Source organism: Ornithodoros turicata, chromosome 7, assembly GCF_037126465.1.
Source record: "Ornithodoros turicata isolate Travis chromosome 7, ASM3712646v1, whole genome shotgun sequence".
Classification (NCBI taxonomy): domain Eukaryota; kingdom Metazoa; phylum Arthropoda; class Arachnida; order Ixodida; family Argasidae; genus Ornithodoros; species Ornithodoros turicata.
Window position 1 is genome coordinate 7,429,355 of NC_088207.1, and position 144,179 is coordinate 7,573,533.

A 144,179-nucleotide genomic window follows, 5' to 3' on the forward strand; every position below is an offset into this window, starting at 1 on the left:
TGATTATGTATTCAATTCACTACTGTGTCAAATACAAAGTGGATGTGGTCTTGAATACAACCAAGAAAGGAACAGTCTTCACTACTAACACCTAGTGAAAATTGTACTGAGTGTTGTACTGTTATATTTAACAGTGATCCAGTTTTACTTTACGAAAAGGTCCTTCAAGAGTCCACCTGAACTCCCTTCGGAAGAGTCAAGAGAAAATAAATGTACTGCATGTGGTGACACAGATTAACATAGACAGGGTTCAGATGGACATCATGGGACGTACCAATATCTTGAGAAAAGAGACCTACAAAGTTAAGTGCATAAAGCCAAGGGAGGTCTCCGAGTGAATAATGGGAAGACAACAATGTGATCGAGACAAGAAAGACAGACAGACAGCAATTAACAATGTTGATATTCTGACACAGTCAAGCCCATGAAGGTGTTTATCAGGGGAAAAAAAAAAAAAGGACTCAGCCCAATTGCCAACAAGGTGGCAACGAAACTGCTATAGCAGCGTCTACCGTCTGTCACTTGGACGGAATCGTGAAGTAGATTCAGCCAAATTGGAGCATCTCCTGTAGAATACCACCAGAAGAATTTTGGCACTGTCATCAAAATCATCATTGTAGAGGTCTGTCTGAGAAATCCACTTTAGCAAATTTGTTTTGTAACTTTCCCAGTGTGCTAAAAAACACTGGTCAAAAGCCAACCGTGACTTTACTCAACTGTTGGATGACATTCCACCAGGTTTTGGCAATGCAAGCATTGGAGACCCTAAAGTGAGATTGAAGAAGTGCAATTTCAATAATCAAAGCCGGGAAGATTGATGGAGATAATACCGCCAACTCATTGCAAATGCTGCACAAGCCTCATAAAACTACACATAATACAGTCTAAACTCGTTAATATGACCAAGTCCGTTCACACTGATTTTGGTCATAAAGCAACTTGTCATACTAATGGAAACCACACGCAAAATGACACACAACGCTTGTAGATCTACTACATATTTTAAAAGTCCAATTCCAAAAGTCCAAAGTCCAATTCAAAAGTGGTTTATTTACAGTTTTTTTTTCCTGATAGAAATTGGTCCTGTCCTTTTAGGTAGTACTGCTTTCTGTGTGAGGACTTTGACTCACAATGCATTCACCCGAAAACTGGGTTGTGCTTTGGACGACATCGTTCACATGTGCATCAGCCGAGCCCACTGTATTTTTTGAAACAGAAGGGTTGCAAGGTGAACAGTCGGTTGTCATAATAATGGGGGCAGGATACAAGCATTCTAACTGATCCGTCAGTCATAGTCAGATCAACGAGTTGTCATAATAATGAGGGGGAAGAAACAGTTGCCTAGAAAGATGGTCACAAAGTGGGGATGTCATAATAACGAGTGAAGATGCAACACTGCTGTGGAAACAAATTTTTTTAGCTTTCACAAGTGTCTGTTATGCCCAACTTCTTACACGGAACCTATTGCAATTTTGAACGTGGCTGTACATTACAAGCACACATATAAGACTTTGACAAAGTGGTACAGTTTATTAAGAGTCCATAGATTCTGTGCTTTTATCGTCCTGTACATACTTAGGAGCTGGTCTGGGGGCATCAGCATCAAATGTCCACTTGGGGAAGACTCGTTTGTATAGGTGCATGAGTACCGTATCTTCTGACTTGAGCTGTCCATTGAACACGCATTTCATATGTCCATGGGTGCCTGAAAAGAAGTTTTGAAACAAGCATGTAGTCAGAATCTTGTATACAACAAGATATAGGTTCACCAATTCTATGCTGGACTTGGTAATGGTATCGAGTGAAGTGAGCGACACTGAAATTACTGTTTTTGTTATATAGATTATCTGATCATGAAAAGTTATCTTGAAAGTATTTTGACAAACAATGCTAATATAATACAACACAATAAAATACGCAAGATAAAATACATTAGAACAGTTTAAAATTTTGAGGCTGCACATGATAACTGTGTACTCCTCCATATGAAAAATTTTCTTCATGACATATACAAAAACATATACAAACGTTAATGACATATAGCTTCAGTATAAAAAATGGTGTACAAAACGTACATCCGAAATAGAAAAAAGAAAAATTCTCAAGGGGGACTCGGCGAGTAACGTGGGAAATAATTCGTCTCAAGAGATGACTAAGGTGCCAACGTCGTGCTGCTAATAGAATCGCATTCGAGCAAACGTCAAACTTGAGCAAGTAAAACTTGACTAGACTGGCAGGATTTTAGATAATTTTATGATGTCCATCCCATGGAAATTTTGGAGACCTCTTAAGGAACCAAGTCAGTCAACTGACAAAACATCTTATTACAGGAAACTAATTGAGATTCCGTGGAAGTTTTAAATGCTTTCAAGGTATAGTACTTGCGACTATTATTCTCACCGTGCAATGCAACTTAAGTGCTTACCAAGTGGCTCTTTGATGTGCCCTCTTCTGCCATACTTTGTTTTCAGTTCCACAGGTCTGAACCAGAGGATATCATCTGTCATAGAAAACAAAGGCACGTTATCGCAAACCTGTACAAAAACATCCTATACAAATATGTCATCTTTTAGGCCTTGCTTCACGACCAGGCACAGCTCTAATATGCACAATACCGCATACAATGAAAATGTCAGAAAAAATGTCTTGCGAGAGGTCCTGTGGGAACTTTACATGGGGGGAGGGAGGGGGGGGGGAGAATTTTACCCCAGTTTTCCCTTTACCAAATACGAGCCCCAGGGGTTTGAATTCCAGAAACCCACCTCTGGTTATGCCACTCCTGTGCAAGGATACTGTTTGCATACAGTTACTTTTACTGGTCTTCCGAAGGTCTGTCTGTCTGTACAAGTACAGAACAAAACACTAGCGTACACCATAGCATAAGGTACATGTAATGACCAGCTGTTGGCGACTATACACTAAAACCCAGGGACAATGACACATCTAGCTGATACACTTCCAACCAACTTATGACAACATCAGCAACACCCAGCCTTATACACCTGATAATCCACAGAAGTAAACAGGAAAACAAAAATTAATCGTGGCAAAGAAATGAGATGCAGCACGGGGCACCCCAGTGTTGGGTAAATCACTGTGTAGTATAGTGACCTTAATCAAGTAGGTACAAGTTCTTTAATACAGAGGAGTACGCCTATTTGTGCTGTCAATTTCACATGATATATTTTCTATATGGACCAATGGACTATATTTTATAGTCCATTGGACCAATTTCTATACGGTTCAAACAGTTTCTGGCATATGGTAGGTGGTTTATTTTTGGGAGTGAATATAATGTATTTTGTCTTTTTAATATTCATTTGTGATCCATTTGCATCTAGCCATTTCAAAAGCTCCCTAAGGTAGTTATTATTATTCAAAGTAACATTTAGTCGAGACAGGGAAGTACCACAAAAAAACACATTAGAGTCATCTGCATACAACTGAATGTCTCCTGTATAAGCGACTGAGATTATATTAATCTTTTAAAGGGTATGAGCATACCAGTCCGTCCAAATGTCTCGGTTCGAATTTTTGCGCCCTCTCTTTATGGTGATGCTTTGCTGTTTCGAGATTGCTGTTTGGATGCTCGAGGCTTCTCCGGCGAACTGTGGCACCATCTGTGGGCCATTTTTACAAGTACACTGGTTATTTCGCTGAAAGATGAGCATTGCCCGCACAGACAGGCGACACGCAACACTGTGCACTTGCCAATGGAAAGACACCGAATTCGTGTGTGTTGAGTGCGACAAAGACTTCTGCATACAGCGGTGCCTACTAACTACACTCTCGCAAACTTTTGCAGACAAGTAGAAAAACATAAAACAAGTTCTGTTATAGCGCAAATGTGAGGCTTACGGAAAATTAGTAGGAATACTCCACATTTTTCCACAATACATCAGGTGTGTACGTCGTCAGTGAAGCCTTACCCATTTTGGCATACAGTTGTAACAGCGTACCTCAAAAGCTCCACGTGTCGCTTTGCATCTGTTCTACTATTCATGTTTGATGCTGTTACCGCAAAGTGCAAATTTCAGCACCCGCAACAGATTTTTGGTCAGCTGCTAGGATATCCGCAAAAATTCAAATATTCGATGTACAGTAAACCCTCGTTAACTCGAACTCGCTTATCTCGAAATATCGGTTATCTTGAATATTTTTTGCGTCCCGATCCATGTCCCAATGCTTCCTATATATTTGGGCCCTTTTAAGTCGAAGCTTTTTTTTGCCCGAGTACGGATATCTCGAAATCCCATCACCGGTAGGTCTGCGTACCTACCGCTGATAACGTGCATTCTTCGGTCCCCCAGGCTAGGTCAAGGTCAAAGCCTTTCAGTCCTAGTGACTCACGCCTCACGCGCCGCTAGCTGTGGCAGGCAGACAGCACTCCCCTTTCCACCCAACGTTACTCCTCCTCCTCCTCTGCATTCGTCCGAGAATCTCTTCGTTTTGTTCTTCGCGGCGCCATGATGGCTGAACAACGCGCATGAAAGTCCCTGACTTTGGAGCGGAAGGTGGCACTTATCAAAGGCCTGGTAGCAAGTCCATCAAGACAGTAGCATGAACTGTTTCATTCATGCGGGTTTCTGGTCTTCCACCACCGTACCGGAGCCAGCAGACCACTTCAGTGGCTGTGATGAATTGTGCAACGACGTGATGCGCCTCGCATGTTTTGGGGAGAGTGACTTACTTCAACATCGAGGACTATGCGCTTTACGACGGCGATGCCCAGTAGCGGTGAACTGAGTGATACAGAAATCGTCGAGAGTGGCCGCGGTAGTGACGTGCCGGGAGGAGCGTCTCATGCGTTGCATTGAAGTGCTTGAAGATGCTTTCTTGTTCACAGACGCAAATGCCAAGCAGATTGCTATTACGGAGTTATTCAGTCTCAGATGATGTTAAAAAATAAATGGCTTCGGAATTGTTTACGAGCCGTATTACTGTAGGAACGCTTTTTTTTACGTTTCATAACATAGCGCATTGTGGTAACATCGTGGCAACGTAATTTTCGCTGTTCGCTTAACTCGAAACCCCGCTTATCTCGAAATTTTTTCCGGTTTTTACGACTTCGAGTTATCGGGGGTTTACTGTATTTTCATTTTTATCAAAAATATTCGATTCATATTCGAAATTTCAAATACATGCACACTTCTACGTCAGTGTTTTGTAACCAGGGTTCCGCGAGCCTTGTCCTGAGGTTCTGGGAACAGGATCGTGTTCAAAATGTGTAAGTGTAACTTTATGTTCTACCGAGGCTCGCTCCCGGACAGCCTCGTTATCGGACCGTGCTCAACATTTGATCGTTGGAATTGGAATTGACGTAAAGATTGCAGGGCCAGGTTGCCGCGGCTGAAGATTATTGCAAAGAGTAGAGCCAGCAGCTGCCATCTCCATCAGTTTGCTCAACCCGCAACTCAACTCAACAATTTCTTCGTGCCACGATTTTGCTTTCCTCTTCTGTTTCGTAAGCATTAGAGTAAAACCCACGGACAACGATACCTCGTATAACGATATCCCTCGTAAAATGATGGTTTATGATTTTACCGTCAAAATATACATTAGGTATTTCTATGGTGAAATGACACGCGTACAGCGATGGAGACAGGTACTCGTGTAATGATGTTAGATGCTGTCCCATACGTGTAACCTCGCGGTGAAAAAAAGTAAGGCGATAAGATCATACATACATCTTAGATAGTAAAATCTCTATGATACGAATCTCACCGGGTAGCAGAAAAAATTGGTGTCATCCGAAATTCGTATCGAAAGAATTAAACGAAAATAAAAATTGAGGCAACAAAATAGACAGCGACTTTTCATTTTTCAATAGTGTCAGTGAAAGAGGTAGGTGGTAACGCTTTTGTGTCTCCGTATTTGGCCAATGCTGCTCAAATTTGCGAGATGATTCAAAATGCCTAGCACGTGCCTTCCACCCGTGAGTCATGCGACAGTGTTGTGTAAAGCGAGCTTCTCCTAAAGCATGCAGGTGTTAGGTGAAGTCAACTTGCGTAATGATGGCGTGTAATGTTGCCAGAAGTTGTCCAGATATGTTCCCTGGTTCATGCCAAGAGTTCTGGCCGCTGTATTCCCTAGCCAGTGCGATGTCACACAGCTTCACAGCTTTTTTAGCATCTGTCTTTTTTTTTTTTTTTACTACACGCAGAGTAGCGCGCGACTTTTCGGGGACGATGTACCCCATATAACGGTAGAATTCGTGATTACCGTTGATATCATTATATGTAGAGCCTGAAGTTTTCGGGAAATATTTTTTTTCTAAATTCGGGGGGTAAAAATCGGGTAAATAAACGTGTGCACTAAATTAACGCGAATTCAGGTGAAAAAGCTCCCCGTATGCTAAATTCGGGGATAAATCTGGCTTATTTACTCAAACTAATTGTAGTGGTTTGGTACAAATGGTGATGTAACTGCATTTGCTGCCAAAAAAAGCAAGTTAATGCATTCCTACAGACATCCCAGTGAGGACAATTTGCCGGGTGAAAATCGGGTTTCACCCCAAAGGGTGAACCTTGAATTCGGGGTGCTATTTCGGGGAAGAATCGGGTAAAACCCTCAAACTTCAGGCTCTAATTATAGGTGGTTTTCGCTGTACAAGCACTTGGAAAGTAGGAGCTACTTCGGATTTCAGAGTTACTCGATTATTTTCATTCACAGGGATTTGGAAAACTGCGGTAAGCTTGTTGATTGCAATCGATTCCCCATTACTGTAGGGAATGACATCAATTTGGCCCAAATATCGCGGGTGGGCGTGCCGAGAGAAGCGATTTTGTTGCATCTGTGGGAGTGTGGATAGTGGACATCGATGGATATGGATAGTGGAAATGCAGTGAGGCTTTGTATTCTTACTAGCAGCAGGTGGCTATTCGCAAACAGTCCCTTGTTCCCTGCAGAGCTCCGAGATCTACGGTGAACATGAACCGACTGGACGAGAATTTTGCACGACTGATGAGCCGGTTCTCATGGTTCACTCTGATGAAGATTCATTCATTGTGAATGAATCATTCGCTAACGACACGTCGGTACCCTGGCATGAAACTGAAAGTAGAACTGCTTGCTCGGTACTATGCAAATGATTGCTGGGACTTGAGCTCATGTAAAGCAAAGCACCGTAACTTACTACACCGGTTCGGATCAGTCGCGACTGTCAATAATTAGAGCCTGAAGTTTTAGGGTTTTACCCGATTCTTCCCCGAACTTGCACCCCGAATTGAAGGTTGCCTCTTTAGGGTGAAACCAGATTTTTACCCGGCAAATTGCTCTCACTGAGATGTCTGTAGGAATGCACTAACTTACCTGTTTGGCAGGAAAATACAGTCACATCACCGTTTGTACCAAACTGCTACAATTAGTTTGAATAACTGAGCCAGATTTCTCCCCAAATTTAGCGTACTGGAAGTTTTTTCACCCAAATTTGCATGAATTTAGTGCACGTGTTTATTTACCCGATTTCTACCCCCCAGATGTAGGAAAAAATATTTCCCGAAAAACTCAGGGAGGCATAGCTGGCGGCGCGCTTTATGAAGTGTAGATGTTTCCTCCAAATGTGAGCGCGAGCGACTACGCCGGTGTCAACGGTGCTGTGTGGTGCAATGGACCGATGCGGACATTGTGGTGGATATTGCCAGTGCTGACGTAACTGGTAGCAATGCCAATGTATTTTTGCGCTCGATTTAACGACATACATTAGTTTAGTTGCCTCTATTTAACGAAATCTCTGGGCACCGAACGCCTTCTGCACGTGTCCTTCTCCTTCACCATGAAGAAGAAGAGGAGGAGAAACCTTCCCCTGTCCATTGTCCAAGCGATGTCCTTGCGCGAGTTTTTGTTAGTCACTGTGGTTGTCACGTGCTGTAGGCACGCCGTAAAAGGAGTGGTAGACACGTGCGCTGCCTATGCTGGTAATTTTCTTGTCTCGGTAATATGTCTCGAACAACCAAACTATTTGTTCGTTATTCAAAAGATATTCAAATTCCATTGCATTCGACAGTGGTGCTTTTCAATCGAACTTCGATTTGATCACGAAAATCACCATATTTGCACTCCTCTGCCTATGAGTTATATCGAGCTTCCTCGCCTGTCACATTCAACTAGTATTCACAGACATCCATAGTGTTTGCTAATGACTTGACTGCAAGAGATCCCATCCTTACCTCTGTTGAAGAACATGTATCTGACAACAGCTGACTTGCGGTTGATCTTGAACGGGTGTCCGCTGAGAACAGCTCTCTTGACCACAACACGGTCTGGGTCTGCATTCAGCACAGTGCCCGATCCAATAAAATGGATTCCACCTGCACAGTACAAGGTGGGTCATACACAGAAGGAGTATTGGATTCATTCGACAACATTCTTACGTGTCTGCAAGATCCATTATGATGCACAGAAACCTGAGAAAGCTACATTGCGAGCAATCGCTGCCACTTGTGCACTTGCCAACCATTGATGAATAATGAGATGTACAGGGTGTTACGCCATAAAAGTCCACCCGTACCGGCATGCCATGCTGAGCAATAGCCATTTTTAGAAAGGCAAGCGCCACCTGTGGCACGCAAAGGCTCATGGGAACTTAGAGCGCCTTAGAGCATTACGAGACGGACAGAGACGGAGGTAGATGAAGAACAACAACATTCCCGGTGTGTGTAGCAGCAGCATTAGCCGGGGTAAACTATAACCGAAGCAGACTCGCTCAAAGTTCCCATGCTGCTTTTGCGCGGTGCATCTTTTTAAAATCGTCTATTACTCAGTGCGGATGGAAAATTCTGTTGTCTACATATAAAGCTTATTAGGATATTCTATCCTCCTAAAGTTCAAAGGGATTGAGCATCGTAGTGCAAAGTTATAATGCGAAACGTACGAATCTCATATTCGGAACAATCAAGATGGCAGAAAGATGAAAGTCACTGAAAAGGTTAGCCAGCTGTAGGGATCGAACCCACATCTTCTGGATTACCGGTCCAGGGCTCTACCAGAAGATGGCAGTGTTATGAAGGGCCATCTAAACCACAACCTACTAGATGATAACGACCATGTCATAGGCACCCCCTCCCAGCTCTGCATCTGGAAGCTAGCAGAGGTGCTACTCATCGTCCCGGTTATTGCTTCCTCAATTTCTGCAATACTTTGTACTTCAACCTACCTTAGTATTTTTGTACAAGCGGTAGATGTCCCACAGGAGATGCTTCTTTCTAAAATTGATTATCATAATCATTCTATTCATTCAGCGTTTTCGTCGGAGCTGTTGCCGTCGCCTGCTAAGGTAGTCGTACGTCCGCTTCTGTGTGTTCAAAATTCAAATTTCCATTGTCCGATGATGATGTAGATCTCGCAGGCCAATTAGTAGCACCCTTAGCGCATCGTGCAGATGGGCTCCTCATAGGGGTTACTGACTATGACATGGTCGTTAGATGTATCTAGTAGGTCGTCGTCTAAACGGTGCTCCTCAGACAGCATTGTGATGCACAACACTCAAACGCCTAGGATCGCAATGAGCTGTTCTGCAATAACAACTACTACAGTGTTGTGCGTCTGGTGTGTACCATCTCAACTGCTCTTTGCAGCACCGCTACTTTGAGTGACGACATTCATACATTTTGCATTACATGACTTTGCACTGCGATGCTCAATCCCTTTAAAATTTAGCACGATCGAATGTCCATTCCTTAACGACATCCTCATAACACCGCCTGACTACGTGTCATCTTGCATTGATCATCCATACAAAATAAGACGTCCTCAATGCAGAACATTAGCTTACTCTAACTCATTTCTGCCTCTCGCAATAAGCGAATGGAATGGTATACCCGAATCACTATTAAGCATACTGGACGGTGCTTCATTTCGTTCACAGTTGTCATCATATCTTCCCTGCTAACGTGTTTTTACTACGATGCTCACTTTTGCATTCATATTTTTTGCATTAATGGCTTGTTATGTACGGTGTCTAACTTTTTGTGGCTCTCATTTATTTTCAATTATTATTTTTCTTTTTTTTTTGTAACTTCACGTTTGCATCATGTTTGTAAACGTTGATATTGTGTCAATTTATCCACTCCCTTATGTAAAGCCTGCAAGGGCATTTAAGGTGAAATAAAAGAAATTAAATGAAATCAGAACATTATACGTAGACAACATAACATCCCATTTGCATTGAGCAATTGCTGAGCAAGGCATGCTGGCACGGGTAGATTTTTTTTGGGTAACACCCTGTATATCTGTAGATCTGTGTATGCAATACTCATCGCCTGCAAGACCCTCTCTCTCTCAACAGCTGGGTCATCCATGGCAAATGATCCAATGGTCCTGCTTGACCTCTTACAGTTCAGTTCCCAAAAATTATCACGGATACCCCGTGTTTTCAATAATCATTTCCCGCAGTCCTACTGAAATATATCGAACCACTCTCAATCTACGTGAGGTAAGAGTTTACGAGGAACACGAAAACAGTACTGCAAAAGAGGAAGCCCAGAGGTATACATGGCACAGAATGAGTGAAAAAATGAGGTCTGAACTATGTGCCAACGTGTGAAAAGTATTCTTAAAAGAATTGCAAATGTGTATGAAATAGTGGCACAACTAGCTTCCTGAAGTGACCAACATTAAAGTATCTCCAGAAGCTTATGACTAACTAGAGCCCCTAGCCTCTGCGAATCCTCAAAATTTTGTGGAATTGGGCATGTCTCGCTGAACCTACTGTCCTCAAAGTCGTCCATTTTTCACCAAATATATTCGATATACTGTAAAAGCGTGAATTTTTTTTTCCACATGAAACAATTTTTCGCGTTTTCCGCGAGCGCCGAAAATTCGCAACTTTAGGTATTCACAAAGTAGATACACTGACATCATTAAGAAAAATTAATCCGCGATTTCCATAAATTTAAATTCCCACGAATTGTTTCTCAACTATGGCTTCCACCAAAACGCGAAAATATGTTTCACACGAAATCAAGGACTTTTACAGTACATATTACAGAGGATTACAGAGGATTACAGAGGTTCTCAGGATTTCAATTGATATGCAACATTTTCTCAGCTGAAGCACAATGATTCACAACTACACTTACACGGATGAATGTGCTGTGACGAAAGGAAATGTTGCAAAAGCAACCCCCCCCCCGAGATAGATTGACGGAGTTAAATCTATTTTTGTTTGCTCACTGAAAAGTTAGGAAAGCTTGCAAGATGCGTCTGTGTGCTAACTTGGGAGAATGCTGCACTTTTTGCTGCTTCTTTTCTCTTACCCATGGAATCGGGACTTTGTAAATCCCACTTTTGCGGAAAAAAAAATTTCCATTGCAGAAAGCCTGAGGCATAACTACGAAGATCCATATTTTGTACTGTCTAACTATGGGTCATGGGTCGAAAAGGTAGATCAAAGCAAAAGTGGAGGTACTTCAACAGGGACTTTTATTATTCTACCAGGAGAAAGCTCCCCATTCAAAATATTGGCAGATCCCGACCTGAGGCTTTTGCCTTGATCGAGAACTCAAACGGAAGGACAATTTATGCAATTGACACCTACCACCGGCATCTTCCTTGAACAGCAGAACAGGAGCTGGAGGGAACACAACGGGAGCGAACAATGTGGCCACACACACAGCGTCGTTCCTCAGGAACCGTTCGTACTGAAATGAAGAAACACCTGTAATGCCTCAACTCATTGGTCATGTCAGGATGTTGAGGAAAGACAGAGAAGAACAGCCTTATGGCACTCTCCGTAGTTCTGGTTTTATCTGGTCTGGACACTGAACACTTGGACGTGTTCCTTCCATTTCACAGCGGCCCCTTAGTAATTTTTTCGTAAATCTGTTGAACTTTTGGACACAAACGAGCATTTTCCCACGAGCATGTCAATGCTGCAGATTCAATCTGTCGAAACAAAACATTTCAAGCGACCTCTGCACTGCTACGGCCAAACCAACGTTTCATATTTTTGTAACATCTTCTCTGCAATATGTTTTTGCATCCATGGAGCTTTTTTTTAAAATTCAATTTAAATATGTTAAACTGCAAGGAAGACACATACATGACAACTATCATTGCTTGTTGTTATCAGGCTTGAAAGGATATTCATGCTGCAAGAAATTAAGCTTCCTGTTTATGGCTAGGCCTGACCTTGCATTTGTAAACGTGCATTTGTACAGTTCTGAATGCATATACAGAGTGTGCACTTTAAGGTGGATGCAAGCCTTAAGACAGTGTTCTCTATTTGTACAAATACTTCCAGAAAACTTCATAATATCAAATACTCTGAAAGCTAATGTCAAATTTGTGAACTATCTGCTAGTACGCTTATTAGAAACAAGATTATAGCTTGTAAGCATGCAGAAAAGAAAACGGTCTTGCCAGCCTGTATCCTCTGAGAACACAAATTCCTATACTATTTGTTTGTACAATTAACAGATCGTTCCTACCCCAAAATGTACCACTTAGAAGAGAAGTGTTAGTAGGGAGAGTGTTGATACGGGGCAATAGTGCTGCTAGAATAACTGCAAAAAATAAATTGTCAACATTTGCGCGCTCATGTCAGGGACGCATTAATTATGAGAGTAAACACTGCATTATTGCAATGTATTTTTCATATATGATAGCCTTCCACAAGTTCAACGTTTTCATCTTAATTCAACAAAGTCCAAAGGTACTCATACACGTGAGCACACAGACACATTTGTGTAGACAAAAAGATGTCTTAATTTGAACGTTGAAGCAGACACATTGCATATCTGGGAGAACATCAGACATGCAGATACGCATGTTGCCCTGCCCTCCTCCAGCAGTAAGAAAAGCATGGCTTGGCATGGAAAGGAAGAAGCTCAAAAGGTGCCTCAAAAGCACCAATATAGTCATTTGCCACAGCATCCACATTTGAAGATGAGCAGTCAGGTTGAGGGTAAAAGCAAAGCACTTCCCCCAACATGGAGGTGTACTTCATGTGAGGACATTCTAACATATTGGTAAAGCCCCTATACTGGTAAAGGATAAGTCAACCTATCCCCTTATTAAATCCACAGGTTAAATTGATGTCCTTACATCATTTCTGAAGATTTCGAATACTCTGCACAAAATTAACCGTCTTGAGGGAAACAGCAGGTTCTGCGAGACCTGGACAATACGGCAAAATTTCGCAGAATCATGGAAAGTTAGGGGCTCCACATATTGATGCCCTCCATGGAGCTCTTTTGTGTATGACGATATGAGGCTTAATAGTGCAGTACTTCATCTTGCCACAACAGGACAAACACCAAGACTTCATAATAAGATATGATTGATGCAGAAACCATGAATAAGCATAAACTTATGCTCCAACACTAGGCATTTGTATTAGGTGAACGCTGAATCAGAACAAAATGTATTATTTTATCAAACAAATCTCAAAAGTAGGGGTGTGCGAATATTCGAAACATTCGATATTCGTACCGAATAACGGTACCGCGCTATCCGTATTCGAACCGAATAACATTTCATCGAATACTCGAATATATTCGAAGCTTGGCTTCAACTCGTGCCTCTGAGCGTTTGGTGAAGCCTACTTTACCATTCTGCACCTCAAATTTATCTTGCAAAGTGGCTTCACCTCATGCTTCTGAGTGTTAGGTGAAGCTTACTTTACAGTGTTGTGCGTGCGGACTTGACGATATCCTGCAAGTTGGCTTCGCCTCATGTCTACAAGCATCAGGCGAAGCCTAGTTTACACTTCTGCCAGTGCCGCGGGGTTGCAGGCATGGTTTAAAAGGGCGATTTGAGGGATCACTGAAAATTGCCACTTTTGAGACATATTTTAGCAAATGTTGGCAGGGATGTTTAAGTTAGTTTAATTATTTTGAGCTTTGGCTGGACCAGTTATGACGCCAAAGAAAGAGGGATTTAATCACACAGCCAGCTACGTTATGTCTGGAATTACAATTTTCAGGACACTTCTAGCACAAACATATTCATCCATGAAATATGTGTATGTAATTCGCAGTCAGTCTCACAAACTACAACTGAGCACCAGGTTTCAATGCAAGCTTTCGCTTCCTATTCAGCAATAAGCACATATTTTTGTGTGGTATTCGACATTATTCGATTCGTATTCGATTCGAACCCAAAAATCACTATTCGCACAACCCTACGTATAACCACTTCAGGATTTAGACAACTCCTGCAGCTGGAAACAGAAGCTGAGAAAAAAATAATCCAAATGCTTGTGGAACAACAAGAATAACAAATACATGTAGGAACATTTCGTTGTTTAGAACAGGTGTCTTCTGTGCTGTCTCTGCCCAGCTGATATGTTTCTAGAGGATCTGGCCCTATAACGTTTGTCACCAAGCATTACAAAATATAGAGTAGAGAGTAGAGAGCACTGAGCATTGTAGGCTTGCAGAGCAGCAGTTACGTTTAACCCATTTCATATTTTGGCTCACACACTGCTGTCCCTTTATCCTGGGCCCTCACCTTGTGCTTATCTCCATTAGTGTGTGCCGAGAAGATTGGGCATGCTGTAAACCTACGAAAGGCCACGTGAAACACCAATCGTTCCTTTGATTTGATTGGCTGGACATAATCTCCACTTCTCTTCACCGCCACATTGAGCACAGACATCATCTGCTCATGGGGAAGCATACCAAATGCTATGAGGGGACTCCCATTTTGCAGAGATTCATCTGAAAGACCCGAGACTCATTATCAGAATTCACCCACATTTTATTTCATTCTGTCGTTAACATTTTCGAATTGTCTTTCTTTATATGCTTGAACAGGTGTACAAGAACAGGAACATCACGAAGAAGCGCTCAAAAACATGTACGAGAAAGAGACAACACAGCGCTACACTAACAACTCACAGTTTATTAGGAACACATCCAGAGGGAAGAAGATCCGGATAAGGACAGTCATATCCTACACGTTCGACACATGTTTCTCGATAGGTGTGAGTCACGGGCGTGACTGTCCTCAACCAGTTTTCAATTCCTCTGGATGTGTTTGTAGTAACCTGTCAGTTGTTAGTGTAGCACCGTGTTGTCTGCTTCCCGTCCATGTCTTTGTGCTCTTCTTAATTATGCTAGGTGATGGTGATATGAGAAAGAAATAAAATGGGCTAGGCTAGGCTTGATGTAGAGTTAGCATGCTAACAGCTTCTGCAGAAAACTCAACTGCATATTGCGCCAAAGCTAGAAGGTTGGACCGGCACCGAGCCACATTTACTTACATAATTCACACATCCTCAACTTGGGCACAGAAATATGTTACCAGGTTTTTCTGTCTATATACGTCGTTAATGCTCCCTGATTATGGCAGCGTTGAAACAGAAAAAATACCTATTGGTTACGAGACTGCAAACAAATGGTTTGGAATAAAACGGTAGCAGAGTCTTAAGATCCAATTAGAGCACATACTTCATTTAACCCCTCTATAGTACCAGGTTTTAGAGTTAAAAAAAACAAACAAACCAGAAAGTGACTCTCGAGGGGACAACTACGTTTCATACAACTTTCATTCTCCAGGTGCTTCACAGATAAAGTAAGCTCTGATATGTTGGGAACATCAGACAAATACTTCTGGCAGTTACGATATACATATATGTCTGATATAACTACAGTCGTAGTCTAGACCTGCGTAGTATCATAGCTAGTCCTCCATGTATAACACCATCAATGAAAGTTTCACGATTCCTCTACACAAAGCTTGTGCCGAGCATAGTTTACTTATTATCTAGCACAACACAGCTAGCTGTATAGCCCCAGATAGTGGCTATATTGGTGGACAGCACAATGTAATAACATTACAGCTGATGATACAAATTTAACAGAGTTAATGAAATAATTTAATTATTTCAACTGTTCTTATGGCTGTGAAAGTGTGATGAGGATGACTAGTGCCGTCTGCTATGATTGTTGTTGGTCGGTGCCGCATGCGTCAGTCGATGGCTACCATTTGTATACTTGGAAAGAATCCTCTACGTCAAGGTTCCGTAGGCACGTGATTTCAAAACCATTTCAACATAATTTTGTCATTCTACATTGATTCTTATCTGTTCGGTGTAATCCTGAAAGAAGGTGTATGACTCACCACAGAAACATTTGCAGTACAACCACAGAGAACATGCACCATGAAATTCAGTCCCCACAAAATATTACCCAAATATGTCACAGTCCGAACTCATAAACTGTGAAGGCAGGAAAATTATCCACTTACACACTAATGCTCTTTTGGCTTTTTGGCTTTTGGAAGTTTGGCTAGAGATGCGATGTGTGATTAGGGTGTACGGTATGTTATGCTTCTGTGATTGGAGGATGGAGCGCTCTAGAGTTGACAAAATCCCAGCGGAGAACATATTCTATGGTAAAAATTGGTTAATTACGCGAGTAAATGCGGTACTTAAATGGGCTATCCAATCAGGCCAGATCGATTCCAAAACAACAGCGCCATTTTACTCTTCACCCATCACCGATGCCGAAAATATGCCGCGAATTAGTGGAGTAGTCTCTCTGCAATTTGATGTAATGCACAACAAGAGGGATTCCAACTTCGGAAAGCGGAGACAACGCTACACGGTCAAGCCCAGTCAGGAAGTGCCCTTTGGCAATCAGCGGCCAGGCATCTGCAAGTCGTGGATATCTGTGGTCGGTCTGGTGAATGTCATTTCTGGGTTGGTGCAGGACAGAGGTGGGGAGTAACGAGTTGTTGTAATGCATTACATTCTGGAGAAAAATAATGAGTAACGTAACGTCATTACATTTTTACCAAGTAACGTGTAGTGGCATTACGCATTATTCAGAACCAGAGTTCGAGGTAACTCGTTACAAGTAACTCGTTACTGTAACTAAGTTCCTTTTTTTGGTAAGTTGTAACTTAACTTGGTACTTTTGCGCCATGGTAACTTTAAGAGGAACTCGTTCCTTTTTCAGGTAACTTTGCCAGAGTTAATTTAAGTTCCAAGTTACTTTTAACTCGCTTTTCACTCACGACCACATATTTTCTTGCTTTCTCTCCGGTTCCCTCATGGCATCTTTCGCCATAAAGCGTGATATTCAATCAATGAGATTGAAATTATGATGAACCGTTGTGGCTTTCGGGCGCGACCTTGTTCTCTAGCTTCGAGCGTAGTTCAATTCTACCAAATTTGTGGCGCTGTCGAACACTATGACGCCATTTGTTTACAAACTGGGAGAGATATATTGTTGTACATAAACGAAAACGATCTAAGCGTGTTGCACCTGCGTAATGCTGTTTTGTGTCCGAAGTAACATGGAAGTAACTCGATCTTTTTTTTAAGTAACTCAGTAACTGCGAGTTATATTTCAGGCTGAAGAACTTTGTTATTAACTTAGTTACATTTTTCACACAGTAACTTAACTTGTAACGAGTTCTTTTTGATGGGTAACTTCTCAATCTATGTTCAGAACAACATTCCTTCACTGTATAAACTCTAAAGGACTGTGAAAATTGTGTCGTGTAGAAGCTGGGAAAATCCCTGGATTGTTCTATTTGCCTTTAGCAACGACAAGAAAGTCACACTCGCACCCACGGAGAACACAGAGGAAAGATTATTGACCTGTAGGTTAACACCTGTTGAAGCGTCACGTATAGTTATTCCACCACCTTTATTTTTCTTTCCCCTTGGCACTTTTGGATCAAATGGAGGGCAAATGTAACAGAAAATAGCCTCCAACAAGTGATAAAGTACCAAAGGTTTGGCTCTTTTCGACTTTGCACTGTGTAAACGCTAAAAGTCACCGACAAGAACACGAGACTTGAGCCTCCACAGTACCACATGGATCATGTGTCGGACAAGGACACGTGATCCGTGTGGTACTGTGGAGGCTCAAGTCATCTCAGACAATGCCCTCTTCAAAGAAGAGGAAGTGAAGAGGCAGCACCTCATCCCTTCCGACGAGATCGAATGTTGAAAGTCCGAGGCATGGGATCCCTAGGCAGCTATCCCACAATCAGGAAGATGTCTGTACAATATAGCACCCCCATTTCGTTTCGTCACCTGCTTCAGCCGAATGAGTGGTGCTGATTGTAAGGGTTTTTGGCGAAGTAATGCAAAAGTAATGGCATTACTTATCAGAAGTAATGGCATTAGTAGCGCATTACCTACCACACAAAAGTCAAGGCAAAAGGCACGGTCGAGTTGGAACTCGCTCTCATCGACAAAAATTGTCACGTTTACGGAAGACTTTTCACTTAGCATACTTGTGACGCGAACGCAAAGCAGATGACCTCGGAGATGATCGAGGAGGCCACGTTTTTCGTGTTTGTTGCTGAAGTGGTAAAGAATGCCATTCATCAAATTTGTACAACAACGGAGGAGACCAAATGCCATGTGCTACATCAAACAACCAAGAATCCACGCGGATTGGTTTGAAATCTTACCATAAACTCTCTTGGGGACATCAGTTACATGAATGGTGACATACCAGCCAGGCTGAAAAGACACAAGCCATGGTTTATTAGTAGGGATTACACAGTTGTTTTCTTCATCAAACTGTCACACTACTACAGTAAAACCTCAGTAAAATGTACCTGCATAAGCGTACATTGTGCCTTCAAGGCAGTGGCATAACACCACCTGCAGCACCCTGTCATATATTCTGTCCTTCATTCACTATCCTAAACTGCAGGACTTCAAGATCATCAGTAGAGGACTCTGAAGGATTGGAGCCTCATTCCTCTGAGGACTCGCTGCAGGGCATATTAATTCAATGACGTTGCATTTCACTGTGCTGCTACAACAGCATGTTCTTGCCTAATTTCACTACTCTTCACTTTAGTTCTTCCAGCTCAATGGTATTGGCAGCCATGCACAACTCTATGCTCAGAGCTTTAGCTTCAGGTGAAAATAGGTTTTTTGGGAACCAGAAACAGTTCTGAAAGCCTCAATTTCTTTCTAGGTCCACTTGAAAAAAAAAACCTTCTGGGTATTTATTGTTACTTCAGAGATGCCCTTTAAATTGTGGAAAATAAAAATACTCAATATCTATGAATTAAGAAAAAAGAAGTTTCTCCAAGCTTTTCTTTATGCTTGCCGATAAACTCAAAATAAGACACGTTTCACTTACCAGAGCTCCATCATTTTCTTCCGCGAGTATCCTTTTCTTGGCCCTAGTGAAATTCTCAAACTGAACAACTCTCGCGTAATCATAGGGCAAGTTCTCTTTGGGATCCCAGGGTGAAGTGTGGAAGCTTTTTAGTCCTCGATACCTAGAACAGGAGAACATACCTGTGTAGTCTCAAAGCAGCCAGTTTCAATCCAAATTTAGACATTAAACTGCTACAATTGGTGAAAACTTGAGAGCTTTGCACTATTCCTCGTGCAAAAGCAAATAATAAAAATGCATGTCTCAAAGCACAGTAAAGGAGCTTCTTGGTGTTTGCGCTCGCTAAAAAGCATGACTGGAATCGATGTTTCGTGATCTGTTTCTTAACATGCCAGGCAGTGAATGCTTTAGACAGTGTTCAGGTGGATGCATGATTGATAAGGTTATCTCATGTTGGTTGGAAGGAGGAGCTGGAAAATTGGCAGCAATAGCGAATAAAAGGCACATGAGTGGGGACTGCAGTAGCTCGAGAGAAGCTTGAGAGCTTTTCCTTGTCTCTGGTGAAGGAATGTGGGTTGTCTGCTGGTCGATGGAAACCTGGTTATGGTTAGGGCCTGACTTTTTAGGGTTAAACCCGTATCCGCCCGATATTTACCCCCCGAACGAAATCTGTAAAATTCGGGTTTAACCCGAATCTACCCGAAAACATCCGGGTCACGTGGCACACTCATAAGCGTGCATTAAAATAAAGTTTGATAACATTGCTAAACATTAGTTCCATGTTAAGACAAATTTTTATTAAACAAAAAAAAATCACCCGAATACACCCGAATTCCTGACGACAGAATACGCCATTACGGGATTTAACCCGAATACACCCGAATTTTCAAATGAAAAATATCACCCAATATTTACCCCCCGAATTTGGCCAAAAATAAAACCCGAAAAAGTCAGGCCCTAGTTATGGTCCACCTCCTCTACGTCATACACTTAGGGCTTGAGTCTCCTTGGCTGTCACCCACTGGGTCTTGGCCTAGCGGTGTTTATGGTATCTACATTTACACGTTCTCACTGGCCTCCTCTACACTGCAACAGGAAGCCTGTCACCTCCTGGGTAATGTCACCCTGCAGTGGACAAGTCCCCAACAGTCGCCAAACATGCTGGTTTTAAAGTACCATAATTTCCACCCTATAATGCGCACTTGCATATGGCACGCATATGCTTAGTCAGTTGGCGCTCATACACAGCAAACAACGAAGCAACCTGCCATGTCTTGCCATTTTCACTACAGCATGAGTTACAAGGCTAGGAAGAGTGTAGTTTTTACTTGCATCAGCAACAAGACTTCTGCAATCACAATTTGTTTTCAGTTTTTGTGGAAGTACCAGTTATGGCCACTAACTACTTCTACAGTAGTTTAAATATAACTGCTAACTATTTCGCGATTGAGTAGTTTAACTACTAGTAGTTCAACTACTTTTCAGGGGAGTAGTTAAAACTACTTCTTTAACTACCGCAATGTAGTTTAACTACATCTATAACTACTTATCGTTCTCCATCAACACCAATCTCTTGTAGTGTTCTTGGACACCTAAATATGAATCACAAGCAACGATAAATTTTGGCTCAAGCCATTGCTACGATCGTTAAATACAAAGCTTGCGGCGGGATTCATTCTGTGCCTACGCGATAAACTAAGTTGCAGAATTATTTCACAGCAAATGAGGCTTCACTAGACAAGCATTAAAAGTGAAGATTTAGTACACATGCACGACACAATTGCTCTGCACCTCCGTTCTCATCAAACAAGTAGCTCAAGGTAAAAGTCGGAAGCACAATCGTGCTGTAAAGCTTGCGACAAACTCGGAAGTAGTTGGCGCCATCGGTAACCTAACTACTGTAGTTAACTACTTAAAATAGTAGTTTAACTAGTAGTTGTCATTACATTTCTGCAAGTAGTTGATAACTACCTTTTAACTACAATCAGGTAGTTTAACTAGTAGTTTAACTAAATGTAGTTAACTACTGGCCATCACTGGGAAGTACAGTGTCTGGTGCTACATGTACCATCGCAGACGTTTTTGACTGCGCAATAAATTGTTGGATTTTGTCTTTGTGTTACGATTGTTTTCCGTGCATCTGACCATTTTTTTTAACACTTTAAGGTCTTAACACTCTGTCACCGTTTAATAAATGTTATTTTTCACCCTATCGATCTCAGTGTAAGCTGAAGCAAGGCACAAGCACACACAATGTACAAGCATGGCAGCACTCTATTGGTCGGATTAGACATTTGCTGCCAGTGCAGTAGTGTTTTTATTCCTGTGCAAGTGGCACAAGATGGTGCTGCAAATAAGAGCTAGTGCTTTTTGTTCACCCTGTCCTGCCTGTACGTGGCACCATGCTTTTGAGAGTTTGGCCTTCGAGGTCTTCCAAATTTTAATGCAAGCAATGATGATGCATATCAAGATGTAATGTAACAGGTTTCACTGAGTTTAGCACAAAAAATACGAGGCTATAGTTACGCATGTGTAGTGTTCCTGCTAACTAATTTAAGTGTCCTGGACCAAATTGTGACTGGTCAAACGTAGTTAGAATAATACAGAATTGTTAGGCGAGTGCAAATCTGAATATATAAAGTCGAATCAAATATGAAATCAAATGGGAGAAAAAAAGCCGAATACCGAATTGAATATCGAATATTCGTGCAAATTTTACAATACATGCTTTTTGCACTAAAAGTTTGCAATTTGTGGTCCATAGCTTTAGTGTAATTTTTCTGGCATTAACTGTCACAAGAGAGACATACAATTTTTTTGTGGGAAGCCACTACTCTTTAATTTTACATGATAGTGTTTTCTACTTTCCAGGTGAGTCTACATTAACTGGGGTAATAATTTTGATTTCAAAATTTGATGTCAGGCAGTGGTATGTTACACAGATGAGGCTGTGTAGCTGTTTCTGGACATCCACAGGTCACTTGTGAAACAAACAAATTGACGTCCTGCCTCACCTTTGCAATGAACATCCTTTAACTTCTTTGCTGCAATGTGTGTGTCCCCTGGGGAAGTTGTGTCGCTAAAATTTTGAATGTAAGGGACATCTGTAAGACGCCCATTTTGTTCCTAGGCTGCAAGCATTATTTAAGAGTCTTAACTTTTTAAAGGCAACCTGCCAGACATCAAGTCAACATTCCCCGCAGGAACTGCTAATGCGCTCATGGGAGGGACATCGCCCCTTCCTCCCATGTGAAGCATACATAAATAACTTTGGCTAACATTATCTTAAGCTGAACAAAAATGGTCTACTTGAGTTGGTCTTTCAACAATGGCAGTTTTGAAAAGCAGGCTTCACCTCATACAGGTGGAGCATCAGGTGAAGCCCACTTTCGGGATGGCGTAACTCAGCGGTGTGTTCATCGAATATTGGATATTCGATTCGCAAATCGAATACTTCAAATGATTGATATTCTAATGTAATTCGAGAATTCGAATATTCGCACACCCCTGACTGGCAGTATCAATATGCAATCTGTAGGGAAGTCAGACCACCGAAAGAAAGGGACATGAAAAGTGTATGTAGGGCCTGACTTTTTTTGGTTATATATTTCAGCAGCATCGGGGGTAAATATCCGGTTATATTTAGCTTCAATAATTCCGGTGTAATCGGGTTGAACTGAACCGGATTCAACCCAATTCTGGTTGAAACAGATTGAATAAGCTGTAAATCTTCAGTTTACACAGTATAATACACATGAGTAGGGCCCAGAAATTTAGGCACCAAAGACGACGGAAATAGGCAGGCATTTAGGCCCTCAAAAATACGAAAACAGGCAATGAAATGCAAAAATAGGCACGTTAATCTGGTACGCTCTGTGGCTTTTCTGACGTTCCAGAATGCTCCATGCAGGAAAACTTGCGCATTTAAAGGCTGCGGTACCGTACATGCTTTGACGTCTGGTACATGAATGCTGAGGCGCTATATCGAATAATACTTTTAGTTCTACACCCTCGAAGATCTCTAAAGACCCAGAGAGGGAAAATTTTTGGATCAAATGTACAGATGCGTATACGAAGAGGGGAGTCAAGTCCTGTAGATCACATAAACAAAATACAGAAGCCGACACTGAAGATTTTTGTTTAAGTTTAATTTGTACAAGCTTTCGCGTGGAGGTCCACGCTTCCTCAGGTGCAAAGTGAAGTGGTGACACACATAAGTATATATAGTATAGACATATACACTGCTGACATATATATCTGCACTTCAAGCAATTGAAACTTCCGGCATACGAGGCCCATCCGCACCCCTAGTCACCGACGTGTTAATGGCTTACCACACTATCTACGCCGCAGGCCACAGGCTCGTTCTCCAGTGGGTTCCAGCCCATTGTGGTGTCGTGGGGAACGAGCAGGCCGACAGCGCCGCAGAAGCAGCACTCTCGTCTCGGAACCGGACCCGTATTGTTCTGCTCAGAGGAGACCGCCGTTCAATTCTGCGACGTCTAGTGACACCCCTGGCTTCCCGCCAACGGACAACCGACATTCTTCCCCCCTCTATGTTGAACAGAGTTGATCCCATGCTCGCTTTCCGCATGCCACGAAACACATCTCGTCAGGATGCTGCATTAATCCACCGCATGCGCCTCGATGTGGCCTTTACAGCTCAGTGGCGTTACCGCTTGAGACAAATTGATTCTCCCACCTGTTGCCACTGTGGTGCTCTTGAGGATCTGGAGCACATTCTTCTTCATTGCCCTCACTACGAACCTTCCCGAATCACACTCTCCGAGTCTCTTCGTCAGCTGGACTCTCGCCCTTTCTCCCTACCGAAATTGCTTGGTCCCTGGCCCAATCCAGCCCAGCAACGCTCTGCGCTCAAAGCTCTTCTGACATTTCTGGACACCATCGGACTTCGATCGTTATTGTAAAGGGGCTCGTTATTTTATTCGCCCCATTCCACCAAGCACTGGGGTAGAGTATCGCCTGTTGCGATGAAACTCCCCACTCTCCTAGGCCGCAAATAAAGTTGTTGTTGTTGTTACACTGCTGTACAAAGAAAGGGAAGAGGAAAGGAGATATGGTGCCACATGTCTGTGTACAATGAATAGCTGGGCAGACGGATAGGAAACCTCTAACTGTTTAAGAACAGTAAAAGGTGTTGTTGTGAACAAAAAGGCTTGTCAACCCAGTTTCGCGGAAGGGGGGTCAGGAGTATGGGAAACGAGTGGCCCAGAATGGACAAAAGGGAAGGTTACGGATTATCTAATGGAGTACCAGACGATGACTGAAAGTGGGGATTCAAGAATTGTGCACAAATAAATATAGATATATAGCTACTAAATTTACATAAGCGGATATAACGAGCCAGGACTAAGATTCAGACCATTTGGTGTGAGACACTTGAATTGCGAAATTAAGTAGGACTCTCTATTCTTACGTTTAATGTCGGTGCGGAACCCAGATTCTAGCAATATAATTTTCAAATCAGTTTCAAAATCGTGATTAGGTTGATTGAAGTGAATGGCGACAGGAGTTTGGCGGGCATTTAGGATATCAAATTTGTGGCCATAAAATCTTTTTCTCATTGTGTTGGAGGTTTCACCGATGTATTGTGAATTGCACTTGCTGCAGAATATCAAGTAACAAATATTGGGTGAATTACAGTGGAGTGAATGACGAATTTTCAAACAGAAGTCACCCAAAGTGCTACGGGCAATGGTGGACGGCGCGATAAATTTACAGGTCTGGCACCGTGTACTACCACAGGGATAACAACCCGGCGAGCGCTTCATCATGCATGATGACGTGAAGATGGCGCGCAAATTTTTCGATCTACGGAATGCTACTAATGGGGGAGTGGGAAAAATTTCCTTTAATTGCTCATCAGCATGTAATATATTGAGGTGGCGTCTAAGAATGGAATTGGTATTGACAAGTGAGTTATGATATGTGGTGGATAAAACTACATTACTTAAGTCCTCTTTGCGTTTCGGGGTGAATAAGGACTCCCTGGATAGGCTAGATGATTTGGCAAACGAGTCATGGATGAGTTCAAATGGGTAATTTCTTTTTTCGAAATCAGATACCATTTGCTGAGCATGTTTTACAAAATCAGTCTGATCTGAGCAGATTCGTTTCAGGCGCAAGAACTGACCATATGGAATACTCCTTTTCTGGTGATTGGGATGATAGCTTTCATAGTGGAGATACTGGCGCTTGTCCGTTGGTTTCTTGTATAGTTCAGTGGTCAGCCTACCAGATTTACATGACACTGTCACATCAAGGAAGTTGATGGATGACCTTGAATAGTTACAGGTAAATTTAATTTTGCTATGCAGAGAATTGAAGTGATCAAAAAATGACTGCAGAGATGCCTCATCACCAGACCAGAGGACAAAAATGTCGTCGATGAACCTGAGATATATAAGTGGCTTAAGGGGGAAAGAATTGAGGGCTGAGTTTTCAAAACGACCCATGAATAAATTGGCATAATTAGGTGAAACCCGGGAGCCCATGGCAGCGCCATGAATTTGGACGAAGTGTTGATCGTTGAATACAAAGTTATTACAGCTAAGAACTAGTTCTAAAAGGGGGATGATAGCGGGCATGGGAAGAATATCGGAAGGGTGAGAATTAAGGAAGTGTTCAACAGCAGAGAGACCTTCGTCATTGGGAATGTTAGTGTATAGCGAAACGACATCCATTGTTGCCAACAAAATGTCAGCATGGTTACTGAAATGGTCATGGACAGCGTTAATTTTGGAAAGGAAATCGTTTGTGTCTTTGACAAAGGATGGGAGAAGGGGTGGGATGTGTTTGATGCAGTGGTCAGCAACTAAGGATAATTTCTCTGTCGGTGTGTTTATTCCTGAAATAATGGGTCTCCCAGGGTTATTGGGTTTATGAACTTTGATCAAAAGATAAAAATTACCTGGTGTAACGTTCTTAGGACGAAAGAATTTGGAAATATGGGACGGGATAAGTTTACTAGTGACGAGTTCATCAATTTTCTTATTAATAAGAAGACAAAAGGAAGGGGTTGGATCCTGATCGATAGCTCTGTAGAATGAGCGGTCACTCAACTGCCTGTCTGCTTCCGCGATGTAGTCGGATGTATTGAGAACAACTATACCGCCACCCTTGTCCGCTGGTCTGATAATAATGTCACTACGGGCTTTAAGATTTCGTAGCGCTACTTTCTCACAATTAGACAAGTTATCAGTGTGTACAATAGATTTCGAATAATTTGTCTTGATATCCTTGTGAACGGCCTTGATGTAATTGTCAATAAGGGGGCTAGTTCTAGAGGAGTCCGGCGTCCAGCTAGAGGGGTTTCGGAAGGGCGCAGCATCTGAGCTAGGTTTATCGTGAAAGAAGGTTTTCAGGTGCATTCTCCTACCTAAGTTGTGCAGATCGTGCAGAATTTCAAATTCATCAATATTACGCTCCGTAGGTACAAAACTGAGACCTTTTGAGAGAACACCAAGTTCAGCCTCGTCGAGGGTCACATCAGAAAGATTAAAGACGGTGTTATGGCCAGCCTTCGTGGAAGATGGTTCAGAATTTATCACGTCACAAATGCCATGCGCTAAAATGGGAGATAGAGTAAGATCATCACGTTTCGATTTTTTGGTTTTGATTTCGTGAATTTTCTTCAGCTTATTGGCAGTGAATTGAGAGAGATTAAGAACTTCATGTTGAGAGAGTTGGTTCGCAAGCTGTTTGAGCTGGTTATCAATATCTTTCAAGACGTAAGAACTTTCCTGTCTGAGAATTTTAACTAGTTGGAGCGACGCATTATTGAGAGCGGTAGCCCACTTCGTAGAGCTCAAGGGGGAATGGAACTTAAAAGACGGCGTGATGGACAATGATAAACCTTTGGGAATTATACGTTGAGATATACAATCTGTATAAAAACTAAAATTAGACAGGAATCTAGCTTTCCTAGCCAAAAGTTTACGCGCTTTCAAGAAGGGCACTGAATGACGTTCATCGTTCTGTACAAGTCATTGTGTCCGGCCGGACCTGCGTTGTCTAGACTGCTTACGTGTTGTCATAGGGAAGCGACGGCTAACTCTCCTCTGTGCCCTGGCTGGAGGAGAAGAGCGTACTTGAGCAGACGCACCACGCGAAGTAGAAAAAGTCCTTGGTGAAGAACACACGTTCACACAGTCAGACACCCCTGGAGATGCATCGGGGTGAAGTGGGGATCGCAGGTGGACTCCGGCACTATGGTTAACACACTCCGCAGGAGAGAAGCTGATTACGTTGTCAGCGGCTGGAGAAGAGGCCGGGGGACTGTTGATGGGTGAAGCTGGAGCTTGTGGAGAAGAGGTCTTGGGCACAGGGGTTGTAGGAACCAACGCAGGATGGGAAGCAGAAGGGGCTGGTTGGTCGTTGCACGAGTTAAGTGGAGCAAGAACGTCGGCATAGCGCGCAGTCGTGGCGTCGGTTGTAGAAGTGGATGGTCTCTGATCGACGGGGAAGGGGGGGGGGAAATCTTCCAGACGCAGCTCAAAGGCGGAAGACGTCACAGCTGGGGGTGGGAGGTCTTGCAAGATGTGCGTGAGGATGCAGTTACGGTAGTGGGAAGCCGACCAACCAGCCCCTTCTGCTTCCCATCCTGCGTTGGTTCCTACAACCCCTGTGCCCAAGACCTCTTCTCCACAAGCTCCAGCTTCACCCATCAACAGTCCCCCGGCCTCTTCTCCAGCCGCTGACAACGTAATCAGCTTCTCTCCTGCGGAGTGTGTTAACCATAGTGCCGGAGTCCACCTGCGATCCCCACTTCACCCCGATGCATCTCCAGGGGTGTCTGACTGTGTGAACGTGTGTTCTTCACCAAGGACTTTTTCTACTTCGCGTGGTGCGTCTGCTCAAGTACGCTCTTCTCCTCCAGCCAGGGCACAGAGGAGAGTTAGCCGTCGCTTCCCTATGACAACACGTAAGCAGTCTAGACAACGCAGGTCCGGCCGGACACAATGACTTGTACAGAACGATGAACGTCATTCAGTGCCCTTCTTGAAAGCGCGTAAACTTTTGGCTAGGAAAGCTAGATTCCTGTCTAATTTTAGTTTTTATACAGATTGTATATCTCAACGTATAATTCCCAAAGGTTTATCATTGTCCATCACGCCGTCTTTTAAGTTCCATTCCCCCTTGAGCTCTACGAAGTGGGCTACCGCTCTCAATAATGCGTCGCTCCAACTAGTTAAAATTCTCAGACAGGAAAGTTCTTACGTCTTGAAAGATATTGATAACCAGCTCAAACAGCTTGCGAACCAACTCTCTCAACATGAAGTTCTTAATCTCTCTGAATTCACTGCCAATAAGCTGAAGAAAATTCACGAAATCAAAACCAAAAAATCGAAACGTGATGATCTTACTCTATCTCCCATTTTAGTGCATGGCATTTGTGACGTGATAAATTCTGAACCATCTTCCACGAAGGCTGGCCATAACACCGTCTTTAATCTTTCTGATGTGACCCTCGACGAGGCTGAACTTGGTGTTCTCTCAAAAGGTCTCAGTTTTGTACCTACGGAGCGTAATATTGATGAATTTGAAATTCTGCACGATCTGCACAACTTAGGTAGGAGAATGCACCTGAAAACCTTCTTTCACGATAAACCTAGCTCAGATGCTGCGCCCTTCCGAAACCCCTCTAGCTGGACGCCGGACTCCTGGCCATAACACCGTCTTTAATCTTTCTGATGTGACCCTCGACGAGGCTGAACTTGGTGTTCTCTCAAAAGTAGGGGTGTGCGAATCCGAATATTTCAAGTCGAATCGAATATCGAATCGAATGGGGGAAAAAAATTCCGAATACCGAATCGAATATCGAATATTTGTGCAAAATTTACAATATGTGACTTTCGCGCTAAAAGTTTCCAATTTGTAGCCCATGGCTTTAGTGTAATTTATCTGGCGTTAACTGTCACGAGAGAGACATGCACTTCTTCTGTTTAAAGCCCCTACTCTTTAATTTTACATGAGAGTGCTTCCTGCTTTTCAGGTGAGCCCACACTTACTGGAGTACTGGAGTGGTTACCTTCATTTCAAATTTTATGTCAGGCAGTAGCAAATTATAAGGATCAGGCTGTAATTGTTTCAGACAACCACAGCCCATTTGTGAAACAAACGAATTGGCATCCCGCCGCAGTTTTGCCATGAACACCCTTTAGTTTCTTTGCACTCGTCCTAGGAAGTTGCACTACTGAAATTTTAGACGTAAAGGACATCTTTAAGATTCCCTTCTTGTTCATGGGCTGTAGTCATTATTCAAGAGTCCTAACTTTTTAAAGGCAACCTCACAGACATCAAATCAAAGTCCCTCGTCGGCACTGCTAAACTGCATGTGGGAGGGGCGCCGCCCCTTCCACATAAAATGTCTACAAAACTAACTTTGGATAACGTTATCTTAAACTAAACACCGTCCAGCCTGTGTTGGTCCTGCAGCAAAGGCAATTTCGTAAAGGAGGCTCCACCTAATGCATGGAAGCATCAGGTGAAGCCCACTTTCGGGTTGTGTCGTTCATATTCGTGGAATAGTCGAATATTCGAAAAATCGAATATTGAATATTCGATTCGCGAATCGAATAGTTCGAGCGTTTGATATTCGATTCGATTCGAGAATTCGAATATTCGCACACCCCTACTCAAAAGGTCTCAGTTTTGTACCTACGGAGCGTAATATTGATGAATTTGAAATTCTGCACGATCTGCACAACTTAGGTAGGAGAATGCACCTGAAAACCTTCTTTCACGATAAACCTAGCTCAGATGCTGCGCCCTTCCGAAACCCCTCTAGCTGGACGCCGGACTCCTCTAGAACTAGCCCCCTTATTGACAATTACATCAAGGCCGTTCACAAGGATATCAAGACAAATTATTCGAAATCTATTGTACACACTGATAACTTGTCTAATTGTGAGAAAGTAGCGCTACGAAATCTTAAAGCCCGTAGTGACATTATTATCAGACCAGCGGACAAGGGTGGCGGTATAGTTGTTCTCAATACATCCGACTACATCGCGGAAGCAGACAGGCAGTTGAGTGACCGCTCATTCTACAGAGCTATCGATCAGGATCCAACCCCTTCCTTTTGTCTTCTTATTAATAAGAAAATTGATGAACTCGTCACTAGTAAACTTATCCCGTCCCATATTTCCAAATTCTTTCGTCCTAAGAACGTTACACCAGGTAATTTTTATCTTTTGATCAAAGTTCATAAACCCAATAACCCTGGGAGACCCATTATTTCAGGAATAAACACACCGACAGAGAAATTATCCTTAGTTGCTGACCACTGCATCAAACACATCCCACCCCTTCTCCCATCCTTTGTCAAAGACACAAACGATTTCCTTTCCAAAATTAACGCTGTCCATGACCATTTCAGTAACCATGCTGACATTTTGTTGGCAACAATGGATGTCGTTTCGCTATACACTAACATTCCCAATGACGAAGGTCTCTCTGCTGTTGAACACTTCCTTAATTCTCACCCTTCCGATATTCTTCCCATGCCCGCTATCATCCCCCTTTTAGAACTAGTTCTTAGCTGTAATAACTTTGTATTCAACGATCAACACTTCGTCCAAATTCATGGCGCTGCCATGGGCTCCCGGGTTTCACCTAATTATGCCAATTTATTCATGGGTCGTTTTGAAAACTCAGCCCTCAATTCTTTCCCCCTTAAGCCACTTATATATCTCAGGTTCATCGACGACATTTTTGTCCTCTGGTCTGGTGATGAGGCATCTCTGCAGTCATTTTTTGATCACTTCAATTCTCTGCATAGCAAAATTAAATTTACCTGTAACTATTCAAGGTCATCCATCAACTTCCTTGATGTGACAGTGTCATGTAAATCTGGTAGGCTGACCACTGAACTATACAAGAAACCAACGGACAAGCGCCAGTATCTCCACTATGAAAGCTATCATCCCAATCACCAGAAAAGGAGTATTCCATATGGTCAGTTCTTGCGCCTGAAACGAATCTGCTCAGATCAGACTGATTTTGTAAAACATGCTCAGCAAATGGTATCTGATTTCGAAAAAAGAAATTACCCATTTGAACTCATCCATGACTCGTTTGCCAAATCATCTAGCCTATCCAGGGAGTCCTTATTCACCCCGAAACGCAAAGAGGACTTAAGTAATGTAGTTTTATCCACCACATATCATAACTCACTTGTCAATACCAATTCCATTCTTAGACGCCACCTCAATATATTACATGCTGATGAGCAATTAAAGGAAATTTTTCCCACTCCCCCATTAGTAGCATTCCGTAGATCGAAAAATTTGCGCGCCATCTTCACGTCATCATGCATGATGAAGCGCTCGCCGGGTTGTTATCCCTGTGGTAGTACACGGTGCCAGACCTGTAAATTTATCGCGCCGTCCACCATTGCCCGTAGCACTTTGGGTGACTTCTGTTTGAAAATTCGTCATTCACTCCACTGTAATTCACCCAATATTTGTTACTTGATATTCTGCAGCAAGTGCAATTCACAATACATCGGTGAAACCTCCAACACAATGAGAAAAAGATTTTATGGCCACAAATTTGATATCCTAAATGCCCGCCAAACTCCTGTCGCCATTCACTTCAATCAACCTAATCACGATTTTGAAACTGATTTGAAAATTATATTGCTAGAATCTGGGTTCTGCACCGACATTAAACGTAAGAATAGAGAGTCCTACTTAATTTCGCAATTCAAGTGTCTCACACCAAATGGTCTGAATCTTAGTCCTGGCTCGTTATATCCGCTTATGTAAATTTAGTAGCTATATATCTATATTTATTTGTGCACAATTCTTGAATCCCCACTTTCAGTCATCGTCTGGTACTCCGTTAGATAATCCGTAACCTTCCCTTTTGTCCATTCTGAGCCACTCGTTTCCCATACTCCTGACCCCCCTTCCGCGAAACTGGATTGACAAGCCTTTTTGTTCACAACAACACCTTTTACTGTTCTTAAACGGTTAGAGGTCACCTATCCGTCTGCCCAGCTATTCATTGTACACAGACATGTGGCACCATATCTCCTTTCCTCTTCCCTTTCTTTGTACAGCAGTGTATATGTCTATACTATATATACTTATGTGTGTCACCACTTCACTTTGTACCTGAGGAAGCGTGGACCTCCACGCGAAAGCTTGTACAAATTAAACTTAAACAAAAATCTTCAGTGTCGGCTTCTGTATTTTGTTTATGATCAAATGTACACAAAAAAAAGAACAAAAGGTGCAAACACGCAGTAACGAAAAGCAAAAAAATGCAGCACTCAGCACGAGCCCGAAAGCCGTACTCGCGCTTACACCCATAAAAAAAAGCTCTTATGGCGTCTAAAAATGTTAAGAAAGGCTACAATTCAATAGAGTTGATAAAAAGGCAGGCAACCCCCCTGAAAATGTCGAATTTAGGTGTTTCTAGGCATTTATAGGCAAATGCCTAAAAATCTGGGCCCTAAACATGACACAACAGTACACGCAGAGCGGAGGGCTGAATCGGGACTTACTTAAAAAGTCGCTAGGTGTATAGTCAGATATTGGACTGACAATTACCAGTTAAGGTATGAAAGAAAGCATGCTTCTGCCTACAGCGTAGGATTCGATTCAATTGAATTCGTATTTTTATGGCATCTACAAAAAAACCATAGGACAAGGGTTAAATTACGATAATTAAGGATCTATCAAGTTTGCTATTCAGAATTGTTGTTCAGAGGTAGTGCTATGAGAGACATGAGTGACAGGAAGGCAGTTTGTGCTAAAAGACAAGACTGACCTCACAACACTACAATACCTCAATTTCGCTGTTTTCTGCAGTGAACAATGGAGTGTCAACAGGTTTAGAATAAAAGTAACCTTGCAAATCTTGTGCGTGCAGGTGCATCCATGGGTGTGTCCACTTCATCTGGGAACATCTGATCCATCCGCTCTTCCTTAAACTTCACCAGGCTATTGATGCAAAAAAAGACGCTACATAAAAGGATGAACGCTACCACAGTCTTAATCTCGGTTAACATCTCACAAAGAATTTTCCAAATGGGAGAAAATTTCATAGACAGTATTGGCAAATTAAGTCAACCACAGCTCTACTTGAAACTAAAATTTAGGGTCTATATCTTCTGCTTAATTCCAACAGTTATACACAGAGTGCATGGTTATTTAAGCACACATACGGTATGCACCACAAAATTCTGTAGTATGGGAGACACAAAATTCCGTAGTGCTGCAGAATCATGACATGGTGCATACTGTGAAGTTAATTCAACGTGCTAACAGCACACAAGACAAACACCTCACTGCTAGTCTCTAGTGCCCCTGTTCTGCACAGTTGGTGTGCCATGAAGGCAAGTGCTCTATTGTAGTAGTGCCCCGTTATTGTAAATATCCTTTTATTTATTTTATTTATTTATTTAAGGGATACTGCTGACATCACCAAGATGTCATTTACAGGAGTGTGAAAATAAAAGAAAATGTACAGGTCATGAGCATATTGTACAGCAAAAGTAAATCCGCCGTCTCGGAATTAGAACAAGATTAACAAGACTAACAAGACTTTTAGCTAGAGCTGTGCGATTAGCATGATTTCCGAACACAATGAGACAAGAATATCTCATACACACTGCAAACTGATTTCAAATTATTTCTTTTAATTTCAAATGGCATTCGAATATTCAAAAAAAGGAAAAGAAGACCACCTCCAATATTTTGAATACATGTCTCATTTTGGAAAATTTCATAACTATGCACCCATTAGGAGCTGTTCCTAATGGGTGTGCCTCGAGCTTTTCACTTAGAATAAACAACAACTACAACAACTTTATTTGTTGATGATCATAAGAAGCCCCATTATTTTGGATACTGATACATTCGTTACATCACTAGGATGTGCATCTGCTGGGCATTAGGATTTACATTGTTTGCATTTGCACCTCCTAAACTTCGGCAAGACGCACAACCAGAACAAGGGGGCACCCAGTCAGCAGCCGTCACAGATACAAGATCTAGTGGCTCAAGAACTTTGCCGCTCAACAATGTACGGTTATGTTTAGCGCCCCTAGCTTTCCGCAAATCCGCAAAAGTTTGCGGAAGTGGCCATGTCTCGCAAAACCATTTAAATTAAACCGCATTTAAATCATCCGCAACATTTGCGCGTGTTAAACCCGAACAGTCATGACTGCAATGCCCGATGTGACTGATACTGCCGGTACTTAAACGGTTGAAAGTGTCGCCAAGAAAGAAAACTGAACGACAGGAACAGCAGGAGAGAAATTGTCAGAGTTTTAGACTAATTTTCTTTGTCGACGGAAAAGTTGCGAAAGGCTGGAAAAGAATGTGGGACGAGTCGGAAGGCAATCTTGGGAGAATGCTGCATTGGAGAATTTTTTGTTCGATTTCTTTAGAATCGTGCAGATTTGTAAATTCCGCTTTGCGGAAATGTTAATTTTCCACCGCAGAAAGCTAGGGGCTTTAGTTATGTCCGAGTGAGAGAAGAGACATTATTTCTATTTGTTTCACAGACACTGAATATTCCATCCTTTTATGTTCCATCCGAGTTTAAGATAGTCCAGATTTATCACTTGCACCTTGGAGTTCCCGGTTAAAAGACAGTGTTTGAAACAGAACTAAGGTCGAAGAAAAAAAAAATAAAGAAAGAGCCACGTTTTGTGTTGTTTAGTAGTAATTGTACAGGAACTCACGTGGCTTTTTCTTCTTCCAGATCCAACTTTTCATCATAGTTCCCTCTTTCTTCTTCTACTACAGACACCTGAAAGCAAATAATGGCAAATAATTAGGGCCTGACTTTTTCAGGTTTTATTTTTGGCCAAATTCGGGGGGTAAATATCAGGTGATATTTTTCATGTGAAAATTCGGGTGTATTCGGGTTAAATCCCGTTACGGCATATTCTGTCGTCAGGAATTCGGGTGATTTTTTTTTGTTTAATAAAAATTTGTCTTAACATGGAACTAATGTTTAGCAATGTTATCAAACTTTATCTTAATGCACACTTATGAGTGTGCCACGCGACCTGGTTGTTTTCGGGTAGATTCGGGTTAAACCCGAATTTTACAGATTTCGTTCGGGGGGTAAATATCGGGCGGATACGGGTTTAACCCTAAAAAGTCAGGCCCTACAAATAATGTGTAGCTAATCACACCCAGCATTATTATATACTCATTTGCTCAGCTATCTGCACCTATATCACGAAGGCTAGTATCTGTGTACCGTAAACCCCCGATAACTCGAAGTCGTAAAAACCGAAAAAATTTCGAGATAAGCGGGGTTTCGAGTTAAGCGAACAGTAAAAATTACGTTGCCACGATGTTACCACAATGCACTATGTTACAAAACGTAAAAAAAAAAGCGTTCCTACAGTAATAGGGCTCGTAAACAATTCCAAAGCCATTTATTTTTTAACATCATCTGAGAGGGAATAACTCCGTAATAGCAATCTGCTTGGCATTCGTGTCTGGGAACAAGAAAGCATCTTCAAGCACTTCTATGCAACGCATGAGAAGCTCCCTCCCGGCACGTCACTACAGTGGGCACTCTCGACCATTTCAGTATCACTCAGTTCACCACTACTGGAACATCGCCATCGTAAAGCCTCGATGTTCAAGTCCTCTAAGTCACTCTCCTCAAAACATGCGAGGCGCATCACGTTGTTGCACAATTCATCACAGCCACTGAACTAGTCTACTGGCTCCGGTACGGCGGTGGAAGACCAGAAACCCGCATGAATGAAACAGTTCATGCTAATGGCTCGATGCACTTGCTACCAGGCCTTTGATAAGTGCCACCTTCTGCCCCAGTGTCAGGGACTTCCATGCGCGTTGTTCAGCCATCATAGCGCGAAGAACGAAACGAAATGAAACTGAGATGCTCGGACGAATGCAGAGGAGGAGGAGTGACGTTGGGTGGAAAGGGGTGTGCTGTCTGCCTGCCACAGCTAGCGGCGCGTCAGTAGAGCCTGAAGTTTTCGGGAAACACTTTTTCCTACATTCGGGGGGTAAAAATCGTGTAAGTAAACGTGTGCACTAAATTCATGCAAATACGGGTGAAAAAAATTTGGAGTACGCTAAATTTGGGGAGAAATCGAGCTCAGTTATTCAAACTAATTGTAGCGGTTTGGTAGAAACGGTGATGTAACTGCATTTTTCCGCCAAACAAGTAAGAGTGAGCATTCCTACATACATCCCAGTGAGGGGAATTTGCCGGGTAAAAATCGGGTTTCACACTAAAGAGGCAACCTTCAATTCGGGGTGCAAATTCGGGGAAGAATCGCGTAAAACCCTAAAACTTCAGGCTCTACGTGTGAGTCACTAGGACTGAAAGGCTTTGACCTTGACCAAACCTGGGGGACCGAAGAACGCACGTTATCAGCCGTAGGTACGCTGACCTACCGGTGATGGAATTTCGAGATATTCGTACTCGAGCAAAAAAAAAAAAAAAAAGCCTAGACTTAAAAGGGCTCAAATATAAAGGAAGCATTGGAACATGGATCGGGATGCAAAAAATATTCGAGATAACCGATATTTCGAGATAAGCGAGTTCAAGTTAACGAGGGTTTACTGTATGTATGTTTAGCACAAACAGTAGCCAATATATAGAGTTATGCCAACTCTGGAGAAATTACTTTCCCTTCAGCGGTGCCGGTGAAGGATTTTGATTTGATGTCTAGCAAGTTGCCTTTGAATAGCTTTGCATAGTTGAAGAATGCAGAGGGTTAGGTCAAGGTCCACTTGACAGAAGTAAGAACAAAAATATAAAACACTGAAGCATTCCTTTAATGGTTACAAGCTTTCATGCAGTGGAATGCATTTCGTCAGGTACCTCACCTGACGGGCGCCTGACAGGTACATCACCGTACCTTTGCCTGACGAAATGCAACCCACTGCATGAGAGCTTGTAACCATTAAAGGAAAGCTTCAGTGTTTTATATTTTTGTTGTTACTTCTAGCTTTGCATGGCTAAGACTCTTAAATGCGGCCCAAGCCAGGCTCCTCTTCCCAGGCAGGACATACAAACTCCAGCAAAGAAGCTAAAGGACGTTCATGGCAAAGTTGAGGCATACCAATGTGTTTGTCTGTGGATGTTCAGAAACAATTACAGCCTCATCTGTGTAACATGCCACTGTCTGACAGCAAATTTTGAAATTGTAAGTTTAGACTCACCTGAAAAGCAGGAAACAATACCCCGTAAAACTAAAGAGTAGGAGCTTCCCACAGAAGAATTTTCCTCTCTCTTGTGAACGTTAATGCCAGAAAAATTACAGTAAGGCCGTGCAAACTTTGCAAACTTTTAGTGCAAAAGGCAAGCATCGTAAAATTTGCACAAATCGATTCGATATTCGGCATTTTCCCCCAACAAAGTAGTACGACACAAGCAGTACGCCGCTGAAAATGCATGTTTGTTGTGAGCGCAAAAACATTTTATCTCACTCTAAATTGACACAGGTTCGCGTGAAAAGTTTTCCAAGGCCAACATATCCACCGATACCACGTGAGGCTCTGCACCTTGTGAGATGGACAATTTCGTCATCTGCTCGTTATCCAGTGCTGTAGTAATAATGATTCTCAGCATCGGAACTGTTGTAATTGTCCACTAGAACACGCCTCATCCACGGGTAACTTATCAACCCGTGTTTGGGTGGCTACACGCAAGTCGGCTGACCCACATTTTAAAGCCATGGTACTTCACAGTGAGATTTTTGCACCAGTACAGAATTCGTCCAACTCGTGCAACTTTGGGTCAAGCCATGTGTATTTCCTCATCAAAACACATCCTGGAACCGCAACATGCCATTGTGGCACCCACAGCAAACCAGAAGAAAACTTGAGTGTGAGAGAATGATGTGAACAGGGAGCAACCTCCTCCATTTCTCTTGAAAGGCTAAGGCTCTTGAAAATGCCACCGCAATTTGTTTTAGGCGAACAAAAATGCAATCTTGCTTTTCAATTTTCACGCTTTTTACTGGTCGCTGGGAGAACTCTGATCGCTATACTCCAGCAAATGTTTCTACAGCGATGATTATATCGATATCTTGTTTACATGCACTTCAATGGGTGAGCCAACGGTAACCCGCAATTTGATCATAATATCGGAGTTATCGTTATATCTAAGATCATAATAAATGGGCTCGAACCAGTACTACTTTGCTTAACGTGGCGCTGTTACAAGTCTTCACATGAGAACGTCAATGACACGCACAAATTCACTTTTGTTTCCCGATACCTTTCTTTTCAAACTATCGTTTGCTTCTCAACACTTTGTTCAGGTGCTCGTCACAAGGTTGCTCAGTGCTGGGCATTGTTTTGGCCACGTGGCCTCGAACTGGTATGGAAACTCGAGTATCCAGTCTTCAGCAGTTTTCTTGCTGTGACCAATTCTTACACTCCAGAACGCATTCCTACTGATCGTATTCAATGAACACGTGAATGGGCGCAACAGGCACAGAACAGCTGGATACCACGTGTGCCTCCATGTGACGCCTTACTGTCTCAGCTCCTCTTTCCTCTGATAGTCCCTCCCTCTCTCACGTTACCCAAGTCGTGCGACATGGTTCCATGTCGGGTGACAATGAGCCGACTCGGGAGAAATTGGGTAAGACCCAATTCACTAGCTGTGCGATTTTGGGGTAAATTCGGGGCAGAATCAGGTAAAGCCCCCAAAAACCTCATACCCTAACTATAGTACATTCATGATCTCTGTTGTGACCATCGTGAATTTCGCTATAAATGAGTGAAATGCTATGCCAAACTTACAGTGTCTGTATCACCAGCGACAGTGCTGGCCACATCTGAATCTTCATCGTCCATTGCCTCAAAGCCATCTTCCTCTTCCATGTCATCTTCCTCGCTATCTCCTTCATTGTCACTTTTTTCGTCCACGATCCAGCAAGCTTGATACGATGAAGTGCCTTTGGGAACCTTCTTAACTATTTTCTTCTCTCGCGTTTCTTCTTCTAGAATGAGAAACAGACATCATTGCTTGGCATGTCTGCTTACATTATGATCCCTCCACATTATGCAGAGATGGGCAGTACCTACTTTTTAGCAGTTTAGCTAACTACTCCATGAAATCGTACTTTAACTACTCGTCTAGCATCATCTTAGCGGGAGTAGTTACAACTGCTCTGCATTTACTGTAGGGGTGTGCGAATATTCGAATTCTCGAATCGAATCGAATATCAAACGCTCGAACTAATCGATTCGCGAATCGAATATCCAATGTTCGAATTTTCAAATCTTCGACTATTCCACGAGTATGAAAGACACAACCCGAAAGTGGGCTTCACCCGATGCTTCCGTGCGTGACGTGAAGCTTGCTTTACGAAATTGCCCTAGCTGCAGGACCAACACAGGCAAGATGGTGTTTAGTTTGAGATAACGTTATCCAAAGTTAGTTTTGTAGACATCGTCTGTGGAAGGGGTGGCGCCCCTCCCACATGCAGTTTAGTGGTGCCGACGAGGGACTTTGACTTGATGTCTGTGAGGTTGCCTTTAAATAGTTGAGACTCTTGAATAATGAGTACAGCCCACTAACAAGAAGGGTGACCTTTCCTAAAAATGATGTCCTTTACGTCTAAAATTTCAGTAGTGGAACTTCCTAGGGCGAGTGCAAAGAAACTAAAGGGTGTTCATGGCAAAGCTGAGGCAGGATGCCAATTTGTTTGTTTCACAAATGGCCTGTGGTTGTCTGAAGCAATTACACCCTTGTCCATGTAACATGCTACTACCTGACATAAAATTTTGAAATGAAGGTAACCACTCCAGTACTCCAGTAAGTGTAGGCTCACCCGAAAAGCAGGAAGTACTCTCATGTAAAATTATAGAGTAGGGGCTTTAAACAGAGGAATTGCATGTCTTTCTTTTGACAGTTAATGCCAGAAAAATTACACTAAAGCCATGGGCTACAAAATGGAAACTTTTAGTGCGAAAGTCACATACTGTAAGTTTTGCACAAATATTCGATTCGGTATTCAGAATTTTTTTCTCCGATTCGATTCGATATTCGATTCGACTTATAATATTCGGATTCGCACACCCCTAATTTACTGTAATGTAGTTTAACCGAATTTTTAACTTCCCTGCAGAGCCGTAGCGAGGCAAGTTTGCGCCCAGGCCTGGGTAAATCTGAAGATATCGGGTTTTACCCGAATTCTTGAAAATTTGTTCGGGGGGGCACTATCGCGAAAAATCGGGTTTAACCCAAAAACGAAGTACCCTACTTATACCCCTGACATACGGGCAGCCCAAAGGCCGTTCCAGAGAAGGATACCCTTCCGGACGGCATTTGCATTGCGTGATACACAATAAAGGAGAGACTCCCCTTTCACAAGCGGGTCTTTCTGAAAGAGGAGATTGCTTATCTCTTTGACAGGCAAAAAGGCATAGATTAGACAAGGATTAGAACGAGGCAACTGGAACTAAGAATGCGCGACTTGAAGATTTTAATTATTTAATGGATGAAGTTAGAAAGTCTGGTTGCAGCTCATTTAATAATTGCGGTTTAAGAAGACTTCACAGTATTCTCAAGACACATTTCAGATGGCGCTACTGAGCGAAAGGGTGACCACGCAACCTCCTTTCAGCAAGATGTCCCTCAAAGCAGTAAAGGACCCCCATCTGAAAGGAGTTCTGGCTAGGCTGTGTATCAGGGGTGTTATACTGGTGCAAGGTGTAGAGAAGGATAAGAGCACTACCTTCAGCTGCAGCAAGTTCTTCAGGTGTGGGCCATGTTTGTTCCCCATCCATGGCATCTGGCTCAATTTCTGTCTGCAGTGACTGTTGCCGCAGAGGGTCGGCTCTTTCCAAAACTTTCTCCTGTTCTGTATCGTCTGCCATGTCCTTTGGTTCCTATGCAGAAATGAATGTCCCTGTCATGTGCTATATTCATCCAAAACTGGAGCAATTTTATGCCAGAAACACAGAGCATGGCATGCACTTGTAGAGAGTGAACCGTTCAGCTTGTTGGTGTTGCATATTCGTGTAGGCGACGGAGATACGGTAAATTTTTTAGCATGAACTGAGAATGAAAGAGATCACCACAACCATTCTGTACCAACAAAACTATTACTGTAGGAAGTGTTTTCATTTTTTTTTTTGCACAGAACGTTTTTTTACTTGCTCCTTCAAAATCATGAATCCAGGTTCCCGGGAATAACTACAGTCCTATAGTGTGGAAAGCATTCATCACGCGACACAAAGTTGTGGCTCCCTTGATTCTTTCCAATCTGTAGAATGCCAGCAGCTTTAGCTAGATGCAAAATACTGTATAACCCTGCTTCAAATGATGCTGTCTCAGTGGCCTCTCTCGAAGGATTGGCAGTCCAGTACATGCAGGGCACCCATTGGTGCACTCGGCTCGAAATACTTTAGCACCAACATCTCAACCAAACAGTTTGTTGCCCTGAACGAGTACTGTTGAGAACTACAAATGTCAAGTACTAGCCAATTTCCACATGACCTGTATTACCCGACTCACAGGTTCTCAAAGGTCATCGTGTCAGGTAGGTTACAAGTGCGAGAAGGTGTAGACCGTGTTGGTTCGTACGTAGAAACTTGATGACGCAATGCGACAGAGACATGGTCCATGTATGCCCTCTGTCTGTGTCTCCATCACATTGCCTCATCATGTTCTAAGGTAGGTTAGCGGCTTTTTTTTAGAGAGTGCTGGGGAGAGAAAAGGGATTGACATAGAATACTGCAATTCCCTTGCACAACGAATGCGCCGGAACGCACCATTCATGCAATGTCATATAACCTACTATGTATTGACTTCAGAAAGATGGGTTAAAACCGAGCACTATGAGAAGCCTGTTTCGCAAATTTACCAGTACTCGTGAATCACTTTTCCAGTCAATTTTGGTTAAAACACGAAAATATTTACCACACAGAAAAAAACAAACAGAGAAACACTTCTAAACCATTTAAAGTGTTCTTGGGGTTACCTACAGGATGACTTCATCTCTACTAGACCAACCTTCGTTTGTTCTGACGCTGAGTTGTGTCCATTTTTGAACGTTGGTTGCTGTGCTACACACAATTTTCTGAGTATAATTGCGATTTCTTCGTTCTTGGGGATGCTTGGCTATTCCATTGAGAAGACTGCCCGTTTGGCCTTTGGATCATAACCCACCTCTCACCCCCAGTAAATGACCCTCGACATGAATGTTGAGTCGTTCAAAACTTTCTCACGAAGGTCCCGACAGAGCTCAACACAATGCTCCTTCCGTTCGGTGGTCAGGAACCTCTGCACAAATTTTCCCACAGTGCCGCACATGCCTAAAACAGATGAGGCTGATGTGAGCGACGACTGCACTGTGCCATATGATACGTCGATGATGTCAGCAATGTCCTGAATGGATGTAGAGGAGGTGGTATTCCCCTACATGAGTCCTGACCAGCGATGATGGAATGTCCCAGCGGGCAGATGGTCGTGGCCTCACGCTAGGACGGTGCCGGTAGAACTGCCGTGCCAGCGCCGTAGCGCGTGGCAGCAGAGGCACGTCTTCGTCATCACACACGGGCCGCCACATCACTCCCCCCCTCAGACGCGGAGCGGTGTAGAGCTGGCGGTTGAGATTCCGCGTCGATACAGGAAGAGGAGGAAGACGGGCGACACGCAGTACAGGGACGGCTGGTCTTGCGTCTTGTGATGAGTGGGCAGGAGTGGCGGGCCGGGAGGGTTCCAGGGGCGGGCCAAAGCGGAGAGCATGCATGTAGGCCGAAGTGATAAGAGAGTGGGGCGACAGAACCGCGACCGGTTCGTGAGCGTTGAGCTCGTAGTGTTGTCACCACGGAGAGTGCCGGGGAGGACCATCGTGAAGCACGTGGAGACCGGGAGTAAAACTCACTGTGGCCTCCGTGCGTGACCCCGGTGGAACGTTGGTCCCGGTGCCCCTTGACCGCAATTGGATGGACTGGACTGCCACTATGTTGCACAGAAGCCTGGTGGGAAGGCGAGGCGGGCAGGGTTCCTTGACCGCTGGCGTAGCAGATGCGGGTGGCGCGGTCGACAGCGGCATACCGCGACCGGTACAGGAGCGTGATGCTCGGGAAGGTGCCGCTGGTGGTAGCCTGAGGAGTGCCATCGTGAAGCGTGTGGCGACGTGACGCAGAGTGCGAGACCATGGCGACGTGATCTGGGTAGATGGGTAAGGTGGGTAGGACCATGGTGTGGCGCGGTCGGGCGTTGCGATGAGTGGAGCCGCAATGGCCTTCCGCAAGCGTAGCAGATGCGGGTGGGGCGGTCGACAGCGGCGTACCGCGACCGGTACAGGAGCGTGATGCTCGGGAAGGTGCCGCTGGTGGAAGTCCGAGGAGTGCCATCACGAAGCGTGTGGCGACGTGACGTGGAGTGTGGGACCATTGCGACGTGAGCTGGGTAGATGGGTACAAGCACGGTATTTCGCGGCCGGGCGTTGGGATGAGTAGAGCCGCGGTGAATTGACGTCGTCGCCTAGCGGTTCCTCGGTAGAACGTTGCACCGTACCTTCGGAGGTGGGCTTGCAGTAATTTGGGATGGTGCTTGGCCGAATTATGCCGAACATGGTGTTCGTTGTTCGGGTCACCAAATGTAGAGGAGGTGGTATTCCCCTACATGAGTCCTGACCGGCGATGATGGAATGTCCCAGCGGGCAGGTGGTCGTGGCCTCACGCTAGGACGGTGCCGGTAGAACGGCCGTGCCAGCGCCGTAGCGCGTGGCAGCAGAGGCACGTCTTCGTCATCACACACGGGCCGCCACATGGTCCTTCTACGGTCCTCATGCACAAGTTCCCTTATCACGTTGATGTTTTGGGGGGTTGTGCTCATGAATGGCCTCTCTGGCCACATTTTCCAACAATGTTTTGCCTCCCTTGAAGCGCGAGTGCCACTCAAAACACAATGCACGACTCATTGCCATAAGCCTGCTGGATCATCTCAAACGTCTGTTGTGATATGGGGAGTATGACGCAGAATTTTGATGTTTGCATCCGTTCCAGTTTGCAGTCCATACTGAAATCGCAACAGTTCGTGTGCATGTGTGCACAAAAGTGTGTGCGGCACAGCAACCAATATCCAAAAATGGACGCAACTCGGAATGAAAACAAAGGAAGGTCATTGACATCAACTGTTGTGTGCCTGTCTCGCGGTGCCATCTTTCATCGTGTTGCAGAACTAGTCTCGGAACTTTTCGATTACATCTTGTACAAATGAGTTGTTTCAAAAACAGATCCACCTTTTTAAACAAAGACAGCTACTTCACCTTCTTTGTTGTCGCTCAAGTCGCACTGTGATATAAAACCACAAACTATCATTATCAACCTTCTACATTCTTAGGGTTGTCACCAGGCCGGTATCGTACCGGCACGACCGGTTATTTGGTCGCTCTGCCGGTTGCCGGTAGGAAGGTGATACCGGCAGCCTTTTGCCGGTATTTGCGGCTCAAGACTTTCATAGGGGCTTTTGCTCTGTTTTCCCTCCAACATTTCACTACAGATTGAATAAATCGAGAGCACAGACCCAACTCCGCAGTCACCAGTCGTTTTCTTAGTTATTCATTATTATTATCATTGTTATTCGTTAAGTCTTGTGTTCGGAAGGGACAAGAGCAGTGTTTGTGCAAAGCTGTTGGTGGTTGTGTCGAGCCAGATAGAACTTAGGCCGTATACAGCCTACAAATCCGCCTACAAAGAAGGGTTTGTCTGCGTCGATGCGTTTTTCAAAGTAAGTGTTAGTTCAATCCGGTTGCTCCAATGCGATCCAGTGTAGCGTTCATGCTTGTTTATAGCAATTTCTAACATAAATGATCCAGCCACACACAGGAACATGTTTCCTCATATTATCTTGAGAGAGCACGCTCGCTCTTTTTCTCTTTCTCTCTCTCTCTCTCTGCGCTTGTCCAACCCTCGCCCACTTTCCCGTGAGCATTTCCTCCTTTCCCTCTATTCCACCTCCTCTCCCTCAGCCGGTATTTTTCACTACGAAGGGTGGCAACCCTATACATTCTGCACTTTACTGTTGCACTTTGTGGTTACCTTAACATAGTTATTGTTGCTCTGTGGAATGCTCACGAGATACTTTCTTCTGTGACAACTGCACGAGTAACCTAGAATGCCTACATCTTTAAGCGTACAAAAGACGTGCCAGATACATGCATGGGATGTACCATACAGGTAACAAATTGTTGCCCTCAAATTCCCTGACGTTTCCAAATTTGTAATGACTGTTTCAAGCAAATTCCTCACCAGAGAAAGAAAGTAGTACATACTTCTATCGACAGTCGGCGGTCAAAGCCAGACGTTTTCAAATTTCAAAAGTCGTTTTTATGATTCCCCCTTCGTTTTCAAGTGAGATATTTCACAACTGTATTCTGTTCGTGTAAATGATTGTGGGAATACCACAAGCTTGAAATCCATTTGGTTGTGAAGACTCCCTTTATGAGAACCAATCATTTTCGTGCAGTAGAGACACCTCATACTGTGCTTCATTTATGAATGACCCTCGTTCTTTTAGTTCCAAGGTAACTTTTAGTGAGGCTGCCTTACTTTTCTGCCTCTGAGCTTGCCGTATTGGTGAACTGTTACTCGCAGCAATGTTGCTGCAGCGTGGCCACTCAACCACATTGATCGGCTCTCCCAATTCGCTATGTATCGTACTGGAACTCGTGATTTTCCCTGACTGCAGCTGCTTTTTTGGCAACTTCCCTAACAATCCCGACTTTTCCAGCCGCATCAAAATTCCCTGATGGTTACCAGTTTTCCAGATTGGTAGACACCCTGAGGCGTTAACGTGTGACCGATCATATGAGACAATGTCCTCAGAGATACGAGATTAGCTATTTCACCTTGTTTTGCCGTGTTCTTGCCACCAGAGGGTGAGGGTCATTTGCCGAATCAATCTGAGACATCTGAAAATTTCCATAGCCTGGGATATGCAGCAATGAGTTAACGCTTAGTGTCCTTCCCCGGATATAACCAGAGAGTTTGAGCGTTCCCAAGTACTCCTGCGAATTAAAGACATAATCATTAAGACACCGTTCGCGTAGTACAAATACACCTTGTAAAGGCCAAGCTCCATGGGGCAAATATGCTGCGAAAAAGCGGCAAACTTTGCCCGGCATAAGACACCCTGCGCCAGATGTAAAAAATCTCAGCGTTCAAGTCAACTGCGGATTAACGCAAGGCCGGCCAATCAGAGCGCACTTTCGCTACGATTTTGCGCCACCTACGTCTCGCTGCCTTGCCTGCTCTCCTGAGTCATCTGCTCGCTTCCTAGCCTACTGCACCGCTAGAACCCCAGGCTTTTTTTTTTCATTTCATTTTCATTTCGTTTATTTTCATTTCGAGTAGAAATGTGGACCAGCCGCAAAGGGGAAAGGTCCCTGACTAGGCGGCTGGCACCTTCACTGCCAGGAAACACCTTTAGCAGTATTGAATATGCTTTTTTTGTGGATAATTGTTGCATTTAGTTGTAAAATTTGTGACATTAAGTGCATTTTTTGGAACGGCTGATTTCACTAAGCTCTCACTTTGTACTCTAGCAACAGTGACATTGGAGCAAGGCTCTTCGACACCATCCGCTGGTTTTTCATCGCATGGAGCTGGTGCCAGCGAACAAACTGGCGGCGAAACACACACGGCAGTCCACGGCATGAACTTTGTCACAAAAAAATTTGCTCCGTGAATGTTGGCCTTAAGATTAGTACAGAGATGCAGTGTTTGCTGAGAGTGGAACAATCTATATCACCTCGTTCCCATTCGGATGGAACTGAATGTCTTCTGCTAGAAGGTGCGGCCGAGCATCTCTGTAGAAAACTTCTCGCTTCTTCTGGTCCGCGATGTGTCGAAGCAATATAATGCCGTCTTCCTGCTTGTCCACCGTGTAGACCTTGTCATCGGGAAACCTGCAGAAAATTATATTTTATCCAGTTCAGCAGAACAAGCTGGCTCTACAATGAGTGCAAGTGCATGGTGTCACATTCTGCATGTATACAGTCAAACCTCGATCTGCAAACAACGAACGCTTCTCGGAAAATCGTTCACAAAATGAGGGAACTCATAAATCGAGGTCTTCAATGACTAGAAGAATACAACTGATTTCTTTCCAAACTGTTCATAAAGCGAGGGAATTCACAAGTCTAACGTTCATAAAGAGCACTGCAATTCACACGTAGGTACGATAGAATAGGAATATGAATACATTGTATTGCTACTGTTTAAGCCAAAAACAATGTTTTAAATAGATTGTGAGGCAGTTGAGGCACGTTATCTGCGATGCGCATTATCAGGCGAATGTATTACGGTAACCAAATGCCATAAATGTCTAAACTATCCAGTTGAAGCAAGAGTCTCAGCTCGGGACCCACTGATAAGTTGAGCAGAGACTGGGCCAGTATAAACTCCAGACCCTGTTCAAATAATAGGCAACACACAGCCTGAGGCTCATGTCATGATCTGTGTTCACTGGATTGCTGGATCTTCCACTTTTTAACGTATCATACTTTGAGCACCCAGCTTTTAGCGAATTTGTGAAATTTCCTGGAAATGGCCATGCCTCACGGAACCTGCTGTTTCCTTCAGAATCGTCCATTTTTTTGCAGAATATTCAATATCTTACTGAATTCTGTAAGGATTCCAATCAATCTGCAACATTTTTGTGGGCTAAACCTGGTCAGTTGCAACTGCAATGCCTGACAACACTGATAATCCCAGCACTTAAATGACTGAATGTGAGACAACAAAAGGAAATTTAATGACAGCAACGCCCAGAGAGAGGGTGACAAAGTTTGAATCGGGTTTTCTTTCTGCACTGAAAACTTACGAAAGGCTGGGAAAGCACATCGGATGAGTCAGTACGTGATATTGGGAGAATGCCACACTTTTTTTTTTCTCTTGTTTCTCTTGCCCGCCAATTTGTAAATCCCAATTCGTAGAAAAGCTAGGGGCTTTTGTCATACTGCACTGCAGTAGCAAGTGCGGTTCTATTACAACCTTTTTGTCTAGGCCGTCGTCTGTAATAAGCCGCTCTTTCATCCTTCAGCTCGGTTTTATTAATAGTGTTCCAAGATTACTCATCCTTTCTAGGTTTTTTCATTTTGATACCTCTGAATTTAGCTATATTTCTTCTTCCACACTTCTTCCTCTGCAAATTTGTGCTATGGTACAAAGAAACAACTGAAGATTTGGACAGAGTAGTTTTTCTTTCAGCCCACCTCAAACAAAAGGTTCCACTACTGCATCTGCTACTTCTAGTATGAAGCAAGTCCATTTGTAATCTCATGAACTGCATAATGTGAGACCAAGCCCAACAGACACCACTGGGTGGCCACAAATCTCGATAGGATTGTGAACTTTCTTTTCTTCTTCTTTAACCCACTTTGGCAGACAAAATAAATGATGTACGTAGGACAAAGTTAATTTTAATGCCAGTATTAGAGAAAGGAGGAGCTTGACCTCACCTTGACTGAAGAGCTTTCATCAACTGTTTTTTCGCATCAGAACGCTGCTTGACTGGAATATCATCCAGACCCTAAGAGGGAAGTTTATCTAAATGAGTACACATATGCACATCTGGAAATGTTTGCAATTCTGATCTCACACTGTCTCGTTGACAAAAAAAAGAATAAGCAAATGTTAATACTATGCTACAAAATGCGGTATATTAACAAAAAGAAGAAAGGAGCTTTGTAAACTTTGCAAGAAGAAAAAATTTTCACCAACGAAACTCTTGTCTCTGTGCATAGTCCTGATGCTGAAGATTGTTTTTTTTATAGTCTGTGCACTCCAAACGTCACGCTGGCACATCAAAACAATTTTAGTTGGCTCGGATTTTAAATAAACTCGCAGTTGGCCTTCACACAGGGGCTTGTGACAGATCACAGAGAAGCAACGCATACGTTAAACTTGTGGGACAATGAAAGGTTGGGCTTCAGGACCTAGGTCGCACGCACACATAATTATGTATAAGTATTCAGTTTCACACTCTCAGAACAGAACTTCACTGTGTAGCACAATCCTAGCCAACCGTCATCCCGAATGACATCGTTCTCTTCCGTGATTTGTTGAAAACACATTTGTTGAAAACACAAAATGGGTGCACCCATTTTGTGACAATTACATAACACAACGCTGCATTATGTGGAACATGGATACATCCTGTTAAAGAAGGCTTTGTTGGCTTGAGTGAATATAATGCTGAGTTTGCACACAGTGTAAATGGTGAACATGGAGGAGTGGCATTATTTATCAGAGAGGATTTGTCACACATTGTTAAGCCAGAGTTATCACTCCAAGCCACATGTCGCATGTTGAGTTTGGGAAGATTGAGACTCCGTTGATCACGATGAATTCGAACTTTATTGCTTTCTGGACTACATCTGTTCCGTAAGAAGGGATATGCCCGGCTGGCGCATCAGAGTGAACGCATCGCGTGATCCCCGAAACCAGAGAAGACGCGCTTCCCCGCGATACATGATCTTCTCGCGCCAAAGCGGCGCCGTCGCACCTGGCTGAATCATACACCATGCAACAATACACAACATCGCAAAAGCATTTTTGTTGAAGTTTCAAAATGCCCAATGTCAACTTCTACCTTTTCCCAATAATCCCTTAATAATGGGTGTAGTTTAGAGATCACCTCAATATTGTGTGTCTTCATTTCTTAACAAATCAGAGAAAATTTTTCATGGACTCAAGATGGCCAGGCTGAACATTGTGATTATGGGCGACATTAATACTGATTTGTTGAAAAGTGATTCCTTGTCAACATACAACCAGGTATTGTGTTCTTGTGGCTTTTCTCAACTTATCACCGAAGCAACAAGGGTTACTGATTATTGTGGAAGTGGAACACTCTTAGATCATATTATTATAAATCTAAATCAGGATTGTATAACTTCGGGAATGCTTCCATGTGGTATTACTGACCACGACCTCGTATTTTTAACTGATGAGCGAAGTTCGCAGATATCTTCAAAGACTTTTTTTCAAAATTGATTATCATGCTGTCGAAAGACATCTTAGATGCCAGCAATACAATCTCGACAGTTTTTTGTCACTTCCAGATAAATTCAACTTTTAACGACTTTTTAACGACTCTAACTGACATTTTAGCTCGTCATACAATGAACGGACAATTGAGCAAGAGATCTACGATTAAGCAGCCGTGGATAACTAAAGCTCTCCTAAAAAGTATTAAACATAAAAATGATCTATACCAGAAGAGTCGTTTAAATCCTTCCAACTCTAAACTAAAAACACGTGCAAGGTCGTGCTCAGAAATGCTGGCCTACTTTCAAAAACATACTACTGAGTTCTCCAGTGATGGCAAGAAGATTTGGGATGTGATAAATCTTGCAACTAACTGGCAAAAAAAGCGCAACACCATATTATAGGTACATGACAAACACTCTAAAGAGATTCATGATGCGACAATGTCCAACAGATACTTTTGTGACCTTCCTTCTCATAATCCCTTACCTCACAGCTCCCCATTACAGAGTTTCGTTCTGCCTCTTTCTCCCAACGCGTCGGACACAGTTTTCCTAACATTAACCGATGCTTGTGAGTCTGAACAAGTAATAAGGAGCCTTAAGATTACACGGTCCACTGGTTTTGATAAAATATCGTCAGAATTTATTAAGTGCTTCGCAGGTTATCTGTCACCACATGTAACTGTTCTTGTCAATGAGATGTTCGAAACAGGAGTGTATCCGTCTGAACTAAAGATAGCAAAGGTTGCTCCTGTGTTTAAGAAAGGTAATGGGTTAAAGACTGAAAATTCTAGGCCCATTGCAATACTTCCAGTTTTTAGCAAAGTCGTGGAAACCTCATTATTGAAACATTTACGACATTTTTTTCCAATACCAAAGATTATTGACGCGATTACAGATGGGGTTTAGTAAGGGCACGTCGACAGAACTTGCTCTTGTGAATGCGACCCAAGAAATACCACACAATATTGATTGAAAGCTTTTTCATATGGGAATTTTTATCGACTTGAGAAAAGCATTCAATTTACCGGATTAGTGTATTAATAGGCCAACTGTCGAGGTACGGGATAAGAGGCATTGCGTGGTCTCCACTAAAAGGCTATCTAACCGACAGATACCAATATGTACACGTGGGAGATGCAAGGTCACAAATGTTGCCGTGGTAACCGAGGTACTACAAGGATCAGTTCTGGGTCTGTATCCTTCCTTGGCATATAATAATGATTTGCCTGAGCATTTACAGTCTATCTGTATCCTATATGCCGATGATACTAACATTTTTGTAGAAGCGAGAGAAATGGAGTCACCTATTTCTAAAGCAAAGATAAGCATAAGAGGCATTGCATGGTCTCCACTAAAAAGCTATCTAACCGACAGATACCAATATGTACACGTGGGAGATGCAAGGTCACAAATGTTGCCGTGGTAACCGAGGTACTACAAGGATCAATTCTGGGTCTGTATCCTTCCTTGGCATATATTAATGATTTGCCTGAGTATTTACAGTCTATCTGTATCCTATATGCCGATGATACCAACATTTTTGTAGAAGCGAGAGAAATGGAGTCACCTATTTCTAAAGCAAAGATAAGCATAAGAGGCATTGCATGGTCTCCACTAAAAAGCTATCTAACCGACAGATACCAATATGTACACGTGGGAGATGCAAGGTCACAAATGTTGCCGTGGTAACCGAGGTACTACAAGGATCAATTCTGGGTCTGTATCCTTCCTTGGCATATATTAATGATTTGCCTGAGTATTTACAGTCTATCTGTATCCTATATGCCGATGATACCAACATTTTTGTAGAAGCGAGAGAAATGGAGTCACCTATTTCTAAAGCAAAGATAAGCATAAGAGGCATTGCATGGTCTCCACTAAAAAGCTATCTAACCGACAGATACCAATATGTACACGTGGGAGATGCAAGGTCACAAATGTTGCCGTGGTAACCGAGGTACTACAAGGATCAATTCTGGGTCTGTATCCTTCCTTGGCATATATTAATGATTTGCCTGAGTATTTACAGTCTATCTGTATCCTATATGCCGATGATACCAACATTTTTGTAGAAGCGAGAGAAATGGAGTCACCTATTTCTAAAGCAAAGATAAGCATAAGAGGCATTGCATGGTCTCCACTAAAAAGCTATCTAACCGACAGATACCAATATGTACACGTGGGAGATGCAAGGTCACAAATGTTGCCGTGGTAACCGAGGTACTACAAGGATCAATTCTGGGTCTGTATCCTTCCTTGGCATATATTAATGATTTGCCTGAGTATTTACAGTCTATCTGTATCCTATATGCCGATGATACCAACATTTTTGTAGAAGCGAGAGAAATGGAGTCGCACTTTTCTAAAGCAAACGTTGTTCTTGCAAGATACTAGTCATGCCTATCCGCAAATGGACTAGACCCTACTATTAGTAAGTAACTTTATTATATTTCACCCTTACCAGCAAATTATTGAAACTATTTACTGTAAACTTCACCTTGGAGCAAATGAGATACACAGGGGAGCACCTACAAAGTTTTTGGGCGTTACTATACGTGGAAACTTTAGTTGGAAGCCACATATTCTAAATGTCTACAATAAGATCGCTCCTGGTCTGTTTGCACTAGCCAAAGCTAATCGTGTCCTACCTGTTCGTATGATGCTTTTCTTGATATATCACGCACTAATCCAGATGCACATCAATTATGCTTTAGAGGTATACAGACTCACATATGTAATACACTTGGAACACGTTGCATGTTGCCCGAAGGAGAGCATTAAGAGTTGTGTTGTCGCTACATTAACAAACTTCTGTAACATTTGCTTTTATGTCAGTGAGCGATATTTTCAACCTTCTAAACGTAAAACTTTAAACTCTCGTGTATAGATTTATGAATGGGCTCTGTGACCCATCCATAGTTACTCTGCATAGCCATTCTTCCGTATTTTCACCTCGAAATGACAATCTCGCTCTGAAATTAATTTTGGACTCGCTGCTTTTGCATATTATTGCGCTAAAGTTTGGAATTCGCTCCCTTTAATTATCGGAGAGGCGACGTCAGTTAGTAAATTTAAGCAGGATGTCAAACAGTTCTTTTGTGTTGGCACGCTTACTTTTTGATCTTGTAATTGCCGAACGGTAGGTAGTAATTGGTAAAGTTGTTGTTGATGTTGTAGTGCGTGTAGAGTGTGCTGTTACTCATGACTGTTCCTAGCATGGTAATATTAGTTTGTTGCATCATGTTTGAATTAGGGACTGCACCACGGGCTTGCCCTGCAGACCCGGTACGTTCTCGTTCTTTCTGTTTGTCATAAAAATAAACTGAAACTGAATGAAGCTCAATAAGTTCACATCTCCGTGCACAGTGAAAAGTTAAGCTGCAAGCATTAATCACCAGAAGTGGCCATATGCTACCATTCGCATCACTAGGGCACTGCGGTCTCTTTCTCTACAGCGACATGGGAAGGCGTGCAAATTTTTCGCTTCCCGTGGTGTGATATTGTGCTTGGTATGGTTGGCAACTGTGGTGTCGTACACCATCTGGTATGAAAAAGGATCCACGACGGGGGTGACATGCAGTGATGCCACAATGCCCCTTTTGTGCACACTGCCGATATAGCACTCTGGCAACCTTCTTGAAGCAACACAAAGGATGTCCAAATGTCAAAAAGCAAATAAGGGTCTGTATTCCTGCAAGTAGGCAGTTTCCTGATCTGCCTCTGTCCTGGTGACTTTCCTTCAAACCTGATATCAGTTGTGCAGGGTTGCCAGAATCAAAAAGGGCCATTATTGACTTGCCATATCTCGCATGGCTCACCTCCAAATATGTTTGCGCTGTCCGGCCATGCACACAATGAAACTGATTCAATCTTCATTTTCCTTCACTGGCACCTCACCCAAGGAGGTACATTTTTGCACGTATTCACCATCCAGTCTGTGAACAGCCTTACCCCACTGTTATGCTGTTTCATCTGTCATATCTAATGCTGCAAATTTACTAATAAGATGCGCACTGTCACAAGTGCCTGAGGAGGACATGACAACCAATGGCATTGGAGAGCATGTATAGTCACAGTTACTGGCCCCAATAGCCATATCCTACAAAATTAAATAACAAATACATTACAGGTGTCTCATGTAAAGGTAGGACTAGAAGGGTGTGGGGGATAACACTCAATCCATATCAGGACCTATCTACCAAACCAGATCATATCGGAAAAACCAGGACAACTGTTGCAGGATGTGACTTGTGATTAAAATCATTCACGCAAATAACGTCTTGCAGAAGGGTATCCAAGAATTGTAAAACGTGCAGCAAAGATTGTGGAATACACACAATGGATACATGTACGTATAAATTGATTTTATTTATTTTTCGCATATTCTTTAAGGTCACCGCTGAGCTTCAGATGGCATCGTTTCAGACGGTTATAAAATGCAAAATTCAATAAAATATAGCAAGCCCAAAATCCACGTGAAAGAGTTCCCCTCAAGTCTTGTTGCTCACAAAATATGATGTTACTTTTGTGGCCCAGGATATGGCCACACACAGTGTGTTGCAATATTTTATATAGCAAACACAAGTCAAGGGCTCTGACCTATGCATTTTGATGAATTCTGGGATTGTAGGAGTCATCTCAACTATGACATTTTCCAACTTGTTTCTTTCCCATTCTGTACAATCCACAGATTGCTGGATTATTGCCAAAATTTTATTTGATGGCACTGTAGTCACTTTTAGGAATTTTATGACGAGATTGTCACAGTCCAGGGATGAAGATACTGGAAGATTTCCAGTATCGGATTATATTGAGGAGTATTGGATTATAAATACACATATTTGAAAAATATTCCCTCCAAACGAAAAAAAAAATAGTGAAAAAGAGAAGTAGCACGTAGATGTGCTTTATAAAGAACTTCAGAAAAAAAGAAACTTACACAAACGGAGACAAAACAAGAAAACACAGTTGAATATTTTCCTTCAAAACAATCTTGAGAAAGCTATAGATGTGCAGTAGTGACAAACGGAACGTCGAAAGAACCACAAACTTCGACACGAAATGCATACCGGCGGTCAGACGACTCACGCGCATGCATGGTACACCCGCAGCAGGTGCGCATGACGTGTACGCTTATTTTTTGCTGCAGCAACAGAATAAAGGTCAGGTTGAGTCACATCCATTTGTATTTCACACGTACTGGCTCCAAGGATAGTTCATCGTGTCATATGATTATCGCTATCATCGCCTTCCTGCACAATCCACAAACGTAATGACGCATAACACGTCGACCCAAAAGCAAATGTGAATTGTATTATTCTTCAACCAGAAGAAAATTCATCCACAAATTCACTGAAAAGTGAACATTTTCTGCAGCGGGGCAGCCGTTGCAGCTGTGGTTGAAAAAAAAAAGAAAAGTGATCGCGCCGCGCCGCCATCTCGTGCTATTTACTCGCAGTATCGGCACTGTTGCGGTCAAGATCATAGTTGGCTCCTGGGAACCAAAGGAATCAGCGGGGAAAAAAAAAAAAAAAAAAAAAAAAGGTCCCCGCCTTGACGTCATTGCGGTGTTGGGTTACGGTTACGGGAGTCAAGAGAACGGGTTATGTACTGAATGGGTTGCTGCGTCAACGCAGCAGACGATGCCTGCGCGGTCCTACGGATATTTTTGCAACGCCCGGGTCGATAGAAGACGCCGAAAGCATGATTACGATGGCGCGGAAAGGTGGCGAGCCCTGTAGCAGCATTCTACGTCGCGAGACAAAACAGCAGCCGGTCACAAGGCTTGCAGTCTCATATATCACGTGTTACGCACCTTATCAAATATACACAACCTCTACTCCACGCGCAACAGAACTTCGATCGCGGTTCGTATAAAGCGCAGTCCTCTCGCACGCGAAACGCGCTGGTGGAATATTTACGCTCGTTGCAGTGCAGACGTACGATGTCAGTGGTCATGTCTCAGAGGGACGAATTCAACAGAAATGTCGAGGAATGCTTCCAACAGAACAAGAAGCCCGGCGAGCCCGTTTTGGAGGAGGAAGAATTCTCTCGTTTTCTTGCTCGCCTCTTCACAGACTACGATGAAACGAAGACGATCGCCGGGGTGAGCGCTAAAACGCATCTTTTCAAACAATTTGATCTCGATCACGACGGGAAAATTAATTTTACGGAGTTTGAGAATATGTGGACCAAATGGGTTGCACCAGTTTTGTACCCAAAAAGTGCCATTTTGGTGGTGGATGTCCAGAATGACTTCATTTCGGGAACGCTCGCACTGAAAAATTATCCCGCTCAGGAAGAACCAGAAAAAATTGTTCCGGTAATCAACGACCTTACGGAAAAGTTGCCGTGGACAATGGTCGTGTACACGTACGACTGGCACCCGGAGGATCACGTATCTTTTCACGACAACAGAATGAAGCGTGCCGTGCACCAGAGCAGCAAAGTAAGAGCAGAGGAGGCCAAAGTTATGGACGTCATTCGGTACGTGGCACCCACTCTGGAATCTGGGTACTACGAACAGGTCCTCTGGCCACGTCACTGCGTCCAGGGTACCTGGGGGGCCGAACTGCACGGCGACCTCGTCGTAAAAACTGGAAGCCACAAGATTTTCAAGGGAGTCAACTCCGAGCTGGACAGCTACTCGGCGTTCTGGGACAACAGCAAGCTGGCGTCCACGACTCTGGACGCTGACCTGCGCGCCGCGGGTGTGACCGACGTCTACGTGTGCGGCCTGGCTACCGACGTGTGCGTCGGGTCGACCGCATTTCACGCGCTCGAGCTGGGATACCGAACGGTGCTCGTGGAGGACGCGAGTTGTGGCGTGGCACCGGAGGGCATCCGCGACACAAAGTCGAGACTGCTCGACCAACATGCGGTGATCACGACGAGCGACAAGGTCCCGGGTATGGTGGATGCAACGACGAGACCATTTGCCGCGGGTCTGAAGCTTGCCAGCTGCTTAGCAGCGTGATTTGTTTGCGCAAATATGGGTCCATTATGTTATATGTTGCTTACGCGTGTGGTAGCAACTATTACCTTTGCCACGCGTGCACTCTTCAATTATTGTTGAAACCGATCGTCATTGAACACGCACATGGCGCCATCTAGTGTGTCATCAGGGAGCATTGGATTCGACACTTTTTGCAAAGTTGACACATTACACGCTTGGTGGCGCCACGCGCATGTTCAACGACCATTGAATGCAATGGCCATTGAAAACTGCCCGTGTTGCAGGGGTATATGTCGCAATAGTTGTTCCACTAAGCTAGGTGTGCACAAAAAGAGATTTCGACACGTATTGTTCGCGTAACAAGCCTCAACAGCTGAGGCGGATTTGATTTTTGCACAAAAAATGCTCAATACCTTAGCGTTATTTTTGGAGAAAAGAGTGCAAGGAGCATTGCAACACCGTCTTTTTAATTCCTCAACTGTTTATTACTTCGTAGCGCTTAGCATACATAAAATGTTGCGCTGAGCACGCAGATCTATATACATGCTTTCGTGTTACATTTTCTGCAATCAAAGTGCCTTTTTTGGTGAAGGTGGCCGCGTTATGTGACAACACTGGTGCAAGTCAAGTTGTCCACGACCTGTGATTTTAAGAGACTTTTCTCTATCTGTTGGCAATTGATGTATGAGGATGGTGATCATTCTCTGATCTCAATAAATCTCAAATTTCGCCTGACAAAATAGCGCCAGACGACAACACGAAGTGTGAATGTGTTACATTATCTTGGCATCACTCCGCACCACAAAAGAGCCATTGCTCGTGGACATGGTGCAAACGTTGCTATAACAACACTGGACAGCCATGTTGGGACTCATTAGGACATGAACATTAAGGCTCTTCAAGAAGCCCAACATAGAAATATGCTGTAAAACCTTCCTGCCCTATGGCCCCGATATTTCACAAAACGGGCTTGTGTTTGTGGCCTCTAACTTTCATCACTGGTGGATCCTAAAATCTGTGCTGCCGTTTGGTAGGTGAGATACAGAGCTGGACAGCATTGCATTACATTTTGGGAACAGGTAAGGAGTAATGTCATGTCATTACTTGTACTGAGGAACTGCCCCTGTGATATACTTTATGCGTGTCTGCAAACATTTAAATGCACCAATTGGGGTAATGATCCCTGGTGGCTGATAGCTATGATGCAGGGCTTTATTAGAGGCTTCTGGGGGAGCGTAATGTCGGAGCAATGACATTACTTGATGAAAGTAATGGAATTAATAATGCATTACTATCCACAAAAAGTAATGAGTAATCCATAACTTAAAAACCCCCGAGAGTGGGGGACAAAAAAACGACAACCCAGTTGTCATTCTTTTTGTCCCCGGGTTTCTAAGTTATGGATCTGTACCACCAGCTCGCTTGCTATCTCTCTATCCTCTCGTAATGAGTAATGTAATGTATTACAACACAAAAATAATTTTCACACCTCTGGCCTGAGATAAAGTAAAATTTATAAGTTGGGAGTCTCACTTAATGAGCATACGCAAATGTGCTGCTCCCTGCTCAGTTCTTGGGTGATGTCTTTAGGCAGTTTACTTGAAGGAAGTTATTCGATAGCACCAGCTGTTTCAGCCAGGGGATTTTAATGGAACACCCAGTATAATATTTATTTATTTATTACTTTCACTGGGATAATACTTTCCCTCTCCCAATTTTAGGAGCTGTTACTTTTTCTACTATCACTCTGTGGGCTAGCTTTGGAACCTCCTTTCGTCGGACTGAGAGCGATTGCGCTCAAAAAGTAATCGCGCGCTGTGGTCCGGTGCTCCGAAAAGCATGATATTCGGCTATTTTTTCCGATGGGATAGCTCATGAATATCGCTGTCAATTATCGTGAATTTGAGTGAATTCAGCACGCTCTTCATATTGGCAGGGTAAAAAAGAGACCTTTACTTGGCAAATTTCCGAGTTCAGTTCGCATATATTTACATAATTAAACTTACCATACATGACATTCACATCAAGAGGTGGCAAAAACCTAATAAGAACAAATACCGTTCACCGTGTGATTCTAGGTGGCGTAGTTTTTTAATTAAAATTCAATGACACGTTTTCGGGGACACCCTGTATATGTTCAGACTTGGCGTTCTTTCAATAAGGGACTGCGAGAACATGCTACCGTTTCTAATAAATCTTCCAAGTCGCAGGAGCATTTTGCAATATGTAAGAGCGCCCAAATCTTCAACAATGCAGAAGTGATATTTCGATGAAAAGGAAAGGGAAGATTGCTATACAGAAAAGCCGAGATGATAACTGAGGCTACGAAAGTGTGTGTCAGACTGCCAGCAAAACTTTTGGTGGAATTCTGAGATAGCATAAAAGAGTTTCTGGAATAAGCAAGTTTTGGGGACTGGAGGGCGCGACATCTGAGGCATCTGTTAACAAAATGACGATAAAACCGGAGACACAGAACAGAAAAAAGACAACACGACAAGAACGTGTCGTGTTGTCTTTTTTCTGTTCCGTGTCTCCGGTTTTATCGTCGTTTTACAGTGTACCAGCTCGCCTGCACCCTTGCACTTCTACCATCGTTCTTCTTCTACCATTGTTAACAATACATGCATTAAATGGGTTGAGACACGTCATCCAACATTATCCCAGATAAACATAAAAGATGGGTCTTTGCACCAATGTGAAACTGCATTGAAAGTTTCACAGCGTAGAGAGTAATAGAAGCGGAGAAAATGGACACAGTGAATACCGAAACTCATGCAACTCTCACATCACAACACACCCCACTGCCACTGAGGCAGTGCACGAGAAGTCACGTGCTGACAGTTGCCAATGGGAATGGACGCAACCCTGGGCTCTCTGACGTCTGCGCTTTGCTTGGGACTGTGTTCGAGGGCTTGTATTTCGCTAAGTAAGACACATAAAAGTATAATTCTTTTTCTTCGACTTTTTGGCGTGCAGTACAATGCGTCCATGATGTCATGAACCACAGCTATGTGCCTCAACCCCTTTAAAGTAGCACAGAAGTCATTTTTAACACCCTGTTTTCTTCTTACAAAACTGTTAAGTAGGCCAGTAAGATGCACCATGAGAAGTAGTTCACACCACAAAGTAATAGAAACTGAATTTAAAGTACGCCGCAAAAAGCGGCGCAACGGCGGTGAAGAGCAGTACCAGCCTGTGATCTGCCTGGAACCTCGCGCTGACGCTCCAGGCAACACGCTCGCTGATTGGTCCAGAGAAATGTCGTCTGTTACTCAGCCGTCGTCTGCTACTCGGCTGTTCGGGGTTCCGAAAAAGCACCGCTCCTGGTTTAGTCATAATTCGGCCGCTCCTTCTATCCCCAATTATCCGGGAGAACTGGCAAAACTGGTTTACGGCAGCAAAGGGACAGGGCGCTGACCCCCACTGACCGGCGAACCAGAACAACCTCTCCTTGTAACGTCATCGGTGATGTGGTGTAATACTTTCTCCTCCTCATTATACCCGGAGTGGCTAGTTAAGGGTGAAGGCGCCGAGCCATGTTTATGTGAGTTTTTTTCTGGGAAACAAATTGCACGCACCAAAACCTTTCGTGCTATCTGGTGAAATGACACACACACTTTCGTCAGACGTATTATTCTGAAATTTTTTTGGATGGCCCTCTGTACTCCTTTAATGTATAAATTGAGGTTGATTAAAAAGGCTTCACCTGGGTTAAAGTTCAGTGCTTGTATTGCATCTTTTATTGTCATCGTTTTAAGTGTCTTAGCCAGCACTGAGGGTTTTTAATGCTTAATGCACTTAAAAAATGTGAGTCTTACAGTGCGACACCACACAAACCCTGTGACCTGAGGTGCATTACTATGGGAAGTCCCATCGGGGAGAGAATGGCGGGTAGCAGGGTGCGGCGTATGGTTTACTGTTTCACTTTGCAACTTCTCTGTATGAGTTAGAACTTAGTGGAACAGACACGGACGTCACTTTGCTAGTCCGGTGTATTAGTTATAAATGTTTAAAAATTATGTTATTCCTGTGCGAGTCTGTCAAGACCACAAAAAAATTTGTTGTAGCATTTTCTTCATAGCAAAGGTATGTTCCTCAAGGTCTGAGCACTCTCATGGTGGAAGAGATGCTTCCACAGCCATAGCCATTCTTGCATCCTTTACACTGAGTCTCCTGACCAATTGACGATGTCACGGTACCCTGAAGCTATGACTCCATTATTCAATAGGCGTTCCACCATAATTGTCCTCTCGCAATCTTGCCTTGGCAGCTGAAAGGACTGCTCTGGTGTGCACTCACCTTCAAGAGTTTCAAGATTGGTGAAATGTTCATCAAATCAGTTATTTCGTGTGCTCTAACTTCTGCGTTTATTTATTTAGAATATGTCAAAGGACCCACAGGGGCATTACATGACCAAAGGGCTGAGTTCCTAGCTAGAGATAATAACGGTACTACAAGTTATCAAAACAGTTACGAAACACTATATACATTAGATAAGAATACCTAAGAAAAGTATATTGCTTGACAATGACAAGTTGCCTGACAGGGATTACGACAAAGCTACATATTATCGAGGCGGTCATCAGAACACTGGAAAAGAAGATGTAATAATAATACTAAGCACAATCAATACCTTAATGTCAATATGTTGTCAAAATATAACAATTTATGCGAGGATGAGTAGTAACAAGAGAGATGATATGACAGGCAGAATACAGAACGTCCTTGACCGATAAAAACGATTTCTTCATGTATATCGTACAAGTGGTAACAATGAGCTATATGACTGAGCTGCACAAAAGATCCTTACGAGTGAGGATCTCTAACTGCAGCCATATCACGGGGAAGGTCATTCCAGTTTCAAATTACATATGGTAAAAATGATTTATGAAAGTAATCGTGTTTACACAATGAACGCGTTACTTTGTAAGGATGGTCGAGACGTGGCGAACTATAATCGGAACTAGACAGTAAATAAGGCCTCGGGTTTTCTGCAATTCCGCGAAATATAGCGGAATCCTTCGTTTGGCACGGAATTTCAAAGAATCCCTTATTTTTAAGGGTGTGCGGATATTCGACTTTTGGAATTCGAATCAAATATCAATCGCTCGAAGTATTTCATTCTCGAATCGAATACCCATTATTCGTATTTCCGAACATCCGACTATTCGCATAATATGAACGACACCTTCTGAAAGTGGGCTTCACCTGGCGCTTCCCTGCATAAGTTGAAGCCTGCTTTACGAAATTGCCCATGCAGCAGGACCAACGCAGACATATTCTAGATGAGCTTAAGATAACGTTAGCCCAAGTTTATTGGGCATATTCCGACTGAGGAAGGGACGTTGTCCCTCCCAGTTGAGCGGTGGCAGTGGGGGAGTTTGATTTGATGTTTGGGAGTTTGCCTTTAAAGACTCTTAAATAATGCCTACAGCCCACGAACAAAAAGGGTGTCCAAAAGCTGCAACTTCCACCTATGAAGTTCCTATAAATTCTGTAGATGCCGAAAGATCTTTCAGCAGGTATAAAATGATTACAGGCGACGGATGGCATCCTTTGTCAGTGGACAACCCAAGATACTTATCATGTATGTAATACTGAGCCATGACACTGCTTCGAATGTGTAATTTATAAAATATTCTGTTCCCACATCACCCAAGAAAATAAAATCTTTCCCTTTTCAAGCAGCTGTTGACTGCTTGCCGCAGAAAATCGCAAAACTTACGAGTCAGTGCTTCAGAATTTTGAATTTGCCGCAGCAGAAAACCAGGGGCCTTAACAATAAATCTGCATGGAAGCCAGTGTTACGATATCTTTCGTGAAAAAGAGCGAATGATGTGGTCTTACGAGGATGAGACGAGACGGGAAGCTTGGCTTTCCTGCTCTATAACGGCACACATATGCATAACCCCTGCATAACGGAAACGCAGCTGTGCGGAGAATAATCACTAAAAATTAAACGGACTGCTCGGCTTTGTACTGATTCAAATGCTCGCGATATATAATTTTGAAAGGGGTCCCAAATAAGAGAAGCATATTTCAATTTTGGTCTTAAAAACGTCGTAAAGATTAGTTTTTTAATGTTGGTATTGCAAAGGCGAACTCATCTTCGCAAGAATTCTAATGTCCAGTTTGCATTGGCTACAGTGTGTGATACATGGGCTGACCATGTCATATTGCTGGAAAAGTGAAGGCCAAGGTATTTGTAGGTGACGACACATTCTAACATGGCAGGATCAAGATGATAATTATATTCTTTAGTCTGATGCCGAGCAAAGGACAAAACCTTACTCTTACTAGTATTAGTAATTGTCATCCGATAATTAGTACACCAAGAAGAAACTATATCGAGATCACTCGGGAGAGTCAGCTATTGTAAGGTAAATCACGCGGTCATTGGCGAATAAACGTATCCTATGGGAGGCACCTGACGGAATATCATTTATATGTATGAGAAATAGGAGCTGTCCAATGACAGATTCCTGAGGGATGCCCGATGTTACTGGATGAAATGTTTAACGTGAAGAATTAGTAACAACGTACTGTTTGTGATTCGTTAAAAAACTTTTTTATCCATGCAAGTATAAACGGGTCTATGTTGAGATGTGAGAGTTTGGCAAATAGTTTAATGTGGAATACCCTGTGAAAGGCCTTCGCAAGGTCCAAACTGACTGCATCAACCTGTGAGCCAGAATCAAGACTAGATAATACTATATTGTTGGTTAAACCGACTAACTGGGTTCCGCACGTATGACCCCTACGAAAACCGTGCCGATATCTAAAAAAGAATATGTTACTTTCCAAAAATTTAAAACATGCGAGACGATAATTTGCTCGAGCAACTTGCATGGTATACTGGTGGGGGAAGTGGGCCTAGAATTACGTGCATTTAGCTTACCAGCAGCCTTGTGAACTGGAATAACATTCCCAATTAGCCAATCAGAAGGAATGTTGCCTGTAGCAAATGAATGGGCCAGGATAAGATGCAGAGATTCCGCACTAATGGATTTTGTATTGTTTAACATCTTGCAGTTTATAACATCACATCCACAGGATGAACTGACCTTTAAGTTATCAATTAAATTCGAGATACCATAGTACATTATGTCAATGTTACCCACGGCAATGAGATGTGGTAGCGTAGAGGATGTTGTACTCGCAATAGTATTAACTGAGAAAACAGAAGCAAAGTAATCGTTCAGTACCAAAGCACAGTATCGATACTTTTGGAAAATTTTCAAAGGTTTTCAAGGGCCCATACAGGCTTCTTAGGGTAATGTGTTAGAACTGCTTAGAACTGCTTCTATGAACACTACTGCTGCAGAAAACATCATTCCAGAAATTATTACGGAAAATATGAAAGCAACATAACCATTAGAACTATTTCTGTTGCATGCAACATCCTGTGATGATAGCCCTCTTGTTGGGCTTGCCACAATGAGGCATATTCACTCACTTTATACACGCACTTCCCAAAAATGTCTAGCTGAAATGGAGTTAAAACTTGGGCTGGTTGGTGCACGTGTAAAAGCGCTCATACCTGACAGTGAAAGCTTTCAACACTTTTAGTATGTTGCTATCTTTTAATAAGGTCCCAGTGAAATGGAGAGGACATGCATGGTGTACACATGAATGCAGGTGGGCATACGTTCAGACAAGCAGAGTGCATGCTTTCTTACGAAAGGTTGTCAGACGACATGTAGAAGAAACACTGTCAGGCAGTACCAGACAAGCTCAGAGTTCTCAGTGTGGCCAGATGAGAAGCCACACCAGTTCATCATTCACCAGAAACACGCTTATAAGGAATGAGCAATTTAGGAAGCAGGCAGAGGGGATACTTGAAACTGAGGCATTCTTCGTTAAATGTCATGTATGGTCCGGATAGCATAAACGTATTTTTATTCAAAACGTAATAATTTTTGCAAATTTCATGACCACTAAAAAATCGCGAAAAATTGTACTCGCGAAAGAAAACAGTCTTGGAATCGTGACATGAAGTATTCGCGAATAATTTTGTAAATGACTGAATGCACCATTCACAAGAATTAGTACATTGCGAATAAAAATATGTCTACACGTAGTATGAATATGTCTTATATAACAGTTACACGGTTACTATGAAGCATAGGCGGAGAACTTTCAATCTGCCGGAGCTGGCTGGGGCACAACCCCACCCCCCAATACACAGAGGTTGGGCAGGGTGTCAGGAATTCCATGTTGTGACGTTATGAGAGAAATTTTTACAGGATTTTCATGTTCACTCGCATGCCACCACACGATCGATTCTTAAGATACCCCTCGAAACGTTCATTTTGAGTGTCAGTTGGGGTGGACTACCCGTAGGGGGCCTGGCCCCCCCTGGGAAAGTTCCTGGGGGGATTCAGGAACCCCCCTCACCCCCCCAAAAAATGCGTACGTGAGAGAACGCACAGCTCAACCAAAAAAGATCCAAACAGAGAGATTCTGCCCCTTTTTTCTTTATCCCACGATAGCACCCGGTTACACTCCTTCTCCACACCACAAATAAAACCTAAAAAATCCACAAATAACCTGGCTACGTGCGCACATTATGAGATGGTCACAATTTTTTTTTTAAGCAGCAGGCACACTAAATAATGAGGGAGAGGCCAGAGAAAATGCGCTGCCACTTGCTAGACAGGATGTAGCCAGGAACCTAGGGAGACCCTACGAACACTCACTTCCAGACCATGTGAATGCCTGACAATTGTCCTCGCAGCAGGTGGTCTCAATGTTTGCACGTTTGAATTTCTTTCCACTCACCTGCACGACATGAACGGGAGATGGCAAGCCCTGTGCAAACAATGCAGAGATGGTAGTGTTGCCAACATCGTCATAGCCGCTTGGAAGAGAATACAGCAAGATGACGCTGTCTGCAACCTGAAAAAAATCAAAAGTACACATAGGGTTTTGAATGCTGCATTTGTAGTGCACAGCCACCATGAGGCAAACCTGTGACACGCAAATGCACGGCCTATGTGGATGCCAGTGCCACTGAGCATTGCTTAGTGCAAATGCACTGGTGTCTATAGAGAAATGTACGTGCAACAGAAATAATATTTTAAAGGGGACACAAAACAGGTCGGCGAACATTTTCCAATTATTATGCCCAGGACGAACTCCAGGATTCGGGACGAACGTTACATCCTGAATGGCTAACAGTCGCTTCAGATGGAACTGTATGAGCGAGTCTGGATTCCCGAATCGATCCTGTAGCATTTGGCAGCACTGTCATGCATGTCGCCTGTAAGCTGAAGCCCTCTGACGGAAGCTGCGGCTTCTCCTTTGAGGACAGACGCCAAATACGACGTCTTTTCACTGTTGGACAACGATGAATTACGGTGCACGATGGACTCAGAGCGGATCCAGAACTCCTCCATACTGCCGTCAAACTTGATGAGCTCTAGCTTCGGCAAATTAGGATGACGAGTAGAGTTCAGAACAGATCCTGACTCCGTATCACCAGTACCTCCCGGAGGCGCAGCAGGACTGGTCTGGACTGTCGCCGCGCTCTTCGAGGGGGGACCAGAGGGGGTCTTGAAGCTGGGCTGAGGCACAAAGCTTCCCCTTAATAAGCATGATATCGAGGCTACGCGGTCTTGATATTCCAATACCTTGTCAAATTCTGCTTAAGGTTGTTCAACGGTGAACGAGGTCTCCAGATTTTCTGTCAACTTCTCCCAGAGAAGTAGCGAACGTCCTGATACGTTTGGTCAGTAGTTCACAACGGCCAGCATGGTCCGCGTGAACATCGGTCGTCTTGAGCAGGCGTTCGGCCTCATTGAGCACGGTTGTCAACCGCTGATGAAGGAATTTCCTCTCAGACAAAAGCAAGGCCTTCGTGGCTTGTTCCTGCAGTTCCGTCATCCTGCAAGCCTTGGAATGTCCTCTTCCTAGGTTTCGGCACCAGTGTACATATAATGTTGAGGAGGGGCAAGGACGACAGACAGCAGGAGCAAGTAGACTTTACTGCTCCAAACGAAAACGAGAATGCAAGCTCATGCACATAATGTGCCTGTGCGCAAGAGTGGTGCGCAGTAGTTTCATATTCCTTAACACCGTGCTTCTCCTGTCTGAGAGAGAGAGAGAAGCATATCTGGACTAGAACTTTTATTCTCGATTATATACGCGTGCACGAAGGACTTGCTCTTTGTTCAACGGTCAGTCGATGCCTGACGTTGACGCTCTCGGGTTCTCTTCCGGGTTTTCCGATGCTACACAAAGAGAGAGAGTACCATCGTAATCCTATACACGTCAAAACACTAGGAAAGCTTACCGTATTCGCAGCTTCCGTAAAGGAAGGAGTGTACGGCATCCACGAGATAGCGCTTGTCGTCGTAGGGGACCAAGCTCTTCTTGAGTCTCGAAATGGTGTACATGGTTTGCTTTATACTGTGGATGGTGCACTGCTTCTGAGAGACTGTCTTTTCATCAAACAGAGAATCTCGGTACATTTCGTGCAATAAATGTTTGCTCACCACGTCTTTCTTAACTCCTTTTGCTGTCGCGAACTGTTTGTGTGTCCCAGCCAAGAGAATGCTGTACATTTTGGCTCGGATGGCTACGACTTCCTGAAAGAACGTAGCTCACGATGTCCAAATATGAAATTCTTCTGCTTCTAGCGAGCATCTTTAACGCGAAACAATGCCATTCAAAGAGCATAATCCGCGCGAGCCTCTCCTTATCCATGGAACTGGGTCACGTCAGTATATTCCAGCATATAGCAACACCGAATTCTAGGCGCTGGCGTTGGGGGAGATTTCGCTCTCCTTGCCAATGACGGACCCCACTGAGACAACCAGCAGTTCGTGAGGGCACCAGTTGCGGGAACATCGTAGTTACCTCGCGGAGCAATACAGCAAAGAAAACATAGTGTGCACGTGAAATAGAATATTGAGGGGTTTTGGTACAGTTTGAACTGGCTACCTTGGACTGGACAAGTGGGAATATGTTTAGAATTGACCTCACTTCTCGATATTATAACTAAATTAATGTATAAGCGTCCCACATTCTAAATGGATGATGATGCGTGGCGTCAAAATTGTGTCGTGAGTGCAGTCAATATTCAGCCGGTTTGGAGCCATTATTTAATCTTCTGCAACAAAATTTTTTTTAGAATGTTCACCTTCGGCAACGTATCACAATGTATTTAAAAAAAGTGCGCCTCGTATACCTGTTTATTGCCCCTTTAAGTAGACAATTTAAGCGATGTTCGTTATATGGAGGTTCAACTGTATATAGTTAGGGAGTGCCGTTTTTGGGTTAAACCCGATTCCGCCCGGTTATTCCCCCCCGAACTGACCTCCAACCACTTCGGGTTAAACCCGATTTCTCCCCGAATTCCAGTCACTATGAAATCCTCGAGTGACGTTTCCACTGAAGACGAACAAAGGTCGCCACGTGTAACGCATGTAAGAATGGGTCACTTACGTTCCCAGCAATACACGTATGTATGTAAACACTGTCTATGCCTTCGGGGATTACCGCTGAAGGTCACAAGCCCACAAAAAAAAAAAAAAAGAAAGAAGCCAGAGAGAGAGAGAGATTACGAATGGACTTAATAGACAAGAGGAGAAACAAAAACACCCGATAACCCCCGAAGGCACAATTATCGCCCGATTTCTCCCCGAATTACAGTTTTAAAAATAGCGCCCGATTTTTACCCCCTGAATCTGAGAAAGGCATTTAACCCGAAAAATTCACTCCCTATATATAGGGCCTGACTTTTTCGGGTTTTATTTTTGGCCAAATTCGGGGGGTAAATATTGGGCGATATTTTTCATTGGAAAATTCGGGTGTATTCGGGTTAAATCCCGTTACGGCATATTCTGTCGTCAGGAATTCGGGTGATTTTTTATTGTTTAATAAAAATTTGTCTTAACGTGGAACTAATGTTTAGCAATGTTATCAAACTTTATTTTAATGCACGCTTATGAGTGTGCCACGCGACCCGGATGTTTTCGGGTAGATTCGGGTTAAACCCGAATTTTACAGATTTCGTTCGGGGGGTAAATATCGGGCGGATACGGGTTTAACCCTAAAAAGTCAGGCCCTACCTATATATAGCACACAAAAGGCACTGTTGAGTTTGTGTATTGTTACTCATTATCTGCTGGAAAAGACACTATTGCATTGTTCGAAAATCGTTCCACGAATGCCCCTCAGTAAGTTGCATACGCCCAACATTTCAGACTTTCTTTCTTTTTTGAAGGTGCGTGCAAAATACAGGAGTACATATGCCAAATCGAAAGCCTGCCTTATTGATCAGTGTCTCTGCTCTAGATATTCAATGTTTTCATTTCACTGGCAGTTGTCATAGCCCTCTCCTTCCTCCACCAATGCGCGCGGATCCGGCATACGCTCGTGCAGTGGTGGCTGTCATTACACGATGGAAGTTGGCTGTGCTGCTAACGTCTACGTGCTTTAAACAACTCACCTTTGCAGCATCAAGAGTGGAATACAGGTCTCCAGGTTTGGGCACCACAAACGAAAACCTCTTCTTGAACCTGGGAAGACTGCAAGTGAAAATACCCTTGAAAGAACAGACAACCCTGTATTCCAGGATTAAACCTAGTAATACCCGTTCCCCCCTCCCCGCAATTTGCATGATCAGATATGATAAAACAAAAGAAAAGAAACGGAAACCCTTGAAAGTAACTTTCCAAAGTGCAGCCAGTAATACAGGCAGGGAAGAATGGCAGGCACTGCACATTCAGCACAGTCGCGTTTATCTGAAACGTGAGAAGCATCTTTCCCCTCTTCCCCCAAGATATTGCCCAAGTTTACATTATTTTATGGCTTCCAAAATAAAATCTGATTTTCAAGAAGTATGAAAGCACGAGGGTCCATTTATTAAGGTAAAAGGGGTTGCGAGATGTCCTCCCAGGTTATCCCAGATAAACGTAAAAGACGGTCCTTTGCACCGATGTGAGCTTGGATTCCAAGTTTTACAGCGAAGAGAGTAATAGAAAAGTAGAAAGTTGGCACCAGGGATACCAAAACTTGCCCGCCTCTGACATCACAACACACAATGACACGAGTGAAGCAGTGAGGCAGGTGAGGAGGTGAGGCGCAATAGAGGCTTACGATTACCAACGGGAGTGGACACAGCTATGAGGTCTCTGACATCTGTGCCGTAGTCGGGCGCGTGTTCGAGGGTTTGTATCTTCCCAAGTACGACACGTAGAAGAATAATTCTTTTTTCCTTTTTTTTTTTGCCAATACTCTGTAGTGCTGTACAATGCGTGCATCATGTAATGAAGTGTGTCTATCAAAGTGTCACAACCCTTTTAATACTGTAAACGTATTTTTATTCGGGATGTATTAATTTTCGTGAATTTCACGGCCGCTAAACAATCACAAAAAATCCTGTACTCGCGAACACAGCTTGACATTTATCCCGCAAAAGGAAACAATTCTGGAATCGCAAAATTAAATAATCGCAAATAACTCCGCAATTGACTGAATGCACGATTCGCAAAAATTAATACATCGCGAATAAAAATATGTTTACAGTATACTGATCAACACAGACGGAGGATGCAACCAAGCTGGTAGGTATTCGAGTCGGAGGATAGTAAGTAGGGCCAACACAGACACGGAATACATAGGACTGGCAACACTGAGTCTTCCATGTCTGTGTTGTGCCTACTTGTGGTACTTGTCGCCCTGTGACTCAAGGTCATGTTCCCATCTTAAGATACTGGCCTCAAGTTCAGTTCCCGTTGAAGCCCCACAGACTAAAAACACTCTTCTATCTGTGATTATTTCAGGCTTTTTAGGCTCTTGTGGAAGGTCAGCTTAGATCCTGGCCATGGGAGACAACTAAGGAAGTTGTGAAACTAGTTTTGATAGAATATTAAAAAGTGCATATATAGCTGTGTGTGTCCTCTTTTGTGTAACAAGCAGAAAATTTCAGGAAATGTACCTTTATCAGCAGTTTTACTCGAATCAGTTCTGTTGGTGGCGATCCTCGCAATAATGTTAGAATAATTTTGGAAAGTATTATGGAACTTAATTCTACTCCGTGACCCTGATGCTGCCAAAAGTTACTTATATCGAACAGCTTTGCTATACATAAGATACTTTTCTGGGCAGGTAAATGACATTGTCTGGATACCTTTTATAAGCTCAATATAGTGGCTGTGATACTTATGATTGGTTTAAGTCAAAGTGGGCTCCCGATTCTAGCTCCTTATGTCATCGATACACTTTGTACTCCTCAACAGTGGCATTGGCCATGGCAGATATTTTATGCCGGTGTTTTAAACCATGGGGACTTGGCTGAGTAAGCATGAAACAGAGGGCTTCATTACCAGTCAATGTATACCTAAATCATCAAACAGGGTTTGTTGGTATTCAGGCATTGTAGCAACACTCTAAATCCACAGAGACCTGTGTGTCATCTTTTTCCGTAGTTCTATCACTTTTAGTACAATCAGTGTAACAAACCTGTTCATTACCAAAAAAACAAAACAAATATAGCATACGTGTTAATGATCAGGGAAACAAAGAAAGTAATTGCGTTGTCTGTGTTCATCCTTCAACATACCCCGCAATGGGGTTTTTATTGATTTTTGTATGCACAACCAACTGGCCCAAATACTTTTAATACTTTTTGAAGAAAATAATATGCGTAGAACGTATATGCATAGAACGCAATATGCACAACATGCAAGGAAACACAAGGAAATCCTTCAAGGTATGAACCAGCGGTGCTACTTCCAAAATGTAATTTGGGAGCAATTTTTGAAGCATCGATATATGAATTTTGGAGAACAGAAACATGTGTTTTGGGGCACCTTGAAGCACCCAAATATCAATTTCCAAAATACATAGTTTGTTAGCAGTACCACCATCCCTTGGCTTTGTTTGGCATAACATGAAACATCGTCATTTCCATTCCAGCGGACATGTGCTTGCTTGGTAACTGCTGAGCGACAATTGCTGTCTTAAATAAAATCATGTGGGATTATGCAACATGTGCTCATGTTTGGTCAGAATGCCTTCTTACTTTGCACATGGAATGGCACTTGCCTTTACACTATGTTGGAAACTTGTAGTTGAAGCCAATAACATATTTAAAATGCAGGTCCATATACACCACATTTACCAAATATATTACTCACCTAATATGACAATATCCAAGAGCACTGTGAGTTACAATGGCTTCTGGGTCACAGCTCTTGATGGCATCAAGCAGTCTTTTTGGATCAGCAGTACAGTTCACCGGTATTATTGCCTGCAACGATACCATCATGTACAATAGGTATGGGAATAGGTATGGGACCAAGTGCCAAGCACGAAGCTTTTTGTTTTTATTTTCAAGCAGCATCAGAGGGTGAGCCCCATTTTGTCACATGAACTTTTGTACGCAGTGTAACAGATTTTCACATACAAACTAAAAGCGTTGTTCAAGGATGACCGAGACATTAATTTCTTCAAATATAGTGGAAAATTCAGGAAGCACCAAACTATGTCAGTTTTTCTAAGTATTCATCCTTGCACAAAAAGAACATGCACATCTAGTGCACTTCTAGACACTGCTGCCATCGCGTGGCAACGTTCTGATGCAGCGTTCTTGCATAGTTCTTAACACGTTCTTGCATGGTTTGGCATAGAAAGAAGTGGACGGCTGTCATAGCCACTGCAGGAAATCTTTCTTGGAGGGCTCCATCTGCATGGAACATCTTTCCTCCAAGGTGCTCTTTAAGGGGCCCAAACATATGGTAATTGCTTGGGGCTAAATCTGGGCTCTAAGGGGCATGGGGCAAGACCTCCCAGCAGCATTTCGGCCAGGGTTGCTACCGTCAAATTCGCCGTGTGAGGCTGGGCATTGTCACGAAGAAGAATGACCCTTCCAGACGACATCCCAGGCCTTTTCTTGAGAACTGCATTTTGCACAGCATCTTAAGAAGCCCACATGGATGACACCCGGCATGTCCCAGAAGACAGTTCCCATGAACTTCCCAGCAGACGACTGCATCTTGCTTTTCTTTTGTAGTGGGTCAGTCTTATATCGCCATTCCATGCTGCTTCTTTTTGTCTCTGGGGTGAAATGATGCATCCAGGTTTCGTCACAAATGAGGATTGATTGCAAAAATTTGACCCCCTTGAACTGAAACCGATTCAGCAGCTGGTCAGAGACTGCCATGGGTGCTCCCTTCCCGTAACAAGTGAGATGTCAGGGGAACCCGTCTTGCACAGACTTTGCGGAACAGAAAGTGTTCATGAATGACTGACTCCACACTGCCGACACTAATATTACGCTGGGCTGCAATGTCTCAAACTGAGTATTCACATACACACATTACTGGCTGGACACATCAGAAGATAACGAAATTTAATATGACATTTCGATGCCTATTCTGCATCATCATCAGAAGAAACAATACGAAACATCATCTTAGTCTTGGTACTTATACCTTGGACATGACCTTGTAGCACACAGGAAGAGGACGCCTATGACTTTTGTTTCAATGCATTATGCATTATCTCCAGAGCAGAGGTGGGGAAATTGCTTTTATTTTGTAGTGCACTAACGTTACTCATTGCTTTTGCGTGGTAGGTAATGCGTTACTAATGCCATTACTTTTGAATTACTTTGACAGAAAACTTTATAATAAGCACCACTCATTTAGTTGAAACAGATGATGAAATGATGGTGTACAAAGACATCTTCCAGACTGTCGGGTAGCTACCTAGGGATTCCAGGCTTCGGATTTCCAACGTTTCAACTCGTCAGGAGGGATGGGACAACCCCTTTTCACTTTGAAGAAGGAATCATATGAGACCTCCTTGTCGGACACGTGATCTGTGTGGGACTGTGGCGGCGCAAGTCCCTCTTATTCTTGTCGGTGACCTTTTATCTTTTACACAGTGCAAGTCCAATGTAGCCAATCCCTTGGTACTTTGTCACTTGTTCGAGGCTATTTTCTCCTACATTCACCCTCCTTTGACCAAAAAGAGGGAGAGAGAATGTGGTGGAAAGACTACATGTGACCAGAGTTGTACGTAACGCGTTACTAGTAATTGCGTTACTTGTAATCAATTACTTTTTTGAGTAATTTTTCGAGTAATCAATTACTTTTCGGAGAAATCAATTACTTTTCCAGCAGAGATTAACTTATCTTTCAGAGGTTGTGCCCCAAGTCAAGCCGGTCAAGCCCCTCCTGCCGTCAGCCTTTGTTGGGCCGTTCTACTATAGCAAGCGGAGGTCATTGTAATAACGTTCTGGAATTTCAGGGTTCTGTCCCTAATCTCTTCCTGCTCCAGTGTGGTGGTACCTGAAGCTTTGGAAGTTTAGTGAGTCATGGGGAAGTTCCACGCAACGCTCTTCCACAATCGGGTCAATGTCTGCCCCGGTGATAAATACAGTACGTGTACAGATCTACTTGCCCTACACGTGTTTGTTTTTCGTGTTATTTCAGCAATTCCGCTGTTGAACCTTTTTTTTTTCGGAGGCACACAAAGACGGGCATAATCTGCGTGAATGCAGAGTGGTACGCGGTACCGAAGTAACGCATTACTTTTCTATTCATTACTCAATTACATTTGGAGTCGAGCAATTGGTAACGGTAATAAATTACTTTTTCCGTAGAAGTAATGGTAACGGTAATCAATTACTTTTTTCGAGTAACGGGCACAAGTCTGTATGTGACATCTTGACAGGTGTTAAACCTACAGGTCAATAATCCTTCCTTTGTGCTCTCTGTGGGTGCGAGTGTGACCTTCTTGTCAACAACAACAATTTTCACAATTCTTTAGAGTTTATACAGTGAAGGAATGTTGTTCCTGAACCCTCAGTAATGCGTAATGCCGCTGCTCGTCACTTGGTAAAAATGTAATGACATTACATAACTCATTAATTTCCTGCAAAATGTAATGCATTACCATGACTCATTAGTGAAATGTAACGCACTAGTACTTTGTAATGCGTTACTCCCCACCTCTGCTTCAGAGTGGATGTGCCAAGATTCCAAAAATTTTCTTACCCCCATCTGTGCTCACGTGCCAAGGTTGCTACATTGTGCAAGTTGAAAGAATGAGCTGTTTTTAGTACATGTTCAGCGAGTTTGGCGAAATTAATTCTCGGCCGGTGGCTTTGCTATCTGTTGCTGATGTTCTTTCTATCTCGTTGCCTTCTTTCTTCTGGTTTCTCCCACGTAGCATGTAGTACACCGTTCACATTCCAGTCCGTACACAGCACCAGGTTGGTCCATATGGGGCACAGAGTTTTTGAGGTGGAACAAAATATTACGCAGAGTGTGGCTGGGTTTGAAAGGTATAAGCACATACAGGGTGTTCAAAATTAAGCTTTCACGAGCGCTACGCAAACACAGCGATGACAGGAAACCGGATGATAACTTTACGCTGTGTAAGAAACAGGTGCTGCTAATTATGTAGCACCTGTTTCTTACTCAAGGAACAGAAAAAGTAGCACCAGTTTTCTTTTGTTTGCCTATTTATAAAGTGCTAGTGAAAGCTAAATTTTGAACACCCTGTATAGTAAGAAAGGTATAAGTACCGAGGCTCGGATGACGTATCGTATGGTTTCTTCTGATGATGATGCCCAAATAGGCATCGAAACGTCATCTTAAATTTTGTTTTCTCCCGTTACATCAAGCCAGTGCGTGTACGTGAATACGGATGCCGTCCCCTGACTTTCGGTCTATCTTCGATGTCCCAAACTGATACTCACCACTTCTCGAGGATGGCTTACTAAACGCCTGCGGTGTTCACCGGCGTGACTCGGACGTGAGTCGGACGAACGTGCCTATGTAGTTCATTCGTCACCGTATTCTGTCCTTCGCAAAATTGTCCCCACTATTCATACACTCTTCCTCTTGACATCATTTGTTCCCTGTGCTGTGCCTGTAATCTTCGCAAAATCTCAGCTGGTTTTACGTTCTCCTTCACAAGGAACTTGATATGCACACTGCTCGCCCCCACGGCACCTGCCGCTGACCCGAGAAGGATTGCGCTTCATCCCCCGAAAGTTTCATTCAATTCCATTTACTCACTGATTTTTCTCGACCAAAAATTTTGGTCAAACTTGAACAACTCTTGTATAGTAATTGAGGACATTGAAACACAGAAGGGATAAACATCCAGTTGCATGTTATGATTGAGGGACTGAAGGAACACACCCCTCAGATGCTAACATTACACCATACTAGCAGATTTCACATTTTTTGCAGCTGATTTACATTGAAGTATAATTGAATTGGCAGGTAATCAGTAAAAACTATATGGCAGATGACCTATGACAATTCAAAGCGACGAAACTCCCCATTCATCATCTCAAAATAAAGTTGTTGTTGGCAATTCAAACTTGATTAATCATCAATTATTCAATTATTAATAAAAATTATCAATTATTGTCCATGACAATGCGTGTCCTTTGAAATGATTCTACTCAACTTGCAGTTGTGCTGCAATAGGAGATTGAACAATGCACACTAAAGCCCTGCACCATCCGCGGATGGAAGCGGATATCCACAGGAAACTTGCAGGTTCGGATTAAATATGGACCACAGTGAAAGATAAAGATAACAGGTGATGACACTCTCTCGTCTCACCATGCAAAGGCCGCATCCAGATAGTGTTCGTCGCCTGAGCCCCCTAATCTGATCGCCATCTCTCCATGCACAGTAGGACTGAGAGTACAGCCATATGTGACCTTCGTCTCTCCCGGCGTTGCAAGTGAGGGTCTTCGGCTCTTGGCCTCGGTAGCTACCTTGCGCACGGTGAGATGGCAATCAGGCAAGGGGTCCTGAAAGCGAACATTATCTGGACGCTCTGCTGGCATCGGTGCCATCGCCTCTCTTTATATTACACCGTGATATGGACGCTTGTTGTGATCTGAGGATCGGATCGGATCGGATGCCGTTGTTAATGGAGCAGATCGGCGGCAGATCTGATGCAAATAAACCGCGAGATTGCACCACCAATTTTCTTCGCACTAGGCACCCAACACGACTTCCAAGATAAACGCAAGCTGCTCTCATAACTGGGAGATGAGACCTCTGGCGTCCCGAATCGAGGTGCGCGTTTGGACCCGATCTTGCGTTCCACTCAGTGTGCTGTGAAATCTGTGCTTGGCACCATGTATTCTTTCGCGGCAGCTAATTCTGTGCTCGTTGTCGTGTATCCTTTGGTGGCATCATGGACGCTCAGGACCTGCCCTCGCCACAAAAGCTACGCCACTGCGGAGTTTTCACCGTCAGAACATGAGAGAGGGAGTCGCCTGTGTGGACGAAGTTCGGTGACAGCAGTTTTTGTTCTCCTTTTCTTTTTTTTCCTGTGCTGCTTTGTGCCACCAGGAAATAAAGTTTATTTCCTGGAAAATTGGCTAGGTATATCGAGCCCAGAGACTAAACCATCTCTGCGTTCCGTGGGAGACGCGGATTTTGCGGGTCGGATGCGGATGTAGAAGTTGGTTGCTGTTGCGGATCAGATGTGGATGTGTTGTGCGCAGATGCAGGCCAGATGCGGATGTCAAAAATCCTCATCCACGCATGTGAATGTTGCTTTAATGCACACAGCATCTCAAAGCGTCTTCGAATGATTTACAGGTTCCAACACTCTAGAATTCTTAGCTACCTTAGCTAAGCTTAATATCATTCTCATTGAAATAGGCATATTTCAATGGTTCCGCCAACAGAGATTATTCTAAGCCGAGTTACGCTACTTTAAAGCGGCACTGCGGTGACCCCCGCTTTTTTCCCGCTGTGGCGTGTTCTGCAATGAATAAAATGAGCACCTGCGAAAAAATGGCAAGTGCTGGTGACTTACAGATCGTGTGTGAGACCTCACTGTTCCGTACACCTTTAAAGTTCTCTTCCCTCATGAAAACAATGCATCGCAGAACGAGAGGACGTCGCGACAAAACACGGTCCTGGCACATGACCTGTGACGTAGAGCGACACAGCTCAAGCAGGTATAACTGGCGCGTGAGCTGGGACAAAAAAAGAAGCAAGGAAAAAAAAAGGCACTTGGACTTTCTTACATCATCCGAGGTTCACGTCAGCTGTCCGCAGCTGCTTTCTTTGACTGTTTTTGTAAACTTGATTGCGCAGTTGTAATACACCGCAGAGCAAAAATATTTTCCATGGTGGATCCTGATGGATAACTTGACGAATTAAATAGGCTTTCGAGCGACATTAAATGTCATCTCACTGTTCCTTTAAAGCAGATAGTGAAGACCTTACCCGTTCGTGGACCAATCTAATACTAATAGAATAGTTGAGGAAGTATGGAACTAACAAGTTGATTGCTCATAAATAAGCCTACCGAAGCAATAAGAAGGTATGCTTGATAAACAGTAAGCATTGCTGGTAGTTGGTCTACGCACTCACCGTGAGGAAGGGCGGGACTCCACAGCCTCCCAAAGTTCGTTTTCTTTCGGAGGCCTCTTGACGCTTATTTCTTCTTATCTGTTGCAACTGGAACCAAAATTAACGACTGTTTCTGATGCAAGACCATACACAACAAAGAAAACAAAGTAGAAGTGCTGCAAGTGCAAAATGAAAGGTGTATTTTTGCTGCTCAACACAAAGTTTGTTGAGGCTTCATATCATAAGGCCATATCCTTCTCGGTGGATAAGAACTGAACTGTCATTTAGCAAAAGACGGATGAATGAAAACCTTAGTATTGCTTCAGACGTCGAAGGGAGATGCCATCATTTAAGCACCTCAGTTACTTAAGTACAAGCAGCGTTTTCAGGAACCTGTTATCGAAACAGCGTATTTAATCATTAACATCCACACCGGCATATACAACAGTTTAAAAACGAAACAATTAATGACGTTTCAGAATGCATCCAGATTCTGTAATCAGAATTATGTGAAAATGTCTGCCTAAGTCTATTTAAGCACCAAGGAGGCATAGCATCCTCTCTTTTTAACCATCCCACATTTGTTTTTAAATCATTGTGTATGCCGGTGTGGACTTTACTGATCAGATATGAGCATTCCCGGTATTTGGACTGTTTTTAAAAACAGCGTGTGTAATGGTGAAGCTGCCAAATAAACAGTATCAATTTCCTTTTGGCCACAACCGACTCCACACACACAAGCATACAATCCACTGCATGCATTACAGGTGGCGCTACAAACAAGTCAAGAAATGGGTGCCTCGATACTCGCACCCTCTGTAAAGCACACGTGTTGAGGCACCCTAAACTGCAGAATCGTGTGCAAAGTATGTTGGCGGACATTGTAAATATTGTGTGGCTTGACACATAGCTTGTCAGTACCTTTCTTTTCAACAAATGATCTCTTTCCCAAAGATTTGAAGGGGTTGAGGAACCACATGCAACCCACTAAATATATGGCTCTATTTAATATGTTGTAGTCCATGGACTCGACACGGAAAGTCACGTTTTTTTTTTTTTTTTTCTGTTGGGTTTTTAAAATCGCGATTTTTACTGAAGGAAAGTGAGCAACGACTAGCCTGACAAACCCCTAGTAACAAAAACCACTAGAGCAGTGGAGAGGATCACAGGATGTTGACCCCCAATAGTGTTATGCCATATCATTTTCGTGAAGTGCACTGCTCCCAAGCGAATGTCACTTTCACCATATGCTTAAAAGTGTCACTAAACTATGATGGCAATGACGATAGATGAGAATGAACAGCATCAAAATTTTTCCATCATAACAATGTTTTTCGCTGACTTAGAAACACTTCCTGCGAATATTCCTCAAACATTAAACAATCTGGTTTCAAATATGTGACTGTGACAAGCCATCACAAGTCACTGCAGGTAACCATGTATTCATGAGTCAGCTTTCTGCCGGCTGATGCTCAGGTGGCAGGGAACGTCACCGCTCTCTGGTACCACATAACCAGCGCTTTTCGCCGCAGCACCCTTTCTGGTCTCCTGAGCGGCAGTCGAGGCAGCCGGATACTGTATAAGTGCTTAAATTCGCGGGCTCAATAATTCGCGAATTTGTGAGAAGCCAGGATCAGGCAATTATTTGCGGAACCTTAAATTCGCGGTACCGCGCTGCGTCCACCCTGCATCTTAGGGGCCATCCACCTTGAACTTCCTGGAGGAAGCTAATAAAAGGTATCACAACTGGGTAACTCGTTCAATTTGTCTTCCTTTTGAGCAGTTCTGACTGCAAGGGATGCGATTAGGGGGTCCTACTCAGCTTGTATCTGTGCCATTGCCCAATTGCCCTGTCTCCCGTCATTCCTGTCATCGCACCGAGCTGGTGCGATTAGCACTTGGTAGTGATGCGACAACTTTTCCAAAGGTCTATACGTGTGTCAGAGTGCATACGCGCTTGCTGGATGATCCAGGCTTACAAGGAACCGGAATCACGGGAGGCTTACATTCGCGCGGGATTCATACGTCAAGGCGGGACTACAGTCTCCAGTTGCAGCGGCGAACTGAACACTTTGCGAGGCAATGCAGTGTAACAGTGTAAGAAACTCCGTATACATAAGTTGCCTCAGCGTCCTGGGTAAAATTTCTTACATATTTCTTTCACATATTTTTCTGTCATTGGTTCGAATATTTCGCGGGACTTTAAATTCATGAAAAAAGGGCGTTCGCGAATTTCGCGAAAAATAGGTCCTCGCGAAAATTACTACTTATACAGTATCTTGTCCTCCAGGCACAGATTCTGACGACCAACGGCGTCTGCTGCCGGCAGAAGGAGAAGGTGACGCTCTGGATACGGACCGAGTTTGCTTTTTATTTAATCAGAATTGCTGTTCCAGTGTCCATTACAACGGCATTCACTGTACTGTGGCCAATTCTGAATTGGAACGTGAACGATGCTCGGCTATCCCCCGAAACTGGTGCAACGACACACCAGCGCAGCAATTATGCTTCGGAACAATTATGCAATGCATAGGTGGATGCATAGAATGCAGTGTTGCGTAGGACGGACTTTATAAACGCTGAGATTTCTTTAGGTGGATAACATTTAACTACACACAATTTTTTGCTTGTACGTTTTCAGTACATGTATAAAAACTAAACTGGAAGATACTCTTCCTATCGGAAGGAAAATAAAAATTGAATCGATTTAACTTAATTAATTATTGCCTACCTGTAGCTCGATATCGCAGCGTCATCATCAGTCAATCACTTGCCATCGCGCTATTGTGCATATTGGTGTTCACCTTCGAGATACGCTTCATTTGTGGAAAATAAAATCAAATGTGTCAACGTCCATTCTCAAAATACTCCGACAGGCGTTTGGGTTGTCCACATGGCACGTCCAAACGTTCATTCTACGGCACTTCTTGAGTATCCATTCTTTGGCCCATTTGTTCGTGTGAATGCACTCTGCATCATCCACGAGCGCAAATGCAATCAGTTTACTCTTTCATTGGTCTATCCTACACTAGACGGACGCAAGCCCAAAAACGGAAACAGAAGGGATCAGCAAGCTGACGGCCGTTGGAAAACTGACTCGTGTGAATGTTAGACGAGTGGGCGTCTTCAGACACGTAGTGACGTCATTTATGTGGGATATCCTCTCACTCCTTCCTGACTTGCTGCCAGCAGAAAACTGACTCGTGTGAATAGAGGGTAAGAAGAAGATACAAAACCTGCGGCTCTAAAGTTTTCACAGGTTGCTAACGAGAGTAATTACAGGTTCTTTCCACACAGTGTTACACTGCACTTAAATGAAATAAGCACACTTTTGAAAATACTTATCTTAGAATATTGTGGTTGCTACGGGCCGGTTTCACGTCAGTTCAGGCAGGGAGGTCCCATTGACCTCTTCGATTTTCATTATTTTTGTATATGTAAAAGGTATATAAATATGTATTCGGGGCCAAATTTTCTCGAATTTTTTTGCTCGAAAACTATTCTGTAGAAATTATTCATTTTACCGCTGTTGGTCATCATGTATGATGAGCTTCTAAATATAAAAAAATAATGAAAATCCAGGAGGTCGATGGGAGCTCCCTGCCTGAACTGACGTGAAACCGGCCTACGGGGCTTTTGCTTTTTCTCAATATTTTTACCTGCACCTCAAAGCCTACTCTCCAGGCTACACACTCAGTCTGCGGAAGTGAAGTGGCTTCGAGTAACTCGCTACATCATTAACGCCTTTCTTGTGTGTGTCATTAAGAGACCCTACTAGATTATAACGACCATGTCATAATCGGCAACCCCTATGAGGAGCCTGTCTATGCGAGCCGCTAGGAGCGCCACTCATCGGCCCGCAAGATCTGTATCGTGATTGGAATATGGAAATTTGAATTTTGAAGGAGCAGAAGCAGATGTACGACTACCGTAGCAGACGAAAGTAACAGCTCCTATGAAAATGCGTAGAATGATGATGATAATCAGCTTTAGAAAGAACCATCTCCCGTGGCACATCCACCGCTTGTACAAAAATACTAAGGTAAGCTGAAGTCAAAAGCATCGTAGAAATTGAGGAAGAAATAACCGGGCCGATGAGTAGCACCACTGCTAGCCTCCAAACGCGGCGCCTTGAAGGGCTGCCTGTGACATGGTCGCTATAATCTACAGGTTTTCCTGCCCAGTTTAGTCCTAGTGCCATGTGATTTAATCCAGACACCACTCAGTTTAATCCGGGTGCCATCTGAATTAATCCATGGTGATTTTAAGAACTATAACCGTGTATTCACACCAGGGACATCCCCGTAAAGTATTTTAGTGGATGGAAAAGAAAAAAAAATTGCTGATGGAACTGAAGTTCTGCCGTGGCTTATGTTGAACATTCACACGATGCTGAGATATTGCGAGTTGGAGCGGGAGTATAGCAAACGACGCCACTGGGGCTGTCGTCTCCTACAGAACATCTTCTGACTGTGCTGCAGGATATTCCGCGCGAAAAGGCATGACTCACATAGCAGACGACAACACTGGCGCTGTCGTCTTCTACAGAATATGTTCTGACTGAACTGCAGGATATTCTGCGGGGTTAAAAGAGCGCGAAAAGGCATGACTCACGTAGCAGACGACAACACTGGTGCTGTCGTCTTCTACAGAATATGTTCTGACTGAACTGCAGGATATTCCGCATGGTTCAAAGAGCGCGAAAAGGCATGACTCACATAGCAGACGACAACACTGGTGCTGTCGTCTTCTACAGAATATGTTCTGACTGAACCGCAGGATACTCTGCGGGGTTAAAAGAGGGCGAAAAGGCATGACTCACATAGCAGACGACAACATTGGTGCTGTCGTCTTCTACAGAATATGTTCTGACTGAACTGCAGGATATTCTGCGGGGTTAAAAGAGCGCGAAAAGGCATGACTCACATAGCAGACGACAACACTGGTGCTGTCGTCTTCTACAGAATATGTTCTGACTGAACTGCAGGATATTCTGCGGGGTTAAAAGAGCGCGAAAAGGCATGACTCACATAGCAGACGACAACACTGGTGCTGTCGTCTTCTACAGAATATGTTCTGACTGAACTGCAGGATATTCTGCGGGGTTAAAAGAGCGCAAAAAGGCATGACTCACATAGCAGATGACACCACTGGCGCTGTCGTCTGCTACAGAATAACTTCTGACTGAACTGCAGGATATTCCGCGTTGCTAGAAGAGCACGAAAAGGCGTGACTCACATAAGAGACGACATCATTGGTCCTGTCGTCTGCTACGGATTATCTTCTAACTAAGCTGCATGACGTGCGTGATGTCTTTCCGTGCTCTTCAAACCACACTTCAGTCACAAGATATTCCTTAGCAGACGACATGACCAATGATGTCGTCTGCTATACTTCCGCTGCAATTCCTGATATCTCAGCGCCGTGCGAATGCTCAAAATAAGATGCAGCAGAACTAAGTCCCGTCAGCAGCTTTTTACTTTTCCTTCCACTAGATGTCTGTAGAATATTCTGCGGGGATGTCCCTCATGTGAATACACAGTTATAGTGCTTAAAAACAGCATGGACTAATTCAGATGGCACTTGCACTAAAACGAATGGGAAAACCTATAGTAGGTGGTAGCACACGAATGACACTATGTGCAAGTGTCACTCGTTGAAAACGACACTAAATTAGTTCGTATGACAGCTGTATTAGAGATGTCAACGAGTGTGGTTTTCGACGGTCTCACTACTGCTTGCCACAGCTGAGAGGAAAGAATAAACTACATTGTTTATGTAAGTAAAAGACTTTTGAGGTAGTGTACCTGGCAGAATAGTCTGTCTAGGTGTAACAGACAGCTTTCTTTACACAAATTCCCACAGAATTTGGGCAGATAAGATTTGGTGGCATATTTCACGACACCTTCCTTGACTATTTCTGAATGACAACTGTCGAAAGGCAACAGATGCTTCTTTCTTTTTTTTTCCTGCGCCCAACACTTGTGCGCAGGAAGCCTCATGTCTGAACGAACTGTTCTGCTGAGGAGTTTGCGAAACTGATCGCAGCATATCAATAACGAATTACGACAAAGACATTAAGGTGCGTAGATTTCAAGGTTAGAACCGAGCGGAGCCCCTGGACTACTAGAATTGGACCCATAAATATCCATACCTGGTTTCGTCTCTCCTGTTTTCTCATCTGACGGTTCTTCTTCGTTGACAGTACCTTCAGGCTCACTTTCCCTAAAATTGGAGTGACAATGTGTTGGGTATTGCCTTTCTGTATAAGTCTGCACGAGTCACAACTAGTACAACGGATATATCTTCACAGCGGCACGCTACAGATCACATGGTTGGACAGACACATGGCATCGCGTCACTCACTACCGTTGCCCACTAACGTACACTGAGCACCAACAAGCAGTAGACAATTACCTTTGTTCAACGTTTCCAAAGAGCGATTGCTCTTGTGCCGACCATGTTTATGTGTCTTATTTTGCTGCTTAAATGCTCCAGCTCGGTGAGCCTGGCTTTCGCCGTGGAGCGCCATGTTTACAGTCAATAGATTGATTCATCCATGGATTCGCCACTTCGTCGAGAAAGTATAGTACACGTACAGTATTTCAAATACTATATTGTCATAAATATAGTTACCTTATATTGTTGAAAAATACAGGTAAGACTAAATTTAGAATATTATAATACTTAGTTCTTCTTTAAACAAAATAAACAACAACCACATTCGTCGCGCGGCTATGCAAGCTGTGATGAGTTTGTTTTGTAGGTATGGCGGCTGCTCGGCTCCCAGCGTTACCTGAACGCCTAAAATCTGTGGCACCGTACATTAAAATCGCCAATGAACATGACAAACGTGACCCCGTCGTGGCATATTGGTGTAAGTAATGTGCTATGCAACACTTTGGAAAGCTTGCCAACAACGTTGGCATGTGTGTTAGCCAAATGTGCGATCAAGCTACGGTCTTTTGTCAAGCTCTGTTACATTATCTCGCAGTCGTCATACGTCATGCATGTGTGTAAAGCTTTCTAAATGTCCAAAATAAGGAGTCTGTATTCATATCACAGTGGAACGTTGTACTCTGCACGATGAATACTTTTGAGTGTGACATACTCGATCGTTCGAAAGTTAATACTGGACGAGATAACATTGCATTTCGTGTGATTAATCTTGTACTAATTTTCTTGAACAGGTCGCTTGTATGCATTGCAGACCGGGATGAAGGTAGACAGGTCGTCGTCAGAAAGTAGAGATTTCTTAGTGGCATACATGGACTGGTTGGAGCAGGTATGCCACCAGCACACCCATTAAAAGAGAAATGCAAATGGAATGTCGCTTTTGTTCGAGACCGTGATGGGCAAAGTACCTCAAAATTGTACTTAAAGTAAGGTACCAAGTTCCTAGTACTTGATGTACTTCAAGTACGATACAGAGTACCATACTACAAATGTACTTAAAGTACAATGTCCCTGGCAAAGTACTTCGAAGTACTCATGAAGTACATTACACATTTAGATCGTATCGCTGGATGTTTCAACACTTGGTGGTGATAAAAGATGAGGTAATCATGTTTTGACTGTTATCTTTAGAGAGTTTGTAGCAAGCATTTTTGCCAAGTGCTAGTCAGAAAGCACAAATAGTTTACAGCTGACTCATTAGTATGAGCTGAAATGAATGATCGAATTTGCATTTACATGTGCACGGAATCAGTTCTGCTAATGCAAACTATTATTATATCTCAGCTTATCCACCTGCATAGTGCGCAACATTCTCGTGCTGGTCTCTGAACGAAGGAGACTTGCTTCTCAGACAAAAGAGACAAGCCAAAAAGGAACTAAGCACGTTTTTTAGAAATTCTTCACTGATATTTTCTAAGTTTTGCGTTTACGTTGCCAGTTGGGTGCTTCAGTACTTAAAAGGAAAGCACTGAAGAAAAGTACACAAATTGAAATCTACTTAAAGGGACCATGAAATGATTTTTGTGAATTTCGAGTACTCTGCCGGAAACAATTCTCATGATCCCTCACTATCATAAACGCATATTCAATGCACCGGGGGCACAATTATCATGCAATAATAGTGGAGCATGACCACTGGATACATCCCTTTGAAGCGGGCTTACATCATCAACATCCAGTCCTCTCAGCCAGTTGTGGAGGACCATGAGCATACACCCCGGACCACGTGGATGCATGGTTTCGGTTTGGACAACAACACTGTTGTATATTAGCCGTTGAAATCAGTAGAAATATGGTGGAACGCAAATTGTCAACGATGGAGGAAGAGATTAGGCGACTCACACAGCGTCTGGGAATCGTTCCGTACTCAGCAGCTCCCAAAAGCTCTCAGACAGAGTCATTTTCTGATGAAGAAGAATGCTCGGAGGAAAATGTGCTCCGCTAACCATGCCGACAATCAACGGCTGCATTACACTTACGGTAGGCTTCTGTGTCAACAATTAACAACATCAACTTTATTTTCAGATGATGAATGTGGAGTTTCATCACCAGGGGTGATACTCTACCCCAACAATTAGACAAACATATTTCATGGCAAAGTTTGGAAGCTTGCTCGCAAAAGACCATTTGCAAATCAGCAACATCACGTGTGTTTGATACTATGGCCAGTTCGCCTCACAGGCGGTTAGCAGCAGCTGCCGTTCATGGCCGTGGCTAATATAGAATATTTTCGCTATTTGAAGGATTTTCAACTTCATATTTCACAGGGTGAATGCTTTAGTACAGAGGAACAAATTGAAACCGGTCGTAGGCTCGTCAAATATCCTTTCATGGTCCCTTTAAAGTAGATTACACATTTAGATCGTATCGCTGGACGTTTCAACACTTGGTGGTGATAAAAGATGAGGTAATCATGTTTTGACTGTTATCTTTAGAGGGTTTGTAGCAAGCATTTTTGCCAAGTGCTAGTCAGAAAACACAAATAGTTTACAGCTGACTCATTAGTATGATCTGAAATGAATGATCAAATTTGCATTTACATGTGAAGTACTTGATACTTCAAGTACTTCCCATCACTGTGTTCAATATGAGTCAAACTACTCATTTACCTGTTTCTTGTTTCGGTTGCAGTCACTGCTAACTTGTGGAAATAATTACCGAATTGGAGTTAGTTACTTTTCGAAAATGTAACTATTTACTGGCACAGTTACCAAGTTAAACTAACCTAGCTACTAAATAGTTATACCCCTGTCACAACAGAAATTGAATGTGATTTTCACCTAATTTCACTTATACTAAATGCTATTGTCCAAGATTTTGACTACGTACTTACCTCTTTGGGAAGGACGCAAACAAGTGCATTTTGAGATCTATCATTTTGTGTTTGGCTGCATTTAACGAATCAGGATTAAAGGGTCGTAACAACAACATGCACATCTTGGAGGACTGTGACATAAAGATGGTAGCACACCTTTAAGGAGCACATAAATCACTTCAGTCACTACCCATTTTCTAAACCAAGCCGTTAATGTGCATATTAAAATGCACAATGCGAAGTGATTCATTTGACAAATGCGTAAAGATTGCAGAATTCGACTTGAAAAATTGCAGCCGTGCGCAACAGTGGCAATGCCCGCAACCAGTTGACCGAGTCGCTTAACGTCATTATGGTACAGCCTGCTGATTGAATTTGGAGAAATGTCGTCTGCTACACAGGGAGGACCACCAGAATTGGGTGAGAAACGAAAAAATAAGGAAAGGGGGCTACCACCAAAAACAATTTTTTTTTGGCGGTGATGTTTTTTTCTCCTCCTCATCGTTTCACCCTGCAGAACAAGTTGAGCAGGAACGCGCGTCGATGTTCAGCCGCATCTTTTTCGCAGAAAAATATTGTACGGAGAAATTATTTGTGTTACTTGTCAAGTCAAGCCACATCGTTTCATAATCCATAGGAAACAAAAAAATCTTTGAGATGCCTTTCTGGGCTCCTTTAAGAGTTGCATTGCTCTCTCACTATCGGTTTTTCTTTGAAGGAGAAAGTGGCCAATCGAGACAACGAGGCCATAGCCAACGATGTTGTTGCCCAGGCCCACATTGAAAACTATGCTCTCAAGCTCTTTCTCTGGGCTGATGGGGAGGACAGAGCGGCTCGTTTCAACAAGTAAGTTTTTTAAGTACTACTGTTCGATCCCTGCTATGCTCACGTGCATGTTGTATTTGACTTCTGCCCCGCCCCGGGGCAAACTTTAATGCATGTTGGCCGTAATGCTTACAATGTGTGTGAGGAACAACAGGGGTTTTTACCTCCCTAACATCTATATGCCAGGTTCAGCACGTGTGCCATAGGAGTAGCAGACAGACTTTACTGTGAACTCTCTAGACTTCCCCAGCTCAACATCCATTATGATGTCACAAGGCCACTTATAAGAGGGCCATTGATCACACACATGAAGCGGCATCAATATTTCCCGAAAGGTGGGGTAAAAAGAGACACCTTACCTCTACAAAGCCGAGAAGAGTGGAGCAGGCAAATCTCTTTCCATATCATGCTCGGGAACTCTCATCTTGTACTAGTCGAGGATTGTGACAGATTTCAGTGAAAAATGTGTGCTTTTCGTGGAGATAATCAGAAAGAAGGATTTCGATAACTTGAATGGATTGAAAGATTCGAATAACTTTGAATGAAATCATAAAAAGACAGATATTCATGGTCTTGACCTTAAAAATATTCTCGTTTTCCTTAACTAAAGGAACGTCGTGAAAGCTTTCTACACAGCTGGGTACATCTTCGATGTTCTGGCCACGTTTGGAGAACTGACGGATGAGGTATGCACCTTTTTCTTCTTTTTTTACACATGATATCGTGTATTGTTGTGTGACTGTAGTCGCATACTGTAGTTGTATTTGTGCAGCACGATACATGAGGGTTTGGTTTTTCTTCTGCGGAAAATCTCTAATTCTGCGGAAGGGAGTAAGAAATTCTGCAATTTTCCGCGACAAGTGCTCGCACGTTTTGACTGACAGAGATATACGAAGATAAAATATTAACTTGCATGACGTAGAAGTAAAGTCCAAAATGCAGTTGTAGCTAAGCATCACATGGCAATTTATTCACTATATATGTAAAAAAATGCATCGGTGTGACACAAACAAGTAAAAACAACATATACTTGACGTTTGGAAGTCATGCGACTGCCATCATCAGAAGATAAAAAAACAACAGCATGTACCACAGCCTATTTAAACCAAGAAAACAAGGGAATCATTTACTGAACTCGGGGATATCGTGGAGCATAATCTTTAGCGGATTATAAATAGGGCCTGACTTTTTAGGGTTATACCCGATTATGCCTGATATTTACCCCGATTCAAATCAGCAAAAACAGGGTTTGACCCAATATTTCCCCGAAAACTGCTGGACCAGGGGGATCTGATGTCATCTCAACTTACACAGAACTGTGGAAATGATGTCGTGAATGCATAAATATCCCTCGTAGCGTGTCTTCTGTATCCGTCCTTGTTCCTGTTTCGCTGCATTGAGGGATCATGTACCAACCTGCCCATCTACTAACGAGTGCATAAATATGCCCATACAAACAGTCAAAACAGAGACCCTGCGGCCTCTTAGACGCATAGACTAAATATTGATACTCTGTGTCTACCAGTGTGTCATGTGTATTAGGCAGAGTACACTGAAGATTTAGACCTGATGCAATCCGATTCAACTAGAGCTGGTTATAATTGTACTGATTCGGGTGTAATCGGGTTGAACTGAACTTAATTCAACCAGAACTGGATGAATCGGGTTCAGTTCGACCCGGTTACACCCGAATTATTGAAGCAAAATATAACCCGATATTTACCCCACGATGTTGCTGAAAAACATTACCTGAAAAAGTCTGGCCCTAACTAGTATAAGTGTAGATGAGTACCAGCGAGTGATCAAAGCCCTGCAACAACCGGAGGTTCTAGAACGTGAGAGACTTTCATCAGTGCACGAATAATAAGCTTCGCAAACTTTGTCCCAGTATGCCTCCTCCGCATTTTTCTGCTCTTGCAAAAGGTACGAATTTTGTTGTAACAGCAAGATCAGTTCCAATAGATTAAATTGTTGCAAACGTGGAGGACAAACTAAGGATTGTGAACGATAGGGTGTCAGTTGGCTCAATAAGAAAGAAGGTAATTGATACCCTGCAGAAGGTCAAAACCGCTGCAGTTGAACTTATCAAGGGGAGAGCGAAACGCCATACAAGATCTCTGGAATGGCAAGACGATAATTATCCTTCCGGCAGGTGAGGGAAAAGGAACGGTTGTCACGAACAAGAAGGACTACGATGATGAGATATAAACTATTTTAGATGGCAGTAGTTTCCTTACAACCCCACATCTACAGCTGAAAGACAGCTGGTGAATAAGCTTAGAAAATGTAACTCTAAGGGACTGACATCAGAAGCACTATACCGAAGACCCTTCTCCCCAGACAGGGGAATCCTCGAAACGAACGAAATCCTCGGTTTAACGAAAAATTTCCGTTGCACGAGCGCGTCCCCATAGACGCCAATGTATTTTTGAGCTCGATTTAACGAAATACGTTCGTTTGGTCACCTCTATTTAACGAAGTCCCCGGGCTCTCCTGCGCGTGTCTTTACCCCTTAACCACAAAGAAAAGGAGGAGAAACTTTCCTTCTCCGTTGGTTTTACGCGAGTTTTCGTTGGTTACTTCGGTTGTCACGTGCTCGGGGCGCGAACGTGCCGACGTGTGCTTCGCCTCTGCCAGTAATCGGTGCGCCGATGCTGTGCGTCGCGCCGGCGCGAGGCTCTCTTCGCACCCGTTTTCGGACAAGAAAACACGCATTGCTGACATTTTTTGCTCACGCCTCGCGAAGTCTTATCTGCTTGTGTTGATGACGACGACAGTACGTTGTGGTTTTGTGCCTTTTCATTACTTTTTTTTTTTTGTTCGCGCCGCTAATGCTGACGGTGGTAAAATGGGCATGATGCCGCTGCCGTTCAAGGTTCCATCGGCGCAGGCGTCTACGCGGCATGTACCCATTTTTCGTTCTTTTCGGCGGCGTACTATTGTTCTTTCCGGACGTCATGAGTGAAAGTGAACCAAAGAAACTTCGATACGCGAGCGCGTAGGAAAAAGCAGTCGAGGTTCATCCGGAGTTACGAAGGTAATGAACACTCAGAGCGACACTGTGCACAAATTACGTGTTACCTAGCATTATGTAATGAATAAAGCTTGATATTTTGTGCCCTTCTTACCTTAGTACCTGTTTCATGACAAATGACGTTTTGCGGAACGCGCGGCGCTGGTAGTGCGGCGGCCATCTTCGTTTAACTTGGCGTGTTCCATTTAACGAATATCTCGATTTAACGAAACAAAGAGTCAGCATTTACAAATTCGTTATATAGAGGTTCAACGTACAGTCAAACTCCTTTACAACGAAACTCAGGGGACAGCAAAAATAAAATTGCAGCAAAGGTATTTTCGTTAAAAAGGATGTCCATTATTGGACCTATAGGGCTCCAGCGGGACCACAAAAAAAATTGCTGTAGTGGTATTTTCGTTAAAAAGGTGTTCGCTATAAAGGAGTTTGACTGTAGTAGGAAACAAACTAATCGAGCAAAACAATGGGTGCATTGTCATTCCTCTGCACTGCTATGTAAGGTGTATGCTCTTCAGTTACATTTTTGCGCATCATGCGATACCTGCTCGACAGACAGACGTCCACTGCCGCACAGTGAAGAATTTATGCGAGAGAAATCTACGAAAGAATTAGGTATCGTGTCACGCACAAAAATGTGACTGACCTTTTAGAGCACACTACTTTTCTTACTCAAACATGAACAAGAAGTTACACGTTTCGAAATTTTGTGCTTCAGGAAGGAACCAAACGGTTTTTTAATAGTATACCGCTTTTACAGTACTACATAAACCTACAATTTTGTACTGCAGCGATATGATGCACATCCTCTTTAACGATTTTAGCTTCGCAACGAATTTTTTTCGTGGTCTTCCAAGTTTCGTTTTAAAAGAGTTTGACTGCGCATCCTGAATTCGGCACATCTTCGTGGAATCGCGGAAAAGCCAGGGCCTTAACGATATTCGATGCACAGTCGCTACAGTAAAACCTCGTTAAAATGTACCTGTGTAAGCCGTAGTTCCGCTTTAAAGGTACTCGAGCCGAGTCCCCGACAGAGGTGCCATTAAACCTAATGCTCGCAATAACCACTTAAGCCACAGTAGTTTTTCGCATACGTACCGGTTCGTCTGTACTGTTTTCACGCTGTCCTGTCATACTGGCCATCCTTTTCGTTGCATACAGGCTAGAGAGACCGTGAGTCATGGTGTCATGCACATGGCCAGTTATCACATGTCTCTTTAGTACAACCGAGTATTCCTCCTTGCAAAGTGCAAGGTCATGGGAGAAGGGTGTGATCATGTAGGAATTTGACCGCAAGGTTTGCCTTGAACTTCTTACTGAGACTTCGTAACCAAATGGATTTCAAGCTTGCGGTATTCCAACAATCATTTACACGAACTGAACACAGTTGTGAAATATCTCACTCGAAAACGAAGGTGGAATCATAAAAAGCGACTTTCGAAATTTGAAAAGGTTTGGCTCCCACCGAGCGTCGATGGAAGTACTTTCTTTCTTTCTTTCTCTGGTTGGCCAACGGCACCGTGCATTAGTCATATATCATTCCTGCGCTGTTTTCTGGCTCTCAGGGAAGCAGACGACCATTGTTTCTTTCCATCCATGTCTGAGTGATCGGATCCCCAATCTTCGTTCATTGTTTTGTTCCGAGAATGTAATGCAGTGGCTACGACCAGCATGGTATATACTACTTGTCCACTCCATGCAGGGTGACGTAACGCGTTGGCCTTCGGAAGGGAAAGTTTTTGATGCTCATCTCCACATTCCCGTTTCGGTTTGCTTGCTCGCTTATTTGAGGCATAATTCGTCACACGAGAAAAGAAAGAACGTTGATGGCAGGTATACTGTGGATGTTATGCACCAACCATTTTTTCACCGATTGTTCCGAAGTATCTTTTTAACCCCTTACACCAAACCAGTGTAGTGGCGGCCTTCACAAAATAGGAAAGGGAGGAAGCCATGGGTAGCGTGGAACACCAGCACGTCTACAAGCGGCAATGGGGAAATGTGCGGCATACCAGCAAGCCGAAATAATAGATATCTGCCAGTCATCGCGAAATAAAGGATAGGACTGTGCAGATTGCTCTCGAATAGCGTTAATCACGAAAAGTCATGTGAAGTCATGTGAAATGTAAGTGCCAAAGTCATGTGAAGAATGGACCATCAAAAGTACTGTGCCATTAAAGTGACAGCCCAGACCCTAACAAGGCCTGAAAAAATTACTCCGAGTCACAATGTAAAATATTTGCATTAAATTTGCGGCCAATTATTTTTAGTTTAATTTATAGCCAGAACTCTCGCCGCCACAAGGTCACTGTTGGTATCTCGGGGTCATTGCCCTTCCAAGCAGTCAAGTCCTGGATTCAAGAGGAAACTTTACGATTGCCTTTCATCCTAACTCATTCTCTTTTGTTTATATTATTTATTGAAAAAACGACGATGATAAAACTTTGCATATGGCATCCAAGATGTCCAACCAAAACTTTTTGTTTTTGTTGGAAAGGTTTGTCAAGGAAAATGGTTCATCTCCTGTTCAGCTCCAGAGTAAAGAAAATAATAGTTCATACCAAATCAAACCGGTTCTGACCCTGACGGACGGCCTGTTAGCACAGGCGCAATCCACGATATTCATTACGAAATGGTTTCAGATCGCCCTGTCTACACGATCGCAATTGAAGCAGACTAGGAGTGTGGGAGGCTCTGAACGCCTCCTTTTTCTTCTTTTTTTCGTAGTATCCACAGCTTTCACAAAATTGGACAAACTCGTAAGATTTTTTTAGGAATCTCTTCCGTTCTGAAGACATGTGCCGTGGAAGTTTCTCAAAGAAAAAAAAAAAGGGCAAAGGTGTAAAAGGAGTAATGTGTGCGCGCCCATTCGATCCGATATTTCGAGACAGATCCAAGCAGCTCCACCTGGAAACTTGAAAGTAGCAGAGGTGATGCTATAGAAGGTGGATACGTGGGCTTGGTGGTTGTAGTCCATCTGAAGATTAGTAAAATGAAAGTATCAGTTCTAAGACACTGAACAGTGGCAGTGTGTGAATATCAGCCCAGTTTGAAGATGATAGGTCACACTGGCCTTTCGGTACATACTTTCGAGTTGCAGGTGGCGCAACGTTTCACCTTGAATCGAAAACCTTGAAGTCTATTTTTCGGCTTCGCTCTGGAATGAAAAAAGAAAATTAAGGTTTTGTTCAATTTGAGTTTGCCCAAAATAGTGTCTTTTCCAGTTTTCGGTTTGGTTTGACACCCTGAGCATCTACAATGATTAACTTAACAGTCACACGCAATTCTGGCTTCCGTGTCGGGCAACAGCCTTTTTTGCCTGATGTCGCGGAATTGAAATTTTCAAAGACAATAAATGTGGCTTTCTTTCGTGGTTCAGATTGTCAATCACCGCAAGTATGCCAAATGGAAAGCTGCATACATTCACCGCTGCCTCAGAAATGGAGAACAGCCAGTTCCAGGCCCAATGAAGGGAGATGACGAAGGCTTTGAAGAAGATGCTGGAGGTCAGTGGTTGACATCTATGTGTGAGGTTACGAAATATGAGACTGAGCAACATGGCTCAGACTCTCGTCTTATTCTCAGCAGCACGGCTGAGAACAAAAACTGCATTTTAACTCTAAACGAACACTACGAATGGCTAGTCATGACCATGGGTCTCAAAAACTCCCTGGCGACCTTCCAGCGAGTCACTATTGGAGCACCTAGCTTTCCACGATTGCGCCAAATTTCGCGGTGTTGACCCTGTCTCATGTAACCTGCTGTTTCCCTCAGAGCTTTGAGTTTTTCGCGGAATATTCTACATATTTCAATGAAACCTGCGTATAACGATATTGATGGTAATCGCGAATTCCATCGTTATACGGGGAACATCGTTAAACGAGGGTTGACCTAAATAGCGTGTCCCCGAAAAGTGGCACGCCACCCCCTGTGTAGCAAAAGAAAACGAAACAGATGCTAAAAAAATGCGAAGCTGTATGACATCGCACTGGCTTGGGAAAACAGCGACTAAATCTCGTGAAGGGAACCAGGGAACACATCAGGACAACTTCTGGCAACATTACCCTTCCGTGAGTCGGCTTCACCTAACGCTTAATATGCTTTAGGAGAAGCGTGCTTTAGGACACTGTCACGGGAGTCCCAGGTGGAAGGCACGTGCTGGGCCTTTTGAATCAACTCGCGAATTTGAGCAGCGTTGGCCAAATACGGAGACACAAAAGCGATACCAACCACATCTTTCACTGATAGTATTAGAAAATGAACAGTCGCTGTCTATTTTCTTGCCTCACTTTTGATTTTGGTTTCATTGTTTTGATACAAATTTCGGATGATACGAATTTTTTTCCACTACCCCATGATATTCATATCATCGAGATTCTACGGCATCTTATCGTGGCTATTTTTGTCGCGAGGTTACGTGCACAGGACAGCGTCCGACATCGTTATACATATGGAATGCCCCAGTAAACCAAAAACGTCTAATCGACATCCAGAAGGTGGTACAGAGTGGACATTTGGGATGTCTAGTAGATATCCAGATATGTCCACGTTACATTCCATAGATGCTCCATGGATCGTTGGAAGCTCGTCCATAACTGTATACATGCATGTCCTCTGGATGTACCTGTTGGACATTTGTCACATCCATTGGACGTGTTTGTGAGGCATTGTGACGTCTACTAATATACGTCCTGTCGATGTTCCTACCGGATTAATATACGACAATATGTAGACCGGATTGCAAATCTGCTTTTTCAGCTATTTTGTGTGCATGAACAGCATAAATGCTGTAGCTGTGGCCGTACTCCACCCGACACAGCTTGGGCATATCTCAGTGTATATCTCTTTGTAACGAATGTGTAAATGCTGGCACTTTGCTTCGTTAAATAGAGATATTCGTTAAATGGAACATGCGAAGTGAAACAAAGATGGCCGCCGCCACTACAGTGAAACCTCGTTAATACGTACTCGCTGCAGCCGTGGCTCCGTAGCTCCGTTTTTTTGTTCTTACTTACCGTACTTTTTTTGTTCAAAATCATGTACTCTGAACTTGAGGGTCACCTTAGATTTTTAAAAATACGGTATGTCCAGAAAAAATGGCCCAAGGGCTGACCCATTCTATGCTACGCTGTCACAAGACTGGCATAAATGCATGGAACACACGCTAATTAATGAATGTCACACAATATTCAGTACATACCGACGTTCAGTACATACGTCAGCTTGCCGCTCAGGAGCGTACGAAAAAGTAAGTTTTGTGTGAACCATACATTCTGACATGGTGAGCGCATGATGTTCGTAAGTCGCGGTTAGGAACACAATTTTTCTTTTTGGCCATGGACACGACGTTGATTATCGCAAGTTTCTCATCAACTGGCAAAGCCTTGGCTTTTTGGGTCGCACTGTTCACGAGGCACCACTGGAAACGAAATTTGCTAAACGAATGTAACAGAGGGGCAATTGCGCAGTTCCCACAGCAAGAGCGTGAAAGCATGTATGGGTGTCTGCTGCCTATGGGCTTCGGTAAATAGAACATGTCTATAGAAAAAGCTTTGTGAAATCGAGTGCAGAAATGCATTGGCGTGTATGGGGAAATGTATGTATACTGTCACGAAGCGAAATGGGCCGGCGAGTCGTCGAATAAACAGCAAACAATTTATTAAACTACTTGGTAGCAAAAACACAAGAGTGATAGCTCTCTGAACACAACTGAGTCCAAAGAATGAATGCTCCAGCTTGGAGCACACAAGCGTTTAAGCGTCGCGCCGAAAGGTCCGGAAACAGCATGTGCGTTTCCCAGAGAGCAGGCGATGTGTATGGAAGCTTCTTGCTTCTTCTTTAGCATGCGCCTGGATGAGATGTACCGTTTCGTGCTTGCCCTGGAAGTTTCTCGAAGATGATTCGTGGCAATACGTACTTGCAACAGAAATAATACGTTAAATTGACGTTCGCTACTTGGAGGTTCAACCGTATATCCAACATCTTGAATCAAATATAATGAGTCTTCCAATTCTAATGCCTATATTGCTAACATTTGATTACTCCCATACTCTCGAAGGAACAGAAAGATGATGCGATTATTGAATTTGCTTCATTTTCATCCATGGGCCTTCTGAGCATTCCCACATAGTATAGAACTCCAGCTGTTGCAGTGGCATTGAAGGGAGGCCAGGTGAAGAACAACCGTGGTCACATCCTGTGTGGTCGTGTTGCCCCCCCACTGGCATCCTGTGATATTGCCTCTTAAAAGGAGCAGCTTCTGCTCATTTGAAATGATGCACTATAGAATAACTGCGAGATATGAGACATGAAAAGGCTATATCTTGCATTTCAGCTGTAGGAGGGGCTGGGCAGAGCCCTGCCAATGGCCCAGCGCAGGTCCCAGGTACAGATTTTCCGGTCCTTCCACAGGGATTCTATGTGCCACCAGGTGAACCCCACGCACCACCCAGTACAAGCAGTGGAAGTGCGTGGAGTGGAGATGCTCCCTCACTCACTGTTCCCATCCCAGGAGCGCAGGCACCCCCATCTACACCCAGCAATGCGAGCCAACTGTCACCCTCTCTCGCAGCTGCAGACCTACCTGCTGCCTCTAGTAAGTTGACCAAACTAAAGAGAACAATTTGAAAACCTACTATGGCACGAGTGCCCACAATGTGACATGCTTGAGTTATGAGGACCGGTTGTTCAATTGAATGATGGTAGAGCTAAAAAAAAGGAACCAGCAGCAGGATCCAGCATAGGGACCCACTCTCACCCTCAACACATTCTCTTACCTTGTTGCCAGACATTTCCACATTCCCATCCTTGCTATCAGCAGAAGCAGATTATCTGACAGGTTTCCAGGAAGAGTGTGCTGCTTTTGGGAATTCGTGATTACAGTTGAACCTCTATATAACGAATTTGTAAATGCTGGCTCTTTGTTTCGTTAAATGGAGATATTCGTTAAATGGAACACGCCAAGTTAAACAAAGATGGCCGCCGCACTACCAGCGCCGCGCGTACCGCAAAACGTCATTTGTCATAAAACAGGTACTAAGGTAAGAAGGGCACAAAATATCAAGCTTTATTCATTACATAACGCTAGGTAACGCGTAATTTGTGCACAATATCGTTCTGAGCATTCATAACCTTCGTAACTCCGGATGACCTCGACTGCTTTCTCCTACGCGATCGCGTATCGAAGTTTCTTGGTTGGTTCACTTGCACTCATGACGTCCGGAAAGAACAACCGTACACCGCCGAAAAGAACGAGAAACGGGTACATGTCACGTAGACGTCTGCGCCGATGGAACCTTGAACGGCAGCGGCATCATGCCCATTTTACCACCGTCAGCATCAGCGGCGCGAACAAAAACAAGTAATGAAAAGGCACAAAACCGCAACGTACTGTCGTCTTCATCAACACAAGCAAATTAGACTTCGCGAGATGTCAGCAATGCGTGTTTTCTTGTCCGAAAACAGGTGCGAAGAGACCCTCGCGCCGGTTTCGAAACAGCGTCGGCGCAACGATTACCGGCGGCGGAGACGCACATGTCGGCACGCTCGTGCCTACAGCACGTGACAACCGAAGTAACCAACAAAAACTTGCGTAAGGACAACAGAGAGGGAAGGTTTCTCCTCCTTTTCTTCGTGGTGAAGGGGAAAGACACGCGCAGAAGAGCCCAGAGATTTCGTTAAATAGAGGTGACCAAACGAATGTATTTCGTTAAATCGAATGCAAAAATACATTGGCGTCTATAGGGATGCGTTCGTGCAACGGAAATTTTTCGTTAAACAGAGGATTTCGTTAAATCGACGTTCGTTATTGAGAGGTTCAACTGTACTTGGTCTATAAAAATTAGGCTCGTGCGCGTGACGTCACGCACAGCCTTAGAGCACCTGGGTCAATCCACGCCAAGTGATCCAATGATGTCGCTCGACCATCACAGATTTCAATTAAAAAATTCTGGGTGATTGGTGGGGTCTCTGATAGATAGGTCACTAAATATCAATCCAAAATTCTGAAGAGTTTCGCCGTTAGAGGGCTCCAAATATCTCGCCGTGACCAAAAACCATGTTGACTTTGGTAGCCTAGTGCTCCGCTTCTACTAGGCGTAGAAAGCTGAAATATGGAAGTAATGGCTCCGAAACAGGTCTCCTCGAAATGAACTGATGATGTGGAGCAAGCGGTGGCAACAGTAGCGTCTTTGCAAGCGAAGCGATAACTTACAAACTTCGACAATTTTTATTTAAAAATTCGCTGCGGCTATAGACGCGAAATTTTACAGAGGGACAGTGCACGGAAAGAACTTCATGGGGAAAAATTATGATTGCCATCCTCAGCAATTTTAGACCAGTAAAAATTGCGTAAATCTACGAAAAACACACACACACATACTGCACATACTGCACGACCCATACATACACTCTTCTTTTTGCATGTCGCAAACCACCATACTAAGCAACTGTTTGTAGCTTTCTTTTACTCCGAGGGCATGCACGATCAGCTTGACGTTTTGGTGGTAAGGAAAGAACTTCATGGGGAAAAATTATGATCGCCATCCTCAGCAATTTTAGACCAGTAAAAATTGCGTAAATCTACGAAAAAACTAAAAAAAACTCATATTTCAGGACGATTTTTCTCCATGTCCCTAACGAGGTAGGAGAACGCGGGTTTCACAGAAATGTAGACGATGGTTTCCGGAATGCGTATACCAAAAATTAGAAAAGTACTTTTTGTTAAAACGAAATTATGATTTTTTTTGGACGACGTACTTTGCACACTCCGCACCGCGATCACGACTGGTTGCTACGGGGCAGCGCTGAAGAAGGAAATAGCAAAGATTCTGGCAATTATCGAAACAAAGGGACGAATTATCTTTGTTATTAAGCATTTATTAAGCACTCTTCAGGGCATTTAACATTTCCGTAGATTCATGCGAGGTACTTTGCACAGAGTCCACACCCCGATCGGGACTCGTAATGACTCCACGCGGCAGCACTGATGCAGAGATAGTAAAACAACCGACATTTTTTTTTAATCATGAGGGGAAAGGAACTCTGATAGAATACTTTAAGCGAAGGAAAGACCCTGCTGCTATTTTCCCACCACTGCCCTGTTTGAGCCGAAGGACAGTAGCGGCTAAGCGCAGGAAGTTGCGACACGGGGAAGCAAGAATAGACTGTCAGATATGTTTATCCTGTGCTTTTCCAGTAGAGATTTCTGCAACAACAAGTTTTAATGACACTAAGACGTCAACACACTCACTGGTCCACAATATTGTCTTTTGCAAAGTATGATCTATCCGTCGAAAACGCGGAAGACTGTTTTTTCAACTGAGAAGGACGTTGCCATTGCAGCGATGCTGGACCGTGTTAAAGGAACAAAGCAGTGAAATGTTCTTGTGCCTGGCACAGTGATGGCCTTGCTGTACCTCCATGAAAGAACCTCGCCTTCCGCTTCGATTTCGTTCTTCGGCACCCATACCGGAATCACGTTCTTCATATTCTCCTTTGCCCACTTGTACAAATCGTGAGGAGTCAAGATCTGGTTCTCAAACCGTCTCTGCAAGCTTGCTTTGGCTGCAAATCTTTTCAGTGTTCCACCGATGCCATCGCATGGTCCCTTTCCATGCGAAGTCGCGAAAAAGTGCCATGAGGCGCGAATACCGAAGTCACCTTGGTGATGGCAAAGATTGACAAAATTCTTTTTGTTTTTGTACTGTGATGCCGCACTGTCCGTAAAGTAGGATACTGCTTCAATACGCGGAAAGTCCTTTGTGAAACTTTGTAGGAAGATCTTCTGGAAGGTGTGTACCGTAGAATTTTCGTGAGAAAGTGAATCCGATAGCATGACGTACGTCTTGTGCTGTAACCCATCATCTCCCTTTTGCTGGTCTCGGTAGTAAACAATTATTGGATGAATCGTAGCTTGACTGTCGTGCCAATAAAATGACTGGGGGGAGTCTTGAACTACAAAACTGTAATTTTCGGAGAAGTTCATCAAGACAATAGCTTCGTCCTGACGAAGCGTGCGTTTCAGATGTTGCAAGTACCGCGCCTGCTCCTTCGACACAAAGTGATGGATTTTGAGGTCTTTTATGTCTTTTACTAGACGATCTAGGAGATCCTCATATGGAAGTATCATAGTCTCCAGTCTTGTGTGAAAACCAGGCACCCACTGTTTGAACGCAACGTCCCCTATTAGGTCCTCATCACATTCGACGTTCGCCTCAAAATAGTCTCGCAAAGTGTCAACGCCACGGCACATACTGCACGACCCATACATACACTCTTCTTTTTGCATGTCGCAAACCACCATACTAAGCAACTGTTTGTAGCTTTCTTTTACTCCGAGGGCATGCAGGATCAGCTTGACGTTTTGGTGGTAAGCGCACACGCAAACGGTGTGTGTTCCTGGACCCCCTGCTAGTACGCACCACAGTGGACGTAATTGTGCAAATGTTGAGAAGCCAGCATTGAGACCCGGATTCTCTTGCTTCCAAATCTCGTAAGCCTCCCGCAAGTTCGAGAGCAGCATTCTCTTTTGATGTCCGTGTTTTGTGTCCTTCTTTCCAGGAAAGCTGCGAGATATTCTGTCATCCTCGTAGAAGGATGCTATGGATGCTCGCACATCTTCGCTAATTCTCCTGCCGAGCTTCGCACCAGGCTCCGAGAGAACGCCTTCTTCCTTGCGTAGCTTCTTTGCGGCTCTAACCATTCTCTCACTGGCACCGAAGTACTTGGCAACCTTTTGGCGGCTCCATGAATGTGGCGCTAGAGTAAGGATGGCTACTTGCTTGGACCGAGACTTCTCCTTCTGGAACTTTTCCTTCAGTTCACGTAGCAGTGCCCCGTAATCAGATGAGACACCTTGCTCAGCGCTCACGTCGGAAATGTTGACCCTTAGGGAAGACTGAAGTCTTGCTTGAAGCGTCTTACGGGCTTGTTCCAATTTCCTTTTCGCGTACGCCTGCCTTCTGCTCAATGCAAGTTTCCGTGTGACCGGACTTTCACCTAAGGCAGCGAATGAAGCATTGAGAAGGCTAAGGTGTTCAAGCTCTTCAACAGCAGACGATGCTACAGGTGGAACGGCGCACTCTGGGCTTGCTTGTGCCGGGTCCAGACGCGACGATTTGGCTTTCATGTAGCATTTGGGGCACAATCTGTCGCCAGGAACCAGGCTTAGGCCAGCAGCCGAACTCGCAAGGCTGTTGGTGATCACGTTTGTTCCCCTGGCTTTCTTTTTTTTGTGGACGTCAAACGGATCGACGCAGTTTTTCGACGCGAGCATAATTGTATACCCCTTCGTATACAGGTAGAGGTGGTGACTACAGATAGTCCTTACGTCCTCTCTTTTGCACTTTCATCGAAGGCACACTATCCTTTGCGTCCTGCTGCTCAGGTCTCCGAAATCCTGCAGACTGGCTGATGCTACGAAATTGCCCTTGTGACAGCGAAGGGGTCCGAAGCTACATGGCGACAGAACGTTGCTACTTTGCCTGCATGAAAAATAGCACACTGTACACAAAACGCACGTGTAGCACACTGTACACAAAACTGCAGAATATTGTGACGTCCCCGACATTTGCGAAAGAGAGAGAAAAAATAAATAAAATAAAACAAAGCTCGAAGTGGTAGTGGGATGGTGAGACGCTGCACAATACAGTATGGCATGTTACCAAACACGGCGGAAAGGATGAACAATATATTACATTAAACAACAGTAAGCTAGGAAAAAACGTACGGAAACTGAGACAATACTTGCCTTTGGGGACATCCGCCACTCGGACCTGGTGCAGACATCGCATCCTGTTCCATGTCGTGATTGACACTACCGAAAAAGAAAGCTTGCTTCGCCTGTCGCAAGGCCGCGGTCATAAACCAGACAAGGTCAACCTGCCTTATCTCAACCATCCCTTGACAAAACAATGACCCTTGCCTATCATAGGTGTGCACCATAAACCACGAAGATGGGAGAGCTGAGGACGGCGGAAACGCAGCCCTTCCATACCACGCTGTCTGCGAAGCACTGCGTCTATTCTTAACAGCCCAACATCGACAGTCATATGTGTATTCCAGAATATTTATACTCTATAGGTCACATGTCACGACAGCTCAAAGACTTACGTCGGTGACATTTTGGCAAGCAGCAAGACAGGGCTCTATGGAAACGTTCAACACCCTGAATAGGGTAGACTGAAACTGTGCAACGCTCGTCGTGCTTAATTAATGCTTAATAACAAAGATAATTCGTCCCTTTGTTTCGATAATTGCCAGAATCTTTGCTATTTCCTTCTCCAGCGCTGCCCCGTAGCGACCAGTCGTGATCGCGGTGCGGACTCTATGTGCAAAGTACGTCGTCAAAAAAAAAAAATCATAATTTCGTTTTAACAAAAAGTACTTTTCTAATTTTTGGTATACGCATTCCGGACATCATCGTCTACATTTCTGTGAAAGTCGCGTTCTCCTACCTCGTTAGGGACATGGAGAAAAATCGTCCTGAAATATGAGTTTTTTTAGTTTTTTCGTAGCTTTACGCAATTTTTACTGATCTAAAATTGCTGAGGATGGCGATCATAATTTTTCTCCATGAAGTTCTTTCTGTGCACTGTCCCGCTGTGAAATTTCGCGTCTCTAGCCGCAGCGAATTTTTAAATAAAAATTGTCGAAGTTTGTAAGTTCTCGCTTCGCTTGCAAAGACGCTACTGTTGCCACCGGTTGCTCCACATCATCGACGATTAGTTCATTTCGAGGAGACCTGTTTCGGAGCCATTACTTCCATATTTCAGCTTTCTACGCCTAGTAGAAGCGGAGCACTAGGCTACCAAAGTCAACATGGTTTTTGGTCACGGCGAGATATTTGGAGCCCTCTAGCGGCGAAACTCTTCAGAATTTTGGATTGATATTTAGTGACGTATCTATCAGAGGCCCCACCAATCACCCAGAATTTTTTAATTGAAATCCGTGATGGTCGAGCAACATCATTGGATCACTTGGCGTGGATTGACCCACCTTTGAGCCACGTGGTATAGGGAATGCGTCACAGACGCGACAATATATTTCCCTACGTGACGTGACCAAACGTGACGCCAATGTGCAGGCCTCATTGTGTGCTAGTGTTTATCATTTGCAAGTAAAGCAGTTGTTCTGTCCCCGTCCGTTTGAGATGTAAGGGAAAATTGCGGACAGAGGGCACGAGTATGTGTGGCGAAGCGCGAGTGTCTATCTGTAATTGAGCGGCAACACAGCAGCACCATTGCCGCAAGTTCGCCAATACGACGAGCTCGGAGACAGATAAGTAGGGCAACATCACTAATATTCAATAAATGATCCGTTTTATGAGGGATCTGTATAGAAACCTAGCAGCAAGCGCCAAGTTCCCTTTTACTTTGGTGAGGGAATTTGTTGGAATTAGTCGGTGAAAACCTGGAAAAGTCACGGCAATTTGAAGGCTACAGTTTCGTGACACAACGTGATATTCGATTAGAATTTGGGGAGAAATCAGGTTTAAGGCGGACACGTGCAATCTAGTTAACGTTCACTTCCGTAGAGGGTTGGCTGCTCCATGCCAAAATTGTTTTCTTCGCTTTTCTTTTTTTTTTCTTTTTTGTGTGCATTCTAAGGAAGTAATATACTAATCTGCGCAAGCATGCCGAACATTTGAGCGCACGACGAAGCCATTTTTATTTGCAGGGATCTGGAAAACTGCAGTAAGCTCGTCAAATTTGTTGATTGGAATCAATTCTCACACTTCTACTCTAGGGAATAGCATCATTTTGGCCCAAATATCGCGGGCGGGCGGGCCGAGTGAAGCGACTTTGTTGCATCTCCCATAGTCTCCCACGTATTGAAAATTTGAGAAACTTTAGTTCGCCAAAAATTGGTGGATCGCGTAAGGCCTTAAAAAATGTGTAATTCCCTAGATAAACTCGGGGAGAACACGCCTGTACAGTCAAAGTCATTTACAACGAACGCCTTTATAATGAAAATACCGTTACAACGAAAGTTTTTCATGGTCCCGTCAGAGCCCCATAGGGCCAATGTATAAATCCGACCTTTAGAACGAATTCCTTTACAACGAAACTACCGAAATAACAAAGTTATTTTTCGGTCCGATAGGCGAAGCGCACGACGCATACAACGAAGTTCCGGAAGCACACAATGAGACGCACAGCGTCGTTCGGCCGCCTGCGCATGAGTCACGCCACGATCCTCGTTTTCGGCATACGTGCGGTTTTGTGAACGGATTAGCGGAAGACGCGGGCGGAGGTCATGTGCCCTTCTGAGTCACTATTGGAGATGACCGCATATGAATAGCAAAAAGAAGGGTCCACAGACGGTTTTGGAATTTTGACTGCTGGGGTGCTGACCGGGCTTAATGGGGCATAACACGTGCTGGAGATAAAGGTTAATCACTCTTTCGGGCATGTTAAAAAGGGGGAGAAGCTGACCGGTGTTCATAAGGCTAGTCTGCCAGAGATCGCCAGTCATCCGCGATGGCTACAAAGAAAGCGTCCACGACACGAAAGCAGTTCTCCCTGGAGGAGAAAATGGCCGTTTTGAACGCGATTGACACCGGAAGAAAGAAATGCGACGTAGCCAGGGAGTTCAGAATCAGCGCACCCACTCTGTCAACGTTCCTAAAAGACCGGGCCAAGCTTGAAAGGGAATACGGCAACAGCGGAGGTGCACCATCACGGAAAAGAATTTGCAGTTTTCACAGTCGTAGGGATCGCTCTACGGTGCTTGGCATTCCGAAACCAGAACCTTATCGCCCGCGACGATAGCGACACTGCTCATCGTTTCCCCGAAGCGTAACGTAAACAAACCTTTACGACATGTCCGTCCTCGTGGTTCGTGATACGCCATGCCGCAGGTAGAACGTAAAGCTTGTGTTCAGAAATTGCGTTGATATATTGACGTGTTGTGGAGGAAGTTGTGAATGGAAGTAGTACACCTAAAGCTTCATTTTGGCTACGACCCCGTGGTCGTTCACGCCACTTCCATCCACGTCCGTTTACGCACATATATAATAGCATCGTGACTAGTGCGGACAGCCTAGACTATAATATTGATGCACATTCCTTTTTAACAAAGTCACCTTTACAACGAATATTTCCCGCGGCCCCGTGGGGTTTGTTGTAAAGAACTTTGACTGTACTTGTTTCGTGTAAAAATTTAACGAGGTTTACGGGAACCCTGCGAACAAAAATTCCCCATAAGCTTTCTTAAGGATGCTTTTGCACTCACTTATCCACCAGTGAATTACGTCCTTACACCAATGAACGCCCTCTTGCGCTTCGCCGCGACCAGCCACGACGAAAATATGTATACTGAAGCCAATTAATTACCGCAACAAATGACCCGCTTCGTGATGACACAAATGGCCTTTGTGTTGCTGTTTTTTTTTCCCTGGCTATGCTATTTTGAAATAAACTTAGTTTATAAACTTAGTTTTGACTGTGCGCTTGTCCTCTTCTCGTCGTTCCTGTTCCTCGTGTACTGCTACCATGTTGTTTAGTACATTCCATCTAGCCCAACTTGCTGTTCTCGTTCAAGTAGTTCAAAATATTTTATTAACATAATTATCTAACTACACAAGTAACTGCTCAGATTACACTTTGCTTTTAACTAACACAATGACAGCGTTCAAGTTATGTCGGCTTTCTTTATGATGCAAGGGGAACAGCACACCTGGAGCACATTGCTTTTGCTGTGAAATCTGATGTGTCGTACTTGGTTATCTGTTTGATACGCAGCTCCTTTTCAAAAGTAATTATAGCAACAACGTCCCAAACGGGCACACGCCACTAAGAGAGACAGTGCACAAAGCTAATTTTCCCAATCATTTTCTAAATGCTGGTCTTGCAGCACGTTTCCACTGCAAATTCAACACTCCTGCACATAAATGAAGTCCTCTGTAGCTCATGTTTAGTGTAGACCTACTTCTGAAAGAAGCTGTCGTCCCGTGACATGCGAAACAAATGCAACCTAAGCATGTTCTGACCGTGAACGTGTCACGTACATTTTTAATTATCTTAGAGGCACTAATAGCGAACAGAAGGGTGACCTTGTTGGTGTTGATGCCAATATTGCCGTTTTGTGCGCACAGTGGCACGCAGTAGTAATGGGGGTGTTGCCGGTCAACCTCTCGAGATGCCGCGTTGTTGGCGATAAGCGATGTGGCGAGAACCGAAACCACCGGCAGCTTCACGCAAACATGGCGCGTAAACGTAGTCTCCGTCTCCACATATAGATGGCGCGCACTTATGCGTAAGGCGTATCGAACTGGTATGTTAACCAGTTACACTACGTGGCATCGGCCTTCCGACGACTTACCAAGGGGTCTCATTCAACTGACAGGACATGCAAGCTGCGTGCGGTCGTTATATGATTTGCCAGCTTTTGGGGATGAGGAAGGAGGGGACAAAGCATTTATTTAACTCTTAATAAGCTCAACATAACAAGCTCTACACCCCTTTCCACCTCGTAACAGTACCTAACTTTGGAAATGCCCAAGTGCCACCAAAATGCAGCTGAACACTTTTCACGAGTGGGTCACATCTGAGACTCGAGTTTCTCATATGGCTTCCAGCACAAGTTGTTGTTCGATAGGGCCTGGAAATAAAGCCCAGTCAGTGTACCGTTGCTGTTGTATCAGGACCACGAAATCTCGAGATTTTTCTTAAGATTTGTGTAGAACTTAATGAGACTCGCTTGTCTTCCCAAAAATTGGGTTCTAAATGAGGTTGCTGCGACTAAGAATGACTGGTTGGTTTTCTAGATGGGGTGGCTCTGCAACCGGAAGATTTCCACCGAGCTCAGAAGTATTGCAAGTATGCGGGAAGTGCTCTTCAGTACGAAGACATTGGTACTGCTATTGACAACCTTCAGAAGGCATTGAGGCTACTCACCACAGGGTCTGAATAATATCCGGTTTGATCACTGCCTCGCGCCGATCGAGTTGCATGTTCTCGATTGTCAGTGCGAATAGATCAACAGAGTAAATGCCATTCAGTGTTGCCCTCCGTCAGGTTTGTGCAGTCTTATTGTATTTGTGAACGAGTTTCTCTGTGCTGTAACACTTCTGCCCTCAACACACATTTTGATTTATTTGCCGAGGTATGTGATTGTATCCCGTTAAGTTACCTCAGATGAATGTTTCTAGCTTCTACACATGTGAACTGTACAGCTGCACAAAAAAGATATTTTTTGAAGTGTGGTCAAATAATTCTTAGCGTTGATGTTACAAGATGGATCTGGGCTTTTATATTGTGATTTTTTTAAATTTTAACTTTTATCCTCAAGATATAGCCCTGCTCTGCACTGAAAGGTGGAGTGAAAAGAAGTTTGTGCCTGTCACGTCTGTTCACACATGTTGTTGAGCGAGTTCACCCGTGCAATTCTGCCACACTGTAAATTGGTGCCCTCTCGATGCAATAAAGGACAAGATAAGAATCGACCCCCATTTCCTCTGTCTCTCCCTGGCCATCATTGTTCTCCTTGTCGACTCTTCCATTACAAGTTTAAAGTTGGTGTTGCTTAAAAGGATGATCGCGCACTTGAATCGATTCTGGAACTATGGCAGCATTTTATTCCTCGCTGATCGCTGACACTGACATTGAGAATCCCGCGCGAACTGCAGGTGTAGTTTTTGTGCGATTTGATTAAATAAACCACAAGAGCAGTTGCTAAATGATATGAGGGTATGGCCGAAGTCCTTCTCTGGAAATATGAAAAGATCTGAATTAAAACAACTAATGAGGACAAGTAGTGAGGGTAACACCAAGCTTCAACGCCAAGATGTTGAAGCGTGCTGAACACCCGCGGTATAGTAAGCATATCCCGACAGGTCCATATCATGTCCATGATACGTCCCACACGAAGTCCATAGGATTGCCATGGGAAGTCTTCTGGGAGTCACTGGGATGTCTCATGGATATCCGCGGGATATGGTGGGATGTCCTTTGGATATCCCACATTTTCCGCCTGGGTATCCATTGGATGTCACTGTGTTGTCTGTATAGAAAAGGTCAGTCACATTTTCGCATGTGACGCTATACCTACCTGACAGACAGACTTCCGCTGCCACACAGTGAATACTTTATGCAAGAGAATCCTACGAAAAAATCTTGTTTACCAGCCGCTGCGTAACAAAATACTACATACGGCCACGCAACCTTTCGTCTTCATGTATTTCCTATGCGCTATACCGATGGATGTAGACGAAAGTTTGCGTGGTCGTACATATTTTGTTACACAGTGCTTGGTAACCACAATTTTTTCGTAGGTTTCTCTGACATAAAATCTTTACTCTGAGGCAGAGGAAGTCTAGTGTGTCAATGAGGTATTCGGTCATGGAGGTATCACGTCTTGCACGAAAATGTGACTGACCTTTTAGAGCACCCTCCTTTACTTCACTGGCTTTGCACTGGGCTTTCAGTGGTGAATTAGCACACCCTGACAGGAGGAATCTCGTGCTACGTGACCTTCTGACGCCATCCGCTCAAACGTTGCTTGCCTGCGTACTGCTGATGATGGCCCATTAAGGCCGGAACAGCTGTCCAGTACTGGCGTGACGACGTTTGAGCACTTACAAACATATGCTATGCGTGCAGCCAAAGAGCTCCGGCTATTTTTTCTCTAATATATATATATTTTAATCTGTAAGTTTGAATTTCAAACATGTCTAGCCTCATTTACTTATTTCTTTAATGGCTTTTTCCCCCTCTTTATGATTCACTGGCTTGCACTGTGGCATTGAGGGGTGCTCAGTCACCCTCCCAGGTGTATATCGCTCGCCGAGTGACGCCTGGTTTGCCAATCCCGAACGATGCGCAGCTACCCAGGGCTGACAAGCCGCAAACACGGCGAAACACGTGTCCTCTGGTGCTGTCGCATCGTTCCATGAGTATCTGTTTGTCTACGTGCAGCCATAGAAGCCATCTTAAGCCAGACTCTTGAAACTAAGGAACATTGATAAGACACATACCGTCCACCCCTATTGCACTCGACTTTCAGTACATTTTGCTGCTTGGGAAGAGATAAAGCGCCGCAGTGACCTCGCTGGTGTCCCCGCACCCGTGACAGATACCAGCATAGGCGGGACGGACGACATCAATGCTTGTTCGTCAAGCGGCCGTGAGAAAGCGCTGCAATAAAGCGCTCTTTTCGCGCGACGGAAACTGATTCCGTCGTAGTTTCGGAACTCCGGACCCTTTCTACTGGCCCGGGAAAAAAAGACTCGTATGAGCTAGAGAGTGCAACACACTGCATTCGCTTTCTCATGTCAACGCCCACACCTTCACAGTTGACATCTCCGGTGTGATCCTCCTAATTAAAAAGTTAGAAAATTAAATTAATTGATTAATCAGTTAATTGCGAGACAAAAAATACTATTAAATGCTCCAGGTCACTGGTAACGCTATGCACTTGGTTTCATTCTTCTGCGATGATTCATTATTTTTTAAAGGTGGGGTCAATCTTAAATGAAACACCCTGTATATACTATATATATATATATATTGTTAGGAATGATTCGGACAGGAAGGAACCGTGCTTATTCGGCTTCGTGCAGTAGAGCGAATGAATCCGCACGCCAAGCAACTCAAACAGTTGAGCCTGATGATGACGATGACGAGCTACTTTCAGGAGATCGGCCGGTTTCTCCCTCACGATATATAGGTCAAAGAGGTTGATAGATCAGACGGCTGCGAAGTCGAATAAAAGTAAAATAGTAAGTGGACGACAGATTACAGGAAAGTGGGTAATTTAACACGAAGATTATAATATACTATAAGGTGGCAACCGCATGGAGCAACTTTTGCCAACTGAATCGGGCCAACGGAGCGCCCAGAATGTCCACGTTGAGGTTGTCATGGTGAAGCGTCGGCCTCGCGTTTACCACCGCTTGTTGCACGCGATGTGGCAATGCTTATTGTAGTAAACTGCTGTACGCGTTGTTTAGTAACATAAATGATATTTTAGCGGTTCTTGAAAAAGTACGGTGCTAATAACATCTAGAAATCAGGTGTTTACAAAAAAATTTGAGATACGAAGAGAATGTTGACTTATGAGTGTTTCTAGCAATGCTCACTAAAGAAATATCAGGCTGCATTTTTGTTACCGTTATCTCCTTACACATTCACGATTTGCCACGTGCCACAAATAATATTTCGATGTTTCATTTAGTCACCTTCGCCTTGCACACACCTTGCCACCTCCTGCCAAACGATATATTTTAAGTTGATGTCCTTATACTGAACAAGTTTGACGTTCCAAAGGGGTGGCCTCCTTGAAGTTCACACGACGGGTCTGCGTGTCCTTCCAGGAGGCAGGATGAAGGGGACACGGTCACATGTGACTTTGTCACGTGCTTGTGGCATTTCCTGTGCAGCGTGTTTTCATTGGGCGGGTTAGGTTCGTGCTCCGGGAACGTTCCCTCTTTCAGGGGATCACTTAACACCTCCAAAGTGACTTCCGGTGCACGTTCCCGGGTGCACCCTGCGCACCCCTTCTTCGTAGTCGGAGAACGCTGGGGAAGAGCGGGGCCAGTTCCGGAGCGTGACGCATGTTCCGGTGTGCTACCTTTCGAAATGGCGCAACCGTTCCAACACGTTGCAACCGCCCACGCTTTTTGTGTTTCCGGAATCATCGGATGTCGGTGGTGAATAGTGATACGATTTCAGAGGACTGCTATGGGGTACTGCTATCTTACTTAAAAGCAGACGACAGAGCAAAGCTGGATAGGTGGCGCGCGCTCAGCGACTCTGGCGTTCGGCTTCCGGATAGCCTCACAAACACCATTAAGGCTACGGTCCCACTCATCACCCGAAAAGTGTCATTTTCACTCAAAGGTTACACGGCTTCTCGGCAACTTACGTGAAATATGTTGGTACCGTTGGAAAGCTTGTTCTTTGGGCAAGCTAAGCCAAGAACTCGTTTTTTTATGTGATGATCAGCTGTGGCGTTATAAAGCTAGAAGGACGACCATATCTTCCATTTTTGGTGTTTTTCAATCAAGGATGATGCGAACACGAAAAGAGATAGCGCTGTCAATCTTTTTTCAAAGTGACGTTGCACAGTATACAAAGGATAGTCAAGAACTTTTTTCTCGCGTAAAGCGTCATTAATTGATTATTGCCTATCAAATTTAAGAAAAAAACGCTACTTTTACACTTGCCATAAAAAGCTATTCTGTACTTATTCTCGGCTGAAAATATGATCAGCGGGCAGGTAATTATCAGCAGGAGTGATGTCCGAAGTTTTATCGCAAATGAAAGAATAATAAATAAACTAGCGTGGTTCAAAATCGCACACAGAAATGCAGAAAATATGGTGACAAGCGCCACCTGCCGTACGCGTTTGAAACCAGCGGCAGCTTCGCGTTGCAAGAGGTTGCCGAGAGATGGCACGGGTTCCTATGTGCTGATCACGTGATCACGTAGCGGTTCTCTGACCTCCCTGACTTACGAAACGTTGGCCCCGTGCGTGATTCCGTATACGCAGGTTTCCGCCGCGTGTATTTTTGTTGATCGTACGGTTATATTGTGTCCGTTTGGCTGAATTTCGTGCTGAGGAGTTGCATTATTCTCCATTATGCTGGTCGCCAATCGTCCTTTTGTAGTACTGCAGGGCTGCACATTGGCACGTGTGGGCACGCCGTCCTCATGTGATTTCTTTATTCATATGTGTTGAAGTCAGGAGTTGAGAGCACCGGGCCAACCGCATGGAGCCAGTTTGGCTTAGATCAGCCAGTTACCCACACACTGCAAGCAAACACCACTGAGCATTCACACTGGAATGGTGGAGCAGATGCTCTTGGTCGAAGTTCGGCCTTTGTCACGTTATGCGCACCATTTCGTCGTGTATTCAATCACCCAGGATTGTAATCAGACTACCTAGAAAATCACTCTCTCGCAAAAGCAACATATTTGAAATTTCGTGGCAAATTTTTAGCACGATATTTGAAATATCGTGGCATACCAATCTTCCTCTCTTTCAGAATGCTAAGCACCGAGGCAAATATGAAAAAAAAATCATTAGTTTCGTGCACCGTGTGCCTAGTCCTTCCAATCATACTGTAGTGGTGCAAATTTTCTCTATTTGCTTTGAAATACGGAGACGTGTCCACGTATAGAACACTTATGTAACAAAATAGATTACGCTGCGCTGATCTGGAAGACCTAGACCACATCCTTCGCCATTGCTCGCGCTACCAACCTTCCAGAACCACACTTTCAGCCTCTCCCAGTCAGCTGGGATTCGCGCCCACTCACTATGTCAAATTTGCTTAGTCTACGGTCGAATCCAGCCCACTGTTACAGGCACTTCTGAACTTTTTGGACACCGTAGGACTTCGGTCCTCATTGTCAGACATTAGTCCGTCGCTGGTGATGGAACTCCCCAGCAGAGTTGTACGTAACGCGTTACTAGTAATTGCGTTACTAGTAATCAATTACTTTTCTCAGTAGTTCTTTAACGTAGTCAATTAATTTTGTGAGCAAGTAATTTTCTAAGTAATCTGATTACAATTTTCGATAATCAATTACTGAGTAATCGATTACTTTTTTAACCTTCTGTGAACAATGGCAACCCTTTTCAGCAAGCCAATCTGTTCTTCTGTTCCACCACGGGTTCGACTGAAGTAATGACGCAGAAGTCACTGTGACGGTTGTCTCTAGTCCACACGTATTCCATGCACACCACAGTAATATGATTATCCCTTACAACCGCGACCTACTGGAGCAACAGTAAAATAGGTAACTGTATTGATAAATTGTGCTGGCTGAACATAACAATAGTGCCACGAATCATCATCGAGAAACTACCGGGCAGGCATGAAACGGTACATCTCATCCCGGCGCATGCTGAAGAAGAAGCAAGAAGCTTCCAGACACATCGCCTACTTTCTGGCAAACGCACGTGCTGTTTCTAGACTTTTCGGCGCGACGCTTAAATGCTTGTGCGCTCCAAGCTGGAGCATTCATTCTTTGGACTCAGTTGTGTTCAGAGAGCTATCACTCTTGTGTTTTGCTACCAAGTAGTCTAATAAACCGTTCGCTGTTTATTCGATGACTCGCCGACCTCTTTCGCTTCGTGACATTTCTGGTGGAGGTGCGGGGCATCCCTTGGCCAACGGCCTGGAAGACCAACTGCGACAAAGCAGAAGACAGCTTGGTCTGCCTGCAGAATTCGGTCCATTAGAACCCCCTAAACGCAAGAAGAAGATGACTGCGGAGACCAGTACCCAAGTGGCGCAACCTGTTGCCACGCCCATAGCCCCTGCACGGTCGCCGAAGACATTCAGCGGGGAGTATTACGACGACGTGGACGATTGGGTCGACCACTACGAGCGGATCGCCAAGTTCAACAACTGGAGTGACGACCAGAAGCTAGTCAACGTCTATTTCTCCCTAGAAGGCACCGCGAAGACATGGTCGACAGACGTCTTCAAAAGCAAACTCCGCGAGGCGTTCGCTTTTGAGCAACGAGGTGAACGCGCTGAACATCTGCTCCAGAGACGGATGCAGCTGCCAAACGAAAGCGTTACAGGCTTCGTCGAAGATGTGTTGCGGCTCTTCCGGCGAGCTGACCCCAAAGCCTCCGAGGAGAAGAAGGTTCAGCGACTCATGAGGGGCGTAAAAGAATAAATTTTTCGCGCCCTGTCCCGGGATCCACCCGCCACGACCGACGCTTTTCTGGACGAAGCCGCCCGCATTGAGAGGACCCTGCTCTCTCGCGCTACCGTCGACCAACGACATCAGGGCTACGAGGCTTTCTCCACGACCGCTGGCCTCGACATCGGATCGCTCAGACAGCTGATTCGAGAGGTGGTACGCGAAGAAGTACGAGCTCTCTATCCTGAGAAGGCTCAACACCCTTTGTCTTCGATCGGTGCGATCATCAAGGACGAGGTTCAGCAGGCAATCCAGACATCGTCAACCGCCAACCCCGACGCCGAAGTACCGAGACCAACCTACGCCGCCGCTCTGAGACAGGTGCCACCTACTCGTCCGTCGTACTACGGAAACCGTTGGACGCCTCCTCGGCCTGTCCAACCTACTCCGAGCGTCCCACCACACTCTCAGCCGTTTCGCAAAACGGACGTTTGGCGGACCATGCCCAAGAATTAGGGACAAAACGTAAAGCAGGCTTCACCTAAAACGGCTCCCATAGAGCCTGTGTATTTTGGAACGAAAAGTGCGTGCTACATATTCTGCTGGCAGCGCTTTGCATTCGTTCTCTAATGGCATGTTGCCTCTGCCAAGACGAAACTTTTGAGCATTTTTTTGGGCATGAATAGTGGCATCTTCAAGGTTCCATTCGGGTTCCAAATTTTGAACATGTAAAGGAGCCTTCAATCGCCGCACGAACGCGTAGCGGCGAAGCCTACGTTCAAGGCCACGCGCAACCACAGGTTTGGGAAATGGCTCGCCGCAGAAGAGACTACAACAGATAAAGAAGACAAATAAGAAATAACAATACGAGGAGCAAAGATTTGTGTGTTACTTCACGTGGTAAGGGTATAGGATATAAAAAGCTAAAAACTTGACAGCTGTTAGGAGAACTAACATCGTTGAGCAAACGTGTGTACATTATGGCTGTTACGAAGTCTGTTGGTATCTGCTAAACTTTGAGAAATCAAACAAAACATAAAATAAAGGTGTGGTCGGAGTGAACGGCACAACAAAAACAAAAATAAATGATGACAATGAGATGGGGTGTTTCACCGCGGAGGTGCGCACCCTACCCCACTGCACGTGGAGCATTATGTGAAGATGATGAACGAAGGATGAAAACACAAGAAAGAATTAAAATGAACGGCAGAAAATAGACCAACGACAGCTTAAGACGAGACATGTACTACTTTGCATTGGAAAATGTGATATCGGAGGTTCTACGATGTGCTAGGGTTGTCAAACCAAGTTTATCGAGGATAGGTTATAATTATAGACACCAATGTATCGGTCATAGAGATTGTACAGTGACTCCAAGGGCTTCGATGCTGTCATTGGGTCAATCTTTGAAAATTAGTGAAGCTAATTAAGTATACCATTTTAGTTAGCCATCGAACACTGATGAGACCGGCTAGGAAAGATATCCGAGAGGCCAGGTATGTTAAGCGCCCAAACGGCACGTCAGGGGCTCTCATAAATTTTTAATAACATCTGTGGCACCTAACAAAGGACAACCTGTATATCTTCATGTGTTTCCATACTGACTCCCGGAAGAATTCGAGGCTCGTTCGAGTAGACCGAATGTACAATCGTATTTATGAAATAGCGCACAAAAAAAGGAAACTAAAAAAATGACATGGTTGCAAAATTTGAGACATACACAAATAAAAGATTTGACTAAAATTGACTAACGAACCAACAATCAGTTTAATTGTAGAAACAAGGTATTTTGAGGCACGATAGATCTATAAGTTGAGTGAATGTTGGCGTGGATATGTCACGGTGACGTAGATGGTGTCGTCTAGACGAAAAAAATGCTGAAGGCTGAAGGCTCGGCAGTGCAGAGAACCTACGGATACGCATGTAAGATGAGGGAAGTAGGACAACCATGCACGCACACGCATGACGCTGAACTATAAAACCGATCTATATATATCCCGAAACTCCGAGTGGATGAACACACCGTTTGTATACACTGCCGGTTTCGTTTCTTCTTTCTCGCTCTCTCCTTTTTCCTGTTTCTTTTCTTTTTTTTCCCTTTTTTTTGGGGGGGGGGGGCTTATTAATACCTCAAGACAATTTCTGATACAGCAATAGGATGTCAGGGTGCTCGCTAACGCAGGAGCCTCTCTAGCGAGGAAAGCTCAAAGGCGGTCACGTGGTCGGTTTGTATTACAACACATTACTCTGCTCTCTTTTGACCACAATAATGCTCGTTGACTTGTCAATGTCATCTGCATTTTTTAGACACTGTAGATATGTCGTTCACGTCGAAACTACAAAAAAGGTTAAGAAATCAGGACTTTCTGCTGTTTTTGCTTGATTTGCGACTATCTGGCGACTTTCTGTTGTCATCTTTCAAAATCTCTCAAAATAAGCACAATTTCAGACAACGAAAAAAAATAGCAAAGTAAAGAAAATATATGGTTCTGCTTTCCTGTCTTTTATTTTCCATACTTAATACAGCCAAAGCCGTAGAGGCTCAAATCTATCCCTACTGCAGCCTAATGCCGCGTGCTTTTCGACAGCCGTACTCTTGGCTTTTCTTTTCGTCAGTGGAGAGGGTTCTAGCAGGTGTGCTGTCTTATCAGCGTAGTTCTTCTGAAGATTGCCAATCTTGATCCAGACGTACATGCTCGCGCTTTCAGCAGACTGCTTGGGACTGTGTTGTTCGCTATCGCGTCTTTTTTCATTCGATCATCTTTGTTTCTGTAGGTGTGAAGAAAAGTTTATTGACCGGTTGATAAGCAACTGCGTGCACAACGTAAAAGTCAGTTCTGTAGCATCGTTCTAGCATCGTTCTAGCATAGGTTCTCTAAGACACAATTTTTTTTTAGTCCTTGGCTAGAAGGCCATCCTAGTCAGCGCTGCTGCATGTGGCTCATCGCGGCGTAATGCGAAAAAAACATGTATATACGGGGTCACGCTCTACTGTCCGTACCCCTTGCATTTGTTTCCTAGATCTAGAAACATAGTTAGGACGTTTAACGTCTCTTGACGCAGATCTTCCCCTGCAGTATCTTGCTCAAATTCTTTTACCACGCGTCTAACAAGATCCCACACGTGTACTAGTTCATCTCTGGTGTCTGAGGAAAGGACTGGAGTCACGAGGCGTGGTAGATTATCAAGAAGTAAATCGACATCCTTTCCTGTTAAGGATGTGAATTTAGCAACTTCCGTTTTGCTGTCTGTGAGCAGTCTGACGTTCGCGCCAGTTTCCTTTATAATGTCCACGAGTTTTCTCACGGACGTGTCTTTTCCTTTTGGATCGCGCACTCTATTAGCAGTGTCTACGTCCTGCATTTCCAGAGCAGGTTTTCAAGAAGCTGCTCGACTATTCGTATCTTCATGATCAAAACATCAGGGACAATGAAGCGGGGTTCTATAGAGAACAATGGGGGGTGCCGCACTGAGTTTTTCATGTTGCCGTACATCTGCGTCTGCTTTCCACTGGCCGAATAATAACTTGTGAGTGTTTGTTTCACAGAATTGATTATCATAATAATACCTAAGAGGATCGTTAATTCAAGTGCTTATATGCATTCCATTACCGATGCCAAACAATTTAAGAAATGCTTATGCGACCATTGCGGGCGGAGGGGTGACGTGGAAATTGGAGCGATCTGCATGCCTACACTGGCGGCACTTTGCTGGGGGAGGGATGAAGAGGGGGAGATGAAGGAGGAAGGCTCACGCGTCTGGCTGGCATGACCATTGCGCTGCATTGCCGTTTTTCAATTTCCACTTTGTACGTGTTGTCATTGTTTGCTCCAGTTGACCAAAATGTTTCATGTACCGTAATTTCACGCGTATAAGCCGCACCGCAGATAAGCCGCAGGACGCGTTTTTTGGGACGTTTTGAAAATTTTCTGGCAGATAAGCCGCACCCGCAGATAAGCCGCGGGGCAATACGAGACGACTGATTTGTTCGACAAAGGAGACCATAGAGAAGTCCATAAACCCTATGGTCCATACTCCGGGATCGGCACAGTGTACAACAGAGGAGATCAGTTCTGGAGTCGGATTGTGCCCTTGTTGGGTGTTTTTCGTGGACTGATGGGTCAGTGATCTTCCAGAAGACGTGAATCACTGTCACCACTTTCTTTAAAGCTGCTTGGGGGAATGCACCAGGAAGATCAATCTACTCGAATGTGGACCCGTCCCTGTTACGCACTGTTCGTGCATCGGCAGGCCAGTGCTGTTCCAGAGACACTGTCGGCCCTTTCGTTAAAATCGGCGTATGGGGAAAATACCAGGAAAAAATAGTCATCAGATAAGCCGCACCGGTGGATAAGCCGCAGGGCGCCCGTGAGAAAAAAAAATCGCGCATAAGCCGCGGCTAATACGCGTGAAAATACGGTACTTGTTTATTTACCTCCACGTATCTGCACATTTTTTTCATGTGGTTGTATGCTGCTATGTTAACATTATGCTACGAAATGCTAACCTCCCGTTTGTATTGCCTCCATGGCCAACAGGGGAAATAAATACATGAGTCTGTAGGTCTCACAGCAAAACAACCGTCCACCTTCCGCGTACATGCTTTGAGAGCGATAAGAGATAAGAGCGATAATCAGCTTCTTTTGCGGGACTCGCCGATGCCACTCGACTACTGAAGTTTCTCTCTCTCTCTTTGATTTTTTATTTTCTTTTTTCTTACAGCGGTTGCAGACCGGCCACTGCTGCACGGCTAATGATGTACTCGTACCGGGGCATCAAGCGCGGAATTATTATTTTATCTGTATCTTGTTGAGTTGCCCGCTTCATCACGACTCTGCATTGACCACACGACAGACAGAAAGGCGAGGGCGATTACAGCAGCTATCAACGAAACCCGTGCACAAAAGTAACGATCGACTTACCGATTTCTTTGATTTTAGTGACTTTTTTTTTCCCTTCCATACTTCATCTAGTGAAATCATTCCTTGTTCATCAAGATATCTACTGGACCTGATAGCATGGCGGTCTTGTCTTGAGTAGGAAGTATGCTAGGACGTTGTCAAAGCTTATTCGCTCTGCGCGCGTTCATTCGCCCAGTCCCAGTTGCAACTGGACCAGTTCAACTGGAACTGGGTGAGCTGTGTTATCGAACAGGGACCAGTTCGATCAACTGGTACCAGTTGGCCCAACTGGTTTCTGGCCGGTCCCAGTCTCAACTGGTACCAGTTGGCCCAACTGGCTTCTAACCGGTCCCAGTGTCAACTGGGACCGGTTGCAACTGGGACTGGGTGAACTGTGTTATCGAACAGGGACCAGTTGTCCCAACTGGTACCAGTTGATCTGGGGCCGGTTGAACTGGTCCCTGTTCGATAACACAGTTCAACTGGTACCAGTTCAAAAAATTTTCGCCTGGGTTCGCATCACGCCGCGATGAGCCACATGCAGCAGCGCTGACTAGGATGGCCTTCTAGCCAAGGACTAGAAAAGGTAAATTGTGTCTTAGAGAACCTACATCATCGACGAACAAACAAATGGGACGCAGCATGGGATGGGCTAAAATATGTTAAAGTTGGAAGAAAATTCGTCTGCGCTACAGGCTAGGAGATATCAGAAACGTGACGTCACGTACTGGGAAGAAGGTGGCACCCAAGAAGAAAGAGGCCAGGTTTAAGTGTCGAACCCAACCAGCGCGTGTCACGCACGTTAGATGTGGACTCTATGACGCGAGGTGAGCTAAAAACGGAAATCGGGAACGACGTCCAAAGATCCAGACGACTGCAAGCTGAGGCAAATGTTGCGTCACAGCTTGAGTAACGTGGTTTGAAGTGCCCCCGATTATTTCGGCTTCAACGTTAAAAGGAGGACATTGTGATCGCATATGCAACCATGCGAAGTTTTTCCCAACATGAAGACGTCACTAACTCTTGTGTGTAAATCAAATGTTCATCGTGCTTCATTCATATTTATTCAACTCATACGTACTAGCAATCGATGCTACACAACTGACTTGTACGTGGTGCACGCAGTTGCTTATCAACTAGTCAATAAATTTTTCTTCACACCTACAGAAACAAAGATGATCGAATGAAAAAAGACGCGACAGCGAACAACACAGTCCCAAGCAGTCTGCTGAAAGCGCGAGCGAGCATGTACGTCTGGATCAAGATTGTAAATCTTCAGAAGAACTACGCTGATAAGGCAGCACACCTGCTAGAACCCTCTCCACTGACGAAAAGAAAAGCCAAGAGTACGGCTGTCGAAAAGCACGCGGCATTAGGCTGCAATAGGGATAGATTTGAGCCACTACGGCGTTAGCTGTATTAGGTATGGAAAATAAAAGACAGGAACACAGCACGATACGTTGTTCTTTTTTTGTTTTTGTTTTTTCGTTTTCCGAAATTGTGCTTAGTTTGATAGACTTTGATAGATAGAACAGAAAGTCGCCACAAAATCGCAAATGAAACTCAAACAACAGAAGTCGTGACTTCTTAACGTTTTTTGCAGTTTCGAGGTGAACGACATATCTACAGTATCTAAAAAATGCAGATGACATTCACAAGGCAACGAGCATTATTGTGATCAAAAGAGAGCAGAGTAATGTGTTATAATACAAACGGAACACGTGACCGCCTTTTACAATTGCGCTTTCCTCCCTAGAGAGAGGCTCCTGCGTTCGCGAGGAAGCCTGACATCCTATATTTGTATCATAAATTGTCTTCAGGTATTAATAAGCCCTCCCCCCCCAAAAAAAAAAAGAAAAGAAAAAGGAAAAAGGAGAGAGCGAGAAAGAAGAAACGAAACCGGCAGTCTATACAAACGGTGTGTTCAGCCACTCGGAGTTTCGGAATATACAGATCGGTTTTATAGTTCAGCGTCATGCGTGTGCGTGCATGGTTGTCCTACTTCCCTCATCTTACATGCGTATCCGTAGGTTCTCTGCACTGCCGAGCCTTCAAGCCTCCAGCATTTTTTTTCGTCTAGACTACATCATCTACGTCACCGCGACATATCCACGCCAACATTCACTCAACTTATAGACCTATCGTGCATCAGAATACCTTGTTTCTATAAGCAAACTGAATGTTGATTCGTTAGGCACACTTTAGCCCGCCAATTTTAGTCAAATCTTTTATTTTTGTATGTCTCAAATTTTGCAACAATGTCCAATTTTTCAGATTTTTTTTTGCGCTATTTCATAAACACGATTGTACATTCGGTCTACTCGAACGAGCCTCGAATTCTTCCGGGAGTCAGTATGGAAACACATGAGGATATACAGGTTGTCCTTTGTTAGGTGCCACAGTTGTTATTAAAAATTTATGAGAGCCCCGGACGTGCCGTTTGGGCGCCTAACATACCTGGCCTCTCGGATATCTTTCCTAGCCGGTCTCATCAGTGTTCGATGGCTAACTAAAATGGTATACTTAATTAGCTTCACTAATTTTCAAAGATTGACCCAATGACAGCATCGAAGCCCTTGGAGTCACTGTACAATCTCTATGACCGATACATTGGTGTCTATAATTATAACCTATCCTCGATAAACTTGGTTTGACAACCCTAGCACATCGTAGAACCTCCGATATCACATTTTCCAATGCAAAGTAGTACATGTCTCGTCTTAAGCTGTCGTTGGTCTATTTTCTGCCGTTCATTTTAATTCTTTCTTGTGTTTTCATCCTTCGTTCATCATCTTCACATAATGCTCCACGTGCAGTGGGGTAGGGTGCGCACCTCAGCGGTGAAACACCCCATCTCATTGTCATCATTTATTTTTGTTTTTGTTGTGCCGTTCACTCCGACCACACCTTTATTTTATGTTTTGTTTGATTTCTCAAAGTTTAGCAGATACCAACAGACTTCGTAACAGCCATAATGTACACACGTTTGCTCAACGATGTTAGTTCTCCTAACAGCTGTCAAGTTTTTAGCTTTTTATATCCTATACCCTTACCACGTGAAGTAACACACAAATCTTTGCTGCTCGTATTGTTATTTCTTATTTGTCTTCTTTATCTGTTGTAGTCTCTTCTGCGGCGAGCCATTTCCCAAACCTGTGGTTGCGCGTGGCCTTGAACGTAGGCTTCGCCGCTACGCGTTCGTGCGGCGATTGAAGGCTCCTTTACATGTTCAAAATTTGGAACCCGAATGGAACCTTGAAGATGCCACTATTCATGCCCAAAAAAATGCTCAAAAGTTTCGTCTTGGCAGAGGCAACATGCCATTAGAGAACGAATGCAAAGCGCTGCCAGCAGAATATGTAGCACGCACTTTTCGTTCCAAAATACACAGGCTCTATGGGAGCCGTTTTAGGTGAAGCCTGCTTTACGTTTTGTCCCTAATTCTTGGGCATGTCCGGACTTCAGACCGCTCTGCTACCACTCCAGAGAGGCAAACCACGTCTATCGCCGATGTCCCTACCGACGTCTTGGCCTTCCCGGTTTTTCACCCGACGCCCCCCGCCCCCAGCGCGGTAGTCGCCCCGCCGCAATTGAAGACTATCTACGGCAGCAGAATGCTTCTGCTGGCTCGCGACGCGACCTGTCCCCGAGCGTCCCCCACCGCAGCAGGTCGCCAGGAAGAGCACGTTCACCGTCACCGGCAAGACGACCTCTGTGGCGCAGCCCTAACCGGGAAAACTAAAGACTGCAGCTCCGGAAGGTGAAGCTGCGGACCGACGACAAGTTACAATTCCTCCAACTCGACGAACAGCAACGCAGCACCAACACGACGCTCGAGACATAACCAATAACCTGAAAATACTCATCGACGGCCATGAGATGATTGCGTTAATCGATACCGGAGCCGACGACTCTGTTATAAGTGGTAGGTTGGCTAAGAAGCTTCGCAAGGTGCAAACGAAGTGGGATGAGCCTGACATCGGCACTGCTGGTGGCCACGTCGTAACACCGACTGGCCGATGCACGGCAGTCATACAAGTGCGTGACATCCAGTACGTCGTCAGCTTTGCCGTCTTGCCGAACTGCCCACGGGATGTAATACTCGGAATGGACTTTCTAGTCGAAAACGAAGCAATCATCGACTTCACAAATGGAGTTATCTCTTTTAAAATGCCGGAAACAGCAGAAGACAAATGGTGGGCACGAATAACCCCGGAGAAACGCCCAAACACGGACGTAACCGCCGTGACGACTCAGCACGTCAACCTGCCTCCCTTGTCGTCAGTCCTTGTGACCGCTACATGCGACAGAGCACCGACTGGCTGTTTGTTGGCTGAAGGCAACACGCAACTTCTCCTCGAACGAGGAATTGGGATAGCAAGAGGAATATTCGAACTCCTGGTCACAAATTTTCGCCCGGAGCCACAACACCTGGCGAACGGCACGAAGATAGCCGTCATCGTAGACCAATACTCCACCACGGATGTTTGCCTGATAGACACTGCTCGCATCGCGGTCACCACGGAACACGAGGCCGGACATTTCGACGTAAACCCTCAACTCAATACAACTCAAAAGCAAACCCTTCTCCAGATGCTCAACGATTTCAGTGACTGCTTCGCTGCATCGTCGAAAGTAAGACAAACGCCCATTGCGAAGCACCGCATCATCGTTGACGAAAAGGCCCGTCCAATTCACCGCATGCCGTACCGGGTCTCCTGCAAAGAGCGAGAAACGATCCGAACGCTAAGAGATGCTAAGAGATGACATTATCCAGCCGTCGACCAGTCCGTGGGCATCGCCGGTGGTACTAGTGAAGAAGAAGGACGGAACACTCAGGTTCTGCGTCGACTACCGGAAACTCAATGAGATAACGAAGAAGGACGTCTACCCGTTACCGCGCATCGACGACACGCTCGATCGCCTTCAAAACGCAAAATTTTTCTCTTCCATGGACCTCAAGACAGGGTACTGGCAAATTGAAGTCGACGAACGGGACCGTCAGAAGACTGCCTTCGTCACTCCGGATGGACTTTTCGAATTCAAGGTTATGCCTTTCGGCCTTTGCACAGCAAACAGGGCGCTCTCGAGGTCAGATAAGATAGTTCAAAGGCGATATATTTTATGGAGCAAGTCAAATAAATGCCGATATTATTCGCGGGGATGACTATCTTTTCGTATCCTTTCCTTGAAACGGAAGTCTTTCGTCAAAGTGTATGACAAGTCGGCTGAGTTTGTACGGATACGATCTTTTTATTGAACATGTAGAGAAAGTCCAAATTATTAAATGGTAGCAACAATAATCAATCAAAAAACGAGAAACAAATTTAATTACATCAAGTTTTGTAATATCTTGCAGCAGAAAGTTCTATATAGATGAACCACACAGAAAAATCAAATGTGAAACACAACTCAGAAATATGAGGCATTCCCAACTCAGAGATTATTTTTACTTATCTCAATCGAGTGAACAATTGAAACAAATACGACACAATTAATACATCATGCATACATAATGTCCAACTCATAGAACATCAGTCGAACCTGAAACAAAACAATAATTAATTCAGACAAATCATTTCTAAGCAAGCAGCATGAATACACCGTAGAATCTGTACAGAAACTTGTCATTTTCAATGAATAAACATGATCAACTAGTGGATTCAAGCGATAAAGTGTGATGAAACCCGACGACCCCCAACAGCAACATCAAGTTAGGGAGGGATGGGCTCTAGTATGGCCTTGTAGAATCATTGAAAGTGCACATTTTTTCTTACTCATCACATCTTTTTGTAAATCAATTTCCATAATTCTCATGGCATGTGGATATTAATAACATTCTAAAAAATTTAATCAATCAAATGAGCATAGATATGCTTTTAATTAAGTGTAGACGCGCACTTGAAAACAGAAGAGACAATTGTTCTGCATTGAAAAGATGGACAGATTTTGTACTCGCTACCATAAGTCATGGGAAGATGTGATAAAACACTGCTTCGAAAAGGAAGAGCCGCGAAACGATTCCATTATCGCTGCATTTCAATACGTCCTAGACATGGTCGTATTCGGAGATATGGTACAAACTACAGAACTGAAGATGCAAGAATTTATATGCCGAATCTACAATACTTATAAAAATATCTACACATCAACGTTGGAAGGGCCACTGGGATTGATGGCGGAGTTTTTTAGATTTGCTAACGAAGAATTGAAATACACTAGACCAGATGTAATTGTAATCATTGCAATGGGCATTGCGTTCATCAAGAGAGCAGTCAGATCAAATTATCATATACAAGCGGTCTATATCGCATGGTTCATTACTGATTTGTTGAAATTACACATATCTGAGATGGAAAGTACATAAAATCTTAACACGTGATATGTTCCACTACCACGGATACACAATTATTTTATTCTACCAGTCAGTGATGTCGAATGAACAGAAGTTCAATATTGTCGTGCAAGGTCTGATGTAGCATCACTTATTGAAACTCAACAAACATATCAATTGCGGTGGACCACCGAACGATTTTCATCTAATACTCTCTTGTACGCCATTCAAGAATCTTCATACAAAGAAAGGAAACATCAATAAGAGACTGTGCAAGTTCATCGCGACAAACTGCAAGTTGTTGAAGCAATACAAACATGACGACAACATATCACCTGCGTTAATCAACGCTGGATTCAAGCGCCCAATAATCAGAATAAACTACTTGATGTCTTCGGAATTCATGATTCAAGACAACAAACGAAAACTTCAGAGTTTGGAATAGAATTGTAATTTATAGGAATAAACAAGCATATAATTGAAATAATAATTGTATTCTTTGTCATCATTGTAATGTATTCTACACATCGCAACGAAAACAGCTTATGATTATATTGACGATTGCTAAGGAGACGAATATTCCACACTGTGTGTAAGAATTCTCATATGGAATGAGACCTGACCATCAAATAGGTTTTACCCGACTACACGCTGTACAAGTTCAACATCCGAAGGATAGAATTGCCGGAGAAGGATTGGTCATTGAAATTTAGAGGCATGATACATCAGTCTATGATTACAAAAAAGGATCACTAATTTCTTGTGAAAACTTATCATATCTCATGAATTAAATTCCACAGTGCATGTATATTTCTCAATCAGTTGCACTAGCCCAGACGTAGTAAAAGAAGAAGAAAAGGCATCTTTGACAAGCAACCCGATTGGAGTGCGGAATAAATAAATAAATATTTTCGTCAACACAGTTGTCCATTTGTATGACTGGATAGGAAAAATGAGCAAAAGCGAATCAAATGGAGGATTTTACAAGCATGATGTTCAGGCGAAGTCTACATTTCTAATCACGTAATCTTCCTAACACACAGCACACAAACGTATATGTATATTCTTTGTTACGTGTATTGTGTTTCTTCTGCATCAGGTTTTTTGGCTGTGTTTTGCTCCTTCACAGAGAGTCATAACAAAAACAAAATTTCTGACACTAATGACTTTAATAAATATATTCTCACTTGTACTTTTGTGTATGGCTATCCTTTGCATGTAAACAGCGTACTGCACACCTGTTGTAGCTGGAAAAAAATTACGATTGAAGTCGGCACAGATTGAAAAATGACGAAAGAAGTCGGCCCAGACTGATAAATGTGACAGTGTAAGCGCGCACGCAGCCCTCCCCCGCCGATAAGCACGTGGACAACCCTCCGCACACGCGCCGCGCGGGGAAAAATACGCGCAGGGCTCAGGGGCAGGGCCCAGGGGTCCATGTCGTAGTTTCGCTCTGTCGTAGTTTAACACAGGTCGTATACTACTCACCATGTCAAAAAAAAGTGACGAAAAAACGGGGGGGGGGAGATATATTAATTTGACGATGGTGGCATACCTTGAGCTTGAGGGAACGAGAGGACACACGAAGAAGTAGACAGGACGAGACAGGACACTTCTTCGTATGTCCTCTCGTTCCCTCAAGCTCAAGGTATGCCACCATCGTCGAACCTTCACCAACTCGCTTTCCTGCTCACCCTTATTTCATATATTCATAACCATGCCCGTATCTATCCCGTTCTCTTTTTCTTTCTTCCTTTTTGTGTTGCGTCAACTGTAATGCATCTTTTTCCCCTTGTACTGGTCACATTGACATATCAGCTTTCGTATATTTTGTGCTTTTGTTGGCGACAATCGATTGACAATGCTCAGCCTACGCGATGCTTACGCATGTGCGTGCCCTCGCATTGTTACACGCACAAAATTACGTATAGGAATGACAAAATCATGTTGTTATGCACTGCACAGAGTCTTACGTACAATATTGTCAGAACAATATTGTAGAACTGCAGCTATATTTCAGCAGCCTCGGGTCCTGGTCAAAAAGAATACAGGCAAAAAAGGCATCTCTCTCGTTTCTCGCGGTTTTTCGGGATTCATTTTCTGGTGGTATTCGATTTACTCGGGAGTCGCTGCTTGAGGGTTAGAAGCTGTTCCCCTTCCACATATACAAGCACTATGTTGAAGTGATGGCAATTCCGCCAGCGGCCATTCGGCGCGCGGCACACGTGGTATTTTTTTAAGAGCGTCGTTGTGTGTGTGTGTGTTAGCGCCGCGAAGCACCTGTGGCTATGAGCGGCGTACAGACGTGGACAGATTGTAGAGGAGGTGGCGTTCCTTTACATGAGTCCTGACCGACCGGCGATGATGGAATGTCCCAGCGGGCAGATGGTCGTGGCCCCACGCTAGGACGGTGCCGGTAGAACTGGCTGGCAGGCGCGGTGGCGCGCGCCAGAGGAGGCACGTCTTCGTCATCGCCCACGGGCCGCCACAAGATGGAGGGCGGACAGCAGGAAGGAGTGGGGGACAGGGGGGTTAGTATGCGTCCTGGGCCGACTTCATGGGGAACTGTGCCGACATTCGTCTGGAAAGTCTGCCGGAAAACCCAAGGAAAATCCCAGACAGCACAGCCAGTGCGGGATTCGAACCCACGTCAGCTCAAGGTCTCGGCGTGGAAAGCGGTCATCCTAACCACTAAGAGCGTCGTGTCCCCTTTGTAGAAAGACGGTCTTTTGTTCTCCATCGTTTGCACGGAGAAAGCCTTCTTTCTTCGTGGTCGTACGTTTAGCTTTTTTCGAAGCTTCCATCGTGGAAGCAATTAGGTATGGAGAGAGGTTTCTTCTTCTCAAGTGAGCCAGTGCCATAAATGTGTACTCGCACAAGACACGTTCCCCCACTTTTTAAGAAACAGCAGACAATACGTTTGTCATTTAGGCATTTGTTAGAACTTGGCTCCGACGCCGACACAGTGAAGAGGGAGACGCAGGTATTTGCTTAGTCCTCTTGCTTGTGTTCCTCCTCAGTGGTGCGCAAACATGTGTCGGAATTTTTTGAACTTACGCACTGTGCCGCTTTCTGTTCTCGTTAACGCATTTTCTGACAGCTATTCACAAAGTGAACGAGGGATGCCGCATACGAATTCGACCATTTTTCTCAAAGTTTGTGTTGTGTTCAATCGGGTGTAGGAGAAAAGGTTCCCGGAGAAAACGTCCCCAGCAAAAAGATCCCCGGCGAAAAGGTCCCCTCAAAAGTGCATCCCACGACACACACACGCACACATAAAGATACGATGATGAGATGGGGCTGATGCCGGCCAGCAGGTTGGGCGCTGGCCCCAGTGCCACTTGTACGTAATGAGAGATGACGATGGAGATGATGAGGATTCCGGTAATCAAAGCAGGGTGGAGAGGCCTGTTGATGACAGGAAATCCCAAATGTGACGGAGACCTTGGTGCGTATGAGCGGTACTGGACCATGGGCCTAGCACCTTGCCTACGGTAAATGGGCGGTGATCGATTGCATGCAGTCCGTGCTGCAAGATCTCGCGCTCCCGCTGGTAGTCCGGGCAGTCCATAAGTAGGTGGTGCAGGTCTGCGCGCACAGTGCATGATGCACAAAGGTCCGATGGCGCACGGCCAAGACGCTGCCTCATAACTGGTGTAAATGCAACATTCAGCCGCATGCGGTGAAGAAGGGATGCGTAGTGTTGCGGAAGGCGATGAGAAAGCGACAGTGAAAGAGACCTCCACTGCGAGAGATCTCCACTTCGTGGAGCAGAGAGTAGGGTGTAATGTCATGCAGCCACTGTGATCTTATCTTGTCAGCAGAGAGAGCACGGACGAGGGCGTGACGATCGCCTTTGGGCAAGATGATAGAGTAGGCTGAAGATATCTGATGACCCCGCCGGGCAGCCCGGTCCGCCGCTTCAGTGCCGGGTACGCCGACATGACCAGGTACACATTGTAGTTGTGCCCAGTGCAGTGGCCCAGGTCCAGCAGCTCCTTGTAAGTTTCAAGCACGTCAGCAGCAATGGACATGAGAGGACCGCGAATACCCATTGTTGCGAGGCATTGGAGAGCCGTCTTCGAGTCTGTGTAAAAGACCCATGGCCGAGCTGAACACTGCAGGATCTTGCGCATGGCAAAGAGCAAAGCATGCAGCTCAGCCAGACTTGTACACGTTACTAAAAAAAAGTAATTGATTACCGTTACCTTTACCTTGTACGAAAGAGTAATTTTTTACCGTTACAAATTACTTGCCGGAAAAAGTAATGAAGTAACGCGTTACTTTGCCGATTACTTTCGATATCTGAGAAAACGATATAACAAAAAGATAGAAAAAAAGGTATCCACACACACACAAAAAAAAGGCAACTGAGCAAAAACGAAGCAAAAACGAACTCATAATTGAAGCAGAATTTATTTCATAAGACAAGTCACGGCGACAAGTCATTGCAAATCGTCGACATCGTTGTGATATCGACAGTATTCTGCACAAGACTGGCAGGGGCTCATGGTCACAAGAGTGGCATTAGGTTATCGGGGTCGAGAGTTCTGTGAAAAATGTGTCGAGAGGTTGGGAGTTTTGAGAGTTCTGTGAAAAGCGTCCCAACCGGAACTCCCACAAATGACTCATCAGGTTCACGGTACAACCTACAGTCCAACCTACTGCATACAGGCCGGGTTACGGAGAGATAGTACACATGAATGGGGAGAGGACAGTGGACTCAAAAATACACTACACGTGCGGAACACTGTGGCAATTGACCTCGGGGTCCTCGGGTAAGTAATTGTTGCGGGAAAAGTCCTAGAGATAAGACAGCTGCCTTGCACCGAACTTGCAGAGGGCAGTTGGTTTTGTCTTCTCGCGGCGGTGAATCATCCCATATATGTGTGTGTGCGTCGTCCCGAACAATGTGGATTCTTTAGTTTCCAAGTAATCGATTACTTGGTAATTGATTACTGAAAATTGTAATTGAATTACTCAAAAAATTACTGGGCCCCAAAAGTAATCGATTACGTTACAAATTACTCAAAAAGTAATTGATTACTAGTAACGCAATTACCCGTTACCCGTTACGTACAAGTCTGAGCTCAGCACATGTTGACGACGTCGGATGCGAGAGACGGGAGATACCAGTTATGTCTTCAGATGGAATAATATAGGCGCATGCGGAGCTAGTTTTTGTGGACGAGCCGAGCATCCCACGAGGATTACTTAGTGCCTGCTCTTTTATTGGTTTGCGCTTGTTGGTAACACAGTTTTTAATGCCACGTACAAAGTGCATTCGCTAAGGGCGAATAATTGTGCACTAAAAGCTCCTAAAATATACATACATGCAACTATGAACTGAAATCTCTAAAGTTATTGCATATCTATGAATATATCTATGAATAAGATATCATAAATAAGATGTATATATATATATATATATATATATAAGATATCATATCTATAAAGATACTGCATTACACTTGCTATGAAGGTGCAGCACCCAATACACATAATTTCAAGTCCTCATACTATATGGCCATTCTGCTCGGGAACCATTCCGTCCCCGCGTCAGTTCTACCCTATGCGTGTCATACTCGTTAAAATGGCAGTTCATTTATGTTAGAATTACCAAGACTATTCATACAGATACAGGAAAAAGATGTGTATTCTGCACTCGATAATATTACCTGCTCATGGGTTTCGGATGACACACTTCAAAGCTGATCCATGAATTTCAGGATGAGTCATCATGTTATTTGTGGCACTGACCAATATACCTGACAGGACAGTGTCCTTGGTTATCTGGCCGTTGGGACCCGGTTGAGGGAAGAGAGCTAACAGCCAGAACTAGGAAGCGAACACACGCCCGATCCGATAGATCCGATAGAACAGTTTAAAAAGAATTCGTCCAAAAATCCAAATTTCAAAATGCGCTTTTAAGTCTGAATCATGAAAATATGCGTGGTGTCGAGTTCCTGATCACCTAGGTAGTCGTCGCTACAATACATTCCCCTCTTTCCACGCTCGGTAGCTGAAAGTTCCGCGTTGCATTTTTTTTTTTCGTTTTCTTCTTCAACCGTCTTGCTATATCCCTGCAGAACTCTTCTAATCAGTCCCATAGGTTTGGACCAGAATCGTGTTTAGGCCCCCTCCGCTAAAGTACAAGGCCATGCCAACAATAAAAACATAAGAAAGAAATTATATGAAAATTCGCGCTCTAATAGTGACTGATTTGAGTCACGAGCGATAAAGTATAACTCCATGGGACGTACTTTCTCCGGGGACCTATTCTCTGGTTCCCTGTTCAATCAGGTCAAGGTTCCAGGCCGTCTCAGTGGCTGAATAGACATCGGTTGGTATGGATGCTACCGGCTGTGTCGTCTAGGGCTGGGCTACTGGGCTACCTGAAAGAAAAGTAATTACGTTTGTTTTTAATAAATGTGGGCGCTATGATTCTCCAACACAATTACTTCAGGACGCTAACATTACACTACTTTCAGTTCGAGCTAAAAAAAAACTACTGATGAAAAAGCTTAATGTTCACGTGGGAGATTACTTAAGTTTTGGGATGCTGGCCATGACATCATACTTCAATGGATTGGCCCAAGGGACCAGAACGCCCCAATGTTCATAAGACCCGAAAAAAATTGGGCCTTTTGAACATTTGAGTCAAATGAGCAGGGCAGGATAAGGTGTCCAGAAGGCCCAAATGCTTATATGGCCCGAAAACCAGGAAGACATCGGATTGACCTGTGAGGTCATGGAACCGCAAAGAACAGAAGCGTATTTCCCCATTCAACTAGGCCAGACCCAACCCTTCCTCACCTGAAAGAAAGGCTTCGGTTGCCTAAGGGTCCCAAAGCTTGCACTGATAAAAGTGCAGTATTTTTCTGTGTTAGGCGCCGTTATACATTTAAAAAGGTTATCCGAAGAAGTCCTGCACGTTGTGGAAACCTTCGTTCCCACAACCTCGGGGCGTCAGCCCGTCCGTTCCGTGCGCGAAGGAGCAAGCAGCACAACCAGAAATTCAAGCAAACATACCAGGTTTATTGGCAAGAATGGCAGGTCCACACTATCAGCAGCTACTCAACAATAACAATCATGAAAGATGAAAGTCACTGAAAAGGTTAGCCAGCTGTAGGACTCGAACCCACATCTTCAGGATTTCTTAGGCAACTTGAGGCCTTGTATGTGATTGTCCCTTCTATGTTGTTCCAGCCTCAGAACATCAGTTATCTCATGAATAACAATCATCCCTTCCCTTCTTCCGCACCGCTTTTAACCCGAAAGGGACCACGCTCTGCTACCGGAAGAAGGGATGGGATGATTGTTATTGTTGAGCAGCTGCTGATAGTGGGAACCTGGCATTCTGTCTGAAGGTAAAATAAACCTGTATGTGTTCTGATTGAATCTGTTGTGCTGCTTGCTCCTTCGCGCACGGAACGGATGGGCTGACGCCCCGAGGTTGTGGGAACTTAGGTTTCCACAACTGGCGCCCAACGTTTGGGGTTCGAGCTCGTTCGTCCCGTGGCGGGGAACACGCGACACTGTGAGTTTGTGTAGCTGAGTAGTTCGTTGTAGTTTACAGTTTTCCTGTTAGTTTTTTTTTCTGTGTGTACTTGCGTGTGTTTGTTTTTCTTTGAGTTTTTCAGCTCCCACCCGGTGGACGAGCCCTCGGAGCTGATGGCTGACAAGGCGAAGGTGCCCGCGCCGCAGTCAGACGCCATCGCAACGGCAGAACTCCTGTCACGCATGACGGAGTTGTGCTCGTTGGTGGTTCAACGCCTGGATGCCGGGTCGGTTTCGCCGCCGCAGGCACAAGCACCTCTACGACTCAACTTACCGGTGCCTACCTTCTCAGGTTACACCGATAAGAAGTCTGTTGCCGATTTCCTGGACGACCTTACCGCCTATCAGACGGGTATGGGAATTTCGGACGACGATCTAATCCAACGCATCCTGCAGGTTGCTTTGGTCGGAGACGCCGCCCGCTGGCTTCGGTTGCAATCGGAGTTTACGTCCTTGCAGGACTTCCAGGAGCGGTTCAAAAACGAATTCCTTCCCCCGGATTACGAATACCGTGTCCTAGAAGAATTACATAAGCGTACTCAACACCCTGAGGAAAGCTTATCTGAATTCGTTCGGGCATTGCAGGATCTGTACAGCAGAGCGGATCCCACTGCAACGGAAGAGCAGCGCGTCGCACGGGCGATCCGTCAGTGCCACCCGCGCTTCCGGCCCTACTTAAGAGCCCATCGCTTTAAAACCCTTGAGGCGTTGGCCCAGGAGGCTCGTTCAATACAAGGCGACCTCCTGGCAGAGCTTGAATATCGGCCCCCTCCGCCCCCGGAGCTAGCGTTGGAACCGCGCTGCGTGTGGTCGGGAGGAGCCGCCTCGGTCGAACGCCTGCATGCAACAGGTTTGGGTGACAACCCCAGTAATTCATACAATGCGGAGTCATCCCACCGAGCCCTAGATCCGTTCCTCTATGACCAGAGGACGGTCCCCGCAGGAACGAGCCTTGACAGACCCGTCCCGCCCCGAAGTCGCGGTCAACCTGGCCTTTCAGCTAGCGAAACCAGGGGAATGAACGTGTAGTATATTTCTATTGTCGGGAAAAACTCACGTGACCTCAGACGTCGGGCCAATCGTTGGGCCTCGGTAGAGTAGTTTTTTGCTTTGTTTTATTTTGTCTCCATGGGTGACGCGTGACGTAAAGCGACGCTGCCGAGGGGTTCTCTTTCCCTTTCCCCTCTGTTCTCTCGCCGCTTTGGCGGTTCTGGATTTTCGTTCGCATCCAGTGAAATAAATAAAACGCGGAAGCGTTGGCTCTTTGTGTTGCACAAGGTGCTTTATTTTTCGGGATTGGTATTTCCAAATCACACATATGCAGTCTTCTGTATCTGCGCCAAACACGAACTTTACATGAACATTGTTTCTGAAGTTCGAGTAATATGCCGAAGCAACTTCACATTCACTGTTAGCTGATGTCTCAAGTGGAAGACTTCACAGTAGATCAGTAAATTCACTGCACAGGCACACACATTCACAAATCCAGCATGACAGGAAACATGTCCATACCCTTTGCTGCTTGTATATAGTGTCATATGTCAAGGCTGACCCGTCACAAAGGAACCTGTGCAGCTGCTAGGCCAAAAGATGATGTTCCAACCACTCAGAGTGGCATATCTATTCTATTGCGTCCATGCCGATGCTTTTCGGAAGCAGATATGAGTTGAGCAGTACCTAGTTGATACCTGAGCAAGAAAGACCAGAATAGGGATCAGAAGACGTGAAAACTAAAAATTCTGCCGGCCGAAATGCTGAGTATATGCCACAGGTGCGGTGCTATGCTATGCTACGCTAAGCGGCAGAATGGAATAGGAACTGACTTACCTGCCATCGAGTGGAAAAACACAGTATTGATCCTTCTTGAATCGTTGTCGCGCCAAGCAAGCGAAGCAGACCTGCGCCTTCCACTTATCTATCACTGAATTTACTTGCAGAAGTATCCAAGAGGATTCGAGTTTTGCAGAGTCGGTATCGACGGGCACTAAAAGCCATCCAAAGCGGTACCGGCAAAGATGCTATGCGTGCGTCCCTGCTGCACCATATTTCGAAACTTTACGGCGAACTGCTCCGGCACCCCAGACACGGCGGTGCCCGCTTTCCCGCGCCACGAAAAGGTTATAATTTCAAACGGACCAATGAGAGGTCGCATACCAGGGGAGCGGCCGCAGGAGCCAATGGGATGCTCTCGGTAGAGAACTCGCGCTTCGACGTAAAAATTTTGGCGTTTCATGACGTTTGATGACGCGAAAGGCTCGCAGCGCCTCACTTTAGTCCGCAAAGGAACTCGCGAGTTTCATCCCCTTGGCGAAACCCCACGGCAGCGGGAGCGGCATCATCCTGCGCCCCCGCAGCCACGAGCGCCCAACGGCTGTTGGAATTGCGGCAGCCCTGACCATTTTCGTCGGGAATGCCCGCGACAAAGACCGAACACCCGTAATGTGCCATCGGGAAACGGTCGCAGCCGGCGTCCATGAATGCTCGCTCAACGACGTCGGCAAGTTGCGAAGAAAGCGAGCAGACGGTTACTATCCGTGGCCTTGGTCAGTCAAAAACTAGCTTTGCAAGCGGTAAGATAACGCAAAGAGATGCTTTGGCTCCTCTTGCTTTTTCTGTCCGAGATTACATCGAGGATAAGGAACCAAACATCGCCGTTCGAATTTTGGGTAAAGATTACATCGCCTTTATCGACACGGGAGCTACGCTTTCCCTTATCGGGGATAGTGTTTACGAACATTGCGTATCACGGCACGTGGAATTGCAATCCACAGATGTCACTCTACGTCTTGCTTCCAATGACGCCGTTCCAGCACAGGCAGCAGTTGTGGTCTGGGTACGTTTGGATGGGAGACGACGAAAGCAGCGCTTCGTGCACCTTCCTGGCCTGGCAGTTCCTGTTATCCTGGGCAGAGACTTCATCATCAGGCAGAAGTTGGTACTGGACCTGCCCAATGGAGGATACGTGTACAGTGCTGGACAAAAGTTTACGGAACGCGCGAGCGGCGTATTTTCTCTGGGCAGAGACACCCTAGCGGAGAGCGGAAGCGGGCGAGTCCACCCGTTCAGAGGGATGGAAGAGTGCGCTTGTGGCGACCCACCGTGGTAGTAGTGGTAACTTTGCTTTTGAGTGTAACGAACGCCAAAATGGTTTCGTTTTCGGTCTACTGCACCCAGCGCGAGTGGCTATCGCGGGAAGGAAGTCTCCCCGCTATCGGAGAGATAACAGGGCGCTAAGATGAATTGAGGTGACAACGGGCTCGCAGTGCCTAGCTTTTTTCTTTTTTATTAGACAGAAACAGAAGAAAAGAGCGTGTACCCTTGAACACACACACACAAAAAAAAAAAGAGGCAGGGGGAGACGATACTGTCTGAATACTTTGTCGGCCCCCTTTCGCAGCAATAACTGGGGCCATACGCACAGGAAGGAAAGCGTATAGCCGACGAACAAGGTCCACGTCTTCACGTAGCAAGGACCACTCTGCTTCTATAAATTCCCAGAGTGCGTCCTTGCTCCTTGTAGGCGTCCGTCTCTTGCTCATCCTATTCTTCAGGCTGCCCCAGACGTTTTTGATGATCTTTAAGTCCGGGCTCTGCGCAGGCCATGTCAGCTGCATTACGCTGAGGCGTAAAAAAAGAAAAAAAAGCTAGGCACTGCAGCCCGTTGTCACCTCAATTCATCTTAGCGCCCTGTTATCTCTCCGATAGCGGAGGGACTTCCACTCGCGCTCGGTGCAGCAGACCGAAAACGAAGCCATTTTGGCGTTCGTTACACTCAAAAGCAAAGTTACCACTACTACCACGGTGGGTCGCCACAAGCGCACTCTTTCATCCCTCTGAACGCGTGGACTCGCCCGCTTCCGCTCGCTGCTAGGGTGTCTCTGCCCAGAGAAAATACGCCGCTCGCGCGTTCCGTAAACTTTTGTCCAGAACTGTACCACGGCTCGTCGGGATTTTTCAGCTTCGCCGCAGCACGGGACCACTGCACAGCACAGCAAGCTGTGGCAGCGTCCGTTGAAACGTCTGGGCTGCCGACTGTCTTGGGGTCATTCCATGGTCCCGAGGAGCAACGCCGTCAGCTTGAACAAGTACTGCGGCAGTTTGACGGAATCTTTACCGAAAAACCGGGTAAGTCGTCTGTGTTACAGCATAGCATAGACACCGGTAACGCTAGACCCTGGCGTTGTAATCCGAGACCATTGAGTGTGCATAAGCGTGCTTTATTAGACGCAGCTCTTGACGAAATGCTCCAAACCGGTGCAGTTCAAAGGTCTCAGAGCCCTTGGGCATTTCCCGTTGTCCTGGCTCCGAAACGTGATGGTACGGCTAGGTTATGCGTCGACTACCGTCGACTTAACGCAGTAACTGTAAGGGATTCTTACCCCTTCCCGTCCATTGAGTCAATCTTGTATTCCCTGGGCAACGCAACTGTGTTTTCAACGCTTGATTGTAGTAGAGGATTTTTGCAAATCCAAGTTGCCCCGGAGGATGTCCCGAAAACGACCTTTACATGTCATAGAGGTTTGTTTGAATTTGTACGAATGCCTTTCGGACTGTCTAATTCACCCGCCAGTTTCCAGCGGTTGATGGATACAGTGTTGGGAGATGCGAAGTACAATTTCGCAATGGCATACATGGATGATGTCGTAGTGTTTTCCAGAAATTTTCAGGAACACTTGGAACACCTATCAATCGTCCTTGCAAGGATGAACGAAGCGGGCATTACGATCAACCCCCGCAAGGTGCAGCTGGCATCGACTAGGATCAGCCTTCTCGGCTTTGTGGTGGACGGAGGGACTATCCGTCCTAACGACGACAAGCTAAAGGCGATCACGGACTTTCCGGTTCCCGGTAACGTCAAAGCCTTGCAGCGCTTCCTAGGTATGGTTGGTTTTTACAGACAATTCATTCCTAATTGTGCCGAGCTAGCGCAGCCGCTTAACCAGTTGTTGCGCAAGGACACGTGCTGGAATTTGGGAGAAGAGCAGGAACGATCATTTCGAGCTCTATCACAAGCAATCGCTGATACGGCTAGGCTTTATCTGCCCGACCTTAACAGACCATTTGTTGTGCAAACAGATGCAAGCGATTATGGTGTTGGCGCAGTTCTCTTGCAAGAGCGTGACGCTACTCTTTGTCCAGTTGCTTTTGCAAGTCGCACGCTGAATCCGGCAGAACGGAACTACTCCGTGACGGAAAAGGAGTGCTTGGCGATCATCTTCGCTTTCAGGAAGTTCGACCTTTACCTGGACGGCAGTACCTTCACTGTCCAGACTGACCACCAGGCACTTTCTTGGCTGCAGCGGCTCCATAACCCGTCTGGACGACTTGCCAGGTGGGCCCTGACGCTACAAGGCAACTCCTTAACCGTGGAGTACAGGCGGGGCTCAACGAACGTGGTAGCAGACGCACTGTCCCGTGCGCCTCTACAGGAGGGGGAAGAGGAAGGCACCGAGACGCCTTCTCAACTTCTGGCAGCAGCACAGGTGGCACGAGACGTATCTTCGTCTTGGGGCACGGTCGTGAGCAGAGAGCAGCTCCTAGACGCTCAGAGAGCGGACGGCCTTTGTCAGCGGGTGTCGCAGTGGGTAGCTGAGCAAGACTCGGCGGACACCGGAACAACTGACGGACGGCACGACTCCTATCTGCTGGGCGAGGATGGCATCCTGTTCAGATACATACCCCAGGCGGATGAGGACGACGGCTCACCCATTGATTCAGAGTCGTGGTGCCACGGAAGTTGCGTAAGTCTTTCATACGTTACTTTCATGACTCGGCCTTGGCAGGTCACAGCAGCGGCAGGAAAACTTATGAAAAGTTGTCTTGTTGCGACATGGTCAGGAATGAGGCAGGATGTAACAAAGTATGTTCGTACTTGTCCCGTATGCCAGAGAGCAAAAGCTCGTGGTGGTTTACCCCCTGAGCGCTTACAGCCTGTTCAGAGCAATAGACCCTGGCAGATAGTTGCTTGTGATGTGATGGGACCATTTCCCCGTAGTCCTAGAGGTAACCAGTATTTGTTCGTGGTTACTGATCATTTCACGAAATGGGTTGAGCTGTTTCCTCTCAGGACACTGACTTCCCAGAGAGTGTGGGAAAAACTACTCGACACCTTTTGCCGGTTCGAGTTTCCCGCACAGTTGATCACCGACAACGCAACCTACTTTACAAGTAAGGTGTTCTCAGATTCTTGCGCTGTCTTAGGCATTCAGCATAAGACTTCCCCGTATCACCCTCAGGCTAACATAACCGAACGTGTTAATCGGAACCTGAAAATGATGTTGGTTGCTTTTACTAGCCAGCACCACCGTGATTGGGATCTTCGCCTGGCTGAACTGGCGTTCGCTACACGGACGACGGTTAACAGATCTACAGGCTTCACCCCGGCGTTCCTGAACTTGGGACGAGAGGCCCCTTTTCCAGTGGAGAATGCTCTGGGCCTCCGGGATCGTGCTTCCCGGCCTCCTTATTCAAGGTTTGCTGAGGACCTCCGGAGTCGACTGGACGATGCAGCCCGGACGGCTCGGGAGAACCTGGACGTCGCAAGGTTGGACCAGGCTCGCCAGTACAACCGTGGACGTCGGAACCTCACCTACAGCGTCGGTGACCTCGTCCTTCGACGGACTCACCCGCTAAGTGATGCGTCACGAGGCCTTGCAGCTTCGAGGTAAGTGCGTGCTCCTCCGGCCTCACTTACAGGCTTCGTCGCTGCAACACCGGCGAAGAGACTGGGCCAGTTCACATCTCGGACCTGAAGTCTTACCACCTCCGAGACCCTGACGGAGAGGAGCCCGATTCGCAACCTGCCTCCCTCCAAGACCTGGACCCGGATCCCGTTCCCGGACCTGCGTCCAGCCGCTACAACTTGCGTCCCCGCAGGCGGCGCACGTAGCTGCCACTATCTCCATCGCTAAGCATAGTGCTTGTGATTTAGTGCTTTATTTCTGTTCCACAGTTTTCCGCTATCTGTTTTGGGGGGACGCTTTCTCAGGCGCCCACGGTTTGAGGCTGCCTTCTTACCGTTTCCCTTTTTCTCTCCTCGCATTCAGATGCGCCGGACCGGAGAAACGAGACGCAACCAGCAGCCCGCTCGCTCGGCACCCCGCTCCCGTTCCCGCGGAACCCGCCCGAACCCTCCCGGACCTTCAGACCGGGCACAAGTACATGTCCCACGGCACCACTCCGTCGCGACCTGGACGGTGGTGTCAAACGGCCAGCCCGTGTCGTGGGCTTCCCGCTCACGATGGACATGTCAGCCTCGTCCCCGGAGGGGAGACTACCTAACGCAGACGCCAGCTCCTTTCCACGGCCTCACGCTTGCCGAGCGGCACCCCTCCGACCCTCTCCAGCCGCTTTCAACGGAGGAACGAAGGATCCTCTGCCCCCTTTGCCAAGTCCCTGAAGTCCACAGGGCAACTCATCGCAGAGGGCCCCTCCATCAAGCCCGCACCGAGGCCATACGTTCCTCCCAGGATGTCTCCGCTGCACTCAGCACACTCCGACGTCTCCGCCCGGAACTACTAGCGGAGTCTCGGCCACCACCTCTGGCAACGCTCCCACCCCAAGTGCAGGCGCCCGTATCCCCCGAGGACACTCTAATGGAGGACCTGCTGTCCCTCTGAAGGTGGGGGAAGTGTGGAAACCACATCGCAGTGGTTCCACCGTCAGGCGGAAGGTGGCGACACCGGTGGGAACCGGTCGGGACTGTGGGGGGCGTTCCCTTTCGAGTTAAAAGCGGTGCGGAAGAAGGGATGGGATGATTGTTATTGTTGAGTAGCTGCTGATAGTGGGAACCTGGCATTCTGTCTGAAGGTAAAATAAACCTGTATGTGTTCTGATTGAATCTGTTGTGCTGCTTGCTCCTTCGCGCACGGAACGGACGGGCTGACGCCCCGAGGTTGTGGGAACGAAGGTTTCCACAACGTCATCTAATGTCATCATATGTGCGTCATCATCCTGCGCAGGACTTCTTCAGATAACTTTTTTAAATACGAGGGGTGTTCAAGTCAAACCGGGACTTTGTCTCCTGAGTGTACAAATGGCTCGCGCTACTTCTTTTTCGTCATTTTCACACGCGACAGGCCTCCGCATTCATCATGTGGTAGTCCAAAGTTTGTGCAAAACCGAAGACACGTGCTGAACAAGATGGCCGACAACGAGGTGAGCGCGCACATCGAACAGCGAATTGTCACGAAGTTTCTCGTGAATGAAGGCGTAAAGTCATCTGAAATCCACAGAAGACTTCAGGCTCAGTATGGCCACGATACACTTAGCCGCAGCAAAGCGTTTGAGTGGTTCAAACGGTTCCGGGACGGCCGTACATCAGTGGAGGACGATCCCTGCCGGAGCGGCTCAGAGCCTAGGACCGGCGGATAACATGTCTCGAACTGGCTCGAAAGACGGACCTTTCTGTGGGAACGTGGAACACTATCATTCATGAACACCCTCCAGTTTCGGAAAGTTAGTTCCCGTTGGGTCCCGAGGCAGCTCTCCGTGTTTGACCGTCAGAGAAGACTGGAAATCTCCCAAGAGCTAAGGTACCGTTTCGACACTGAAGGACAGCCGTTCCTTGATCAGATCATCATGTGCGATGAAACGTGGGTGCACCATTTCACTCCTGAGTCTAAACGCGCATCAAAACATTGGAAGCATCCGGGCTCTCCAGCTCCCAAGAAGTTCCGAAGCACCCGTCTGCGGGTAAGGTTATGGCCACGGTTTTCTGGGACAAGGCTGGCGTTGTTCATGTTGATTTTCTGCCCAGTGGTACCACCGTCAATAGTGTATATTACTGCCAGGTTCTCACGGATGGTCATAAGGCGCTGAAGCAAAAGCGGCCGGGCCTCATCACCGAAGGAGTACTCCTCCTACAGGACAATGCACGACCGCATACCGCGCACCTCACGGCACGCACCCTACAGGAACTTGGCTGGGAGTTGATGCCACATCCCCCTTACAGTCCAGACCTCGCCCCCAGCGATTTCCATCTTATCGGACCACTGATGGCGTTCCTTGGGGGCGCCACTTCAGCTGCGACGACGAGGTCAAGAATGCGGTCCGATCATGGCTGCTACGCGCCGGTAAAAATTTCTACGCTGCTGGCATCCAAGCCCTCGTGAAACGCTGGGAGAAGTGCATTAGTGCAGCTGGAGATTACGTTGAAAAATAAAACTAATTTCTCGCCTGTAAGTTCAATTCACTTTTGCGAAAAATGAAAAGCCCCGGTTTGACTTGAACACCCCTTGCAGGGTGTCCCAGAAAAGGTGTCATTGAATTATAATAAAGAAACTACACCACCTAGAGTCATGCGGTCAATGGCATTTGTTCTTACTGGGTTTTTGCCACCTCCTAATGTGAATGTCGTGTAATGTAAGTTTAATTATGTAAATTTTTGCGAGCTTAAGTCAGAAATTTGCCTAGTAAAGGTCAGTTTTTTACCCCACCAATCTGAAGAGCGTGTCTAATTTAGTCAAATTAATGATAATTGACAGAGATATTCAGGAGCTATCCCATCGGAAAAAATAGCCGAACATCATATCCTACGGAGGTCGCACAGAATAGCGCACGATGAATTTTTCAGCGCAATCTTTGTCAGTCCGACGAAAGGAGGTTCGAAACCCAGCCCTCCCCGACATCGCAGAAAGAGATAAAACAGGCACGGCTTATCACGTCCGCCTTTGGCTGGGATAATGCTTTCCCTCTCCCAATTTTAGGAACTGTTACTTTTTCTACTATCAATCTGTGGGCTGGCTTCGGAACCTCCTTTCGTCGCACTGCGAGCGATTGCGCTCAAAAGTCATCGGGCGCTATGGTCTGGTGCTCCGAAAAGCATGGTATTCGGCTATTTTTTCCGATGGGATAGCTCGTGAATATCACTGTGAATTATCATGAATTTGAGTGAATTCGGGACGCTCTTCATATTGGTGGGGTAAAAAAGTGACCTTTACTTGGCAAATTTTCGAGTTGAATTCGCAAATATTTACATAATTAAACTTGGAGTACATGACATTCACATTAGGAGGTGGCAAAAACCTAATAAGAACAAATGCTCTTGACCGCATGATTCTAGGTGGCGTAGTTTTTTTATTATAATTCAATGACACGTTTTCTGGGACACCCTGTATAACGGCGCTTATACACAGCAAAACACGGTACTTTTATCAGTGCGAGTTATATGCAAGAAATATTTTTCTGTAAAATCGCTTTTCAGGTGTGACAGCGCAGGAATTGCACACTCTTCCGAGAAGCGCTATGGCTTGGTATTTTGCTCAGGAATAAGATTTATTATGTTGATCAAGTTGTGCCC

General features: G+C 44.6%; 3 protein-coding genes and 1 long non-coding RNA gene across 5 annotated transcripts; 2 read left to right on the plus strand and 2 right to left on the minus strand.

Moving 5' to 3' along the window:
- Positions 1 to 1,507: 1,507 nt before the first annotated feature.
- LOC135400181 (pre-rRNA-processing protein TSR1 homolog) lies at positions 1,508 to 84,902 on the minus strand. Its single transcript, XM_064631919.1, has 20 exons — positions 84,772 to 84,902; positions 84,509 to 84,579; positions 78,376 to 78,462; positions 72,145 to 72,257; positions 69,453 to 69,531; positions 65,780 to 65,896; positions 48,508 to 48,578; positions 46,797 to 46,953; positions 45,895 to 46,053; positions 40,768 to 40,921; positions 38,828 to 39,027; positions 34,762 to 34,829; positions 32,921 to 33,013; positions 19,062 to 19,203; positions 18,376 to 18,427; positions 14,452 to 14,660; positions 11,537 to 11,639; positions 8,169 to 8,309; positions 2,426 to 2,500; positions 1,508 to 1,705 (listed from the first exon to the last, which is right to left on the minus strand). The coding sequence occupies exons 1-20, from the start codon at positions 84,884 to 84,886 to the stop codon at positions 1,533 to 1,535; spliced, it is 2,379 nt and encodes a 792-aa protein (XP_064487989.1). The 5' UTR covers positions 84,887 to 84,902; the 3' UTR covers positions 1,508 to 1,532.
- Positions 55,646 to 57,756, plus strand: LOC135400182 (nicotinamidase-like). Its single transcript, XM_064631920.1, has one exon. It carries the CDS (start codon positions 55,988 to 55,990, stop codon positions 57,017 to 57,019), a length of 1,032 nt encoding a protein of 343 aa, XP_064487990.1. The 5' UTR covers positions 55,646 to 55,987; the 3' UTR covers positions 57,020 to 57,756.
- LOC135400183 (uncharacterized) lies at positions 67,114 to 68,725 on the minus strand. Of its 2 annotated transcripts, XR_010424549.1 has the most exons (3): positions 67,495 to 68,725; positions 67,293 to 67,408; positions 67,114 to 67,230 (listed from the first exon to the last, which is right to left on the minus strand). It is a non-coding gene; the product is annotated as an uncharacterized LOC135400183 (long non-coding RNA). The 2 variants fall into 2 exon arrangements; XR_010424548.1 differs by having other exon boundaries at positions 67,293 to 68,725.
- Positions 84,903 to 85,103: 201 nt separating the features above from the next.
- Positions 85,104 to 108,927, plus strand: LOC135400184 (vacuolar protein sorting-associated protein VTA1 homolog). Its single transcript, XM_064631921.1, has 7 exons — positions 85,104 to 85,231; positions 85,545 to 85,639; positions 88,344 to 88,471; positions 89,061 to 89,136; positions 94,861 to 94,987; positions 97,816 to 98,076; positions 108,250 to 108,927. Exons 1-7 carry the CDS (start codon positions 85,123 to 85,125, stop codon positions 108,393 to 108,395), a joined length of 942 nt encoding a protein of 313 aa, XP_064487991.1. The 5' UTR covers positions 85,104 to 85,122; the 3' UTR covers positions 108,396 to 108,927.
- The last annotated feature ends 35,252 nt before the right edge of the window (positions 108,928 to 144,179 follow it).

Bases quoted from the DNA above. Each gene is read 5' to 3' on its own strand.
- LOC135400182 (XM_064631920.1), top strand. From the start codon at position 55,988: ATGTCAGTGGTCATGTCTCAGAGGGACGAATTCAACAGAAATGTCGAG.
- LOC135400184 (XM_064631921.1), top strand. From the start codon at position 85,123: ATGGCGGCTGCTCGGCTCCCAGCGTTACCTGAACGCCTAAAATCTGTG. The intron at 85,232-85,544 runs GTAAGTAATGTG...TTTCTTGAACAG, and splicing joins CCCCGTCGTGGCATATTGGT to GTCGCTTGTATGCATTGCAG. The intron at 85,640-88,343 runs GTATGCCACCAG...TTTTCTTTGAAG, and splicing joins ACATGGACTGGTTGGAGCAG to GAGAAAGTGGCCAATCGAGA.
- LOC135400181 (XM_064631919.1), bottom strand. From the start codon at position 84,886: ATGGCGCTCCACGGCGAAAGCCAGGCTCACCGAGCTGGAGCATTTAAG. The intron at 39,028-40,767 runs GTAGTGCTCTTA...TTCTCATTCTAG, and splicing joins AGAACTTGCTGCAGCTGAAG to AAGAAGAAACGCGAGAGAAG. The intron at 18,428-19,061 runs GTAAGTGAAACG...GTGTCTTTTCAG, and splicing joins AAGAAAATGATGGAGCTCTG to CCTGGCTGGTATGTCACCAT.